The sequence below is a fragment of the Pteronotus mesoamericanus genome, unplaced genomic scaffold, assembly GCF_021234165.1.
Source record: "Pteronotus mesoamericanus isolate MK-2021 breed Mesoamerican mustached bat unplaced genomic scaffold, CSHL_Meso_final scaffold_165, whole genome shotgun sequence".
Lineage (NCBI taxonomy): Eukaryota > Metazoa > Chordata > Mammalia > Chiroptera > Mormoopidae > Pteronotus > Pteronotus mesoamericanus.
Window position 1 is genome coordinate 6096712 of NW_026555307.1, and position 144179 is coordinate 6240890.

The 144179-nt window shown below is 40.7% G+C and overlaps 2 protein-coding genes, 1 long non-coding RNA gene and 1 other non-coding gene across 4 annotated transcripts; 1 reads left to right on the plus strand and 3 right to left on the minus strand.

The window, feature by feature from the left end:
* Positions 1-19501: 19501 nt before the first annotated feature.
* On the minus strand, positions 19502-42067 carry ZNF599 (zinc finger protein 599). Its single transcript, XM_054588805.1, has 4 exons — positions 41729-42067; positions 39082-39208; positions 37071-37166; positions 19502-20736 (listed from the first exon to the last, which is right to left on the minus strand). Exons 1-4 carry the CDS (start codon positions 42065-42067, stop codon positions 19715-19717), a joined length of 1584 nt encoding a protein of 527 aa, XP_054444780.1. The 3' UTR covers positions 19502-19714.
* A 2926-nt stretch (positions 42068-44993) lies between these two features.
* Positions 44994-45157, minus strand: LOC129083250 (U1 spliceosomal RNA). Its single transcript, XR_008530476.1, has one exon. It is a non-coding gene; the product is annotated as a U1 spliceosomal RNA (small nuclear RNA).
* Positions 45158-57671: 12514 nt separating this feature from the next.
* Positions 57672-66922, plus strand: LOC129083179 (zinc finger protein 181-like). Its single transcript, XM_054589011.1, has 6 exons — positions 57672-57839; positions 58486-58635; positions 62748-62868; positions 63148-63243; positions 64212-64285; positions 65059-66922. The coding sequence occupies exons 2-6, from the start codon at positions 58627-58629 to the stop codon at positions 66220-66222; spliced, it is 1464 nt and encodes a 487-aa protein (XP_054444986.1). The 5' UTR covers positions 57672-57839; positions 58486-58626; the 3' UTR covers positions 66223-66922.
* LOC129083180 (uncharacterized) lies at positions 64799-110477 on the minus strand. The gene is made up of 4 exons (XR_008530468.1): positions 109646-110477; positions 107913-108039; positions 105664-105763; positions 64799-64845 (listed from the first exon to the last, which is right to left on the minus strand). It is a non-coding gene; the product is annotated as an uncharacterized LOC129083180 (long non-coding RNA).
* Positions 110478-144179: the final 33702 nt, after the last annotated feature.

Sequence of the window (144179 nt, forward strand, 5' to 3'; positions counted from 1 at the left end):
TGATGCCTGCGCTTGGGGCGGGGAGCCAGGCATTTCGTCAGCCGTTACAGAAGAGACTAGTTAATGATAACCGAGTGGGAGTGTGAAGGGAAGAGCCTAGTGTGGTGGGAGCATGGACAGAGCGCACCCGGGAAGGCGTCTGTCTGGCTGGACTGAAGTGTGAGTGGGCCTGAGTGCATGTTTTCCCACTTTAAGATGGAGGGGGCTGGAGTGGAGCTACCTGCGGAGGACTGGCCTTTGGTGGACAGAGGCCTGGCTGGCTGGAGGGGCTGAGAGTCCTGTGTGGGCAGCTCGGAGAGTGAAGCGAACTCTGAACTCAGGGAGGCTGGTGAGGGTCAGACCCTGCTGGGCTGAGGCCGGGAGGAGAGCGGGTCAGCGGCCCCCTGGGCAACGCCTAGCTCTGCCGACCTCTGGTGGACAAGGAGAGAAGTGCAGCAGTCACCATGTCCTGCTCTGTCTTTATTCAACATCAATCCCTACACATTTCACGTGGGTCATATAGCATGTTAATACTCCATCAAGTTCCAGCTTCACGAGTCCCAGTCTCTGTTGCTCCAAGAACTCATAATGCTCCTTTAATGTGATGTTGCGAAGCCCAGATTTTCAGGAATGCGTACTAGTTTTTGTTTGTTGCCAGTAAGTTACAAGATGCGTGTCCCTGGGTGGAAGAGTGTGTGTCGCTGAAATCCCGGGCGGTGGGTCTGTAGGGAGGAGGAGGGGCAGGAAACCAGGGGCGTCGGGAGGGGAAGGTCTGTGTGAAGGGAGCAGAGAAGGCAGGATGGACAAGTCAACGTCCCCTCTCACTCCTGGGTCCTGGTGTCCAGAACAGAAGCTCTAATTCTGGGGACACACAGTACCACACCCCTCTCCATGTCCCTGGGTCACTGCAGGACTCAGCCACCGGGGGTCTATCCCACAGCACAGAGCTTTGGTAGGACTGTATGGGCCTTATTCCCCTGGGCCGACGCTTTAAAATGGCTAATGTAGTGAATTTTATATTAAAACAAGCAAAATATTTAGGAAGGAAACCTGCACATTACCTTGTATAAAACTAGCACGAGTACAACAGTAGGAGTGTATGTGAATGCCCGTTTCTTCATGCCCTAAGCACTTCCATAGTAATTATGTGCAAGCAAAAGCAGTGTCCACTCCTTTAGCCAACTTTCCTTTCTTTATTCATTCCCAGAACACTCAGCCATTTTCCTGTGTCAGGCCCTCGTGGCACAGCGGTGAGGCCATTGAGAAGCACAGCAAGTCTCGTCCTGCACACCTCTCGGGAGCTCAGGGATCCATAAGACACACGACATGACACACCAGTAACTGCTCCTGGACATGTCACAGCACAAAGGAGAGTCAGAGGGAGGAGTTCAGAGATGGCCCATTGTGTCCACCTGTAGAGGCCAAAGTGACCTTGTGTCAAAATGGCCTGTGAGGTTGGCTGCAAAGAAAGGGAAGGAGCAGATTCGTGGAGAAAGGAAAGAGGGATCCCAGGTGGGGACCATATGGGCAGATACAGGCAGGCCAGAGCAAGTCTTGATGGACCAAGAGTCATGCGGGGGCAGGATATGTGGACTTGGGATGACAAGGAGCAGGGAAGGGAGGCCAGGGGAAGGTGAGAAGAAACAGATGGTGGCTTTTCTGAAGAGGTCATGTGTTTTTTGTGTCTTTCCTCCAGAGTCCAGGCTGAAGAGGGCAGGAGGGTTCGAAACACAGGGAGGAGCTGAGAAGTTACCCCCACCATGTGTCCACCACCTATGGTTGCTCTGTCCTCGCTCATATTTGTGTGGACTGCAGCTGGCCCCACTTTTTGTTTTCCTGGGTCCCTATCTGCATTGGCAAAGGGAGAAAGGCTGGGAGCTGTCCACAGTCCCTTGATTCCAGGGGCAGAGTGAGGACAGCCCAGCACTGTCCTGGCTTGACAGGGGCTCCTGTGAACCTCAGCCTTTCCTGCTAACATTATCCTCACCGCAACTCCTCTTTCCCAAGGGAGTAGGGATGCGGTTGGGATAATTTAGACATATCTTCCCTGTGTCCCCCAGGAAAGAATGGACCTGAAGTTTTAGGTGAATTTCTCTGTTTTTTAAAATCTTTATTTATAGGTTTTAGAGGAAATAGATTGTAGATTATAAATAAATCTTTATTTACAGATTATAGAAAGAGAGGGAGGAAGGAAGAGAGAGAGAAATATCAGATTGTTGTTCCACCCATTTATGCATTCATTGGATGATAGTTTGTATGTGCCCTGACCTGGGATCAAACCCACAACCTTGGAGTATCAGGTTGATGCTTCAACCAACTGAGCTACTTGGCAGTGGCTAGCTAAAATTCTGCTGAGTAAAAGTTCCCATGAGCAGAAAAAGAGCAAATGAGGAAAGAATCCTCTTTATTCAGGTCCTTGCCCCTTGATCACGAGTGGATAACAGACCTGTTCACGTTCCCTGGAAGCCCCCTGCTTCCTAAAAAGAAGGATATGAAGCCTGGACATAAATTTTAAAGATTTAGATGTTTTTCTCAGCTGGGGGTGGCATTCTGGCTCCATAAGTGACTTGATAGGCCTTCCAGAACTTAGTGTGGAAGTGTGGAAATAATGAATGTGGTAAAGCTTAGAACTGTCTCACATAACAAGGAATTTCCCACCAAAAATGCTTATGTCAACTTCTCAGAAGAAATAAAAAAATTATTTTTCGTCATAGCCCACACCTTCAACTGATATGAGATTCATTTGTTCACTTGTTTATCTTTTATCTGCCCGATTTTAAAAGGTGAGCTCATAAAAGAACTGACTGCTTTGATACCTAGGGCACTCATCTAAGACTTCAGGAATTGTATCCTTTCATCCAAAAAGTCATCTTGCTTCTGAAGATCATGCCCACATCTGGGAGAGTGGCTCTCTCTTCTTCCCCACCCCACTCCCCAGCTCCAGGGGCTCTCTCCTCCCAGCGTGGGTCCCCGCCCCTACCCCACCCCCAGTTTGGAGTCTTCAGCCTCTCCTGAACACTTGCTCCCCTCCGTAGACCTCCCAATACTCTTCACCCTAAACCAGGACTCGAACCTCAGCCTTTGTTCCTCAGATACCCATAGCCTGAGGCAGCGAAGTCTCAGTAAGCCAAGAGAGATTGTACGTGCAGAGCCCATGTGTTAGGTGGCTGTGGAAAGAGTAGAGGTTTGCTAAAAACGGCAGGAGTGGGGGCTTCTCCAAACTTAACATGGTGTATTGCAATGATAGGAAATCAAGGTGGGAGCTGCTCACCTGTGCTTACAGGCATCTGGGCCTGGATCCTGGGCTGGAGATGGAGCAAGCAAAGGGGGTGGGGGGAGCACAAAGTTTGGGGCCTGGCTGTGCCAGTGAAGAAGCCTGAAGTTCAGTGAGCACAGTGTGGTCAGCCTTGTAAGTCCCTCCTGGGCCTTGCCTTCTTAGGAAGATCCCTCAGCTCAGCCACAGAGACCCTTAGGGACCTCCGGGGTCACACACAGACCCCACTTCTGTCTGTCACCTGTCTCAGGGCACAGTCAGGGGATCAGCAAGCAGATGGAGCTGTTGATGCCCAGACAGGGCCCCAGCAAAGTACATGATGGGCAGGTTTGGGAGAGGAGACTAGGGAGCTGTGACTGTGAGGGGAGGGAGGGGACACCAGTCTTGTCCCAGGCAGGCCTTTTCTCCCCAGAACCTACGTGTACGGAAGGAACCAGCCACAGCTCTGAACCCGTGGGGAACCTCCAGGGCACAGAGGTCACCGGGAACCCCTTGGACTCTAGCTCCTCAGTCCCTTCTCTTCAGAGAGAGTTTCTCATCTCCAAAGCCCAGGCCACTTGGAGGGATTTTCAATGCACTTAAGGAGTTGTTGGCATTGGGACTTCAGGGCACTTGATTTTATGGGGACAGTTGTTATAGGCACAGGCTGCGAGCTGGTCCCCGCAACCCCACGCAGTTACCCTTTCTTTCTCAGAAAGAGACCCTTGATGTCTGGAACTGCTTTCTAAATGAAAAGAAATGTGCTCTCTGGTCCTTTTAGTTTAAAATTTCAAAAAGTTACCAATTGTTATTTTATTATAGTTGTCCCAATTTTTCCCTATTTGCCCTCTTCTGCCCATTTAATATGTTTTATTTATTTGTTCGTTTGTTTTAAATTGTTTGTCAGTTACAGTTGTCCCCATTCCACTCCCCCCTGCCCCCGTTGCTGTCTCCTGCCCCATCCAACTCCTGCTCCCAAAGATAGTTCCTGGGTCCATGTCCATGGGTCCTCTGTACATGTTTCTTTTTCTTTCCCCAAATACATTTGTCTCTGCCTTCCCCCCACCACTTTCCCCTGCTCCCCTCTCCCTCCCTCAATCCTTCCCCACTTTGGCTTCGTCCATGAGTCCTTGCTATATGTTCCTTGACTTGCCCTTTCCCTTCCTTCTCCCCGTCCACCCTTCCCTCTTTCCCTCTTGTCTCTGTTGGCTTCTTTAAAAAAAAAGAACTGTAAAATGTCAAAAGGAAGATTTCTTAACATAGCATATCTGAACCAATTATAAAATACAACTAAAGAGTTTTTATTTGGGGGAAATATTTATTATTCTTTCATTGCTTTACAAACAGTTTTAAAATAAAACATGTAGAAATTCCACAAATACCAAATATTAAATTCAATAGTCATTGCTGAGTAAAAAAAAGTTTAATTAATTTAAAGTTTTCTTAATCTTAATTTATTTCTAGTGTATTTGTCACAGTGGTTATACAATATTTGATGGCTTCTCATTAATTTAAAATGTAGAAAAATGCTTTGATCATTTCCCCTAGAATAAATGATTTGGGGGAAATTATATTTCTTGGTGTTTTGGGATGAAAACAAAGGGGACTGTGTTGTTTTAAAATCTCATGGGGACAAAATGCCCTGACTGTGGACTACTGAATTAGAGCAAGGGTTCTCGTGGTCCCTTATATTTCCTATTGTCTTGTGCATTTTGTAATAACTGGGACATTCTCCCACAAGACTTTCAAAAGTCCATCAAAAACAGGAAATCAGCATTGAAACAATATTACAATCTAATGTAAAGACCATCTTCCAATTTTGCCAGTTATTCAAATAATATCTATATAGCAAAAAATTAAAATAAATCACCTCTCAGAGAGAGAGAGAAAGAAGAGAGAAGAGAGGAGAGAGGGGAAAGGAAGGAGGGGGGAGTGGCGCAGGGGTTAGGGGAGCGGGGAGAGGAGTGCCAGTAGGACAGGGTTAAGCTGGTCGTGCTTCTCAGCCCTGGGGTGTTTCCCTGGAAATCAGAGAAATCGGAACAGTTCTGGTTTACCCCTCCCCTTGCACCTGTCTCTCCACAAACTCACCAGTCTGGTGTTTTACTGTATGTATATGCCCTTGAAACAATGACTGTAATCATGATTTTGAATATAACCATCACCCTCAGTTACCTTATTCCCCTTTACATACCCTTCCTCCCTCCCTTCCTGGCTCCTCATTCCCATGATCGTTGATTTAGTCTGTTTCACTATAAACTTCTTTTTCTAGAATTTTATATCAATGGAATAACAAAAAAGTTCACTCTTTTTTGCCTCCCCTCCATATGGCATAATTATTTTCTGATTTCTACATGTTACATGTAATGAGTACTTAATTTTTTATTACAGAAAAGTATTCACCTGTAAGGATATGGCACAATTTGTTTTTCTATTCATCTTTAATGGACATTTGGATTGATTCTAGTTTGGAGCTATTATTACATTAAAGCTGCTCTAGACATTCATGTACCACTTTCTCTTGGATTAATATTTAGGAGTAAAAGGCTTGAGTGTCATTTTTACCCATGACATTTTAATTTATGGGCGCGACTGAGTGCCAGCATGGAGAAGTCAATACCATTTAAAGAATGTATTATATTTCCCCAGGGAAGGGGGCCATGCCACGCCACACAGGCCACATGGAGAGCACAGGTGTTGGTGAGCAGGCTGGAGGAAGCATAAGCCACAGCCAGCACTGGAGTTTTCATGGGAGACGCAAGGCAGGACAGAGTAAACACTTTAGGACTGGCTTGTTTAAATAATTCCAGTGAGTTTTGCATTATAGGTGTGGCATCTAGTTTTTTGATACCTGGCTCTGGAATGATTTAGGACAGAGCAAATATGTAAGAGTTAAATAAGAAGGCAGTTGTGGCCATAGCCTTGGATTGGTTGGTTTGTATGAGACACACACCCCTGGTTAAATCATTTGCACTCTCAAGAACAGGATAGTCTGGGAGAAGTAGTCTCTCCCTGGCCAGCAAACTTTTTAAGATGTCAAAACATACAAAAACTATAGAAAATTTTTTAAAAAATGACATACACTGAGCCAAAAGGTAAGTGGATGTGTATCTTTTTTATGAATTGACGAACTGTGTTCCAAAGTGGTTATACTGTGTCCATCAATAGCTGAGTGGATAAAACAACTATGGGCCATTTACACAATGGAATATTACTTGGCCACAAAAAAGAAGAAAACTTTACCTTTTGCAATAGTATGGATGGACCTGGAGAATATTATGAGAAAGGAAATAAACCAGTCAGAGAAAGACAAATACCATATGATTTCACTCATATGTGGGATCTAATGAACAAACTTAACTAACAAGCAAAACAGAGATAGACTCATAGAGGGAGAGCAGATGACAGCGAGTGGTGCGGGGAGGTTGGGGTGGAGGGATTGAGCAAAAAGGAAAAGGACTCATGGACACGGACAATAGTGTGGTGACTGCTGGGGGCAGAGGGGTATAAGGGGACTAAATGGTGATGGAAAAAAATACAATAAGGATTAAATTTTTAAATAGTGGTTATAACATTTTACATCCCCACCAGGAAACTGTAAGAATTTTTATTGCTCTATATTGTCCCCAGTACTTGGTGTGGTCAGTCTATAATTTTAACCATTCATGCTAGGTGTGTTGCAGTATTTCTCTGTGGCTTTATTTTGTATATTCCTAATGACTAATGATGTTTAGAATTTCTATACATGCTTACTGCCATCTCTTTATTTGGTTAAGTATCTGTTCAGACGTTTTTGCCCATTAGTTTTTTTGTTGTTGTTGTTATATTATCAAGTTTTGAGAGTTCTTAATAAATTCTAGATTCAGGTCCTTAATTAGATATAAGATTTTTCAATTTTGTCTTCTATAGTATTTTAAAAATTATCTTAACATATTTTTTTCATGTGGCAGAGAAGTTAGTAAAACCCAATGTGTAATGCTTTTCCTTTTATTGAACATTAAGTACATTAGATGTATATTAGTGATGTGTATTAGAAATATTTGTCTAATTCAAAGAAAAGAAATTCTCTCCTATGTTTCGAAATGGAGGTTTCATAGATTTTTAATCTATTTTGAGTTAATTCTAGTATAGTATGTGAGGTTTGGGATCAGAGTTCCTTAAAAAAGAAAAAAGGGATATCCAGTTGCTCCACAACATTTGTTGAAAAGGGACTGTCTTTTTTCCACTCAATCACCTTTGCACCTTTCTTAAAAATCAATTGACCTTATGTGTGTTACTCCTTTTCTGAACTTGTTTTTAAAGATTGTATTTATTTATTTTTAGAGAGAGAGAAAGAAAGAGAGGGGGAGATACATTGATGTGAAAGAGAAACATCTATCAGCGGCCTCTCGTACATACCACAACCAGGACTGAACCTGCAGTACAGGCATGTGCCCTGACCAGGAACTGAACCAGCGACATCCAACCAATTGTGCCACACTGGTTGGGGTTTTTTCTGGTCTTTCTAATCTACATTTTTATGAATATCTTACAGTCTTACTTACCATAATTTTATAATATGTCATAAAATCAGGTAATCTGGTCCTTCAACTTTATCTCCTTTTCTTTTTTTTTTTTTTTGACTTTTTTTATTTTATTTTTTTAATTTAAATTTATTTTTTCAAATACATTTGTCTCTGCCTACCCCCCACCACTTTCCCTTGCCCCCTCCTTCCTTCCCTCCCTCAGCTCTTCCCCTTTGGTTTTGTCCATGAGTCCTTGCTATATGTTCCTTGACTTTCCCCTTCCCTTCCTTTTCCCTGCCCCCCCTTCCCTCTTGTCTCTGTTGATTTCTTTTCCTTTCAGTGTTGCTGGTCTTATTTTCCTTGCATCGTTTCAAATTTGTTTTGGTTATTCTAAGTACTTTACATTACCATGTGAATTTTAGAGCACGCTTGTCAATTTTTAATAAAAGCATGTTGGGGTTTTTACTAGGATAAGAAATAGTAGATATTTAAAAATATATACCTAGGTAAGGTTCAAGATGGCCTCCTCCTATGGACACGTGGAATCTATAGCTACATATAGAATAATTTCCTCTGAAAACAAAAAGAAAACAGACTATTTGAGTAACTCCTACACATTAGGCGATTGAGGGAAACCCACATTAAGGCAGGTATGAGAGGCTGGGACAGTCTCATAATAACCCCAAACCCTAGAAGGCAACCCACAACTGGGAGGGCACTCAAAACCCTGGGCTTCTTGAGAAGAGAAAAATTTGAACCACATATCTGACACCCCAGCTTTTAAGATCTGCATCTGAGAGACAAGTCCTTAAAACATCTGGTTTCAAAAGCAAATGGGACTTGTATATATAAGACCCACATGTTATAGGAAACAGAAATAGTCTTAAAGGGTGCACGGACTCGGCCACCCCAGGGCCCATGGCAGGGGCAGCTGACTGAAAAAATCATTTTGTGAAAGAGACCTATTTGCTTATCTTAAAGCACTGGCCTGATGAACAGGCATCTAATTTAGCACACATATAGGGGCCTACTGAAATATTCTCTAAAGACAGAGGCCAGTGGGCATGACCTTTGCACTCTCCCTCTGCCTCACTCTGGTTTGCTAGTGTCCCCTGGAAAGGAGCTTGTGCCTTCATCTGGCACTGTGACTTTTTGCAGCTGCTGCCCAGAGGGCGCCTTTAGGTTGCCTGGTTCTGATGGCCAGCTGGGCTTTCATCTGTGGGTCCAAAGGGACTGTAACAGACAGTTATTGGCTCCTTATCACCCCTAGGACATAGTGCAGACAACTTACTGAAACATATCCTGTGTGTGAAAGAGGCCTGTTTGCTTTTCCTGGAGCTTCAGCCTGAGGGACAGGCTCTGGTTTGACACACACTCAGAAGATTTCTGGGGTGTTATCTGGGGACAGAGGTTGGTGGATCTTTGTGTGCTCCCTCGTCCTCACTCCACCTTGCTGGTATCTCCTGAAAAGGAGGTTGCTCATTCATCTAGTGCCCCATTTTTTTTTGTGGCTGCAGCCCAGGGGACACTCCCAGATCACCTGGCATTGGTGATGATTGGGGCTTATGCTTTCAGGTCCCATAGGACTCTAAAGACCAACCCCAGTGCACAGCAGAGAGGCAACAGACTGAGGAGCTCAGTCTTTCTGTGGAAGAGACTTATTAGCTTATCTTCACAGCTGTAGCCTAAGGGACTGGCTTCTAATTAAACACACATATAAGGGATGACTGTAAAGGTACACATACAGTAAAATTCAGAATAATCTGATGTTGTGAAGGCAGTGGGTTAATCACCTTATAAAGCTAGTATGAAAGTTAGACAAAGTAGGAAAAAATAACTATAACTGCAATATTTGTTGCCCTGGCTGGTGTGGCTCAGTGGATTGAGTGTTGACTGCAAACCAAAGGGTTGTGGGTTCTGTTCCCAGTCTAGGTCACATGCCTGGGTTGTCGGCAAGGTCCCCAGTAGGGGACATGCAAGAGGCAACCATACATTGATGTTTCCCTCTCTTTCCCCTTCTCTTCTCTCTATCTAAAAATAAATAAATAAAATCTTTTAAAATTTTTTCTAAAAAATAATAATTTGTTAAGGATACAGAAGATAAAAGTATTAAATTGTGATCAAAATCATGAAATGTGCTGGGAGGAGTAGAGCTTTAGAATGCATTCAAACTTTTGTTATCAACTTAAACTGCTTTAAATTGAGTTGTTTTATGTATATCTCATAGTAACAACAAAGCAAAACTTATAGTAGGTACACAAAAGATGAAGAGAAAGGAATCTTTGCACACACTACAGAAAATTATTAAATTGCAAATGAAGAGAGCAAGAGAAGTAGAAAGGAGCAAAGGCATTACAAAACAGCCAGAAAACTATGAACAAAATGGCAATAAGTACATACCTATTAATAATTACTTTAAATTTAAGTGGACTAAATTCTTCAATCAAAAGACACAAAACAGATTAATGGATAAAAATCAATACTTCTCTACATGCAGCTTATAGAGACTCACTTCAGACATAAGGACATAAATAGAGAGTGAAGGGATGGAAAATGATATTCCATGCAAGTGGAAACACAGAAGATATCTGGAGTAGTTATTCTTATACCTGACAAATAAACTTTAAAACAAAGACTGTAATAAAAGACAAAAATGGTAATTACATAATGATAAAGGGATCAATTCAACAAGAGGATGTAACATTTGCAGATACATATGCAAAGGGCATAAGGGCACCTAAATATATAAAGCAAATATTAAGAGACCTAAAGGGAGAAATATTCATTAATCCAATAATAGTAAGGGACATTAATACCTTACCATTATCAATGGATAGATTATTGAAACAGAAAGTCAATAAGGAAACATGTGAAGATCCACAATGGTGGAGGAATAAATGGAAGAAGCTACATTTATCTCCCAAGCCCAATCTGGAATTACAACTAAATTGTAGAGAAATCATCCTGAATAAACAACTGAATACTAGCTGGAGAGAAGCCTCACAACCACAGAGAGACAGAAGAAGCAAGACTGGTAGGGAGTACAGAGGAGGCATGAGGGGGCTGGCTGAGCTCCAAGGGCAGCAGCTGAAGTGCCAGAGGGGTGTGTCAGCAGCTGAGGGATTCCTCATGAGAAGTGTGGGGTCTAAGCCCCAAGCTGGGCTCCCCAGCCTACAGCACTAGAGTCAGGACAGGAACCCAGATAACATCCAGCTGTGAAAAGAGAAGGACTTCTGTCTGCCAGGGAGAGACGGCTGGAGACTGGGAGAGCCTCTTTAAAGGGCCAACACACAAAATTTCATTTGCAGCCACTTACCCTAGGCTCCGGCAGAGGGAGAGCAGAGTGGACTAGAGACGCATGAAAAGAGTCTGGGGTTGGTGTCTCTGAGGAGAGAACTGAAGAAACAGCCACGAGGATCCCTGTGCTGAGTCATCCCCCGTACTGTAAAGCCATCTTCCTGAGGCAGAGCACTCCTCTTGGAATGGGGAAGCAATAGTTCCACCCACAGGAATTACTATGCCCCACCCTGTGGAGCTTAACCAGGGCTGCTGTTTACAGTTTGAGGCTATGTCATTGATTATTTAACAGCTAAGGTGGATCTCTGGGAGCTCTATGAGACTACAGCTGACGCTCCTCCAGGTCCTGGTACTGATAAAAGCCGGCCTTGGTGTGCAGTCTGGTTCTTTCTGTACACAAACAGGCCCAGCAGAAAGAGGTAACATCTTTTATTGAGCTAACATTGGTTAATAACATATACATTTCAGATATACAAAATCTTAATTTGATATCTGTGTACTTCATTGTACACTCACTACCAAAACCTGGTTTCCACTTGTTACCATATATTTACTGCTGTTGCCCATCTTACTCTTCAAAGTCCCTTTTGGTCTCAAAACCATCATTCTGGTTTTTTGTATCTATGAGTTTTTTAATTTATTTTGTTATTTTATTTGTTAATTTTTGTTTTATATTCCACATGAGTGAAATCATATGGTTTTGTCCTTTCTCATCTGACTTATTTTACTTAGCACATGTACTATGAGCATATATGTATATGTGCATATATCGGAATAAATATCACATATCCTTTTTAAAAAAATTGATGAGTTTATTTGAGCCAAATTAAAAATATATGCCAACAGACAAGATCTCAAGTGCTCCCAAATGTTACATCTTCTTGATGGATTGTCCTTTTTTTCATTATAAAATGTCCACATTTGTCTTTTGCTATACATTTTTTTTTGTCTTGAAATGTCTGGATACCATTTGCTTGATGTATCATCTTTTACCCTTTCATTTAGAGTCTATGCTTATCTTTGGAGCTGAGATGGATCTCCTAAAGGCAGCACATAATTGGGTCTTGTTTTTTAGTCCATATAACTACTCTGTACCTTTTGACTGGTGAGTTTAGTCCTTTCACATTTAGGGTGATTAATGATATATGAGGACTCACTATTGCCATTTAAACTTTCTTTTCTGATTGCTTTGTATCTTCATCATTTCTTTTTTGTTTGTTTCTGTTATTTTAGCTTGGTGGTTTTCTATAAAGTTTTTATCCATTTTTTCCTCTTTTATATTTTGTGTAAAGCTCTGGATTTTTGTTTTTTGGTTACCATGAGGTTTGTATAAAAGGTCTCATCGATAAAAGAGTTCTGTTTGTTTTTTAAGTCTCATAGCATCTTACTTCATTCAACTGTACAAATTCCATCCTTTTCCTCCTCCCCTTATATGTTTTGGTTTGTTGCAAATTATCCCTTTTTATGTTGTGCATTCACTGCCAAATTACAGTAGCTATAGTTATTTTTAATGCTTTCCTCTCTATAACCTTTATGTTACAATTAATTTTTAACACCCTATTTTGAAATAAAGTTGTAGTTTCACTTTTCTGTCTGTCTGTCATCTTACTGAGAGCCTTGGGTACTTTTGTATTTTTGTTTCAGGTAAGAGCTCCTTTCAAAATTTCTTGTAATGCAGGTCTTGTAGCAGTAAATCCCCTGTTTTTGTTGTTTGGGAAAGCCTTTTTTTTTTCTCCTTCATATCTAAAGGATAACTTTGCTAGATACATTATCCTTCACTGGTGGTTTCTTTCTTTCGATATTTGAATATATCATGCCACTCTCTCCTGGTTTGTAGTGTTTCTGTTGAGTAATGTGATGATAACCTGCTAAGGTTCCTTTGTTAATTGTGTTTTTACCCTGGCTGCCTTGAAAATTCTTTCTTTGTCATTAACATTTTACAGTTTTAATATGTTTCTTGGAGAAGGCCTTTTTGTGTCAAGATAAGTGTTCTGTTAGCTTTTTTTAATAAAGATTTCCTTTTCCTTCCTCCCTTCCTTCCTCCCTTCCTCCCTTTCTTCCTTCTTTCTTTCTTTCTTTCTTCAGAAGGGAGAGAAGGAAAAAGAGGGAGAGAAACATCAATGTGTGGTTGCCTCTCAAGCACCTGCAGCTGGGAACCTGGCCCTGAACCCAGTCATGCTTCCTGACTGGGAATTGAACCAGTGACCCTTTGGTTCACAGGCCTGCACTCAATCCACTGAGCCACATCAGCCATGGCCTGCTAGCCTTTTTTATGTGGAAGTATAGTTCCTTCCCTAGGTTTGGAAAGTTCCCATCAATTATTTCTTTGAATAGGCTCTCTGTTCCCTTTTCCCTCTCTTCTTCTGGGTTACCCATTATCCTTATGTTATCTTTTCTAATGAAATTAGATAGTTCTTGAGGAGGTCTTTGATTTTTAAAAAATGTTGGTTGCCCTGACTGGTGTGGTTCAGTGGGTTGAGTGCAGGCCTGTGAACCAAAGTGTCGCTGGTTCGATTCCATGGGTTGGGGGTTTGGTTCCTGGTTGTGCCATGTGTGAGAGGCAGCAGGTTGATGTTTCTCTAACATTGATGTTTCTCAGCCTCTCTTTCTCTCTAGGAATGAATAAAATCTTTTAAAAAACTTAGTTCTTTCTCCTCTTTTACTTGAGTAATTTCTAGATTTCTAACTTCAAGTGCACTAATCCTCTCTTCCATATGCTCTTTATTTCCAATGGTTCTACTATATTCTTCATCTCATTTTTGAGTTCTTTAACTCCAACATTTGTTTAATTCTTTTTTATGGCTTTAATCTCTTTGGTAAAGTACTCCTTTGTTCATTAACTTTATCATTGAGCTAATTCAACTTCTTTTCTGCATTTTCTTGATCTCATTGAGTCTTTTCATAACAGCTCTTTTCTATCCTCTATCATTTAGATCACAGTTTTCCATGACTTTGACTTTGGTTGCTGGAGAATTGTGATATTCTTCCTGGTGCCATGTTGCCTTGGTTATTCATAGTGCTCTGCTGGTGCACCTGAAGTAATGAACACCCTCCTTATTTAAGTACCATTTTAACAAGTTAGCACCTTGCTAACTACAGGACTGTCTTTTGTTCTCTAGTAAGTGGTGCAAGAGCAGAAGTTTTTGTTTTCTCTTACCTACTACCTTGCCTCCAGGGTCGCAGTAGGGGAACATCAATGTAATTGTGGAAGTTCCCACCTGGACTACCGGGGTGGTGGGCAGCCCTGCCATAGCTGGGTCCCTGGGTCTCAGGGCACCACTACTGTGGTGGAGTGATGTAGTTGGGGACGAGGTTCCTGGACCCGGGTGTTATCTGGTTCCCTGTGGCTGCTGGCATCATTGTTGTATAGCCGGGAGTCTGTAGATTATCTTCACTGCTGCTACGTGGTCCTGAAGCAGAGGGGAGATGCATTCTCAGGAGCTGATGCTGCTTCTGCCTCTCTTAACCTGGGAGCTGCACACCAACTCCTCCATCATTGCTGCATTGGTTTGGGCCTCAGACTCAGCTGCAGGGGCCAGAGAACCACATCTGCAGGCAGCACCTGTCCTTCCTTTCATTCTGCCTCCTCTATACCTTCCAATTTGCACACCTTCAGATGTACCACTATGTTGATTTCTCATTCATATTAGTGTGTTGAGCAGGTTGTAGATGTCTGACTAGTTGTAGATGTAAGGGAAGATACAAATGGGTCTTCTCACTTCATGAAGCTTATATCATTCCTTATATTTAATACTTTAAAAGTCATTATTGATAGTTGAGAGCTTACCATCACCATTGTATTAATTCATTTCTGTCTATTTTGTAGTTCTTTTGCTCCTCTCTGTTTTCTCTTGTGAGTTGATTTTTTGGTAGTGATACACTTTGTTCTTTGTATTTCTTGTATCTGCTACAGGTTTGTTTGTTTTTTTTCTCTGTGGTCACCATGAGGCCTCCACAAGATCCTTATGCTATAAATTGTTGGGGACCACTTTGTGAGGTATTGAGAATTGTAGCCCTGCAAAAGAATGCAACTAATTACTGAAGCTTGTTCTGCTTTGCACTGCCCTGTTAAGGAAAAACCAGGTATTTTACTTTGCCAAAAGGAGAAAATTCCTGAGCCCCAAAAACTGTGCCTTTATGAGAATCTGGCACCAATTTGTCTGACAGACCTTGATTTAAGACAAACCTCTGTATTTCTTCAATTTATTATCTATAGCCCTCTGAATTGATAGGCTTTGCATGCATGCTGTACACCCCTGTGCATACTGTTCTCAATAAAAGCCACTTCAAGGGAAGGGCTCTGGAGCATTCTCCACTAGAGGGAATCTCCACTCCCTTTTCCTGGCCGACCAAGGGTGTCTGGAAAGACTTATTTCCCCATCCATGGTGGCTGGGGGGACTCTGTGGGGCATAATTTGTGAGCAAATTATGACTTAATTTCAATCACATAAGAAAAACTGTTTTACTCCTCCAACACACTTTGCATTACTGATGTCAAAATTTATTTGTTTCTATTTTGTACCTATTAAACAAATTTTGTGGTCACAATTATTAACTTTTACCTTTTAATTTTTGTACTAGGGTTAAAAATGATATATGAAATCAACCTTACAGTTTTACTTTATTCTATATTAGTCTATATATGTCTTTACCTGTTTCTTTTCTCTTACAGCTTTTAAAATTTTCTTTGAATTTTGACAATTTAATTACAATGTGTCTAGGTATATGCCTTTTAGGTTCAATTCATGTGTATCTTTTGGGTTTCATGAATTTGGGTGTCCTTTTCTCTCATCAGATTTGGAAAGTTTTCAGACTTTTTTTTCATTTAAATAGGCTTTCTGCCCCTCCTTTAACTTTCATTATGCCTTGGTATCTGCAGGGGTGGTTCCAGAAACCCTTGCAGTTACCAAAATCCACGGATGCCCAAATCTTTTATATAAAATGGCTAGCATTTGCACATAACCTAATCCTCCTTATACCTTAAACCATCTCTAGATTACTTATAATACCTAGTACAATGTAAATGCTATGTAAATAGTTGTTATACTGCATTAAGGAATGACAAGATAAAATTGTACATGTTCAGTACAGATGCAACCATTGTACTGAACTACAGAGTACATGTCAGCAACAATATAACTTCTAATAGTTTTGAGCCATGGCTAGTTCAATCCAATGTGACAAAACCCATGAATATAGAGGACTATGTATTGGCTTGCTTGAAGGTGTCTGTTTTGTACTAGTCTGAGCCTATCAATAACCAGGGTTGTGGCTGGACCAGTCCTTGTGTTTATTACAGTTGCAAGAAACCCTTTACCAATAACCATCAGGAAACTTTGAAAAGATACAGGTTTATCACTTACAAGACCTAGATTTTACACAGTACACCTGGGTCCACACAGCAAGTTCACAGGTAGAGACAGAGCTCACAGGCCTGAGGTTCTGCTTTTACTGGAATTGAGGGTGAGGGCCTAGGGTTTCATAGGCTCATTCTTTTTTTTTTAACCACCTTTAAAATACAAATTTTAGCAATGCTGGAAAAAAATTATCCCCGCAAAGACATCCTTACAAAGCACTGCACTCATTATTTTTGTTGTTAGTGCAAATGTAATTTACATACAAATTAAATGTCAATCACATCATAACTATCAAGATCAGTAAGTGTATTTTTATTTTTCCATGAAATATTCTTTTTGAAGTTAAGTTTTGTGTTTGACTCTTAGCCCACGGATTAGTTGAAACATTTTTGATTTTTTTCGATTACAGTTTACATTCAAATTTATTCTGTATTAGTTTCAGATGTATAGTATAGTGGTTAGACAATCCTGTACTTTACAAAATGGTCTCCCTAATATTTCAAGTACCTACATGGGCCCATATGTAGTTATTATATTATTGATTATATTCCCTATACTATAATTTATTTCTGTGACTACTCTGTAACTAATAATTTGTACTCCTTAACCCCTTTACCTTTTCACCCAGCCCCCCAACTCTCATCTCTTTACAGGCTCATTCTTTATTGCTGAATTTAAAACATTAGAGCAGAAGCAGAAATTTAAAGTGCCAGAAGAGAAAACAAGCAGGTAGCCCCAGTGGTCAGTTATTATAATCAACCAAGACCTCTAACACAGAGGAGCCTCCGTGGAGGAAGGTGGCATACTGTGTGGCTGGCAATGTGTTTATTTGAGATAGCTATCTTTGAAGTGGATCCCTCTTCGAAAGAGATGCCTCTGCAATCAAAGCTAAGTCAGGCACTTGCATTACAGTAAAACAAACCTCCCATCCCAAATATCAGGGTGTACACTACAGTGCCCCATTAGTCCAGTAAACATTCTTTACTCTTTCTTTCCTCCTTTTTTTGTGTACTTTCAGAACTGTTTTTGAACTTACTGATTCTTCCCTCTGCATGATCAAGTTTGGTTTTGAAGGCTTGTATTGAATTTTCCAGGCCAGCTATTATATTCTTTAGCCCTAATTATTTGGTTCTTTTAAAATAATTTATATTCGTTGTTGAACATCATGTTTTGTTTACATATCATTATCCTGATTTTGCTTAGTTGACTATCTGTGCTCTCTTGTAACTCACTAAGCTTCCTTAATTACTTTGAATTATTTTCAGTCTATTTGTAGATTTCCATATCATTAGGATGAGTTACTTATGCTTTCTTTCTTTCTTTGGTGGCAGTTTCCTGATTCTTTGTAATCCCTGTGGCCTTGCATTGGTATCTTCTTCCCATTCAAACCTTCTCTTCACCTATCAGCCTGGGCAGACATTCCAGGATAGGTGACTGGCAGGCTCCTCGGGGAAGCCTGGTACTAGGGCCAGTGCGTGAACAGGCCTGACACCAGCCTACTCACCCACAGATCCTGGCACCAGGCCAGTCAAGGACCCAGCCATATAGTTTATTTATTGGGATAGGCCTGGAGCCTGGGTCTACAGTGGTGGGCCTGGAGTCTCAGCCTTTGGCAGCAGGCCTGGAGCCTGGATCATATTAGGTGGGCCTGGAGCATGGGCCCATACACGTGAGCCTGAATCCTGAGATTCTGGGGGTGGTCTGGCACCAGGAACCACTAGGTTGGGCCTACAGCCTGTGTGCTAACCTAAGCCTCCGCCTACAGGAGCTGGCCTGGAACCTGGGTGTGAGAATGGGCTTGGAGGCTGTCTGGGGTCCAGTCTGAAACCGGGGTAGGTAGGCCTGGAACCTAAGTCTGAGGGGTGCACCTTGGCCCCATGGTCCACTGGGAAAGGCCTAAGCTTGAGTTTGTAGATGCAGACCACCAAGATGGTGGTGGGTGACTGAGGGTTGCAGCGGGGCTGGAGTAGCCCTGGAAACTGCCGTAAGCCAGGCCTACTGAAGCAGGCTTAGACGTTGGATCCATGACACAACATAACAAACACTGATCTCACTCTTCCCCATGAGAGAGCTCCAGAGTGGAGAGAACCTCTCTCGGTGCTCATCTAAATGGGTTTGAGGTAGAGGTGATACAGGTAAACTGAAATTGTTGATCCTAGCCTTTTCAATGCATCCTTTCTCATTTCTATGCTCCACCTGAGTGATAAAATCTCTCAACTGGACACTAGAGCTTTCAAAAAGGCATTTATTGTATGTGGGTCACTGCCCACGTGAAGTTTCTGTGAATATGAAGGCTGGAACCTCCTACTCTACTACCTTCCTGGTGGTGCCCTGTATAAGTCTTAGAGTCTTTTTATGTCCTAAATAAAACAGAAGGAAATAATTCAATCTGGGTGTTCCTAATGGCATCCAAATGACGCAGATTCCTTGAAAGGCATCATTTGTAGATGAAAATAAAGAAGATCAAGGAAATAACCTAATTCACTGAAATGGACAAAAATGGTAACACCTAATCTGAGTTGGAAATTTGGGTATGACTGTCTGGTATCTGTGCTGTTTAACCACAAAGCTTCACAAAATTGCTTCAAAAGGTCTTGAATCCAGGCATGACAGTGATGATAATAACAATATCAATAAATAGCAACATCAGCAGGGATAACTGTCAACGTACACACACTCAGGGAGGACATGAAGCCATTTACTCTCATAACAGCCCTGTGAAGTAGGAATATATTACTAAATTACCCATTTTACCAGCAAGCAAACTGAAGTAGAGATTTAGTAACCTGCGCGGGGCAGCAGAAGCCTGCAGTGATGGGATTTGACACCCAGTGTCACAGTTCCAGAGACTGGGCTCCAGAGCTCGACACTAAGCAGGAAGCACCTCGCAGCCCTGTCAAGAGCCAGCAGCCTTGAAGAAAACAGGCTTTGCAGGTGCAAGGGAGAGGTGAATGAAAGGGGAACAGGAGAATAAGGGAGGGACATTTCATTTATTTCAGGAAGTAGTAAAAGTATTGTTTTGCACAAGTAAGGATCCTATTACACTGGATAAAGATGAGTATTAAGTGAAAGCCCGTCTACATTTACTGGCTTATCTAATGTGAATCTGCTGGTATAGGAGGTACGACTTGACCATGAAAGCTTTCCCACACTTGATGCACTCACAGGTCTTCTCTGCAGTGTGAATCTCCATGTGTCGACTGAAATTAGAGTGGTAGCTGAAAGGCTTTCCCACAGACATTGCATTTAAAGGGTTTTAATCCAGTGTGGGTCATATGATGCATACAAGGTGAGTGTTGGTTGAAGTCCTTTCCACATTTATTGCATTAATGGGGCTTCCCTGCAGTGTGAACCTTCATGTGTTGACGCAGATTAAACTTGGAGCAAAAGGTTTTCCCACATTCTTTGCACTTAAAAGGTTTCTCACCAGTATGGATCCAACTATGTTGGACAAAACCAGAGTGGTAAGAGAAAGACTTTCCACATTTACTGCATTCATAGGGCTTCTCTCCTGTGTGAATCCGCTGGTGCTCTGTGAGGTGTGACTTGCGACAGAAAGCTTTCCCACATTCACTGCACTCATAGGGCCTCACTCCAGTGTGAATCTGCATGTGTTGACTCAAATTAAACCTGTAGCAAAAGGCTTTCCCACAGTCTTTGCATACAAAGGGTTTTTCTCCAGTGTGGGTCTTCCGATGCTTAATTAAATTTGACTGTTTGGTGAAGGCCTTTCCACATTTATTGCACTCATAGGGCTTCTCTTCAGTGTGATTCTTCATGTGTCGCCCGAGAGCAGAACTGTTGCAAAAGGTTTTCCCACATTCTTTGCACTCAAAAGGTTGTTCTCCAGTGTGAATCTGCTGGTGCTGCATGAGGTCTGATGTACAGCTGAAGGTCTTCCCACACTTTATGCACTCATAGGGCTTTGCTTTAGCATGAACACAGTCATGTGCAAGATCCCAATTCCTGATAATTCTGCATTCACTATATTCATAATGGTTCTTCCCCACTTGACTGCTGGGGTCTTTAACTAGTCTGTGTGTGTCACTTTCACAGAGAACACCTACTGGAGAGACTCGCTCCTGTAAAACTCTTGACAGTGGACTGTTACCTGTCCCCAATTCATTGCATTTAGAGTTCATCTTCCCAGGTCCAGTCTCCTTGTTGGGCTCTGTCACTGGCCTTAAGATTCCTGCCTGCATTTCTGATAGCCTTTCCTGAGTTTTGGGTCTTCCAGTCCTGGAGTTCCTTGAAGCTCCCTGCTTCAGCCACACCCTAAGTGAGTGTCCCTTGGACAACAGCAGCTGAGAAATGGTTGTCTCCGTAGTCTCTGATTTTTCTCTGGCTCCTGAAAAGAACCAATTACATAAGAGTAACCTATTAGTGAACCAACATAGAAGGAACAAAATTACCACTTTTATTAAAGGGAAAATGGTGAAAATAATGCCTCTGAGTATGTTATATTTTCACATCTATGAAGCCTAGGTTTACAATTTGTTCTTTTCTGTTCCTTGAGCTCTTGACATTTGAAAAGAGAAACTGAAGAGTGAGTGCTTGGGCAGAGAACAGAGGATCTGGTGGGAGAATCCTCCTTACATTCCAGGACCAAGGAAAGCACACAGTGTAATAATGTTACTACATACAGTATGTTGGCTCTAAGAGAAAACTCCTCATCATGGTGTTCGGGAAGCGCAAGTAGGATGTCCCAATTCCATTCCAATTCCTCCCCAGATGGGGAGGGTGAATGAGATACCAAGAAGTTTCCCAGGAGTTTCCATGAGTTGTTTCCTAATAGAGGTAGAAACTACCTGACAGAGGAAGTGGAAGGTGGTGCTATAGGCAAAGGAAACAGAATGCACACAAACCATTTTGAGTCAAACCTGGATGCCTAGAGAACCTCAGGGTGCGAGAGGATGTTGTAGGTATGGAAGCAGAGGCAGACAGGGGCAGAGGGCGGCATATTCCAGTGCACAGGGTCTGAGGGGCACGTTGAGTCTGCTGTGCCAGAGGAACAGCCAAATGAAAGGACACAAAACAGATATAATCTGGGTAGTGAAAATTATAAATACTCACTTGAGAGGCATGGAAATGAAAATGTTAACAATATAAAGGTGCTCATTCTTCCTCAGTGGATAAGTTAATTCAATAAACTCTAGATAAATTCATAATAGGGCTTTTCATAAAACTCAAAAAGATAACTCTAGATCTTATGTGGAAGAGAAAAGAGACAAAAATATAGGACCAGATGATTTACTGTTAAATTCTACAAAACACTTAAGGAAGAAATAATATAAAATATCAAATGTCAATTCTATATAATCTCTTCCAGAAAATAAAAGAGGATGGAATACTCTCCATCTCATTTTATGAGGTCATCATTACTTAATACTAAAAGTGAAAACAGATTATTATTAAAACTACAGGCTACTATTGCTCAAGATCACAGACACAGAAATATAGAATGACATGTTAGCAAACTGAATCCAAAATATTAAATATAATACATCACAAAGAACAGATAGTCAATGCAGGAATAAAAGTCTGGTTCAACATTTAAAAATAAGTCAGTGTAACTGAACCTGTTAAAAGATTAAAAAAAGAAAACTGTATGATTATGTCAACAGACAGAAAAATCAATAAATAAAATTCAACATCCATTCAGGACTAAAAAAGGAAAAGACTCTTGCCCTAACTGGTGTAGCTCAGTAGATTGGGAGTCATCCTGCAAACCGAAAGGTAGCTGGTTTAATTCCTAGTCAGGGCACATGCCTGGGCTGTGGGCCAGGTCCCCAGTGGGTGGGGGCGGGGGGTGTGCAAGAGGCAACCACTGATGTTTCTCTCGCACATCAACATTTCCCTCCCTCTCTTTCTTCCCCCCTTCCTCTCTCTCTCTCTTAAAAAAAAAAAAAAGACTCAAAAACCTACAGAATAGAATGGATTAGATGTAAATCTAATATGTGCAGAATTTTTATGCTAAAAATTACAAAACATTTCTGTTAAGATGTCAACTCTCTCTAATTTTTAGATTAAACACAATCCCAATTTATAAATCCATTAAGTTCTTTTTGAAGATATTGAAAATGCAATTATAAAATTTATGTGAAAAGGCAAAGGAAATCAAATCAACAAAATAATTCAGTAAAAGAACAAAGTCAGAGGATACACCTCACCCAATTTAAAATGTACTATGAAGTTACAATAATCAAAACTGTGGTGTTGGCGAAAGTATATAGACATGTAGATCAGAGGAAAAGAACAGAGAGCCTAGAAATAGCTACCCTCAAATATAGTAAACTCTCTTTTGAAAGATGCATAGTTAATTAAACAGAGAAAGAACAGTCTTTTCAATAAGTGGCTCTGGATGTTTATAAAGGCGTAAAAAATACACCTTGAAACACACCTCACATCTTATAGAAAAAATAATGCAAAATTGATCATAGAATGTAAATTTAAAAGGATAAAACTTCTAGAAAAACATATAGAAAATCCGTGAGACTTAGTGTTTGGCAATGAATATTTTGATAAGAAAAGCACAATAGTTGAAAAGAATAGTGGTAAATCGGATTTTACCAAAATTAAAAATGTTTGCTCTAAGAAAAACACTATTAAAAGAATGAAAATACAAGCTTCAGGTGGCAATAAAATATTTGCAAATCACATGTTGATAAAGGACTCATATCTAGACTAGAGAATCTTTAAAACTCAAATATAAGAAAACAATAAACAACAATAAAATGAGAAGATCTAAACAGACAATTCACAAAAGAAAATACAGAGATGGAAAATGAGCATATGTCATTAGACATTAGATGGTCTAATGACAGTCAGTTGTCATTTTTAAAAAAAATTAGAACCACAATGAGTAACCTCTGCATAGGTTAGAAATAGCAAAAATTCAAAACAAAGCAAAACAAAACAAAACCTGGCAACACCAAATGCTGGTGGAGAGAGAGATCCTGAGGAATTCTCATTACTGGTGGGAATGCCAAATGCTATAGCCACTTTGGAAGGCAATTTGTCAATTTCCTAAAAAGTGCAAGAAATACCACATAGACAAGCAATCCAATTCCTAAATGTTTTCCCAAATGAACTAAAACCTTATGTTCACACAAAAACCTGAATGTGAATTATTACAGCAGGTTTATTCATAATAGCCAAATACCAAAAGCAGCCAGGACTGTAAACGGATAAACAAACTGGCACACCCATGTTACCGTAGGCAGCCATCAGCTGGAGCATGGGCCTGGCAGGCCACTTCAGAGGGGCAGGTGAGCAGAGGCTGTGCAGGGGACCCAGAATGACAGGATCCAGGGGTGCTCCAGTGGACTCCAACTGGCTTCCCCCAATGTGCTGGTGTCCTGTACAGTGCTGGGAATTGGGCTGAGGGGTGCGACAGCTCCAGGCGTCCTAATGGGGCGTCCTGCGGCCCACTTCTATCACCGCAGAGTCCGGCTGCACTGGGGCGTCTCCCCAGTTGGCCAAGATGGCTCGGGGGAAGTTCTTATACCAAGAGCACCAAAAGTTCCAAAGACAAATGGATAGGGCCCGAGCACTCTGAAAGCTAGAAAAATGAATGGACAGGACCCTAGTGTACCCAAAACTAGCAAGATAATTGGATAGGAAAAAAAAGCCCACCCCTTCCTATCCCTATAGGAACCACAGGTTTGAGCAGGAAGGTGAGATGATCTTTGAGATGGGAGTCCACCATTCTCCCAGGTGCAGTACCTGAACAAACCTCTTCCTTTTGTACCAGCACCTGTCTCACAAGTTTGGCTTTCCTTGCAGCAAGCTGTGGAACCTGAATTTTTGGTTACATACTTACATTGTGATACTATTTGGTAGTAAATAGGAATGAGCTGTAGATTCATCCAATGATGTGGATGAATATTAAATGCATTTTGCAAGTGAAGAAAGTCAGACTCAAAAAGGGTTACAGATTCCATTCACATAACATTTTGAAAAGAGTAAAATGATGGAGACAGAAAACAGATCAGATACCTGTGAATGGAGAGTGGCTGACTATATAGGAGATGCCAAGGGGCATTTGTAGGTAAAGGAACTGTATTGTATTGTACTGGGGTGGAGGGTGCATGCTTCTATGCATTTGTGAAAACACATAGAACTGTATATCACAATGAGTGAATATTAATATGTGCAAATTAAAAACAACAACAGACACTGGTTTTCAGGGGATTCCAGAATGGAACGCATACTGTGACGGATGAACCTAAGTGAACGAACAGAGACAAGAGGGATGGAGGGAGAGGGGGATGGGGGAAAAGGAAGGGAATGGGAGGGTTGGGGAATGTGTAGCAAGGTCTCATGGACAAAACCAAAGAGGAAGGACTGAGGGAGGGAGGGGGGAGGGGGCAGAGGAAGGTGGGGGGAGAGGCAGTGACAAATGTATTTGAAAAAATAAAGAAAATAAATTTTTTAAAAAAGTATGTATGGCATAACCTCACTGGAGAAGGTGGGGCAAAAATGAGCTGACATAAGTAATTTTGAAAAACAGTGTTCTGACTGTTCACCTTAAGGCTGAAGACAAAATAACTACCATTGACCTTTGAACAAGGGGGATTTAGGGGTGCCCACCACCCATGCCAAGGAAAGTACATGTTAAATTAAGTTGTCTCTCTGCTTACTCAGATTCCCAAACACAAATCCAAAATATGTATACATAAACATTGTACTCTAGTTGGTAAATTTGTTTCCCAGGAACCCTATCTCACATGTATAATGGAATTGAAAAAATAAGCCATACATGGTAGATAATGGAAGCCAGGTTTTCATGGTCACATAAAAAAGTTACAAATAAGCAAAGAAGGCAGGCTAGAATGAAGCATGTCCAACAATGAGATTAGATTTGAGAAATAATTATTCTATACATACCAGTATTTCTTAGTTCTGTTCTGAGAGGATATAGAAGCAACACTGTAGCCACAAACCCATCTAGTGCCTAGATCTTGGTTTCTAAATACTATTATTTGATAGTGTTCAGGAAAGGAAAGCATGGATCCTTGGAGACAGCTGATTCCATAGCAGAGACAGGGAAAACAAAAGAAATCAGAAGCCTCTCACAGTGCCAGAAAATAAGAAAGAATAGGGACATGTCAAAGGGACATAAGAGCCACCCTCAAAGAGCTTCCAGGGTCCAAACCTGAAACAGTTTGTGAACTAAATAAATAAATAAATAAATAAATAAAATACTGGATTGAAACTCAAAGTATAAAACAAATATACATGAGTCCACACCAATATAAATAAATGAATGTAGGAGAAGGGACAAATTTTCTTGATCAAGGATCCCAAATAATATATGTGGGTGCTTTTTCTCTCCTTGAATATGGATTGGATTTAGGGATTTACTTCCAAAGAAGAGAGAAATGAAAGGGAAAAATAACTTTAAAGTGAAAACAGAACCCTGGTGGACACCACCTTAATGAAGTGATCGAAGCCGCCATTGCCAGAGATGTCACGTGGGCATACACACCCCTCACATGAGATGACCGGGAGGGCGCCTCACCTCTGTGGTCATCTTCTCAGGACTTAGCACCCCAATCTAAACACGACTGAAGCATGACAGAAACCACACTGAAGGATATTCTACATGATGCCTAACTAGTTTTTTTTTTTTTGTTCAAAATTGCCAATGACAGAAAATATAAGGCAAGATGGAAAAACTGTAAGAGGCCAGAAGAGACAAAGGAACCATAACCAAATGTAAAATGTTACCCCAGATTGAATATGGGAAAAAATAAAGGACATTGGTAGAAAAACTGGCAAATCCAAATAAAGTCTGGAGTTTAGTTAGTATACTAACCTACATGTTCAGCGTGGTTATAAATGATGTTAACTTAAGGAGTAACAGGTGAAGGAAGAGTATATGAAAACTCTCTGTACTATTTATATAACTTTTATGTAAACCTCAAATGATTCTAAAATAAAATATTTACTTCAAAACAAACTTTGGAAAGTTCCTTTGAAAGCTATACAGTAAGTTACATGTGGTATCACAAGCACACTTCTAAGAATATTTCAATAAAACAATTCTCCTGATGCCAGTATTAAGGAAACTTGTGGTTTGGGATAAAAATCTCTTACATCAATCATGATTCATCTCAAACAATATAGACAGGAGAAAATATGAAGTGAATACTATATTACATGATGACAATGCCAAAGTTGAGTAGTCGAATAAGATTAATTCATGGGATGTCTGGTCAAGAAAACAGATAGGTAAACATAGTACTTGCCTCCTCCCACAACCACATCAGAATTACAGCTGTAGTTACAGAACAATCATCATTCCAAACCACCTAAAATCTAGCTGAACAGAAGTCCTATAACTAAAGATATAAAAAGAAGCCACACAGAGACTCATAGGAGGGGCAGATATATGGAACAGACTAGTTCCATACCCATGTGCAGTGGTTAAAAATTAGGAGGCATATCACAGCTTTGGAGGTCACCCTGAGGAATGAGGGGTCCACCTCATGCTAGGCTACCTAGCCCAGAGTTCCAATGTGAGAAAGGTAAATTCCTATAACTTCTAGTTGTGAAAACCTGCAGGGATTGTGGCTGAGTGAAATGGAGGGCTTCTGGAGTCCCAGGTGTTCCTCTTAAAGGGCCCACACATGGACATATGCTGACACACTCCTTCTGAGTTCCAGTGCTGGAGAAGCATCTCAGGGGTGACAAGGACATACTGGGAGGAATTGAATTGTCTGGCATCAAGGTGAGAGCTGGAGGGACAGTTTTCTCCCAAAGAGAAATGCTGGCAGAGGCCATTGTTCCTTTGCTGAACCCTCCCCCAAAAGAGCCCAAAGGCAGGCCCCATATCTGAGTCTTTATCAACCTGGCTAAAACTGTTTGCCCTACCCTGATGATGCCCTAAGACCCCACCTCACCCAACTTATAGGTCCATCCAAGCTGTTTCCAATGGCTTTTCCATAAAAATGTCCTGTCTTGGCTCATGCTTTGGACTTTCCTAAAATCTCTCCAACAAGGAATGTCTGGCCTCAGCATGCCCTCTACACCCTGCTGAGTGGCCCCCAGCCAGGCACTAGCAGTAGTTCACCTTGGTTTGAAGTGTGGCTTCTCCCAAGCACCTATGAGCCCAGCATGAGTAGTAGCCATCTGCAAATCTCTCTGTATCTCATGCCAAGTGGCCCTGGGCAAAATAAATGCAGTGGCTGACATTGATGTGCACCTCCCAGGAGACCCCAAAGCCAGTGCACCCAGTGGATAGCTTCAGATCACACCAAAATACCACCCAACCACCTCTATGAACAAGGGCACGAGAGCCCTGCTGAAGTGATCCTGCTCCATGAGGTCAAGCCCTTCAGAGCAGATCCTCCACTGAGGTCAAAACCAGTTCTTGCAGCTGATTGGCCTGGGGGAGGTAAATCCCACCACTGAGGTGCCAACAGCAAGCAAGGCTCAACTACAACAGGAGGATGTACACAACCCACATGGAGGCACCCAGCTCAGGTGATAGGGGAGGCTGGGCCACTGGGCCCTATAGGACATCTACTACATAAGGCCAGGAGATGTAGACGCTCTACCTAATACATAGAAACTGTGGAGGACGGTGAAGGCTGACATCAAAAGCCAGGTTAAGCACTTGGCAAAGCCACACTCGACCGCTTGTTATCTGCAAAGCAGAACAAGCTGGCAACTGGCGACAGCCTGAGCCTGGGGCCGTTGAGAAGGTAGTAGATACCTGCAAGCTCTGCTGAAGAAAGTTTGATCATGTAGATAGCCCAGGAATGGAACAATCTGTGCCCACAGCATTTCCCAGCACTGCAAAACTCCCTTGAGCTTTATCTAACCAACCCCTATAAAATAAACATGGAGACTGTAGTCATTGTCATTGTCTCTCCATCAGAGGGCAATGTTCCACCTGGTCCCCGCTTTTCTCTAAATTACCTTGTGTTGTGTCTTTGTGTTGTGTTGTGTCTTTGTGTTGTGTTGTTCTTTCTCAATCTCCCATTGCTCTCACTCAGGGACCACCACACCACGTGGGTCATGGCAAGAAACAAACACAAGGAGGCTGCCAAAATGAGGAGATGAAGAACATGCGCTGAATTAAATAGAACAAAATTCCAGAAAAATAAGTAAACAAACTGGAGACAAGCAATGTACCAGATGCAGAGTTCAAAACACTGGTTATAAGGATGCTCAATGAACTTAGAGGGAAGTTAGAGGACCTTAGTGAGAACTTCAACAAAGAGTTAGAAAACAAAGATTTTAAAAATGCAGAAATAAAGGAAACAATAACTAAAATGAATAATAGATTATAAAAACTCAACAGTAGGGTAGACAAAGCAGAGGATCAAATCAGCAACTTGGAAGACAAGGAAGCATAAAACACCCAATCAGAACAGCAAAAAGATGAAAGACTCCAAAAAGAATGAGGTTAGTTTCAGGAGCTTCTGGAAGAACTTTAAGCATGCAATATCTGTATCACGGGGGTGCTGGAAGCAGAAGTGAGAGTGGGAGGCATTGGAAACCCATTTGAAAAAAATAATGACAGAAAACTTCCATAACCTGGCAAACGAAATAGGCATAAAAGTCCAGGATGCATGGAAAGTCCCAAATATGATGGACCCAAAAAGGCCCACACCAACACATATCATAATTAAAATGCCAAATGTTAAAGGCAAAGAGAGAATTTTAAAAGCAGCAAAAGACATGCAGTTAGTTACCTACAAGTACAAGGGAGCTCCCATAACCCTGTCAGCTGATTTCTCAGCAGAAACATTATAGGCCAGAAGGAAATGGCATGATATATTCAAAGTGATAAAAAGCAAGGACCTACAACCAAGGTTACTCTACCCAGCAAAGTTATCATTTAGTATCAAAGGACAGATAAAGAACTTCCCAGACAAGAAAAAGGGAGTTCATCACCGCCAAACTAGTATTACAAGAAATTTTAAAAAGTCTTCTTTAAGAAGAAAAAAAAAAGATAAAAATATGAATAATAAAATGGTGATAAATTCATATCTATCACCAATTACTTTAAATACAAATGAATTAAATACTCCAATCAAAAGACACAACAGTGGCTGAATGGATAACAAAACAAGACCCTTACATATGCTGTCTCACAAGAGACTCACTTCAATTGAATGATATTTCATGAAAAGATAAAAAGAAGTTAGGGTAGCAATACTTATAGCAGACAAAATAGACTTTAAAACAAAGGCTATAATAAGAGACAAAGAAGGACCCAGAAATTCCACTTCTGGGTATTTACCTGAAAAACCCCAAAATTTAAATCAAAAAGACATGTGACGTCTTTCCAGAAAAAGTCCGGCCACTTAATACAATGAGAATGGTTTGCAAAACATTGATGTAACATGGCAGCCAAGTAGAATGAACTGAAATGCACATGCATGAACAATGACGACTTCAATGCTCCAGTCAGAGGGGGCAGTAGATGCTGTTGAGTGATCATGTGTACAGTATGGCCGTCACATTCAAACTGACTGAGCGAGTAGAGCAATGAATCTGCATCAAATTTTGAATTAAGCCTGAACCTCCACGGGGACTAGTTGGATGATTCGGAAGGCTTTTAGGGACAATGCAGTGAGTGCAGTGCAAATAAAATTGTGGCACAAACACTTCAAAGATGGTCAAGAATCTGTTGAAAGTGACTCACATTCTGGAAGGCCTACAACAAGCAGAACACCTGAGAATGTTGAACGTGTATGGGCTGCAATTAACAAAGACCAGTGATTGACAGTGCAAGGATTAGAAGCTGATCTGCGGATTCCAAAAACTACTGTGTCTGTAGCTATGGGCAACTGGTGATTGGCAGCTTCACCACAATGTGCCTGCTCAGGCATCACATCTCATGCAGAGTTTTTGGTGAAATATCAAATCACCTATGTGACTCAGCCCCTCTAGAACCCAGATATGGCACCCCATGATTTCTGGCTTTTCCCCAAATTAAATCACCTTTGAAAGAGAATAGGTTTCAGACCTTTGATGAGATTCAGAAAAATACCACAGGGCAGCTCATGGTGATTCCAACAAAGGATTTTGCAGAGTGTTTTGAACAGTGGAAGAGATGCTGGGAGAACTGTTTGAGGACCCAATGTGCCTACTTTGAAGGGGACTGAGGCATCATTATCCCATGTACAGTGTTTCTTGTATCTTGCATCTTTCTCAATAAGTGTCTCTATTTTTCATAGTACATGGCTACTTTCTGGAGAGAGACCTGTCCTTCCATATACATCCATATATTTATTGCAGCATTATTTACAATAGCCAAGATATAAATGCAACCTAAGTGTCCATCAACAGATGAATGGATGAAGAATATGTTGTACATATATACAATAGAATATGACTCAATCATAAAAAGGAATGAAACCTTGCTATCCACAACACCATGGGTGCACCTAGAGGGCATTGTGCTGAGTGAAATAAGTCAGGAAGAGAAAGGCAAATGCCATATAATTTCACTTATATATGGAATCTAAAAAACAAAATAAATGAATATTAGAACAGAAATAGACTCATAGATACAGAGAATATTTTGACTCTTCCCAGATGGGATGGGTGTGGGGGATGGGTGAAAAAGGTGAAGGGATTAAGAATTACAAATTGGTAGTTATAGTCATTGGGATGTAAAGTACAGCATAGGGAATATAGTCAATAATACTGTAATAATAGATGGTAATAATTTGAAATGGTGTCAGATGGGTACTAGATTTACAGGGGTAATCACTTTATAAGTTATATAAATATCTAATCATGGGGTTGTACACCTGAAATTAATATAACACTGTATGTCAACTGTAACTGAAAAATAAAAAGTTATTTTAAAAAGATAAAATAAAAAGCCATCACCAGTGTGGCCCAGTTGGTTGGAGCATCATCCTATAACCTAAAGGTTGCAGGTTTGATTCCCAGTCAGGGCACCATACCTAGGTTGCAGATTCAATCCCTGGTCCGGGTGCATACAACCCCGGGTCCAGGTGCATAAGGGAGGCAACCAATTGATGTTTCTCTCTCATATTGCTATTTCTCTCTCTCCCTTCCTCTCTATCTAGAAGCAATGAATAAATGTCCTGGAGTGAATATTAAAAAAAGATAAAACAAAATTTTTTTAAAGATTTTATTTACTTATTTTTAGAGAGAGCGGAAGGGAGGGAGAACAAGGAGAGAAACATCAACGTGTGGTTGCCTCTTTCATGCCCTAACTGGAGAACAGGCCCACAACCCAGGCATGAGCCCTGACTGGGAATGGAACCCGTGACCCTTTGGTTCACAGGCTAGCACTAAGCCACACAGCCAGGAGCAAAATAAAAAAATTTTTTTAAATTAATTCATGTTTTGTCACAAAGTGTTATTAAGAATTTCTAGTCATTAAAAAACAGATTAAAGAAAGACAAAAGATACAGTAAAATGTAGAATATTAGCAATATCTATAATTAGCAATATATATAGTTCATAGAACATTAATATAAGGAATGCATAAAGATTCTTAACAATCTAACACAGAAGTGCAAAATCCTTAATAAAAAAAATAGGCAAAAGATTGATCATGAACTTATATTTTACAGAAGATATACATTGGCCCAAAAAAATGAGTTGTTCTACTTATGGTAATGAAGTAAATGCAAATAAACACCAGAGTAAGAAACCGCTTTGTACCCATTCAACTGGATTAAATTATAGAGCCCGACAATATCAAGTGTGGAACAGGATGTGGTTTATGGAATCTCTCATTCATTGCTGGTGAAGTTAACAACCTGGTAAAACCACTTTAGAAAACACTGGGAAATATCTTGTAAAGTTGTTTTCCATCATCCGGTCATTCCAGTCATAAAAAAGAATTACATGCGGATGACTACACACACATATATGTATAAGATTCTTCAAAGCAGCAGGATGGTGACCACACAAAAAAATAGAAAAAAGTATCATTATTGACCAGTTCAGTGAAGTCAGATTTTCTGGATATAATGATGGAAGTAGGTAAATGTCTACAAAAATGGGCAAATACATTGTGATATATTTATGCAATAGAATAGAATATTTTGAGATGAAAAGAAACTATGGCTTATACACACGATTCTTAGTAACTGGGTGCTGAATTTTTAAAAATTATGTTTCAGAAGACTACATTAATGTCTTATTCTGTTTGGGCTACTATAACAACATAACCACAGACTGGGTGGCTTATAAACAAAAGAAATTTGTTTCTCACAGTTCTGGAAGCTGAGAATTCTAAGATCAAGGTACGGGAGTGTTCTGATGAGAGCCTTCTTTATGGTTCATAGCTGGCACCTTTTACTGTTCCCACATGGTGAAAGGGGCCAAGGATCTTTCTGGAGCCTGTTTTATAAAATACGGATCCCCTTCATGAGGGTTCTACCCTCATGACTAAGCACCTTCCCAGATCTTCAATACCATCATCTTCGGAGGTTAGGATTTCAACCTCTGAATTTTGGGGAACATGTGAAAACCACAGCAATCAATTATGACACCATTCCTCAGAAGTTAAAAAAAAAAGCTATACAATACACTGTTTAAGTATGCTTACAAACAGGTTTAAAACTAAGGAATGAATTGAAAACTAGATGAAACAAACAAATTGCTTGAAAGATGCAAAATAAAAAAACTAATACAAGAAACAGAAAATGTGAAATCACCATATCTATAAAAGAAATTCAATTTATAATACAAAATAGTCCCACATATAAAGTAATGAAATTATAAAAGCAAGGTTTAAGAAAGTGATTATCTTCATGGGGAAGGGAGAAGATAGGAAAGGGAAGAAAGGTATAGACAGATATATCCATATTGGCAAAGCTGCTATTCTTGCATTGGCTGATGGTGTTCATGATAGAATTGTTTGGAGGAAATAAATGACTGAGAAAAGTTTTAAAATAAACATGACAGCTCACTGACAAATGATGAGAGTGTGTTATAAACCAAGATATATAATTAACATAACTCTGTACACCTTTAGTCAATTATAAATGTTAGAAACCAACAAAGTATTGTGGTTAATGTCATAGTATCTAGGGAGAACCAGACCAAGCTCAAATCCCAGCAACAACTTTGCTAGTTTTGTGCCTTTCAGTAAGCCACTCAATTTCCACAAGCTCTGCTTCCTCATCTAAAAATAAGGGCTACAAATACTGTCTGCCTTATAGATCCCTGTGAGAAGGAAGTGAAACAGGACACACACAGTGCTTAATGCAGTGCAAGCACCGAAAAAGCCATCAATATTTTTTAACTAGCCTGTCTACATTACAGCTGGAACATGGGACACACATGCATGAGTTGAAGTTGAGGAACTAAGTACAGCTGGATCATTCTGGGAGACTAATTGCAGTAAAAGGAAGAAGGACCATGAGATGCTAGATGAAGCTAATACTGAGATGGTGACCAACATAAAAGGCAGAGAACCATGCAATCAGAATTGGGAAAGAGGGACCACTGGGACTAAATGCTTCCAAAGCTCAGGTGTAAAAAAGTGGACCAAGTTTCTGATACATCGAAAAATAGTGTAATGTGGTGGTGAAGACTGTCACTTCAGCCAACTCCTGCAACCAAGCATAGTCAGCTCGACAGTGGTTAACTGACTCTAAATATCATGAAAGACTGGGAGACTAATTTACTGGCTGCCATGAGAGTTAACAATACCCATAAAGTATGCAACACCATGTCAGGCACAATGTGATGTTCAGTAAATTGTGGGCCATTTTCCATTGTCATTTATCATTGCTATTATATTTGGCAATAAGGATAAGAGCAGCAACCTCCTCAAGAACGGTTTCAGTGCTGTGGTTCTGAGCCGCCTCACCACCAGGCCTCAAAAATAAGAGGGTGGGGGAGATACTGAGTGCTGATGAAGATGCAGAGCACTGGGCACCCTCCCACATGGCTGGTGGGAATGCGAAGGGTGCAGCCACTGTGCAACAGCCGGCAAGCTGAACATGGACCTACCCTGAGACCCTGTCATTTTCCAACAGAAATGAGTCCTTGTATCTACAAAAATAATGAGAAAAATATGCATAATATCAGATATGGGAAAAAATTAAGATGACAATCACAGGAGAAAGTACATACTTAGAATGAGATACTGCCAATTATTGAGTAAGAACAGAATTCAACTAGAAGCAAACACGAGAATGAATCTCACAAACATACTGGTGATCAAAAAGCAGACAGACATGTCAGAATACATGGTTGGGTTCCATTTATATTAATTCTAGAACCGTCAAAATGAATCTGTGGTGACAATCTAAACACTGGTTCCCTTTCTAGGAGGAAGCATCAGAAGCCTCTTGAACTGCTGGAACTGGTGCATGTTTGACCTGGGTGGTGATTACATGGGTTTATATCTATGTAAAAATGCATCAGACTGAACTCTTTAAGATATATGCATATTGCTGCATGCAAGTTTAAAAATTAAAACAATAAAGAATAGAGTGGGCACTCTCCCTCTCTGGAGCCCACACTTTCCCCTTCCCCCTCTTCTTTCTGCCAGGTGCATTACCTTTGCCTTTCTCTGTCCTCAGCTTCAAGGGCCCCTCCCCCTTTGTTTTATGCTTCTGTTACTTGTTTCCTGAGCCTACACAGTCCAGCTGACTTCTACTACCTCTGTAACTTTCCAAATAAACTTTCTCATAATTTAGGAGGAAAAGAAAAAGAGTTCAGTGGAGATGAGGAAGTCAAGTGTATGCAACTTTTCCAAGAATAAGACAACTCTTCCAAGAGTCTGGTTGTACAAATGTGTTAGTCAACATTTAGAAACTGCCATGGAGCCAGGACTGTTTTGTGTGTTGTATTTTCCTCAAGTAAGCACCCTGAGTGTGTTTTGTTTTGTTTTTAAATTGACTAGAGGGAAATGAAGATACAAAAGAAAGAAAATAAGTGAAGAAACAAGGTCTCTGAGAGGCAGATGTGAGTTAGGCTCTGCTATAGGAAGTAGCCATGGCAGTGGGCAAGATCTCTCCCACAGATGTCAGAAAGGGTGCTACAGGCATGAGACAGACAAAGATGAATCTATAAGGTTGAGGAGCAGGAAGACATGGTGTAGGTTGTATGCTGAGACATCAGGGGTTCAGGGAGTGGTTGATGCTTGGATCAATGGTTAAGTGGATGGGGGAGCTGGTGCAGGATACAGAGATGACCAGAAACAAGGAGGCAAGATGTGGGTTGACCAGTTAGCAGTGTGCTGGCATCATACCATCAAAAGTGATGAGGGCTTAGTCTGGCATATTAGTGGTGGAGCTCATGGAGGTGGCAGAAGTGATGATGCACTTGATGTGAAAAACAAAATAAGCAAGATGAGGATGGCTGGATGTTGGGTTAGATGAAGGCAGGATGTTAAGGATTTGTTCAAGGTTGTTTCCCCTTCTCAACTGAGTGATGGGGCCATTTATTGAAACTGTCAGCCAAGGAGTGGACAAGATTATGATATCCTTCTAGGCATGAAGACTTTTATGGAACGTGAAATGTGACTGAAAAATAAGTGTTTGGAAGAGACTCGGCCACGGTGAAGAGGGGCTGGCCAGAGATACTCGCCAGCTGGCCGAGCAGTGCAGGGAAGCAGGAGACAGGCAAGACATGGCTCCGCAGTGGCGCCAATCAAAACACATGATGACTCCCACTGCCGTCACCAGCCCAGATGTGGGGCAGACAGAGCCAAATGTCATCTTAAAGTTTTAGTAAAGGAGGGGCAGATAGTCAATGGGGCAATAGACTACTTCTGCCTAACAAACAGGAGGATGGATGAATGGGTGGAGAAGGGTGGGAATAAATTATAGGCATATATAGTAAGATAGGCTCTTTTTGTAACTAGTCCAGAAGGGCATGTGAGATATTATGCATTGTGATTGATATCACATGAAAGATCCTAATAGCTGACTTTTGTTGAGCTCCTAACTGTAACTTAGGCATGGTGCTTAGCAGCTTCACACATTAAATGATTATACCTTCAAACAGCTCAATGAATTACAAATTATTACCACTTTCATTTTATAAGAGTAGGCAGAGTAAACCAAACCCAACTGCTCTTCTCTTTGGGCACACAGCTAAATCTCGCTTCCCTGATGCATCCAAAGAGGGATGGCCAACTGCTGAGTTTTGAACAAAATGTGAAGGGAAGTGATATGTGTGTGCAACTGGGTGCGACTCTAGCTTCCTCTTGTTTGCCCTTAGCAACAGAAAGATGCCAGGGTAACCATAAAGCTGCATGTGGATGATAAAAGGTACATGGGTCTCTGAATAACTGTGTGATATAAACTCCCACACTGACCCACATGGACCCTGTCATAGGTGAGAAAAATATTTTTCAGGTATTGAGCCACTGACATTTTGGAGATTACATGTTAATGCAGTGAGCATTAACAGCCTAACTTAGCTAAATGAGATACAATAAAACCATGCCACGTCCCTATTGTCACAAGGTTGGTAGGGGCAAAGACATGTTTTAAGACCAAGGAGTTGGAGCCCAGAGCCTCACTCTTATCTAACAATACAGGTTCTTTACCTGGTGGCAGTAAAGAGTTTGTTGAAGTGGGAGGACAGAGGGACATCAAAACCCCAGGCACCCAAGGAGGCCACATCAAGAAGCTTCCCACAGATTTCAGAGAGTGGGCTCCTCACCATTAGGCTTCCATGACACTCACTGCATAAATCTTGGCCACCCACCTGGACAGGCACTTTGGGAAAGGCCTCTTTTCACCATCCATAGCTCCTGCCTGTGCTCCGAGAGGTGGATCAGCTCTGATTTGGGAACTGGGTATCCTGTTTGTAGTGAAAGAAATAATATATGCATATCTTAGCAAAGACAAAAAGAAATGTGTCAACAATGTCTGGAACTTCAAGATAGAGAGGAAACCTCAGAATGAGACTGCTCTTGTCCAAGTTGATATGTGACCTGGAAACCAAGGCCAAGAATATTGTCATTCGGTCCTAAATACTGAGTAAGGAAGCGTTGGCTGCCTATGCCGATTCCATCTCCCTTGACCTCCATCCTAGAGAACCGCACTCCCAAACTGTTCAGATGTAGTCACAGGATCCATATACACCAGTGCTCATGGGACATTATGACCATTGCTATGAATTGCTTTTCTTTACACTGACCCACTTTTTATTTTATTTTAATACATATCTTCAAAAAGGGAATCCTGTGTCAATTTGAAAATTCAAAAAACCAGTTTCATTTGCCACAAACAAAGTTACTACAAGAAAATCAAGATAGCACTATTAAGTCTCAGTGAATTCACACTGTCTGCCCAGGACTGTGAGTTTGAGGCTGTCTCCTCTGTTGAAGAGGGAAATTACCAGAAGTCAAAGGGGCATTAAAAAAGACTCAGCACAAAACAGACACTGTCTCCCTAAACAATCAGCAAGCAGCAAAGAAAAAAGGGTCCTAGCTGGTGTGGCTCAGTGGGTTGAGCACCATCCTGTGAAACCAATGGGTTGCTGGTTCAATTCCCTGTCAAGGCATGTGCCTGGGTTGTAGAGCAGGTCCTCATTTGGGGGAGAGCAAGAGGTAACTAACTGATGTTTTTCTTCCTCTCTTTCTCCCTCCCTTCTCCACTCTCTGAAAATAAATAAAAATCTTTAAAAAAGAAAAGAGAAAAGGGAATGGCTTCCTCTAATTGTCCACCAATGCCATTTCTTGTGTTCGTACCCCCTATAATGATCTGCCATACCAAGAGAGAATCATGGCACAGACTTTAGGACACAAAAGATGAGCAGGTGGGCATCAAGGGTCAAATAAGCCTTTTAAATAAATTGTCTTGTTTAGAACAATAACCAGTAGGACTCATACCTCCTGGTATCCTGTCTGGTTCACTCATTTTCTGAACAATATCCCATTACCCATGGGTCCTGCTGAATGGGCTGTGAACCAGCCAAGGTTGGCTACTCAGCTTCCATCTCATGGGAATCTGGAGAAGGGGCAGACTAAAGCCAGCCTGTGCCAAAGACCAGGGTGAGAAGTAAAGGGAAGTGTGGGCTTCGGACAGCCATGCAGAGACAGCCTGGTAGAGAGGAAGAGAGAGATATGGAAAAAGTATATATACATATTATATATATATACACACACACATATTATATATATACACACACATATTATATATACACACACACATATTATATATATACACATATATTATATATATATATACACACACACACACATAATATATATAAAATACACACACACACACACACACAGAAAGTAGAGACAAGGAACTGGGGGTTTCTTAGAGCAAGGGCAGGAGTGGCTGCTTCCAGCTATCAACTCCCTGTGGCAGAAAAAGCCAATTTCCTGAGAATGACACAAGGAGGCATAAAGCTCAGAAGTCTCTGGGGCCAAGATCTAATCAGGATTTCTTCCATTTTCTGTCTTTAGCCTCTCATGATTCCTGCCTGGATATCTTGCCCGGACATCTTGCCCTTGGATATTAAAAGAAACCCATTATTTCCTCCTACAAATCCTTTTTCTTTGGTACCTGAGCCATTTTGAGAGGAATTACATTTCTTACCCACAATTCCCTGTAAGAGATACAGGGAAACAGGCAGAAGTAGGTGAAATGAATACACACGGGGGCCATGGGCAGGAGAGAGTGCATCCTGTAGAAATCTTCTGAACAAAAGGTAGAGCGAAGGAGGCTGTGGGTGCCCACACAAAGGAGCAGTGAGGCCTTACCCAGAGAGACCAGGAGCCTACAGGTCTCCAGCATCACTTCCCTGTAGAGGGTCCTCTGGGCAAGGTTCAGGTGCCCCCACTCGTCCTGGGTAAAGGTCACGGCCACATCCTTGAAGGTAACCGATGCCTGAAAAGTCAAACACAGGTAGTGTCATTGGCCCAGGGCCAGTCCATGAGATTAAAGCCCGATGCCCAGTCCTTGGTAAAGGACCATAGCACCCCAAGGCCAGTATCAGAGAGCACTTTCTAGAAGCTTAGCCCTGTTTCAGTTCCAAGGAGTCAGACACTACTGTTGGACAGAATGTGACCATGTTAGAGACAAAAAATGCCCATGCTGAAACTATTCACAAAAGGCACAAGACAATGGCAAAGCTGTATGGCCTGAGACACAGAGATCAAACACTTTGGGAGTGAAGAGAAAAAGGGAGGGCATGACAATGACCAAAGCACCAATCATGACAAAAGCAGCAGAAGTTGAGCCTTGCTGGTCCTTTACACATGCCTGTGCCATGCTAACACTTCACACGTCATATTTTAGCAATTACAATGTCCAGCTCTGCAGCTAGATTCTGACTTGGAATACAGCCTACTGGGAATGATACTTGCCTGTTCTGTAATTTGGGGAAAGTCAATTTATTTCTCTGAACTTCGATTTCCACATCAATATAGTAATAGTTCCCATTGCACTAGGTAGTTGTAAGAATTAAGAACGAATGTTCATGAAGCAAACCCTGGAATGCCTAGCACATGTCAGTGCTCGACATGTTTTTCCTACTTCCATTACCACCCACCACGACGATGTTAACACCATCATCATCTCCACAGCACAGCAGTGGGTCTCAGGTAGCTTTAGCAAGTCACCCAGAGTTATATGTCCCAGGAACACAGGCAGAATTTGAACATCTGTAAAAGACTACACAATCGCACCCCCCTGAGGCACACCTCAGAGATATTTCCTACCTGTGTACATACACTTCCACGTGGCTGGAAAGGTCTGCCATCCTCCTTTGTTCCCAAGTCCACATGCCAAAGGGACACCTCCTTCCTTGCAAAGTTCTGATTAGGTGTAACCTCCAGGCCTCCCCAGCCCACTTGGGGTAGGAGGGTCATTCAGAATGCAGGCTTTGGTGGTCAGTGTACTGGGTATTGACTTCTGGCTACTTAGGAGCTGTGACCTTTGGCAGGCCAGAAGTTTCTCTTCTATAAGCAGGGAGGATAACAGAACCTAACTCTGAGGAGGTGGACTAAATCCATCTCAGCACAGATCAAGTGCTAAATGAAGGTCAGCTGCTATGGTTGTTGTAGTTATTTTTCCTCTCTGCTTCCAGAATACTCTGGAAAAAAAAAAATCAACCAAACACCCATCTCGGCCTTTGTAACTGTACCAGATTCTGTGCACAAAGATTTCATATGATGGGCAGGTGGGGATGGCAATAATTTATCTAGAACTAACAAAGCCACAGAAAGACCCTTCTAAGAGGCGACACTGGACAGAGCTGGGAAGGAAATAAAGAGGCAGCCCTGCAGAAGTCTGGAGGCAGTTTTCCAGGCTGAGGACATTGCATGGGCGAAGGACAGGAAATGAGAAAGAGCTTGGAACGTTCAAGGCATCTTAGCTGTGGTGCAGTGAGCAAGGAGGAACGGAAGGAGAGCAGAGAGGGGGGAGGGGCAGAGGAGGATGTAGTAGGGCCTTGCAGGCCACAGTAGACGTGCCTGGAGAGGTGTCAGTCACTATTAACCACTTACAAAACACCCGGTACAGGCTCTGTACCGTTCAGGATTTGAGGACAAAGCAGAGAACAGGTGCTGGTGTTCCCAGGTTGAGGACAGGTTCCCGAAAGGAATGCAAAATACTGTCTTGAATGGCTGTAAGGATTCTACAGACAACAAAACAGAATGAGGGTAACAGAGATTGGGAATGACTATTAGACTGGGTGAGTAGGGAAAGCCTCTCCAAGGAGGGGACACTGGAGGCAGCATGAAATGAAGTGAGAAATGGAACCATGTAGAGTACAAATAAATAAGATAAGTCCTGATACTGATTATAGGATTATGACAAAAGTAAACAGGGTGCCATCTCAGAGAGCAAAATAGGGCCTTTGTGTTTACATCTAAAGACACAACACTCCTGCACAGCATCATTACTGAGGTTCACATAAGAAACATCCAAACCTGGAGACAACTTTTATAAGAATTTATTTGAGCCAAAACTGATGACAATTTCAGGAAAGCAAGATCTCAAATGCTCTCTAGAAGACAGTTTTGCAGTTCTTTTATACAAGTGGAGTTAAGGAGAGAATTTAAAGATTACCTGAAGGTGGGAAAAGCAAGGACAGTTAACGAGATTAACTATCCCTTGAGGGTTGTTACCTCTCCAAGAGACTTGAAAAAGATATTTCTGTCATTTCAAAGGTGTGTTAACATAGATGAACAAGAAAATGGACAGGGCTTGCTTAAGGCAAAGATAAACCTTTTACTAAAGAAGTTTAGACCTGGGGTATGACTGCCCAATTAGGAATTTATGATGAGATCACCCTGTGATGTTACTTTTAGTTACATTTATTACAGCATCTCTTTGTCATCCACACTGAATATGTAATGGATTTGCTTTTCAAATGTGTCTTAAACAGGTAAATTGATTCACTACTGTCAGTGACAAGTCAATCCCATTGGCAAGATGGTAACTGTAGTGATGAATTGGCAGGCCTTCCTGGCTCTCAGGCAGACCTGTGATCTTCTGTGCCCCAGCAGAGGAGCAAAATTCCAAAGGTGTTTTTCCCATCCACCTGTCCCCCAGGCTATCCATCCCACTCCGCTTATCAGTTATGTGTAGGCCAGAGCCCAGGAAGGCCCAAGGGCCAGATTCTTCTTGTTGCAAGGCCTTAAGATTAACACAGATCCAGGATGCACTTCTCTGGCAAAACAGCACAGAATGACGCTCCCTGGGCAGCGCTGGAGGACACAGTGACAGAAGTGCACTCTCCATTTCCCTAAACCATGAAGGAACAATTGTTAACATTCCCATTTAAGCTAGAGAAAATGTTGGCCGAGGATAACGAGTGGACTCAGACAAGGTCACAGCCCTGTAATCCACACAGAGGTCTCTGCACTCGGTAGCCTAACGTCAACCAAGCGGGAAGGCCCACGCAGGTCGCGCGTATTGGGGAGATTCTGTGAGGCTATACTTTCTCCTTTCACATCGCGAACAAACATTCTGGTGACTGCCAGAAATCAGAATCTATGTAAACCCCATGCTGGATCTCATACCATGGGCTGTAAGTGACCCCATGCCAGGACACGCAGACACAAGGGCAGCGAGGGAAAGGCGGGGACTCGCCTAATTAACAGCAGCTCTCATGTCAGGACTCCGAACAATGAAGGTAGGAGTGCGAGTGGGCAGGGGTCTGGGCACTCTGCACTAACCTGCGCCAGGTCCATTTAGAACTACCACCAACAACGAAGTCCGTGCGCGGAGCAGGGCCGAAAGAGGTGGCGAGTCCGTGGGCTCGCTGAACCCTCCTCTAGGTCCTAGAACGCGCGGAGGTGTTTGTCCTCTCCCGTTGGATGCTTCTCTGCAAGGTGGTGAAGGACTACCTGGCCAAGAGGGCCAGGGAGCAAACAATCCCCAGGTTTGAAGAACCAACTCGCTGGCGACACCGGAAGTCCCGCCCAACAATTCGGGAAGCGAGAAATGTTGCTTTCACAGTCCCCTGTTACCCCAATTCTCACCCCGCCCAGACTTCTGGGTAATGTAGTGTGTCTGCTGCGTGCAGCCAGGAGGGATCGGGGGAGCTCTTTGAAATCTCCTGAACCACCATCTGACCGGGTGGGGCGTTGGAAAAAGGGTGACTTTGTAACGGGGTGTAGGCTTAATGGGGCTGTGAGGCTGAGAGCTTCAGGGACCCCCAACAAGCCTAGCTTAGGGGCAGCAGCACGGGGATTGAGAACTATTTTGCATTCAATAACAGCAGGCTAGCTAGGGAGATGGGCATGACTTTGACCCATGATGTACCTGGGAGGCAGCTCCCACAGTTAAAGCGACTGCGGGAAAGCTTGGAGACGATTTGCTCCACACAGCAGGACCACACCTGCCCAGCCTAGAAGTGGCATCCAGGAAGGCAGACGAAACCAGACTCCTGGCAGGTGGCCGATCGTGGGAGGAGTCGAAAACGGAGTTACCGGAGGAAGGTCGTGCTGGATTCAAACCCAGTCCCAGCACCCATGCTTGGGCTTAACCACATAGTTTTGGGAGCTGCGAAGGGGTTCTCTTAACCACCGTGCTTAAGAAGCAGGAGAGTAAGATGTAGTTTACTTTATTCTTAGAGGTTTGAAAGGATGCCGAAGGACTCCCACCAGCCCACCATGAGGATGAGGCTTTGGATTAAGAATGAGAGTCTAGCCAAACTATGGACTTCTATTTCTTTTCCTGTGATATGATACCCCTGACTGGACAGGTTTGGCAAGGGGAGACAGGACTGTGTGTGTATTTGTGGGTGTTTTAACGGGACTTTGGGATATAAGGGCGACATTCCGCCATTACTCTAAAACTGTATAACTTGAATAAATAGTTCCTTTCCTTTTTACCAAACTCTGGCATTGTGAGCCACAATTCCTAACACAATGGCAGTAGGCAAAGATGAACCACAGAACAAAAGACCCCAGTGGGGAGGGAGGTTGTTGCCAGCCACACTCTAACCTTATGAGTATCCCCCAGAGTCTTTCCTGTAAGTCATGCCCCACCTCAAGTTCCAGCTTGAGCCTTAGGAGCCGAGACCGCAGGGTGGCCTGAACTACCACCAGCCTCTCAGACCTGGGAAACCTAATATTCCTTTACCCGGACATCAAGGAATAGCAGTGAGCCAATGCTGGTGACTATGCTATTCACTCAGGTTACTATAGATTCCAAATAAATCCAAGAACAAATCAACAATGATAACACACAAGAAAATTGGAGGATAAGGAATCGAGTTCAGATCAGGTCCTGGGCACCCAGGTAGCCCACCAGTCAGCATCTTGCAAGACAGAACTGCAGTGGCTTCAGAATCAGTCCAAGCAGGGTAAGCCCAAGCAGCGGTGCATTGCCCTCTCTCTCCCTCATTTGACTCAGCCCTTCTGTCGGAAGCTTCTGCTTTTACGCTCTTTCGGGTTGCAAAGTCACTTTGTTTTGCATGGTTCTTCATAAACCTGTTTTCCTCAGTCCCAATAAGCATGTTATTGTGTTCAGTTTTGATAAACACATTGTTTTGGTCATTTCTAGTGCACATGTTTTGACTGCTTAGCTCTGCTGCAGCATATTGTTTACCACAGACAAAACTGAGGGATCTGGCAGGACTGCGCATGCTCTAAACATGGCATCAGTCCTGCTCTTCACAGAAGGGGATAAGGCTTCACGTCCTCTTACAGGGGAAACACCCAAATTTAGCTGCCACCTATCACCTAAGACTTTAAAGATGCATGACTTCATATGTCCCTATGGGGGAGGAAGGAACTTTTTCCTATCCTCAAGTTTCTTTTGGCTGATCTAATAATTAAATATATAAAAAATTAACAAGAGAAAATAACTACATTTAATACATATGTACTGTGAACCAAAAAGGGGTTATGTAGTAAATTGAACTGGCAACTCAAGGTGGGTCACTACACGCCAGACCTATATAGCTTCCTTAGTGAAAGGTTTATCTTTGCCTTAAGCAAACACTGTTCATTGCATCTAGGCTAACACACTTGAAATGCCAGAGTAATTCTTCCTTCCAGACCTTCTGGAGGGGTAACTATCCTGAAGGAAATACATGATCTTGTCTGCATACTATCCCTATTTACTGTAAATGTTAAGTGTTAACTATCCTGTACTTACTAACATAAAAGAAGTGTGTATCTCTCCATTTTACTTTTTTTTTCTTTTTTTTTTTTTTCAGGGGAGAGCGCGAACGCAGTCCCCCACTACCACAAATTATGCAGTCGAGTTTCCCACATTTGGGGAAATCGCAGGGGTCAGCACATCCGGAGTGCAATGGATAAGCCTCGCCCTGGGAAAACCACCTTCGTGATCATGGTATCTCCCCTGCCAGGTAAGTATCTCCATTTTACTTTTTATTCAATCCTATAAACTGGACTGGATTCTGATTTCCCTTCTTTGCTTCCTCCTACCTCCTTAATCAACCAAAAAAGGGATTTCATGAAAACTTCCTTTCCCTTGATTCTAAATGTATAAAATGAACTGCAAAACTGCATTCTCTAGAGAATTTTCTCAATCCGTTGAGATCTTATTTCTGGGCCAGCCATCAGTTATAAAATTTTTCTATAGGTTTGAACTTTATTTTTGTCTACAGCCTACAGGACCTTAGTGACCTTTAGCTCAAAATACTCTGTGTACCACAGAAGTACAACTTGGGGTGACTCGTCCTGAACCTCACCTAGCCAGTTCCAACCTCTGAAGTTTCCTGAGAAGTTTCACATTTCAGAAGTTGGGTTGATAAAATGTTTCATATCTCATTATACCACTCTCAGTCTTGACTATAAGCCAGTTCAGTTAAATAGTTGTGTCTCATTTCAGAAAGTAGAGATGCAGGTGGGCTTCCAAAGCTAGGCATATGGTTGTAAGCAATCTGGTACTTAATAAGAGGCATCTTTATGGAAGTGAAAGAAAAAGAATAGTTAATGACTGAAACAGACACTAATCCCAGTTTCTGAGTTTTGAAGGATACTGTTTTGCTCTGATTAATTCAGCAGATTGTTTTCCAGAAGATGTTTTATTGCACATGTTTTCTTTTCCTTTTACCCACTCTATTTGTGGCTTTAGTTTTGTGGTGAAGTGATTTTTCTTCAGTAGCAAAATAGAAACAGACTTTTAGAAGACTGACAGCCCTGGGAAGGTTAGAAGGTAGAGGGACTGGGCAAAAAGAAGGAGGACTCATGGACATGGACAACAGTGTGGTGATTGAGGGGTGGTAGAGGTGGAAGAGAATGTAAAGGGGATAAATGGTAATGGAAAAAATACAATAAAATTGTTTTTAAAAAGAAAAAGTCTGTGTACCCACTAGATAGTAGGTGTATATACTTTGTGACCAGCTTGCCCCTTTTACAGGTCACTACCACGGCGATGGGGTATGTGGCGGGTGGTGGAGAACTGATGGGCACTTCTTCTGCTGTGTTTTTGGAGGTGTCTGCACTGCCTCTACCAGGATGTGCCAGGATGGGTGGGGCAGTGGAGGCAAGTGCATAACTTGGTGGCACTGCTGTACTGTTTAACGTGTCTCTGATTTCTTTACCCGGCTCTAATGGTTTGGGTGGGACCAAGGTGGCAAGTTCATGATCTTGCAGCTCTGCCTCCCTTCAAGCAATTGCTTATGACACTTCTGTACTGCGCAGGGCTTCTCAGCATTCTCTACCAGGTTCTGCTGGGATGGGTAGGGCTATAGAGGCAAGTTCATGATATGTATTTCTGCTTGTCTTCCATTAGCAGGTCCATCTCTAGTAGGATCTGCTGTGATGGAAGTGGGGAGGAGAAATATTTTGGGCGGGGAGCACTGCTTACACTAAAAGGCAAAAACACAATCTAAATATACAAAGCAAGCATCAAAGTCAGACTTGGATATTGCAGAGAATTTAGAGTTATCAGACTGGAAATTTAAAACAACTGATTAATATTATAAGGGTTCTAATGGGAAAAGAGGACAACATACAAGAACATATAGATAGTATAAGAAGAGAGATGGAAATGCTAAGAAAAAATTTAAAGAGAAATGCTAAAAATAAAAATCACTGTAAGCAAAATGAAGATGGCCTTTGGAGGACTCCTCAGTAGGCTAGACAAGTTCAAGGGAACAATCAGGAAGTTTGAAGATCTGTCAATAGAAATTTCACAGACTGGAAATCAAAGATAAAAAGAATGAAGAAAGACAGCAATAAAATATCCAAAAACTATGGCACAAATACAAATGGTGCACCATAGTCATCATAGGAATATTCAATAATAGGAATAGGAAGCTCAGAGAACACCAATGAGGATCAATGTTTTGCAATATATACACCTAGGCATAGCATATTCAAACTTCAGAAGATCAAAGATAGAAAGAAAATCTTGAAGGAAATCAAAGGAAACCTTACCACTAGATGAGGCAGGATAAAAATTACATAAGACTTCTCATCAAAAAACATGCAAACAAAAAAAAGAATAGAATAAAATATTTAAAGTTTTGAAAGAAAAAACACCAAACTAAAATTTTGTATCCCAAAAAATTATTCTCCAAAAGTGAAGGACAAAACTTTCTCCAACAAACAAAAATTGAGGTACTTTGTTGCCAGTAGACTTACAATACCAGGAATGTTAAATTCTTCAGATAGAAGGAAAATAGTATAGATTAGAAACGAGGATCTCCATAAGAAAAGAAAGAACATTATAGAATGAGTAAAATATTTTATTTTCTCATTCTTAATTGATCTAACATAAAATAATAGGAGTGGCATTGTACTTGGTAAGTACAGATAATGGATAAGTACCATAAATAACAGCAATGGGTGGGGGGTGGAAATCAGGAATACTCTCTTATATGGTACTTGCATTACCAGTGAAGCAGTATAATGTTATTTAAAGTTGACTTAGACTAGTTGTGAATGTGTACTGCAAGCACTAGAGCAACCAGTTTAAAAAGAAAAGAAGTATAATTGATGTGCTAAAAGAGAAAAGAAAATGGAATCATATAACATGTTCAATTAAAACCAGAGAAGACAGAAAAAAATTAAAGACAAAAAGAAACAAAAAACAAAAGCAATGAATAGAAAGCAGTTACTGATATGGTAGATATTAATCCATTTACAGGGGAATGGTCTAAATACACCAATTAAAATTCAGAGATTGTCAGAGTGGATAAAGGATAATTGGATAAATAAATTTGAATAAGGGGCATTTTGCCACACTTTTATCAAAATATTCCACAAAGTTTAAAAGTAAAAATTAGGGTAAAACACATATACTGATTAAACTGAACAGAGTGCTCAAAATAGGAGTATGTGTTTAAACCCTAAATAAATGTGAAGTACAGTGATCATATTAACCAAAGAGAATGATGTGAGCAGGTTCTAATCTGGGCAATACCCCCCAAAAATCATCATGACAGGAGGTGTTTTTAACCAACGGTGGCGGTCTAGACCAATTTAATCACAATGGAAATGTTAAAAGAAACACAAACTTCACAAATTAATCAAAGGAGTAGCATCAACACTTCTACATCGCAGTGAACTCATACTTATTCCAAATAAAGAGGGGTTTACAATTACTCAGTGACAATTTGATAAATGATAGGCACACATATATGGAATTTTGTAGTCGTGATTTCGGTGAAGTGTACTGGAGACTACATATTGAGCAATAGGTAGGTTATTTCCAGTCCCCCAACCCCTCTCCTTCTCCTTCACCTTCTCCTACTTCTTCTTCTTGCAAAACAACAGAGTTGGGCACCCTAGCCTTCAAATTCCCTCCCACTTTTTTCATTTACTTTGACATACATGGACCATACAGTTCTGGCCTTTCACACACAATATTTCAACTCTTCAACGAAGAAGGGATACTGTAAGGCATGGGAAGCTACGGGCAAGAAAACTGAAAGAGAAGGATGTAAATAATGAGACTGGAGAATGAGATTAAATATTCAGGAGAATGAGGGAAACCCATGACACAAAATATAAAAATATTGTACCTGCCATAGACCCTGAATGTCTCTGCTATTCTGAAATATGCACTATTGAAATTGCCTTTCTCTTTAAGGATGATTTTCTTTCTTTGAAAGGGAGCAACAGTTTAAAGATACAGGTATTACAGATACAGGTAAAGATAAAGGTACAGGTATTACCTACAGATAAAAAAAAATACTGTTTTCCATAATCACACCAGGGTCTCTGTCTCGCTCTCTTTCTGACTTATAAGTACTTCCAATATCCCAGGACCGATCTTCATATTGGAAATGCAGTGGCAAAAAGACCTTGTTCTTTCTTTCAGTAAGTTTCAGTCAAGTGCGTGCCAACAGATAATAGACAAACTATAGTGAATAACTACAGGAGTAGCCAAAAAAGAAGAGTATTGGGCAAGTAATTAAAATAGGATGGGACTATTTTAGAAATAGATGCACTTTTATAGATGCACTTTTAGAGCAAGTGACAAGAAAATATCTATTTTAGAAAGTGACAGTAGAGGAAAGATCTAGATAACAAGAAAGAATGACAGTGAGGTCAATGAGGATGCATCTCTGGGCAAAAGACTTGCTTAAAGGCTTGAAGGTGATGTAAGAGTGGTTTTTGAGAGGTAGAGAGGACAGGCCATTGAACTTATGTATCTTTGTGAGCAAGGAGAAGAATGAAAGGAGGCAAAGCCAAGTCAGGCGGGCCCATGTATGCCAATGTGAAAAATTTGGATTATATTCTTTGAGAGATCAGTAGACATTACAGATGTTATAAAGTGGAATCCTGTTTATATAGCTTAAGAATCATTTAATTTCTGTATAGAGAGTGGAGTGTATAGATGTAGGAGTGAAAGCATGGAGACCAGTTAAGCAGCAATTGCAATTTGTAATGTGAGAACTGAATATTAACAAATGAAGCCTGATGGCCCATCTATGTGTGGGGAGGGTGAGGACAAAAGAGGAATAAAGGAAAATGTCTAATTTATCTAATAGAGGATGATGATTCCATTTACTAAATGGTGGGGGCTTGGAAGAGGAGGGAAATAAGGAGAAAATCAAGAGCTCTATGTGGGCCACATGAAACATGCAGTTTGAGTGGCCAGTGGACAATCACAATGAGCTGGGAGATAAAGACCTAGACATGTAAATTGAGAGTTCCAGGGAGAGGCAAGGCTGAGCTATAGATAAAGACTTGGGAGTCATCTTTAAAAATAGTTCATAAACACATTAACATGCAAAAGGGAAAACATGTAGGAAATGTGAAAAATTGAGGCAAATATCAAGTCCTGAGTCCCTTTGATATTTAGAGATCGAAGAAGACATAAAGAACAGGAAAAGGAAACTGAGAAGCAGCAGCCAGTAAAATGAAATCTTAGAAAAATGTACTATCATAGAATCAAGAGAAGAGACCACTTGGTGAAAAATGGTCAGTTATATCAAATGCTAAGAGGTCAAGAAATATAATAACAGAAAAGTGACTCTCAGATTCAGCAATGAGAAGATTATGCTGATCTAAGAGAAAAGCAGCCTCTGGATAGTAATAGGAAAGTTTCCTCATATGATGACATAGTTATGGAGAAGCTGTGAAATAAAAATTAAAGAAAATTAATTTAGAAAAAATTTCCAAGAAGTTATTCTACTAAGGCTAGAAGTGAAGCATTTGCTGGAAGAGTTTTGGGAGAAGAGAGGGTTTTTAAAAGGTGAACTATTCCAGATACCTAAGCCTGTCCAAAAGTTGATGAAAAAGATGTAGTAAAAACAGGGGGGAAAGGCTGAATAAGGAGAGAGAAGGGGAACTTGCAGAAAGTACATGTATTCCTAGGGGAATATTATTGCTCAGGGACGAATAAAGCACTATTGTCGAGAAAGGAAAGGCTAACATTTTCTTTTAGTGATGACCCAGAGTCCATAAAGCAGTAAGTTGGAATTATCTGCAGAGCACGATAACGATCCATGGAACATGCTAATTGAGATGACAGGTGTATTTGGCAGGGTTTTCCAGAGAATGCAAAATGACTAAGGTGTGTGGTGTGTTATTTATTTTTAAAAATTGGCTCACATGATAATGGGGGCTGGCAATCTGCATTCTTGCCAGCAGACTGAAGGCCCAGGGAAGAGCTGGTATTGCTGTTTGAGTCTGAAGGCAATTGGAGACAGAATTCCTTCTTCCTCAGGGGATCTCAGTCTTTTTCTCTTAAAGTGTTTGGATGAGGTCCACCCACATTATGGAATGTAGTCTGCTTTATTCAAAGTCTACTGATTATTAAATGTTAATTTTTAATCTAATCTAAAAAATACCTTCACAGCAATATCTAGACTGTATCAATATACAAAGGGGACCCCCCAAGAAAAACAGTTTATTTATAAAAAATTGTGCATTTATCCTTATATGTTTAAACTTCAGTCACCTTCAAAGTACTCTCCATTTAATACAATAGTCTTTTCCACTGCTCAAAACAGTTTTCAAATTCATCAGTTATGATAGTTTTTAGTGCTTCTGCCTTTTTTTGTTTGTTTATTTCACCTCATCGATATCAGCAAAACGTTTCTCTTTGAGGAGTTTTTTCACCAGGGAAACAAAAAGAAGTCACTTGGGTCAAGATTGGGTGAATAGGGAGGGTGGGGCACAGGGGTCATGCCATTTTTGGTCAAAATTTGCTGAACACTGAGCCTGGTGTGGACAGGTGCTCTTGTAAACTAGCCATCATGAAATGAGCAAACATGCTGAGTCTTCAGAAAAATTCACTGAAGCCGAATGCAACCTCTCACAACAATGCCAGCTCATACAGATGGGTTCCTAGAACACTCATCTAGTAGGTATCCTACACTTTACCACAAGGGGCCTGCCCTCCAGAAGATAATTCCTGTTTGGGGGGGCCTCTCCTTGTGAATGAGCCACTTTAAAATGAAACCAGAGCTGCCATACCTTGCATGCCTCATGCCTCCAAACTTTGGCATATTAAAGCAGGGCAAAATAACCTCTGGACTGGGCCTAAAGCGACCTTATGTCCCAGAGAACTGCTTGCAAGGACAACAGGAAAGCAGACGTTATGACTACTGGACTGAAAATTTTAAAAACATTATTTATAGAATAAACATCACTATGTTATGTTTTCTGCATTGATAGAAATGCCTTCTATGGATATAATTGTTCTCCTTCCCTTTCTCCTAAATACCCATTGCCTAATTGGAACATTACTTGGGCTTCTACCTGAATTAATGATTTCTGAATAGCTATTTTTACTAATCTCAAATAAACATTTGTTGCCTTTGAAAGGTCTTTTATTTTTAAGATAGCAACTGAAAATGGGTCCCAGAAGCAGATAGTCCCTTCTACCAGTTACCTGAAACCTCAGGACTAAATTCTAGAATGCTCCAGATATTTTCCTAAGGACCAAAGATGGAACAGAATAGCCTTGGGGCGTACTGTTGCTATGTCTCAAAGAAGTTCAAAGATGGGCAAATTTTTTGATGAATAGTACAGAAACTAGAAATTTATCATTTAAAAAAAACACACATGCAACAATGTTTGTGCAAAGATATTCTTCACAAAGCAAATGTTCGTTAAGAAGAGACTGCCTATATGTTATCATATAACAGTATGTTATTGTTATGATTCCTAATAAGGAAAACTGTGGTCTATGTAGGTGGTATATTCTAATGTAGGCTCTATGTTGCTAATACTGCAAGACATTCGCAATGGATTGAGGGGAAAAAATATGACAGTACACATAGTAAATCTATATTTATTAATAAATAATACTTTCAATATATTAGCTTATTAAGTAACTTTCTATAGGTAAATAGAATGAGTTGTCTTTTTCTAAACTTTTCAAGTGTTTATTAAACTTCTAAAAAGTTGTATTTTCTCTCTATCCACTTATTTTCCAACACTAACACTCGTATTGGTGTTCATCTCCCCTAAACCATTTTTTAGAGAAATCATGCAAAATCAACAAGTAGGGAAAACTTGAGCTCTCTATCTATTAACCCATGAGATCATGCTCGGGTTTAAGGTTTAAATAAAGTCTCTTCCTATGGAAACAAAGCAAGGCTTATTTCAATTCCTCCATCATCAGAGGAAGAAAAAGAATGAGATGGGCACCCTCTTCTCCATCATAGACCCAAATAGGGCCCTTGATACCCTTACTTTCCTCAGAGACCAAGCAACCTACCAAGAAATGGCTGTACGCTACTGGCCGAACATCTGCATACCTGACAACTTCCTACAGAGTTCACCCTTTAGCCTGGTATTACTTCATTTTGGTCACATAAATAATTAGAGATTCCAGATGTCGGAGGTCCTCAAGGATGGAAGGAGAGAATGTGAAGTTCTTGTTGAGGTATCCTCACAGGTTCTGCGATGGGTATTCTGAGGTCAGGTTTGAGCCAGATTGGGAACGGACAGGACTTCAAACTTCTGACAGGAGAACTGGGACTAAGTTCTTAGATTTAGAACTTTGTCCCATAGCAGGCTATGTAGGCTTATTTCAAAGTGATAAATGGAGGATGAGCCCCAAACAAAAACTGGGTTTTCTTTTCCCAAGTTCATATCTAACACATACCCTTGACCAGATAAGTTCCAATAACAAGATCACTTGTTGTAAATATTGCCTAATAGAAAAGGGAAAGAAGGAAGCTCAGGACTAGTGGTAGGGAGTGGGTTCAATATGGCATGTAGAGTGTTATCCTCTCTTCTTATTGATCTCTCTTGGCCCTGTATTTTTTTCTCAAGTGACTGGGTTATGTGTTTAAAATTGGCTTTCTTATGCCTATGAGTCTCCATTTAACCTGCCATTGGATTACTCCTTCTTAGTTTCTCCTCATCAGAGTGCATCTATCCTTTTTGTTAATAATGCAGCTATGGAGCACACTCAATGTTAGGGATTCAGCTTCAAAGCAATGTTCTTTAAGAACTGGCCAGACATAGCTCTTGAAGCAAAAGACCAGCCCTCCATTTAAAGTTCTCCCCTCTTCTCCCAGGCACATCTAGTGCTTTAATTTAATTCATATCCCAAATATCTGATGGCACATAATGGGAAAACTTCATAATTCTTCCAGGAATCTCATGAGGAAAAGCAGAATAATGAAGAACACTTATGTAAGATTTTCTGGATTGACTGAGCAGGGACTTTATATCTTAACTTTAGTTTAAAGTGGTTCTAGAGTGGTAGTAATCCCAGTTCTTTTTCTGAAAATAAAATCATATAATCTGTAGAAAATAAAGGAACTTTCAACCAAGGTTATTGGGAAACCCTATAAAATGTCATTCAAGGACAGACTGACACACAAACATAATCAACCAAAATTTAAAACAAACTGAGTGAAGAATTTTAAAAGTAAATTTACAAAGATTCATTACTTCTTCAGTAATCAGTATTATCAGATGAATATTATGAATCAGCTGTGTCTACCAGGTATATATATATATATATATCATTTCTCCAGGAAAAGGCATTATAAATGGCAGGTAGATCAGAATACATTATCTAGAATGCAATACAAAGACTAAAAGAAATTATAGAGGAGGGTTTAAGACACATGGAGGATAAAGTGAAAAGACCTACCTTATAACTAACTAGAATTCACAAGAAGAAAGAATAGGTAAGAAGCAATACATGAAGAGAAGAAAAATTGCTAAGCACAGAAAGATGGCACTCACAGATTCAAGGTGATCAACATATCCCAAGTAAGAGAAAACTTGAAGAATTTCACACCAGAAGCATACAAAAACCTGTAACAGTTTCTGAATCCAGTTCTAAATCCAAGATTCTAAATGGAAAAAATTCAAATATCCTAGCCTCCACACCCCCTCTTTAAAATTGTGCATTTTTCTATGTAACTTGTATTTTAATATCATAAAGGCCATTGTTCTAAAATAACATTGAACAAAAGATGTGCAATTCTCAGAGAAGGATATACTAAAGCCAATAGACTCATGAAAAGATCTCAATCTTAACGATAAAATAAATACAAATGTAAGGCAAATGAGCTACAATTTCACACTTAACAGATTGGCAACATCTGGAAATTTCACAAATTCAAGTGCTGGCATTAATATCTGGCGATCACAATTCAAAAGAACCTATGCACCCTAATGTTCACAGCAGCACAATTTACAATAGCCAAGTGCTGGAAGCAACCTAAATGCCCATCAGTAGATGAGTGGATCAAAAAACTATGGTACATTTACACAATGGAATACTACGTAGCAGAAAGAAAGAATTACTACTCTTTGCGACAGCATGGATGGAACTAGAGAGCATTATGCTAAGTGAAATAAGCCAGGCAGTGAAAGACAAATGCCATATGATCTCAGCTATAAGGAGAACCTAACCAACAAAACAAACAAGCAAGGAAAATATAACCGGCAACATTGAAAGAAAAGAGAAACCAACAGAGTCAAGAGGGAAGGGAGGGGCAGGGAAAAGGAAGGGAAGGGTCAAGTCAGGAACATGTATAAGGACCCATGGACAAAGCCAAAGTGCTCAAAGCCAATATGCTCAAAGTGGGGAAGGATTGAGGGAGGGAGGTAGGGGAGGGGGGCAGGGGAAAGTGGTGACGGGAAGGTGGAGACAAATGTATTTGAACAAAAAATAAAAATTTTAAAAAATTTAAAAAATAGCTGGCAATCAAAATAACTATAAACTAAGGTAGAATTGCAAATTAGTCCAACTTTGGAAACAATGTATTTGTTTAATAAGGAGTAGATGAGAATACACTCTGCGCTGAGAAATCTTGTAATGCACTCTAAGCCTAGGGAGGAATTGAACTGATGCCACGATGTTTTTTAAAAACTACTGCTACCCTGGCCAGTGGCTCAGTTGGTTGGAGCATCATCCTGTGCTCCAGAAGGTTGCAGGTTCCATCCCCAATCAGGTGTACCTGGGTTGTGGATTCAGTCGCCAGTACGTATTTCTTACATTGATATTCTCTCTTTCTCTCTCTTCTCTATCTTTCTCTCTCCCATCAGTGAATGTGTCCTCAGGTGAGGACACAAAACAAAACAAAACTACTGCTCTTAAAGAGAGAGAGAGGAAGGGAGAGAGAACAGCCCTCAACCTTCCTCTTCTCTTTTCTCCAGGCACATATATCCTTGCTGTCTCTCTCCTAAGCACAAAGGGTCCTTTGTGCTTCTGTAACTTGTTTCCGGAGTCCACGCAACCCAGTTGGCTCACGTTTCCTACCTCTGTGACTTTGACATTCTGAATAAACATTCTCTTATAATTTGAGTTACTGGGTCTGATTTCTGTCCCAGCCGAACTCAAGAACCAAGGTTGATGAACCTGGTTAACTTCTAGTGAGGTTTCATAGGATGGAAAATAACTTGTTGATTCAGAGTATTCACAATTAGTCATTGCACAAGAATACTTGAAATGCTCTGAAATATTACAGATCATGTAACAAATAACCTTAACAAAGATTTTCTTAAATTTGACAAGAATCCTAAAAATTCACACAAAATTATCAACCATGAGTTGTGAAGACAACATGAAATTCTCAAAACTATCAATAATAAGCACTCAAATTTTGGCCAGCTTTCCTGGAGGGAAAAAAATAAATTATCTTTTCATTTTTTCACATAAAAAGTTATGTTAGAAAATTATTGTCATATGAAGACATAATCAGAGAATATAGTAAAAAATGCAGGGAAAAGCATTATAAAGATGGAGTTAGATCTTCAAGCATATGTTTACGTATCTTGGAGATTACTCACAAGATTTTTGAAAGACATTATAAGTATTTTCTGCTTAAGTTCCTAAATTTTTTTCCCCTATAAGTAGTGCCACAATGTGCAAGATTTGGTGCTAAAGAAAACCATATTTAAGACACAAGTCCTGTATAACAATGCTGCTACTATTTTGTATTTTGTCTACCATCATGTCTGTCCTCCTCCTCCACCTCCTCTCCTTTCTCCCCTCTTTCTTCATAAAAAAACTATTAAAATAAACAAATAAATAAAAACTACTACTATAGCCATTTAAATACCAGTCACAAGACACAAACGTGGAAGCATTGTCTAATAAATCTTATGCATATAAATGTTTGACATATACAAGAAAATTCAGTCATACTATTTATAATTTAAATAACGTTATTTAATTATTAACATAAAATGTTAAGTTGCATTACATTTTTAAAAAAGAAGGTAAAGGAAACAACCCAAATAGACACCAACAGTAGATTACTCTGCCCTATATACTTTATGTACAACTACTGTTTATAGTGGACTGAGCAAAGTTAAGGACTAACAAGTGATTCTGAGGACAAAGGCGAGTTAGAGAAGGAGCGATTCTTCCAGGAGTGAGGATCTCTGCGCTCGCTCGATTGAGTCCGATTATTTCTGAGTCCTTCCAGGACGTGACACGCACAGCAGAGCGCAATCAACGTCCTAGCGAAAACGTGACTCCGTGAATTTCCGGGAAGTGTTGTTAGTCCGCAGACGACTACTGCTGTGACAGCCCGGACACAGGGAATTTTGGAAAACATACAGTCCAGGGCAAGTGGACACCAAATTCTCATGGCCCATCCCAGCTGGGCAGCGTGGCAACAAGGTTTTGGACGAGGGGAGCCCTCCTGCTGAGTAAGGCCAGTTCTTGCTCGGCACCGGCAAAGACTGCCCGTTACTGGACGGGAGAACCTCTGTGCGAGCAGACGAATGACCGAAGACCTCTCGCCGCGTAATTTTCTGGGAAGTGTAGTTTTGTGGTTCGGATGCTATGGTCTTTACAACGGTAGAGGGTAGCAGAGTTCACCAGAGGCTACGATTGTTGTCTTCTCCTCTCCCGCCGGAGTGTCTGTGGGTGCCACTCAGCAGCTAGGGCTGCAGGCTGCGTGGTCCCTTAGAAACCGAGGCCACCGCGCTAGCGGCGCGGAGGCCGCGCGGCCGCAGGGACTGCTGGGAAGTGTGGTTTTGCCGGAGGCGACCGAGAGAGGCACCGGTAACTAGTGTCCCAGACTCGGGAAGTCTGAGACCTGCCGCTTTTTTGTGGGCTCCGCCCTTGATCCACCCCACGGTAGTCCCGGGCCAGGCGGCGGAATTCTCGGTCCTGGAAGCTGGGAACTCTCGGCCGTGCAGTTCCCGTAAGGGGCGACCATTGTCCACTCACAGCTACCGGCGCGTCGGGCACGGGGATTCGGGCGAGCGTGGGTGCCGGGAGGGCGGCCTGCGGGCCTCAGGCCAGCGGCACCGCGCGCTGGGCAGGCGCTGAGACCTTGCTGTCCGCAGGGTCTTCCCCCTGGTGTGAGCTCAGGCAGGCCCTTAGCTTTATGGGCGTCTCTGCCTTGCTCTGGAAAAGGGACGTCAGGGTGGCGATTACCTCACAGAGCCCCTGAAAAGAAAATGGGCGAATGAGTGAGTGTGCACAGTACCAACTGGAAGAAAACGCCATCCGCGTTGTTTTTGTGTTATCCAGTGTTGACGCTGACGCTTTCCAGTTGTGTAACCTTGAACAAATTGCTTCGAATAGCCAAGCTTCAGTTTTCTCATCTTTTAAAAAAGAAATCTGGAATAATATGAATGTCCACCATGCACAGGAGTAGTGAAGATTAATTAGGCTCACATTTAACATTACTACTGTTGTTTTATGAATTTGTCTCATATATATAAAAGTTGATTTACATGCAGGTGGCACCTGGTAAATGGCTAGTTACCTCGTGCCAAGGAACACTCTGTTCAGGGAAAGCTGGAGCCCTGGAAAATGATTCCCATTGTCCTCTTTCCATGCAGGTGTATCACAGAACTGCAAGATAAGCCTGATTTTTCAAGACTGTATCTTCATGTTCTTAATCTGCCTTCTCAGGAAAGTCCCCTCCTATTAGACAAGAGCCTGGATAGAGGACTGTGTTGACTATTGGAAATAGCAAAGTCATGTTCCAGGTAAGTCAGTATGTCTCCAAATCTACCTGAAACACCTTTTTATCAGGACTCTTGAGTGTTCGCTTTCCTTCTACCAGTTTCCTCCTAACAAAGTCCATTTTGGAACTGGATCTATGATTCCTTTCATTGTAGCAAAGGATGGATGGAGCCTGATGAAGAACTCCCAGGTACTATATTCTCTGAGTTTCTCCTCTTTTCTCCCAGTTTTCTGCTAGAAGTCTCTGTAGTCTTGAACAAAAACCTTTTAAAATTACAGTTCAAGATTCAAGTTTGGAATTTGAGGTTATTTATTTTATGGTTGTTAATGTTGTATCGTGTGGTCTCAATTAATGGTATATCATTTCTTTCAGTTATTCAAGTTGAGAAGTGTTTGGAGTCATCTTGTTCCTCCCTTTCTGTTATAACTCACGGTCAGGCACTTTAGTTAGTTCTAAAATATATACAGGATAGATGTAGAATCTGAGCATTAGTAACTCCATCACTGCCTCCCTGGTCCAAGCCAACCTAGATTACTGCAGTAGCCTCCTAGGGGGATCCCGTTTCTGCCCTCGACGCTCTTCAGTCTCTTCTTAGTACAGCTGTCACAGCGATCCTCTTATTATATAAAGTGCTGTTATTCCTCTGTTTAAAACTGTTCACTGGCCCTAACTCAGAATGGAAGTCAGTTCTGTAGTGACTTAAAAAGCGTTGTACAATTAGAATGTTTATTACCTTTCTGATCTTATCTTTCTTCTTTGTCTCCTTGCTCCCTGTGGGCTCCAGCCACACTGGCTATGGCCTGCAGGCCTTGGAAGTCGCTGTCCTGTTTGGAATATTCTTTCCTCATACATGCACAGTCTGGCATTCTTATCTTCCTTGTATCTTTGCTCAGTGGTTACTTTCTCAGCAAAGCTTGCCTAAACACTGTTTAAAATCGTCAGCCACCTTCTTTCAACAACCACTTCCACTCTTCCATCACTGTTCTCTTGTTTTCCATAATGCTTATCACTCATTAGCTGTCACTATACGTTTAGTATATGCATACACCCATGGTTTGTCTCCTCCCATTGGGAAGTTTTGTTTTGTTTTTTTCTATTTGTTGATTATTTTATCTTCAGTGCTCAGAGTGGTACCTGGCACAAAAGAGATGCTTACTAAATAGTTGTTGAGTGAGTGATGAAACAGTGGTGGGCAGAACCATGGGGTGGAAGATGAACCTGCACAGGAGAAGGTGTGAATGGCAGATGTGCAAATTGGGCAGAATCTAGTTTCTTGGGAGAATTAGATAATTAGAATTGAGGGGGAAAAAAACTGTTCTTTTAAAAGTAAAAGCTAAAGTGAACTGACTGCCAAACTCACTCAATGGTTCATTTCCTAAACACTTACGAAGTACATAAGGGAGACTCTTCCATAGGTTTGGGTGTATACTGACATGCAGGGCTGCGTGATCTAGTGCAGTACTGTCTAAGAGAATTTTCTACAGTGGTGGAAATAGTTTATATGTGTGCTGTCCAGTATGGTAGCCACCACTCCCATATGACTATTGAGTATTTGAGCTTAGACTACAGTGACTGGAGAACTGAATTTTTTATTTTATTTAAATTTAAATTTATATAGCCAGATGTGGCTAGTGGCTATTGTATTGAATAGTGTAGGACTGGTAGAAAAATAAGAAAGCATAAGAAATTAAGATAGGTACTAGGACAAATATTCTGAGTTATTCTGGGGACAAAGAAGTTGAACATCCCAGGCTGCCCATGCAATTGAAGGGGAAGAAAGAGGAGGCATCCCTGGGGGAAGCAAGGCTGGAACTGGTTTTGGTGGCCCATAGTACCAGGGAGGCAGAGGTGGAAATGAATTTATACTAAATTGAGAGGACATCTTGAGCACAGGTGGAGAGGCCTAAAGAACTGAAAAAATTTTCCATAGCCATAGTTCACAGGGGAGACTTTAGCCCCCTTGACCCCACCCACAGAGGACATTTGCTAATATTTAGAGATATTTTTGGTTGTCACGACTCTGATGAAGAGGGGAGTTGCAACTAGAATCTAATGGGTAGAGGCTATGGATGCTACTAAATATCCTAAAATTCAAAGGGCAGCTCTCCACAACTAAGAATTATCCAGCTTAAAATATCAGTAGTCCCAAGATTGAGAAATCCTAATCTAAATAAAAAGCGAAGAGTATTAAACTGAGATTTATGTGAGCTTTCTTCTTTAGACTTTCAATACAGTGACATTTATCAATGTATTCATAACTTAAAATATGAAACAAGTTTGCTTTGGTGGAATAAAACAGTGTTTTATGCATTTAACACAGGTAACATAGTGTTGGTAAGAGTAAATACAAATGGAAAAAAGAACTTTCCCTGGTGCCAAAAGGAAAAAAAAGGCCTTCTCCCTCTTCCTTTTCTTAGAATATTACCTTGAGAAAAACCTGTAATTGTAAATCCTTTCTTTGTCTCCTTGGGATGCTTGTAAATCTTTTTCAAAGTGAAGTAAGCCTCGGCCAGGCAGTAAAGTCTTTCTTAGGGCCTTGGAGCCATCTCTTTGAAATGATGCATCTTGACTCCCTGTCTCTGAGAGTTTAGCCTGGGCTCCTGGCTCCAAGGTTTAACTTTATGCATGTCATAAAGATATGAGAACTTTTCTTTTTCTTTGGGGTAAAGGCAATTAACACAGATTGCTACCCCAATTATGAGGTGAATTTAGGATGAACTATGTGTCACAAAAGATACTGTAAAGTCCTCTCACTGGAGGACAAGTTATTTATTTTGAAAGCATCTATGTAATGATTGTATCTATCTGGTTTTTTAAAAGGGTGAGATTTCTTTCTGTCCTTAAAGTCTCATTAGTGATTTCCCATGAAGTGCATTACAGTTTGGTTTAATGCTTAGTCAATAATAAAGCCTGTGTCTTTTGTTTCTACATTGTAAAGATAATTTTCTGCTTGGCAGATATGGTTTTTAATTAATTCCCCAACATCTGACAAAGGTAAATTCCCACTTTGAAATCAAAGACCAGTGTGAATAGTGAACATAAATGCCAAATATCCCAATAAAGTAATAGAATATTGAACCACTTGTGGAGTGAAAAATTCACCATAGCCCAACAATGTCTATTTCACCAATGACAGGCATTAATAATGCCATTTAAAATGCATACATTTTTGCACATATTACAATTTCACTAACCAGTAAGCTATTATTGAACATTTTAACTTTTTCTAAAATTTTGCTGTTTTAAATAACACCATAAATGAGTACTGTTTCTAGGAAGAAATCTGTTTCCTTAGAATATTTTCCTTTCATTCTTTATCTTTACTTTAAGGTCCTGTCCAAGTACTACTAATGGTATGAAACCATCCTTCATTTTTCTTGCCTAGCAAGTCATAAATTATTGTAAATTATTTTAATTACAGATTGATTTTCAATACAAGGTTTAAGTGTATACCATAAAGTATTTTGTTTTTTTATAAATTAGTTATGTATTTGTCTACCTTTAATATTTAAAAAATATCTTTTGTAACTCATTGGATTATACTATTATTTTTAAAATATCTTATTTATTTATTTTTAGAGAGAGAGGAAAGGAGGGAGGAAGAGGAAGGGAAACATCAATATGTGGTCACCACTCACACACACCCTACAAGGGACCTGGCCCGCAACCCAGGCATGTGTCCTGACTGGGAATCGAACCAGTGATCCCTTAGTTTGGAGGTCAGCACTCAATCCACTGAGACACACTAGCCAGGGCTTGATTTTTTTTTTTTTTTTGAACTGTAGTAGATCATCATTTTTATTAGTATATAAGCTATAATAAACACATCGAAGCCCTTGACTATGTGCTGTCAAATGTTGAATGCTGATTCTTAAAAATTTTTATAATTCCATTCCCTTTGACAAAATTTACTGTCCTGAAGCAAAGCTCTTATATTTGTCTCTCACCCTTAATGTACAACAATGCCAAGAACTTAATTATCTTATTACTACTTTACTTAAGTCAGATTTCTGATTATTGTCACAATTGCTGAATCTTGTTCCCTTCCTTCTACAACCAGGAGAACTTCACCACTTTTCCAGTGACAGGAGAGGCCTGGGCTATGGTTAAGCCTAAATATGTTTACTATTTCAGGTAACATTTAGTGATGTGGCCATAGACTTCTCCCATGAAGAGTGGGAATGGCTAGATTCTGCTCAGAGGGATTTATACAAGGATGTGATGGTCCAGAATTATGAAAACCTGGTCTCTCTAGGTAAGCACATTATAATTTGCTTACCTCTGCCTCTACCTCAATAGGAGAGAACATCCCCCACCCCTCACGACTCTGAATTGAGGGAAATCTCCTGAGTGAATGGCTAAATTTCTTTTTCATGTTCCCAAGGAAATGTTTAGCTCTGTTGTGACCTGCCTGAAGCTTACCTTCCCGTTTCAGCGAACATTCTTCTAGCCTTCCTTTGGTCTTTTTTTGATAATGGCATCTCTTCCCTGAGGACCACATCTCAAACAAGTTCTATATTTTTCCTGTAAGCAGGCCTTTTCATACCTAAGCCATATGTGATCACTTTATTAGAGGATGGGAAAGAGCCTTGGATGGTGGATAAAAACCTGACAAAAGATATGTTTTCAGGTGAGTCATGGTAAATCAGGCAAAAGAGGTCTTTGTTAAAGATGCTTGTAGACGGTGGGGTGGATTTTAGGACATTTTAGGGAGACTGTCTTCAGAGATTCCCAATGTAAAAAAAATTGAGGAATCCTTAAACTTAGATTTCAAAATGACCATTCCTCCGTCACAAATTATCTTTCTGTATTACTCATGTCATCTAATCAAAAGTTCTTGCCATCATACTAATTATTTTATTTGAAACAAAATAAGTCAAATTACTCTTTTTAAGTCTACTTACAGAAAAACATACTGATGGATTTAGGTTAAGAAAAGCTGTCAATTAGATGGAAAATCACTTTTCCACTAAGGCTGAACTTCAAAGATCAAATACAAACATAAATGTTAGAGAAAGTAAAGAATGTATACGAAAGTTTCTAAGAACAATATTTTCTAATAGCTAATAAAATTATGATTTTGTACAGATCCTACATAAATTCACAAAAGCTTAAATTTTTGTGAGCTATTAAGTATACGTACATTATTTTGTTGTAACTATAACTGTTTAATGCACTATAAATTCACCATTTTAAGCATACTAACCTGACAGCAAAGTGAGATTGACTGAAGGTTGTAAAACCAAGGTTGTGAGACAGAATGTGTTCTTTCATATAAATATCAGCACAAAATGTTGACTTGGATTCCAGAATGCATTCCGCATTTTCCTTGCGATAGTTTCATTTCCACATACTGCCTGCTCTTATTAAACCTATGTCCCTTATTAGACTATGTTCCTAACTCTGTGAGCTGTCTGTATTTTCTGTGCTCTGCTTTAACTTTTTTTTGGAAATGATTGAATATATGAGTGGTCAGAACCATGTGTTTTCAAGCTAGGGGAGAGATGGGAGTTTATTTTTCATCCAATTCTATTTCTACCATAGAAATTTCCCAGAAGTACAGAAAAAATAGCATTTTGCTTTCTTGATATATTTCAGATTGGAAATTAAGATGGGAAAACAAAGAATTATCAACGAAGGAGAATATTTATGATGGTGATTCACCCCAAACGGTAATAATAGAAAAAATTATAAAATGAAGTAATAAATTTTCAAATTTTAACAAAGGCTGGGAGTATATAGAGAAGCCGGAGGGGAAGCATGAAAGTCAGGTAGAACATTCCAGACGAGATACCCTCACCTTTAGAGAGAGTCCCACGGGGCAAAGTATTGGGTTAGCCAAAAAGTTGATTTGGTTTTTTTCCGTAAGATGGCTCTAGGAGTATTAGTTGTCTTTAACTTCATTTGAAACAATTTTGTTAGATTGTATTGTGACAGCTGTCATATAAATGTTCATTTAAAAAAAATCAAAATTGGTGAATTTTTGTGTACCATTTTATTGAAGATGGAAGAAAATATGCAACATTTTTGGCATATTATGCTTTATTATTTCAAGAAAAGTAAAAACACAATTGAATGCAAATAAAAGATTTGTGCAGTTTATGGAGAAGATGCTGTGACTCATCGAATGTGTCAAAAGAGGTCTGCAAAGTTTCATGCTGGAGATTTCTCACTGGATGGATGCTCCACAGTTGGGTAGATCAGTTGAAGTTGATAGCAATCAAATCGGGACCTTAATTGAGAACAGTCAATGTTATACCATGCGAGAGATAGCTGATATATTCAAAATATCCAAATCAAGAAAGTTATTGGTAAAAATATAAAATGCGTGTTTTATTTTACGGAAAACTTAAATGAACTTTTTGGCCAACCCAGTATTTACAAATATAATACATGTGGAAGTCGTTTCCATTTAAATTTAAAGTCTGTCTTTTCTGAATTACAGAGAATTTCTGCTGAAGGGAAATCACATGTACATGACATATTTAAGAAGAGTTTACCAAAAAAGTCCCTTATAAAAACTGAGAATATCAGTGGTGGAAAGAAACTTTTGAATACTAATTTAAGTGTGGCAACCTTCAATCAGAGCAAATCTCTTACCCTTCACCAGACTTATAATAGAGAGAAAGTCTATACATGCAGTGAATGTGGGAAAGCCTTTGGCAAACAATCAATCCTTAATCGCCACTGGAGAATTCATACAGGAGAGAAACCTTATGAGTGTCGTGAATGTGGGAAGACTTTTAGCCACGGCTCATCCCTTACTCGACATCAGATAAGCCACAGTGGTGAGAAACCTTACAAATGTATTGAATGTGGGAAGGCCTTTAGCCATGTCTCATCACTTACTAACCATCAAAGCACTCACACTGGAGAGAAACCATATGAATGTATGAACTGTGGAAAGTCTTTTAGTCGTGTTTCACATCTCATTGAGCATCTGAGAATTCATACTCAAGAAAAACTCTACGAGTGTCGAATATGTGAGAAAGCCTTCATTCATAGGTCATCTCTTATTCACCATCAGAAAATTCATACTGGAGAGAAACCTTATGAATGTAGTGAATGTGGAAAAGCTTTTTGCTGTAGTTCACACCTTACTCGACATCAAAGAATTCACACTATAGAGAAACAGTTTGAATGCAACAAATGTCTGAAAGTCTTTAGTAGTCTCTCATTTCTTATTCAGCATCAGAGCATTCATACTGAAGAAAAACCCTTTGAATGTCAAAAATGCAGGAAATCCTTCAACCAGCCCGAATCACTGAATATGCATATGAGAAATCACACTAGATTGAAACCTTATGAATGCAGTATATGTGGGAAAGCATTCAGTCATAGGTCATCTCTGCTTCAACATCACAGAATTCATACTGGAGAGAAACCCTATGAATGTATTAAATGTGGGAAGACCTTCAGTTGTAGTTCAAACCTTACTGTACATCAGAGAATTCATACTGGAGAAAAGCCATATAAATGTAATGAATGTGGAAAAGCTTTTAGCAAAGGCTCAAATCTTACTGCCCATCAGAGAATACATAATGGAGAGAAATTCAATAGTGCCATAAGTGTGGAAAAACCTTTAGGTTATATGAATCACTATGTGTGAAAAATCATGTAAAAGAGAAAGTGTATGAATGCAGTATTTGTTGTAATACAATTCAGCCATTGATCCTCCCTTATTCAGCATGATAAAATTTATATTGGAGAAAAATCTTATGAATGTAATGACTATGGGAAGGTCTTTAGCAATGGTACAAGCCTTATTGTCCAGAGCTCACACTGTAGAGAGACCAAATGAAGGCAATAAATGTGAGAATGCCTTTGGCCATTATTAATCCCTTAATTGACACAAGTGAATCCACATTGTATTTACTGTATGGGAATATTTATGAATCCAACAGTAACAAATATGGGAAAGACATCTATAAATACATAAAACAAATATGGGAAAGACATTAGGCAATATGAATTTCTTATGAAAATGTACAAACAAAGCTTATATAAGAAATCTAGCAAAGTGTTCACTAAGTTCTTACTTGCCTAGACATGGAATGTCTAGAACAACCTGATGTTCTGATGCTAGAACAACTGAAGGATGTAGGAATTATGTGTAAATCTTCGCAGTGAAGCTATTTGTAAACAATTTTACAGGAGAGCAAGCAAACAAGCATATTATAAATAAATATGCATTTCTTATAGCAGTAGCTTGCAATTTTACTCAAGTCCTACATAAAAATTCTTTAGATATTTAGTCACCAAATGAATTGAGTAAATGTTACAAAGTTGCAAATTAAAGCTGCAAAAGAAATAAGTGGTGTCAATAAAATTTTTGATCTCCAATAAAATCACTTGTATATAATAAGTTCACTGTGACACTGATATTTCTTGCAAAACTTTCTACTACTTTCCTTTTAAAGAATTAAGATCAGACTTACTACAACCTTTAGTGGGAGACTAGCAAACCTAAAGAAAAACTGCCTGTGCTAAGAATGCCATTATTTTGGTAAGGACAATTCATAGTCTATTTCCAGCTGGATTAATCCATACACTATTCATTTTGATTTTCTACAAGTACTGTGGGAACATAACCAAGAAACAACATACTATGAGAGATCAAAATAGACTTCACTGTGGACCTGCTTTTTTAATTTGAATCCTAAAAAATGATGACTATGTAGCTGTCTGCAAGCACACACATACTGGGGGTCACTGCAGACAAAAAGCAGACAAGCAAGTTCTGTTATGTTTGCTGCAGCTGGACACTCATGACCCAGTGTCTAGCTTCAAGTTTTTTGGTTTTTGGTTAGTACTGTAGGTAGCATCACTAGTAATAGCAGCAGTCATTTCTCCTTTCCTAAATCAGTTATAGGGGTTTACCTTGAAATTAATAGTACAGAGCTTTCTCCATTACTTCTCCAGCCCACCCACTAACTTTAAAAGCATTGACTTTCTGCAACATCTGTCTTGAAATAAGAGTGTTTTTTCCTAAAATGGACCTTGAGAGAGAATTATAGTTTATAAGGAGGATGGCTTAAAATATTCTAAGTTTTATATAAAAAGAGGGGTAGTCTTACTGGTCCCCATAGTTTCCTATCTTGTGACTAGAAAGAAAACAGATCAATTGTTAAGATTGTGTGGACAGTGTTGGAGGTAAAGGACAGCTTATATCTCAGGTTATGTTCTCTATGGCAGGTATTTCCATGCCTCCTTGAACAAAATATTTTTCTCTTTAGCCATGCAGTTTCTTCAGCCTAAAATATTTCCCATATTCCCCTTATTACACTTACTTGCCAGAGAGAGTACTGTTCACCTTTCAGAGTTCACTGTAGGTGTTACCCCAGGCTTCCTCAGGCAATGATGGAAAGAACAAAGAATAAAAAAAGGGAGTATATAGAAAACAGTGGCAGACATAAGTTCCTCCTTTTTGGTTATTATTTTATATATAAATGAATTAAACTCATGAATCAAAAGAACAGATGTTGGCAAAATGGATTTTATTTTATTTTTTAGAGATTTTATTATTTTTAGAGGAGAAGAGAGAGAGGAGAAGGAGAGAAACATCAATTGGTTGCCCCTTGCATGCCCCCAACCAGGAATTTGGTCCACAACCCAGCATGTGTCCTGACTGGGAATTGAACTAGTGACCTTTGTAGGACAATGCTCAACCCACTGAGCCATACCTGTCAGGGCCAGAGTGGATTTTTTAAAAACAGACCATGCTGGCGAGGTTGTAGAGAAAAAGGAACCCTAGTACACTGTTGGTGGGAATGCAGACTGGTGCAGCCACTGTAGAAAACAGTTTGGAATTTCCTCAAAAAGGTAAAAATGGAAATGCCTTTTGACCCAGCAATTCCACTGCTAGGATTACACCCTAAGGATCCCAAAACATCAATTCAGAAGAACCTACGCACCCCAGTGTTCATAGCAGCACAATTTACAATAGCCAAGTGCTGGAAGCAACCTAAGTGCCCGTCAGTAAATAAGTGGATCAAAAAACTATGGTACATTTACACAATGGAATACTATTCAACACAAAGAAAGAGCTACTACCCTTCGCAATAGCATGATTGGAAATGGAGAGCCTTATGCTAAGTGAAATAAGCCAGATGGTGAAAGACAAATACCATATGATATCACCTATAAGTGGAACCTAATCAGCAAAGAAATCAGGCAAGGAAAATATGACCAGCAATACTGAAAGAAAGAAGATACCAACAAGAAAAGGAGGGAGGGAGGGTGGGGGATAGTAGGAAGGGGAAGGGAAAGGGTCAGATCAAGGAACAGGTGTGAAGGATACATGGATGAAGCCAAAGTGGGGAAGGATTGGTAGAGGGGGAGATGGGGGTAAGTGGGGCAGGGGAAAGTGGTGATGGGTAAATGGAGACAAATGTATTTGAAAAATTTTTTTAAAATAAATTTAAAAAATAATAAAAATAAAAACAGACCGAAAATACCATGATCCAACTATACAAGAGACTCACATTAGAACTAAAAACAAATAGGTTTTGGAAAGTGAAAGAGTGGAAAAGATTTTCATGCAAATAGTAACCAAAAGAGAGCTGTGGTGTCTATACTAACATTACACAAAAACAGGCTTTAAGTCCAAAAAGATTACAAGTGAAACAGAATGTTCAACACAGCAAGAAGGTATGTAATAAACATTTATTTATATATCTAATAACATAGCCATCAAAATATATGAAGCAAAAGTTGACAGAACTGAAGAGAGGAATAGACAGTTCTACATTAGCAGTGGGTGACTTCAATACACCACCTTCAATAATGGATAGCTCAACCACACAATAGAAAAAGAAATGGAGGACTTAACTCAATAAACCAACAACACCTAACAGACAAAATAACACTACCTTAGAACTGCAGAATACACATTCTTCTCAAGTACACATGTGGCATTCTCCAGGACAGAAAACAAGTATGAATAGATTTAAAAAGATAGATGTCATACTAAGTTACTTCCTTGACAACAAGATGAAGTTAGACACTGATAAGAGAAGGAAAACTGGAAAATTCATAAATATGTGGAAATTAAATTGCACTCTTTAAAAAAGATTTTATTTATTTCTAGAGAGTAGGGAAGGGAGGGAGAAAGAGAGGGAGAGAAACATCAATGTGTGGTTGCCCCCTGAATGCCCCAACCTGGGGACCTGGCATACAACCCAGGCATGTGCCCCAAACAGGAACTGGACCAGAGACCCTTTGGTTCGTAGGCTGGCACTTTATCCATTGAGCCACACCAGCCAGGGCTAAACTGCACTCTTAAAACAACTGCTATGGTCTGAATATTTGTGTACTCCCCAATTTCTTATATTGAAATCCTACTGCTCATTGTGAGAGTATAAGGAGGTGGGGCTTTTGGGAGGTGCTTAGGCAATGAGGGTAGAGTCCTCCTGAATGGGATTAGCTTTCTTTTTTTTTTTTAATTTTATTTTAATTTATTTTTTCAAATACATTTGTCTCTGCCAACCCCCTACCACTTTCCCTTGCCCCCTCCCTCCTTCCCCCCCTCAGCTCTTCCCCTTTGGTTTTGTCCATGAGTTCTTGCTATATGCTTTATATATATATATATAAAGCTTATATATATATATATGTAAAAGATACCACAGAACTCTAGTACCCTTATGCCATATAAGGATAAAATAAGAAATTTGTAATCTGGGAGAGTCCAACAATGCTGACACCCTGATGTCAGACTTCCAGCTTTAAGAACTGCAAAAAAAAATTCCTGTTGCTTATAAAGTACCCAATCTCTGGTATTTTGTTAGAGCAAACTGAATGCTCTAACAACCACCAATGAGTCAAAAAAGAAATCACAAATTAAATCAGGAAATACTTAAAGACTAATGCAAAGGAAAACAGAACATATCAAAATTTATGGTATGTAGCAAAAGAACTACTAGGAGTGAAACTTATAGCAATAATTGCCTACATAAAATGATCTGAAATCAATAATATAACTTTACATCTTCAGGAACTATGAAAGGACACACTGAACTAAAAGCTATAAAAGGAAGGAAATAAAAAACACAGTGGAGATAAACCAAAGAAAAAAATAGAAAAACAGAGAAAATAAAATCAAAAGCCAGATTTTTGAAAAGGTAAGAAAAAAATTGACTAAACTTTACCTAGACTGACAAAAAGAAAAAGGAAGGCATAAATTACTAAAATCAGAAATAAAAAATGGAGATATTACTAGTGATCTTATAAAGGGATTGAAAGATATGAAAAAATAGGTAACAATGCAGAAATGAACAAGTTCCATGAAACAGAGAAATTGTCTAAACTGACTCAAAAAGAAATAAAATATTTTAACACAGCTATAAAAAGTAAAGAGTAATCTCCAGACCCAACAAAAATGTCCTGGACCAGATAGATGGCTGCACCAGTGAATTCTACCAAACGTTTAATAAATAATTAGCACTAATCCTTCCCAAACTTCCAAAAAAAATTGAAGCGGAGAAAACCCTTCTTAATTTATCCTGTGAGGCCAGCATCGTTCTAATACCAAAACCAGATAAAGACATCATTGGACAAGATAATTACAGACCAAAATTCTTTATGAATGTAGTTGGAAAAATCCTCAATAAAACATTAGCAAATTTAATCCAAAAACATATTAAAATTTTTAATCACCATGACCAAATTGAATTTCCTCCAGCAATATGGCAGTGGTTCAATGTCAGAAAATGAATCAACGTAAGCAATTTCAATAAAATGAAGGAAAAACTCCACATGATTATTTCAATTTATAAAGAAAAGGCATTTGACAAAATCCAATAACCCACTGATAACATAAATGCTCAGAAAACTAACAGAGGGAAAATTCCTCAGCATGATAAAGGTATTTGTGAAAAACCCATGGTGAACATCATACACAATGGTGAAAGACTGACAGTGCCCCCCACCCAAAGAAGACAAGGAGACCTGCCTTCATAGTTGCTGCAAAATGAAAAGGAAGTTGTTATTTTCACAGATGACATTATCCTATGTATAGAAAATCCCCAAGAATTCAATAAAACTAATAAGGCTATAATAAATGAATTCAGCAACATTGCAGGAAAAAATCAATACCTCAAAATCATTTGTGAACCTATAGAACAGCAATGATTCCAAAATGGAAATTAGGAAACTCCATTTACAATAGTACCTACAAAAATAAAATATTTAGTAATAAATTATAAATATAACCAAGAAGCTGAAAGACTTACATGTTGAAAACAGGAAAAAAAACTGCTGGACAAAATTAAATAAAACCTTACAAATTGGAGAACTATTGTTACCAAACAGAGTGGGATTTGGCCACCTGCTGCCAAACACAGGCATGAAACAAAAATTGGTGGGGAAGGGAAAAGGCCTTTATTAAAATGTGCAATTTGGGGGAGTAAGGGATTCCTTGACTCCAGGCCAATCTCCTCCTTAAAACAGAGAAAGAACCCAGCCACACCGAGAACCAGAGCCAGTGATCAGAAACTCAGTCCACCCTTATCTGTGTTTCTGGTGCCTAGGCTGCTACGTGGATGGCTCTCCCAGCTTCAGGCTCCTTCCCTGGAGTGAGCACTTGTCGGGCTGCCACCATCCCCTCACTGCAGCTCCCCTCGCAGGGCTCCTGGGGCCACTGTTGACCACTCTGCTGGTTATGCAGAAGCGCTGTTTATGGGGCCTGGTGCTCAAAGCTGCTTGCACCCTAGGGGTGGGCAAGCTTTCTGGCCTACATTTCTCTATGGGTTGACATCAGAATTGAAGGGCACCGTCCAGGGCCATCTGTGTAGCACAGATTTGCAGTGTCCTCTAGGCTGCCAGGGCATGTGTCCCCGGGGCGTGGCCTGGCACACAAGCCACTCCTGACCAGGAAAGCAAGGGGAAGCCAAAGTGCTAACTCTGCCCAACTTCCATTTAAATCTCTGGCCCCAAAATACCTTACACTCCAGAAGCAAGTAGGAGGGTTTTTTCCATTGTCCAAACATTTCACAAACCTGGCTCATGCTCCGTTCAGGGGCCTCCTCCTGCTGCCATGTTAATCTCCATGGTACATGTGTTGCTGTGACCTCTCCAGTCTGTGCAAACTCTGTGCAAGCTTCCTCTTGTTGGGTCACACATTGCACCACTCAGTTGTGGAGGGAATGTGAAGGCAATGGCTGATTTCTTTATCCTTTACCCCGGGGGTGTGAAAAGCTATCACACACCACAATGATGTTTCAGTCCTGCAGCCTCTGGCATTTCCTGCAAACCCTCCCTTCTCTGGGGAATGCAGGATCCCGTGAGCCACCTTGGGGGTTCCTCTCCACTCTCCAATGATCTTGCCAGATCCCCCTGTATCAATGTCTCATATTTGAAAAAAATAGGAAGACTTAACATTGCTTAGATGTCAGCACTACCACAGATTCAATGCAAACCCTATCAAAATTCCAACATCTTTTTTTTCCTGCAGAAATGGGAAATTCAATTGACAAATTCATATGGAATTGCAAAGGGCCCCAAATAGTCAAAGCAATCCTTAAAAAGAAGAATAAAGCTGGAGGACTCATATTACTCAACTTCAAAATTTATTACAATGCCACAGTAATATTAACAGTATGGTATTAAGGACAGCCATAAATACCAATGGAACAGAATAGAGAGCCCCAAAATAAACTCTCATATACATGTCCAATAATTTTCAACAAGATGCCAAAACCTTTCAAGGGGAAAAAGACAATCTTTGAAAAAAATTAAAAAGGAGGCACGCCCTGGCTGGTGTGCCTCAGTCTCAGTGGATTGAGTGCTGGCCTGTGAACTGAAGGCTCACCAGTTCAATTCCCAGTCTAGGGCACATGCTTGGGTTGGGCCAAGTCCCCAGTAGAGGGCATGCGAGAGGCAACTACACACTGATGTTCCTTTCCCTCCCTTCCTCCCTCCCTCCTCATCTCTAAAAATAAATAAAATCTTTTAAAAAAAGAGGAGGCAACATTTCCTAACTTACTCTATGATGCCAGAATTGCTCTGATAACAAAACCAGACAGACACTACAGGACAATTACAATCCAATATTCCTTATAAACATGGATGTAAAATACTCAAAATATTAGCAATAGACATATCTCCAGAGAAGACACATAAATAACTAATAAGCATGTGAAAAAAAATGGTCAACATAATTAATCATTAGAGAAAGGCAAATCAGAACCATAATGAGATACCACTACACACCACTAGGATGTCTATAATAGAAAGCAAGTATTGGTGAGATTGTGGATAAATTAGAACAACTTGTTCATTGCTTATAGGAATGTAAAATTCATTGTGGAAAACAATATAGTGGCTAATTACAGAAGTTAAATATAGAATTATCATATTTTCCAGCAGTTCCCCTTTCAGATATACGAGGCCTGTCCAGAAAGTATCCAGCCATGTACTATGCGAAATAGACATTTATTGAAGAAGACACAAGAAACATTGTACATGGGACAATGACGCCTCAGTCTCCTTCTCTTAATCCCATTCAGCTGCCCTATCATATTTTCCTGAATCTCACTGATGGTCTGAAATCTCTTCCCCTTAAAAAAAAAAAAAAAAGAGATTCTATTTATTTATTTTTAGAGTGGGGAAGGGAAGGAGAAACAGAGGGAGAGAAACATCAATGTGTGGTTGCCTCGTGTGCGTCCCCTACTTGGCACCTGGCCCACAACCCAGGCATGTGCCCTGACCAGGAATCAAACTGGCAACCCTTTGTTCTGCAGCCCAGCAAATCAATCTTTTGAGCCACACCAGCCAGGAACTAAGATTCTCTCTTTTTCTTTAAACATTGGCATGCTAATTATGATGTGTATTGGTGTGAGCCTCCTTGGGTTATCTTTTGGGGACTTTCTGCACTTCCTTGAATTGTATGTCTACCTCCTTCACCAGTTTAGGGAAGTTTTTGTCATTAATTTTTCAAATATGTTTTCAATTCCTTCTCTCTTCTCTTCTCCTGGTAATCCTATGATGTGAATGTCGGTATGGTTGAAGTTGTCCCAGAGGCCTCCTTTTCTAATTCAGCTTTTTTAAATTCATTATCTTCTTGTTGTTCTGCTTGGATGTTGTCTGTGACTTTGTCTTCCAAATCACTGATTTGATTTTATGCTTTATCTAATCTGTTGATTTCCTCTGTTTATTTTAGTTATTGTATTCATTTCTGACTGGTTCTTTGTTTTCTATCTTCATGTTTATGATATTTTTGTTGAAGTTCTCACTAAGATTACTGAGCATTCTTATAACCAGTGTATTGAACTCTATCTGGTAGATTGCTTGTCTCCATTTTGTTTAGTTTTGTTTCTCTGGAGTTTTGTTCTGTTCTTTCATTTGAGACATGCCTGTCTCTTCATTTTGGCTGTTTCCCTGTTTCTATGTTATTAGGTAGAGCTGCTACATCTCCTGGTCTTGGTAGAGTCGCCTCATGTATAGATGTCCTCTGGAATCCAATGGCACATTCTCCCTGCTCACCTGAGCTGGGTACTACAGGTACATCCCTTGTAAGGGTTGTGTGTGGTCTCTTGTAGTTGAGTCTTGATTGCTGTTAGGATATCAGTGGGACAGACTGACTCTCAGGCTGATTGGTTGTGAGAACTGGCAATGACTACAGAGGAGCTGTTGTGTATGGGCTGACCCTATGGAGCATGATTTCCTTTAGCGGGGCTCTGGTGCCTGCTGAGTCATTTGCAGAGGTTGTTGGGTGGCACTCTGATGTCATCTGAAGCTGGCCACCAAATGTCTTGGATCTGGGACCTCGTGAAAGTGGCTCTGGTCTAAGCCAAGGTCAGCCACTGCTTGTGCTCTGCCTTGGGCCACTTAGTATGACCTTCATGGTGATCTGCAGATGGTTGCCACTTACCCTGTGTTTGGAGGTTCCTGGATGAGGCTACTCGTACTAGCTGCCACTAGTGCAAGGCTTGGAGCGGCTTAAAATAGATGTGGCACACACTGAGGCCAGGTGCTGCTTGTTTGTGGCTTGTGAACCTTTGAGATATTTTAGGAAAGCCCATGCATGAGCCAAGGCAGGCTCTTTGTATGGAAAAGCCACTAAAAATGGCTTGGGTAGATCTCCAGCCATTTTGGGTCAGGGAGGGTCTGAGGAAATCACCATGGTGAATGGTGTTAGCTAGGTTGATGGAGATTCAAATATGGCACCTGTCTGTGTGGGCTGCATAGGGGAAGGGCTCAATAAAAGAACAATAGCCTCTGCCAGCACTTGTCTGGGAGAAAGCTGCCCCTCCAGCCCTCACCCTGAAGCCACGTAATTCATTTCTTCCCTGTATGTCACTGGCAGTTTTCTAGTTGCCACTCCATCGCCTGAGCTCAGAGCGACTGAGTGTGTTAGCAAGTATGTCTGTGCTTGAGTCCTTTCAGGGGAATACCTGGGACTCCAGCAGACCCTCTGTCTCACTCGGCCACAATTCTCCATTGGTTTTACAGACTTCTCTTCCCAGCACTGGAACTCTGGGCTGGGGAGCCTGGTGTGGAGCCAGAAACCCTTGCTCCTCAGAGGGAACTTTCCACAGTGAAGGTATCCATTCTGATTTTTAACTGTCACATGTGGATGGGGGTCCAGCTCATTCTGTGTCTCTGCTCCCCTACAAGTCTGGATGTGGCTTCTTCTGTATTCCTTATAGAACTTCCATTCAGGTAAACTTTAGGCAGTTCTTAATAATGGCTGCCATGTAGTTTAGTTGTAATTTTCGTGTGATTGTGGGAGGAGGTAAGCACAGCGTTTATCTACTCCATCATCTTGACCTGAAGCTTGGTGACCCATACTTTTTTTAAAAAAAAACAAACCCTTTGGGGAGCCAACCCAAACTTCTAGGCTTAGGGTTGACTCCCAGGAAGTACTTAATTAGGGACAGGACTGAGGGGCGTGGTGCTAAAAAGCAATCCAGTTATGCTTTCACATATCAGATACATGAACCCAAAGGAAATAGAATCTATAGATTGCTATTATTGATGACTGTACAAATGGTGTCACCTTGATAAGGTTTGATTTTACTAATAACATTAAAGCCCATTACAGTGATCACTTGATCCCCCAGGGGACATACATGATGATAGATACACAGGTGCCTAATGCAAAGAATTAAGAGAGTTCTTGATGGTCCTTCTGAGGACTCCACATTTCATAACTGAGACACAGAAGCAGGAAAATATAACTCCAGCTAAGAAAAACCAATCACTCAAAACAGGTGCAAAATGACAATTAGTAAATGTAGAAGACATTAAAACAAAAAAGATGTATTCCACATTTTCAAGAAGCCGGACGACTGAACATGGAGATGTGAAAAATATAAGATCCTAACCTAATTAAAAGAGATAAAAACTATAAATTGCAATATGCAATACACTGAATGGGGCTAAGATCAGAGCAGACATTTCAGAAAATATTAAGAAACTGGAAGATGTAGAAATAAAAACTTAAAAATAAAACTAAAAGAAAGAAACTTTTAAAAAAATCAGTGAGCTGTGAAACAACTTTGAAAGGCCCTGAAAGAGGTAGAGGGACATTTAAGAAATAATGCTAGAAATATTCCCGAATTGTTGGAAACTATACACCCACAGAGAAAAAAAGTTTAATAAATTCCAAGTACAAGAAAATTTCACCAAGGCACATTGTTATCAGATTGCTTAATCCAGTGATAAATAGAAAATCTTAAATGCATTTGGGGAGGGTGAGGGAGTCCCCATCCTGTGGAGTCCTCCTGGCTGTTGTGGAAGAAAAAACGAGTCGTTCCAGACATCCTTGGTCTGCCAGGAGAAAGGGGTGGTGATTCCCTCTAGTGGAGAATGCCCCGAACCCTACCCTGAAGTGGCTTTTATTGGAATCAGTAAGTACAGGGGTATATAGCATGCATGCAAAGCTTATCAATCAATGCCTAAAGGCTATATTTACAGAAAACAGATAGGGATCATAGATAACAACTGAAGGCACACAGAGATTTGCCTCAGGTCAGGGTCTGCTAGACATGCTGACATCAGAGGGTCATTAAGGTATGGCTCCTGAATTTAGGAATTCACTCCTTCTGTTTGGAGCTTAAACATCTGGTTTATATTAACAAGGCTATACAAAGCAATGCAAGCTTCAAAGGGCACAATGCATTTTTCAGGCCTGATTTTCCACAGGAACCCATCAGGTCATGTCTGCCTCCCAGCACTCCCAGCTTTCTGGTCTAGACTTGTAGGCCCTTTTTCAAGGCCTGGCTTGCACGGGGCTACAATTCCCAATACCACACAAAGTGGTCCCCCACAGGAGGGAAGGATGATATCTTATTTAAGTGAAGAAAAGATAGCATATTTCTAGGCAAAAATGCAAGCCAGAAAAGAGTTGATTAACTTTAAAATTTTAGAAGAAATAATAAAATTGGAAAATATATTTCAAAAACAAAGGTGAAAAAATATGAGTTCTTGCTTCCCAGCCATTGTCAACAGTTTGTCTCAAATAAACCCTTATAAAAACTTTTTTTAAAAAAGTGAAATGAAGACAATTTCAGGTGCTATACAAAGACTGAAAATCTTTAGCGTCAGCATATTTTTACTACAGAAAAGACTTTCCTTCCAGAAAAATGATACTTAAAATTCCAAAGAAAACCAAAAGCATACAGAGCACCAGACACAGTTACTGTATAAGTAAAAATATTTTGTTTCTTAGCATTTAATTCTTTTAAAAAGATAACTGTTTAAAGAATACTAACATTTGTTGTGGGGTGTATGACATGGAGATGTAAAACATCCAATAATAATGGCACGAGGAATAGAAGGCAATAAACAGAAATATACTGTTGTGAAATTCTTATGCTTTATGTGAAATAGCTTAATATCATTTGGAGTAAACTGCAATACATTAGATGTGTGTCAGGGGTCAACTTACTACAACTCAGGGGCAAGACCTTATCCACACCCTGTTTTTATATGATTCATGAGCTCAGAATGGTTTTTACATTTTAAATGCTTAGGAAAAAAAAGCAAGAGGAGTAACATTTCGTGACATGTATCAATTATTTGAAATTCAAACTTGTCTTCATAAAAAATGAAGACTCTACTCAGACAAGGGTTTGATCTCCAAAATATATAGAGAATTCACAGGACTCTACACAAACAACCCACTTAAAAAATGGGCAAAGGACCTGACAGACACTTCTCCAAGGAGGACATACACAGGGCCCAGAGACATATGAAAGGATGCCCAGCATCACTAGCCATCTGAGAGATGCAAATTAAAACCACAAGATACCACTTCACATTGGTCAGAATGGCCATCATAAACAAATCAACAAACAAGTGCTGGTGAAGTTGTGGAGAAAAATGAACCCTAGAGCACCGTTGTTGGGAATGCAGACTGGTGCAGCCACTGTGGAAAACAGTATGGTATTTCCTCAAAAAACTAAAAATGGAACTTCCTTTTGACCAGACAATTCTACTGCTGGGATTATTCAGGATTTCCTAAGAATCCTGAATCATCAATTCAAAAGAACTTCTGTACCCCAATGGTCATAGCAGCGTTATTTATAGTCAAGTGCTAGAAACAGCCTAAGTGCCCATCAGTAAATGAGTGGATCAAAAAGCTGTGTTACACTTACACAATGGAATACATGCAGCAGAAAGAAAGAACTCCTACCTTTTGCGACAGCTTGGATGGAACTGGAGAGCATTATTATAAGTGAAATGGGCCAGGTGGTGAAGGACAAATACCACATGATCTCACCTATAAGTGGAAACTAACCAACAAAATAAACAAATGAGCAAACAGAACCAGAGACATGGAAATAAAGAACAAACTGACAGTGACCAGAGGGGAGGGGCAGGGGCAATATTTGGGGAAAGAAGGAGAAGGGTCAAGTCAAGGAACATGTATAAAGGACGCATGGACAAGGACAATGGGGAGAGGATTGAATGTGGGAGGTGTGGTGGCCAGGGCAGGGGAGAGTAATGGGAGAAAAATGGGGACAATGGTAATTGAACAACAATAAAAAATCAAGTCACACTCTTAATTAATATATTGTCTATGGCTATTTAGGTACTTCAATAGTAGAGTTTAGCTATAAAAGCGATGGCGTGTGGTACTCTCAGTGCATCACAAGTGCAGTGCTGCAGTTGTAACTTAAAAACAGGTTGAGTAACATGCATATCTCCATACTTTGGCATATTTTATTTGTAACCAGTGCACATCCCTCATATCAAAATAAGAACAGAAAAATGGACTTGAAGTACCATGTTTTAAAGCACAGCAGTGTATGTTACTTTGTTATTGAATTAGATGACAGTGTGTTCAGTATGCAATGACACTATAGCTACGACTAAAAGAACAAATGAGTATTACCGGCTTACTCCTCACTATTCACACACACACAAAAAAAGATGGCCAGAAAAAATTAGAAAATTTACAGTAGAATATTTTACCATAGCAGGTACTTCATAAAAAATATTTGAGTCTATCATATGTTCATGAGCTCATATCAATGGTTTATTAACTCACATGGGCTTAACCATTATTAGTTCCAGGAATTTGGGCTGAAAAAAATAGGAACTGAATATTTTGAGTTTTATAGCATATAGCAGTTCGATTGCTTAGTAGAGACAGTTTATTATAATTTTTAAACTTAGTACCAAGAAAAAAATTTTCTGAATGAGAATTACTTTCAACCACTATTACTAAACACTGAATTACCTACAAATTAGCTTTTGCTTGAGATTTGATATTTTCTAAAAATTCAATCTAAAATTACAATCCAAAATGTACTTATATGCAAAAAATAGATGATGTCGGGAAACACCATCTGGTTACAGGAACTGTAGCCTCGCTGACAGGTGAGAGGGCCCCAAGGCTGGAGTTGAGTAAGAAGCCCTTGGGAAAACACGCCACTGAGGAGACAAAACCTGTCCCCCTGGCAGGGGCGCATCCCCTGCCTCCCTCATATCACCCTGCTTGGCCCTGGAAGATGGTTGGTTAGTCAATGACGAGTAAGACCCCTTGATGGCAGGGGCAACCTAAGACAGGCACAGCTGCATGGGCATCAGGGAAGAACTTGGGGAACACGGAGAAAGGGCGAAAGACCCTTCCCCCTCCCCCTCATTCTATCTGAAAGAAGTCTCCTTACCTCTGGCGGCTCTGCCCCACCCACCTGGCCCAGGCTTGAAACAATACTAAAAGCAGGTCCAGCTCTAAACTGGATCAGGCAGTTCCTGGGGAGAAATCAAGCCTAGGAGTAGGTTCCTTGAAGCATTCTTTGTTTTTCCCTCAAAAGCTATGATAACCGGCTCATGCTGGGAAGGAAATTTACATTATTCACAGACCCTGACCTGAGGCAGATCTCTTGCAGTTCCTTCAATTGTTATCTATAATCTCTATTTGTTTTCTGTAAACATAGTCTTTTGACAATGATTGATGAGCTTTACTGTATACCCTTGTGCATATGGTTCTCAATAAAAGCATCGAGCACAGGGATTTGGGGCTTTCTCCACTGGAGGGAAGAGCAATGTCCCTTCTCCTGGTAGATAGAGACATGTTTGCAACAACTAGTGTTTATTGCCCCCATCTGTGACAAGCTCCAGAAGGGCTCTGTGGGAGTCAGAGTCCATGCTCCCACCTCAGCTGGCCCCCTGGAACAGGGACTCTCAGATCCAGGAGCCCTGCACTCCACCACCACAAGATCATAGTAGTCTCTTCATAAAAAATTAACCTTGTTTCACTGTAGCTGGTGTGGCTCAGTGGATTGAGCGCTGACCAAATGCAACCGCACATTGATGTTTTTCTCCCTCTCTTTCTCCCTCCCTTTCCTTTTCTAAAAATAAATAAAATCTCTTTAAAAACTCTTTAAAAAATTAACCTTGTTTCAATCGCATTATCAAGCAACTCTATACACCTCTCATGCTGACAACAGTTATAAGAAGTAAGAGCTTCACTGAATACACATTTGCATTTGATACATTCCCCAAGCTCAAACTACAATGCTCTCATGGAATGCAAGTGTGAAGAAAATTTCTTTGTTTAAAATCCATTCAACTTTGGCACTGAGAAATTTCCATTGTTAGGAATCACCTCAATTGGAAGTGATTAATCTGCAATGTAATTACATGCAAAAAGGCATATATCAAGAGAAAAATCTAATGGAATTCTATTCATGTCTCCCAAATGATAAATATGCTCTATTTAAATTGTTTAACCCTGGGCTGTTTTCAGTATTTGAGAGTACTAATGTGTGCATGGAGACACTTTAAAGAGAAAATAAATAGTAGCATTTTATGTGTTATATTGCATTTATTAAAATTCATTATAAACTTAAAAAAGGTAAAATAGGTAAAATAAATTCAGATGAGCATCAACAGATGAACATTTGTAAGCTATTTTGATAAGTAACACTAACTTTTATCTCCAGTTAAGTGAAATGTTAGCTTACCCCCAAAATAAAAATACTCATTGCACTGGTATATGTATATTACAAAAATATATACTCAACTAATATTATTATATTTTGAATTTTAAGAATTAAAATATGCAGAAACTTGTTTTCTCAATTGTTACATATGTACTGACATAACATCCTTGATTTTGCCTCTTGGACTAAAATATTTACACTTTGGCCAATTAGAAAGTTGCCAACCTCCAAATCACTAAATCAATAAAAGGAGATAAAAAGGAATCATAAAAAATAACCCAGTGCTTTGATGGTTGCCAGAAGGGAGAGGGGTGTGGGGGAATGGCTGAAGAGATGAGGGGATTAAGAAGTACAAATAGGTAGTTACAAAATAGCCATGGGGATGTAAAGTACAGTAGAGGAAATGGAGTAGCCAAAGGACTTATATGCATGACCCATGGACATGAACAATGGTGGAAGGATTGCATAAGGGAGTAGAGGGTACTGGGAAGAGGGGGCAAAGGGGAAAAATCAGGACAACTGTAATAGCATGATCAATAAAATATAATTTAAAAAATAGTCCAATAGCAGAAATAGTAAATACTGAACCATTACTACCTAAGAGAAATACAGATTCAGGTTCCCATGAGCCTCTTACCACAACCACCAATCAGTACATGACTTTATGGAACTGGTTTATTTTGTTTAAAGACACCTTATTTAATGTTTCTTATAAATTATATACAGTATCTCATCGTAATAAAAATGTCAGCAGGCTCAGCCTCTCTCTGGAGTATGCCCAGGCCTTTCTTCCCTCTCAGGCGTACAGCATTCCAACTCTAAGGGACCCTATGAGACTTGCAACCAGGGGAGCAACTGACAATGGCAGCTCATCCCGGGCTTACCCCTGAACCTGTCTCCAAAGTTTCCTTTTCTCTGACTTTTCAGAGAGTTAACAACAGCCCCACTGTGGCTCACTTCTTTTCTATATCTAGAGAGCCAAAGCAGAGCACCACTTAGGCTCTCTCCTGTTGCTTCTTCCATCTTAAACTTTTCAGTGAGCTAAAAGTAACCCAACCTTGGCTCACTTCTTTCAATGTGACTTTTACTTGTGAGTCCACACAGTTCAGTGTGGCCCACTTCTTTCCTATAATATTTCTAGAGAGCCAAAGTAGAGCACTGCCTAGTCTCTCTCCTGTTGCTTCTTCTGCCTTAAAACCTTCCTTTGTTTCATGTCCCCAACTTTAATAAACGCACTCTCAAAAAAAAAATTTGTGTGTAACATACTTGATATTGTACTGCTTTAACTCTTCCAGTTATACATACAAAGAGTAAATGTGTATAGTACTCATAAAATAAAACAGTAAACATTGCATAGTACCTTGAACACATACAGAGTACTGTTCAGTACAGTCATGTAAAGACATTCCTAGAGACACAGACATCAGTGTGGTGATTGGGGAGAGGGCGGGCACAGGTGGAAGAGGGCATAAGAGGGATAAATGGTAATGGAAAAAAATACAATAAAAAATTAAATTAAGAAATTCCTTAAAAAAATTAAGAATTAGCTACTCAGGGCAATCTTCTGGCCAAAGAAATATCTTACTCAGTAACTGATAATTCTTACTGAAGAGAAAGCATAATTATCATTACTGCAGAAGTTTTTTGTGGCAGGTAATCACTTACCACATAAAACGTCATATTAGAAATTAGAGCAGCCTACAGCTATACACTACACCTAAGAATTACCCATGAGACCCAGCAGTTATCAAGCATTTATGAAAAATGTAAAAACAACTCTTCCCATGTTTATACTAAAAATCTACCTGAAGAGTATTTTAAAAGAAGGAAAGGCAGAGGAGGAGATGTAGAAGAGAAAGAAATAAAAATGTGTGTTTGGCTTCATCTTAATTTCCCCTGCCATACTTATAGCAGTGTCATTTTGAGGGGGGGGGGAATTGGGGTATGAGACATAAAAAGGTCTCATACCCTTTATGTATGTGTGGGTTTTTTAAAAATACCATCCAGAGTAAGAAGCACTGGACCATTGAGGGTAGCTCTATCAATGTTTATTTAAAATACTCTTTATTCCAAAATACTGTTATGTTTACCCTTGAGAAACATGTTAGGTGATGTGCAAACCCAGGAAACATGCAAGAGCCCTAGCCATGTTCCAAGGTGAGAGATAGCAGTCCAGAAAAAGAGAACTGCATACCTAAGACCCTGAGATAGGCAAGATCTTAGTCTATTGGAGGAAGCAGATCAAAGCTAGTGTGGTTTGACAGGCAGAATAGCAACTGATCACTGATGGAGGGTGGTGTAACAGGGCCAGCAGCACAGAAAGGCAATGTGGAAATTTGGATTTAATTCTGTCCTGTGAAGCTATGGCATGATTTCAGCAGGAACACAAAAAATTTTCTCGTTTTCTAAAAATGTTATACTCAAGTGTTTTACAATTTGGTTAGAATTTCTCAACCTTCTAAACACTGCAGATGTTTGCCTCCTCATTTTGGCTGCCTCTCCATGTTTGTTTCTTTGTACCAGATAGAGCTGCTACACCTCTCAGTCTCAGCAGAGTGGCCTTAAATAGTGCGTGTCTTGAGGGGTGCCACAGTCTTCCTATTCACCTGACCTGGTGCTCCAGAGGTTTATCCACATAGTGCACTGGTCCATCGCACATCCTTGCAGCTCTTTCAAATTAGAATATTAGTTAATGTTAATCTTTAAGTAGTTATATTCAAAAGGAAAGGCACTTCACCAGTATGAGTTCACTAAAATTAACTAAGATGAACAAACTTGCAAAAGACATTCCTCTTTTTATTTTTTTATTTTAATTTTTGCAAATACATTTATGTCCACCTACCCCCCACCACTTTACCCTGTCCCCTCCCATCTTTCCCTCAATCCTTCCCCACTTTGGCTTTATCCATGAGTCCTTGCTATATGTTCCTTGACTTGCCCCTTCCCTTCCTTTTCCCCAAACCCAACCATCCCTCCTTCCCTCTTGTCTGTTCATTTCTTTTCCTTTCAGTGTTGCTGGTCTTATTTTCCATGCATCTTTGTTTTGTTGATTAGGTTTGCTTATAGGTGAGATCATATGGTATTTGTTTTTCGCCCCCTGGCTTATTTCACTTAGCATAATGCTCTCCAGTTCTATCCATGCTGTCGCAAAGTGTAGTAGTTCTTTTCTTCTTTCTGCGGTGTAGTACTCCATTGTGTAAATGTACCATAATTTTTTGATCCAGTCATCTACTGATGGGCATTTAGGTTGCTTCCAACACTTGGCTATTGTAAATTGTGCTGCTATGAACATTGGGGTGCATAGGTTCTTTTGAATTGGCGTTTTGGTGTTCTTAGGGTATAGTCCCAGCAGGGGAATCACTGGATCAAAAGGCAGTTCCATTTTCAGCTTTTTGAGGCAATTCCACACTGCTCTGCACAATGGCTGCACCACTCTGCATTCCCACCAACAGTGTACTAGGGTTCCCTTTTCTTCACAGCCTCGCCAGCACCTGTTGACCTTTTTATGATGGCTATTCTGACGGGTGTGAGGTGGTAACTCCTTGTGGTTTTGATCTGCAATTCTCTGATGGCTAGTGATGCTGGGCACCCTTTCAAATGTCCCTGGGCCTTCTGTATCTGTTCCTTGGAAAAGCGTCTGCCCAGGTCCTTTGCCCATTTTTTTATTCTATCATTTGTCTTCTTGGAGTGACAAATTCCAAGACAAATTATCTTATTGGAGTCGTGTGAGCTCTTTACATATTTTGGAGATCAAACCTCTATCTGATGTATCATTAGCAAATTTATTTTCCCATATGGTTGGCTCCCTATTCATTTTGCTGATGTTTTCTTTAGCCATGCAGAAGCTTCTTATTTTGATGAGGTCCCACTTGTTTATTCTTTCCTTTGTGTCCCTTGCTTTAGGAAACATATCAGTGAAAATATTGCTGCGTGTGATATCTGAGAGTTTCCTGCCAATGTTCTCCTCTAGGACTTTGATGGTGTTGCGACTTATATTTAAGTCTTTTATCCATCTTGAGTTTATTTTTGTGTATGGTGTCAGCTGATGATCCAATTTCAATTTTTTGCATGTGGCCGTCCAGCTCTCGCAACACCATTTGTTGAAGAGGCTATTATTGCTCCATTTTATGCTTCTGCCCCCTTTGTTAAATATTAGATGCCCATAGAGACCTGGGCTTATTTCTGGGCTTTCTGTTCTGTTCCACTGGTCTATGGGTCTGATCTTGTGACAGTACCAGATTGTTTTGAGTATAGTGGCCTTGTAATATAGTTTGATGTCCAGTACTGTGATCCCTCCTACTTTGTGTTTCTTTCTCAAAATTGTGGCTATTCGGGGTCGTTTATGGTTCCATATACATTTTTGAAATGTCTGTTCTATTTTAATAGGGATTGCGTTGAATCTATAAATTGCTTTGGGTAGTATGAACATTTTGAGGATATTACTTCTTCCAAGCCATGAGCATGGTTTATGCTTCCATTTATTTGTGTCTTCCTTAATTTCTTTCTTCAATGTTGTATAGTTTCCTGCGTAGAGGTTTTTTATCTCCTTGGTTGAATTTATTTCTAGGTACTTTATTTTTCTTCTTGCTATATCAAATGGTATATTTTTTTCTGATTTTTTCTTCTTCTATTTCATTGTTGGTGTATAAAGATGCCTTTGGTTTCTGAATATTGACTTCGTATCCTGCTGTTTTGCCAATTGGCTTATTAGGTTGAGTAGTTTTTTGGTGGAGTCTACAGGGTTTTCGATGTACACTATCATGTCATCTGCAAACACTGATACTTTTACTTCCGCCTTCTCTATTTGGATGCCTTTTATTTCTTTTTCTTGTCTGATGGCTGTGGCTGGGACTTCCAATACTATGTTGAAGAGAAGTGGTGAAAGCGGACATCCTTGCCATGTTCCCGATCTTAGTGGCAAAGCTTTTAGTTTTTGCCTGTTGAGTGACAGGTTGGCTGTAGGTTGTTCATACATGGCCTTTATTATGTTGAGGAATGTCCCATTTATTCCCATTTTACTGAGTGTTTTGATCCTAAATGGGTGCTGTACCTTATCGAATGTTTTTTCTGCATCTATCGAGATGATCATGTGGTTTTAGTCTTTCCTTTTGTTTATGTGATGTATTATATTTATTGATTTGCATATATTGAACCATCCTTGCATCCCTGGGATGAATCCCACTTGGTCATGGTGGATAATCTTTGTAATGTGTTGCTGGATGAGGTTTGCCAATATTTTGTCGAGGATTTTAGTGTCTGTGTTCTTCAGCGATATTGGCCTGCAGTTTTCTTTCTTTCTGGGTCTTTACCTGGTTTTGGCATTCAGGTGATGCTGGCCTCATAAAAGCAGTCTGGGAGTCTTCCCTCCTCTTGGATTTTTTGGAATAGTCTGAGAAGGACGGGGGTTAGCTCTTCCTTAAATGTTTTGTAAAATTCTCCTGTGAAACCGTCCGGCCCAGGGCTTTTGTGTGCCAGGATTTCTTGATTACTACTTCAATTTCCACAGCTGATATCAAGTCTGTTCAAGTTTTTTGTTTCTTCCTCCTTCAATGTTGGAAGATTATACTTTTCTAGAAATGTGTCTATTTCATCAAAGTTTTCAAATTTCTTGGCATATAACTGTTCATAGTAGTTTCTGACGATCCTTTGTATTTCTGTGGTATCAGTTGTTATTTCTCCTCTTTCATCTCTGATATTATTAATTTGGGTCCTCTCCCTCTTTTTCTGGATGAGTCTGCTTAAAGGCTTATCGATTTTATTTATCTTTTCAAAGAACCAGCTCCTGAGTTGGCTGATCCTTTGAATTGTTCTTTTCATCTCTATGTCATTCAGTTCTGCTCTGATCTTGATTATTTCCTTCCTTCTTCTCTCTCTGGGATTTATTTGTTGTTGTTTCTCCAGTTCTTGAAGTTGTAGTGTTAAGTCTTTTATTTTAAATGTTTCTATCTATTTTAGGTAGGCCTGTATGCTATGAACTTCCCTCTCAGGACCGCCTTTGCTGTGTCCCATAGGTTTTGGACTGTTGTGTGTTCATTTTCATTTGTTTCCAGAAACTTTTCGATTTCTTCTCTTATCTCATTATTGACCCATTCATTGTTTAATAGTGTGCTGCTCAGTCTCCATGAGTTTGCAAGTTCTTGAGGTTTCTCTTTGAGACTGATTTCCAGTTTCAAGCCCTTGTGGTCTGAGGAAAAGCTTGGTATTATTTCAATTTTCCCGAATTTGCTGAGGCTTGCTCTGTGTCCTATCATGTGGTCTATCTTTGAAAAAGTTACATGCACATTTGAAAAGTATGTGTATTTTGCTTCTTTGGGACGTAAGTTTCCTTATGTGGCAGTTAAGTCCATTTGATTTAATGCGTCATTCAGCTCCACAATATCCTTGTTGATGTTTTGTTTGGAAGATCTGTCCATTTTTGACAATGGGGTGTTAAAATCACCTAATCAGTGTGTTGCTATCTATATCTTTTTTGAAGTCCTCCAAGATTTTCCTTGTATATTTGGCTGCTCCTATGTTGGGTCCATATAAGTTTACAATGTTTATGTTTTCTTGATGGATTCTTCCTTTAAGTATTATAAAATTTCCCTCTGGGTCTCTTTTTATGGCCTTTGTTTTGAAATCTATTTTGTCTGATAATAAGTATTGCTACCCCTGCTTTCTTTTCTTGCCCATTTGCTTGGAATATTTTTTTCCATCCCTTTACTTTCAATCTGTGTAGGTGTTTTGTTCTGAGGTGGGTCCCTTGTAGGAACCATATGTGTGGGTCATGTTTTCTTATCCATTCAGCTATGCTGTGACTTTTGATAGGGACCTTAGTCCTTTTACATTGAGAGTTATTATTGACAGAAACTTATTCATTTCTTGCCTTTGTACCTGTGTTTTTCTCTTTCTCACTCTTTTTCTTCATTTTCTTAAACCAGTCCCTTTAGCGTATCTTGTAGTGCCAGTTTTGTGGAGACGTATTCTTTTAGCCTTCTTTTGTCTGGGAAACTCCTTATTTCCCCTTCTATTTTAATTGAGAGCCTTGCTGGGTAGAGCAGCCTTAGTTGTAGGCCCTTGCTTTTCATGACTTGGAATATTCCTTGCCATTCCCTTCTGGCTTGTAGTGTTTCTGTTGAGAAGTCAGCTGGTAGCTGTATCACTCCCTGGTATGTTACTACCTGTTTCTCCCTTTCTGCCTTTAGGATTCTTTCTTTGTCTTTGATATTTGCCATTTTAATGATGATGTGTCTTGGAATGGGCCTCACTGGGTTCCTCTTGAATGGGGCCCTCTGTACTTCCTGGACCAGTGAGACCTTTTCTCTCCTCAATTTGGGGAAATTTCCATCATTACTCTTTCAGACAGGTTCTCTACCCTTGCTCCTCTTCTTCCCCTTCTGGTATCCCTATTATGCTGATATTGTGTTTCAGGTTGTCCTGCATTTCCCTAAATGCCTCTTCATTCTTCCTAAGTCTTTTTTCCATTTCTTGTTCTTTCTGGGAGCTTTTTTCTACCTTGTCCTCCAGCTCGCTGATTCGATCCTCTGCTTCATGTACTCTGCTTTTGATTCCTTCTACTGTGTTCTTCAATTCAGAAATGCTAGTCTTCATTTCCTCTTGTGTCTTCTTGGTAGTTTCTATGTCCTTTTCCAGATTGATATACTTTGCCGTAAGTTCCTGATAGTTTCCCTGCAGTTTCTCATAGTTCTCTTTGAACTGGCTGAGCTCATTGAACTTCCTTAGAGTCATTGTTTTGAATTCAATATCTGATAGTTCCCTTGCCTCTATTTCATTTAGCTCTCTCTGTGGGGATTCCTCCTTTCCCCTCATTTGGGGGGAACTTCTCCTTCCCATTATTTGTGAGAGTCTTTTTTTTTTTTTTTTTTGGCTTATGCTTCAGTTGATTTGTCTAGATTTCCTGACTTGGTGGATTAAACTTCTATGGTAGTAGGCGGCTCTTTTTATTTATTAATTTATTTCTTTTCTTTCTGGGTCTGCCTGTGATGATGTCAGTTGTTGACCCTGTCTGACCTTGGGCCGTTTGTTTGAGCCTTCCAGGAATCTAATGTCTGTGTCTGTCTCCTGCAGTTGTCAATCTGGCCACTCTGTTTTCATCTGTCAGGCTTAGACACCACAGGGCAGAGCAGTGCTTCCTGATGGCAGGACTATCGTGTCCTTATAGGCTGCTGTCACTCAGGGGAGTAGTCTGCCTGAGCGAGATGGAGGACGTGGACTGGTGAAGGAGTCAGCACAGGGACTCCCCGGTTACTCCTCTAGTTCTTTCCCCAGTCCCTCTGTCTCCAGTCTCTCCTCAAGGGTCTGTGGGGAGCTCTGTGACCCCTTCAGCCAGGGGTCCACTATTTCTGTGGACCACATTGTAATCCCACGACGACTTGCTCATGCACCCGCTTCTGCCTCTTTTGGAGCGTGGCCTGCATGCGCAAAATGGAGACTACGGAATGGGGAGGGAGTCAGCTCGAGGAATGCCATCTACTCCTCCAGTTCCTTCCCCAACGCCTCCATCTCCAGTCTCTCCTCAAGGGTCTCTAGACAGCTGTGTGTCCCCTTTGGCCAGGGATCCTCTATTTCTTCTAGCCAGTCTTCACTCAGCTCCCACCTCACACGCACACAAGCTGTGTGCAGAGTGCGCAAAATGCAGGTTTATTGATTCACTTATGCCTGAGCGAGATGGTAACTGCAGAGTGGGAGGTGAGTTATCACCGGGGCTCTGCTAGCCACCGTCTCAGTTCTCTTCACAAAGTTTTCCTCACCAGTCTTTCCTCAGGCACCAGCCCACTCAGCTGTCACCTCTACCCAGAGATTAAGGAAGGCGGCTGCCCCTGCAAATTTTTGCATTGGCCCTTTAAATGTCTCTTTGCATCTCCAGCTGACCGTCTCTGGCAGAGAGCGCCCCTAAGCTTTTCGGGGTTGCGTTTTGTCTGTGTATTTTCCTGGTTTCAGCTGCTGTAGTCTAGGAGGTCCTTGTTTATGATTCAGACCCTGTTCTTCTCAGGGGGATCCAACTGGCCGTTTCAGTGTCCCTCTGGTGCTGGTGCCCATAGGCGCCTAGCCCACCCTCTTGAGCCTCCACCGCACTTCTCACCCATTTGGATGTGTGAAAGTTGATTCCACTGTCTGTCCACAGCTCCAAGGCTCCTCTCCCTCTATCATTCCATTGTTTTCCAGGTGATTTCTCCACTATTTAGTCACAATTCCAGTTTGGTCTTGGGAGGAGGTCAGCCTGACTCCCATTCATTCCTTCGCCATCTTTTTTCACCCATTCCTACATCTTTTAAACCCTGGTATGAATCTTTCAATGGTAAGTGAAGGATGAAATGTGGCTGGAGACTTTTCCACATTTACTGTATTCAAAGGCTTTCTCTCCAGTGTGAGTTCTCAGTATTAAGGCAAACATCACAAAAGGCCTTTTCACATTTTTTGCACTCAGTGGGTTTTTCTCCAGTGTGGATCTTATGCTGAAAAAAATTTGCAGGTTGAGTAAACGCCTTTCCACATTCCCTGGACTTATAGGGCCTATCACTAGTGTGAATCCTCATATGTAGAATTAAGGAAGAGGTGTCATGAAACACTTTTCCACATTCTTTGCACCCAAAGGGCTTCTCTCCAGTATGTGTCCTCTCATGCCAGATAAAAATGGAGCAATAAGTAAAGTCCCTTCCACATTCACTACACTCATAGGGTTCCTCTCCAGTGTGAGTTCTCATGTATTGAATTAAGGCAAAGTTGTCACAAAAGGCCTTTTCACATTCTTTGCACTCATAGGGTTTTTCTCCAGTGTGTATCCTATAATGCCTAACAAAATATGCAGGTTGAGTAAAGGCCTTTCCATATTTTTTGCATATGTAGGGCTTCTCTCCAGTGTGAGTCATCATGTGTCGAGTAAAGGAAGAGGACTAGTAAAAGACTTTTGCACATTCTTTACACTCCAAGGGTTTTTCTCCACTGTGGGTCCTACTATGTCGGATAAAAACAGACTGGTGTTTAAAAGCCTTTCCACATTCCCTGCACTCATAGGGCCTCTCACTAGTGTGAATCCTTAAGTGCTGAATTAAGGAAGAGCTGTCAGAAAAAGTTTTGCCACATTCTTTGCACTCAAAGGGCCTATTTCCAGTATGGAGACTCCTATGTCAGACAAAAGTGGAACTGTAAGGAAAGGCCTTTCCACATTCACTGCACTCATAATGTTTTTCTCCAGTGTGAATCCTCAAGTGTTGAATGAAGGATGAGTTGAGGTAAAAAGCTTTTCCACATTCATTACATAAAAACGGTTTTTCTCCTGTGAGGGTCATATTATGCTGGATGAAAGTAGAGTGGTGGGTGAAAGCCTTAGCACATTCTTTGCACTCATAGGGCTTATCTCCAGTGTGAATATACTGGTGCTCTGTGAGGTTAAACCTACATTTGAAGGCCTTCCCATACTCAGTACACTTGTATGGTTTTTCCCCAGTATGAAGTCTCATGTCGAACGATATTTACCATATAACGATAGGCTTTCCCACATTCATTGCATTCATAGGGCTTTACTCCAGCATGAATCTGTTGGAACAAGAACCGAATTCTTGCTGAATCCCCTTCCGCATTCCTTGCATTTGTAGTTCTTTCTTGCATCAATCACAGGGTCTTTTCCTGGTCTTTGGAATTCATACTCATGAAAAACATCTTGTGTATCTACTCGCTCCTGTAAACCCCTTAAACACAGACGATTATCTGTCTCCAAATCACTATGTTTATGGCTCAGCCTCCTATGGCATGTCTTCTTGTGGGGGGTTTGTTCCTGGCCTTAAGTTCTTTTTCTCCATTTCTGATAGCTTTTCCTGATCCCTCACTTGCTCCAATCTGGAACCCCTAGAGGCACTCTGCGTTACTCCTTCCTTAAAAGAGTTTTCCTCAGTGAAGGCCAGCTGAGAAGCAGTAGGCTCTGTGTTCTCGAGTTTCACTTTTTCACCTGAGGAAAATTCAGTACAAAAAATGGTATCTATTACGTAATGTGAACAAAAATAAACAAAATCACCCATTTAGTGGAATAATGAAGATGAAAAAAAATTTGCCCTGGCTGGTGTGGCTCAGTGGATTGAGCACTGGCCTGTGAACCAAAGGGTCAATGGTTCGATTTCCCAGTCAGGGCACATGCCTGGGTTGCAGGTCAGGTCCCCAGTACGGGGTATGCAAGAGGCAACCGCACATTGATGTTTCTCTCCCTCTGTTTCTCCCTCCCTTTTCCGTCTAAAAATAAACAAACAAAAAAAATCTTTAAAAAAAATTAAAAAAAAGAAAATAATGCTTCTAATGCGTACTGCATTTCAATCTCTTAAACTTAGGTTTGTAATTTCTTTCTTTATTAATCCTTGGACTCTTGACTTCTTTAAAAGAAAACCCAGAAGGAAAAGCTGGGTTTTTCATAGAGAAATCTAGAGTGAAAGCTCCTCCTCAATCTCTACAATGAAGAAAGGTAGATAGAATAAATAATTGCATTGTGTGTAATGACTGTGCTCTATAAAAGATATCTCATGATGCTATGACAGCACAGGGAACATAAAACTAATTTGGCCCAGATTGGAGACACAAAGAAATCATGGGAGCCTACCTAGAAAAGATGGTATGTGGGCTTATTTCCACAGGAGAGTAGAAATTCCCAGACAGAGGAATTAGTAGAGAAATTACAACAGACAGAAAGTACAAAGGTTCAAAGTCTTGAGAGAATGCTGAACGCACGCCAAAGTAAAGTGGGTGAGAGAATGGTGGAGATGAAGATGAAAAGGCAGGCAAGGAGAGAAGTAAAACAAATTCTCAGGATTCTGGCCTGTGCAAAAGAGCAGTAGGGTAGAAACTACTAGGTAGACATACTGAGTTTACTATCAGTAAAGACTAGGTGAAAAGATGTAAGACTGAAAACATATAGATGAAGAAAATTATAAAACTGAACACATTAATGAAGATGTATATAGAGATTAATAATATAAAGTCATCGATTCTCCTCAAATTCATCAATAAATTGAATACAACTTCAGATAAAATACAGATCAAGATTTTCATGGATATTGACAAGCTGTTTGTGTAATTTATATTAAAACAAAACAAAGGCACCAGGATATCTCTGAAGAAGAATAAAGCCAATAGGACTTGCCCTTTGAAGATAGAATTATGATGAATTTGTATACATTAATGCAATGGGATCTAATAAGCAAAGCTATAAGATAAACTGTCAAACTGTAAAAAGAAAAAAAAATAAAACTGAGAACTCCAGAATGCATACATAAACTTGGATATATGACAGTAGTAGCAGAGAAGATCATAAGAAAAAGATAGGACTATTCCATAAATAAATCTAGAAAAATCATTTGTCATATGGGGAAAAATAAAATTGTATTCTGAAATCATGCCACAGACGTTCCACATTGATTAAGACTTAATTGTCAAAGATAAACATGAAAAACTTTGAGTAAATAGTAAAAATGAGTATCTTTTAGATCTTGGGAAAGAGAAAAATTTCACCAGATACAACAGCATTAATTATAAAAGACAAGACTAGTCAATTTGTCTATACCAGATATAATTTTTAAATGGCAAACAAAACAAAGTTGGCTATATTAATATCAGATACAATAGACTACAGAGCAAGGAAAATGAGATAAAGAGGAGCATTTTATATTATGAAGAACAGACCAATCTACCAGAAAGGCATAACAGCCCTAAATCTGTATGTACCAGACATCAGAGCCTCAATATTTATGTACCTAAAAACTAAGTTGAAAGGTGAGGTAAACAAAATTACAAGTTACAGTTGGGACCCTGCAACACCACACATTCTAAATGAAAACCGAGCATATTATTATGAGCTAACATTTCACAGAAAAAAAATATTGGCCAATTGACATATGACAATGTGCTCAACTTTCTTGGATATGAAGTAAGGGCAAATTAAGGCCACAGTGCGATACCATTTTATACTCACCTGACTGAAAAAGCTTAAGAACCTGACAAGGACAATTTTGGAGAGAATAGAGATCCATGGAATTGTTCATACAATGCAGATGGAGTATAAATAAACATAAATAATCATTTCAGAAAACAGGGCATCATCTAATAAAGTTCTCATTTTGCTTACCTTATAACTTACAAATTCCATTCTTAGGAATATTACTAGGATAAATTCCTACACCTGTGCATAAGGACGTATGTATGTAAATTTTCATAACAGTACTGTTTGTGGGTACAAAAAACTAGGAACAACAAATGCCCATGAAAATGGATAAATACATTTTATTACATTCATTCAACTTAGAAAAAAATGCATGAACAATAGCTACATGTATTATGAAACTTAGTAATATACTGTTAAGTAAAAGGTACAAATTCCGTAATATAAACTCACATGCTTTTTTTAATGTTCAAATAAAAATGCAAAATATATACATACATGAGTATGATGAAACAATTTTTTAAATTTTTTTGAGTATCATTTTTAATGGCAATATAAAAATGCTATGCACATATCTTAAATTTATTTTTTTAGATTTTATTGTGGTAAAATATATAGATAACAAAGGTTACCATTTTAAGATGAAATAATCTTAAAAATTAATCAATAGAATAATTAGATGAAGTGGACAAATTCCTTAAAATACTCAAAGTACCAAAACTAACACAAGAAACAACAGAATATGTGAATAGCCCTATATTCATCCAAAAAAAAAAAAAAACCAACCCACCCAAATGTGGAATAACAAACCTTCCTATAGAACAAGTAATAGAATAGTAAATCAAAAAAAAAAAAAAAAATGGTTATCTAGTGAGGAAGGGAGGCAGCACAGGAATGGGAAAGGAAAGAAACACATTGTACTTAGGGGAATGGTTTTCTGGTGATGACTACAATCTTTTAAAGGGGAATTAATAAAATACATGAATAAACTGAAATAAAATAAAATAAACAGAACATGCATTGACTAATGATAATAGTATCTAAATAACATTTGATGGTGTTTCTAAATCTGTTCACCTTGGGACAAAAGTTAGAGGACCTACACATATTTTCTGTAATTATTTTTACAGTCTCTGAGACAAAGTCTGAAGCTCTAGCAGTATCTCACACTAGCTCTGTGGCCTTTAGCAAGCCATTCAAATTCCTTTAGCCTCCCTGACAGGTCTGTTGAGGATGGAGTGGAAGAGTGTATATACAGTGCATAGCAAGGTGCCAGGCACCAAGTAAGCAATTTGTGTACATTAGCCAGTATGCCTATATCATGGGGCCTAACACATTTGGGTTGAAGTTGAAGGTATGATCATGAGTGAGTTCACCAAGACACAGTACACAGGATAAAAAGTAAAGGCTGTGAGATTCTTGCTGAAGCTACAGTTGAAGAAGGGATTAGAGTAAAGACAATGACAGTAAAGGTCAAGTCAGAAAAAATAGGAAACAAAAGAGCAAAATGTAGCAAAAACTCAGGAATGATAATGATAATGATAATGATAATGATAAAAGTTCTTGCTGAGTAAATCATAGAGGTTGAAAGTTTTGTGGGCATGGATCCAGAATACCTCAGTTCAAATTTTACCTCTACCAAACTAGTTGTTCTAAAGCAAATTATTTAGCCTGCTGTTATGGACTGAATGTTTGTGTTCCTCCAAAATTCATGTGATGAAACCCTAAATTCCAATGTATATTTGAAGATAGGACCTTTATAGAAGTAGTTAAGGTTAAATAAGGTCATATTGGTAGAGCCCTGATCTGATAGGATTAGTGTCCTTATAAGAGACATCAGAGAGCTCTCCTTTTTCTCCCCATTCTTACAAGGACACTAATCTTCACGACCTCATCTAAACTCAATTACCCCACAAAGGCCCCACTGCCTAATACAATCACATTGGGGGGTTATACCTCTAATACATTAATTTTGGGAGGACACAAACATTCCATCTGTATCAATATTACATGAGAAAAAGGATGTAAATCAATCAGCATAGTGTATGGCAAATGTTCATTAAACTGTATACAAGGTCTGTCCAGAAAAAGTTCAGCCATTGTTAATATAATGAGAATGGTCTGTGCAACATGGATGTAACCTGGCAGCCAAGGAGAGTGGACTGAAATGAGCATGTGTGAACAATGACAACTTTACTGTACTAGTCAGCTGGCAGTAGACACTTTTGAGTGAGCGTCTGTACTCTGGCCATCGCACTCAAAATGAATGAGCAAGTAGAGCAATAAATTTGCATCAAATTCTGCATTAAGCTTCAACTTTACTCTGCAGAAACTATTCAGATGGTTCAGAAGGCTTTTGGGGACAATGCAATGAGTGTGGTGCAAATAAAAGTGTATCACAAATGCTTCAAAAATGGTCGAGAATCTATTGAAAGTGATACACCTTCTGGAAGACCTGCAACCAGGAGAACACCTGAACATGTACAGGCTGCAATCAACAAAGAGGGGCGACTGACAGTGTGAGAACTAGAAGATGATCTGGGGATTCTAAAACCTACTGTGTCTGAGATTTTGACACAGGATCTTAACATGAAATGTGTCATGGCAAAATTCGTTCCACAGCTTCTGCTACCAGGGCAAAAGAAACATCGTGTTGCAGTTGGGAGAACTGTGTGAGGTCCCATGGTACCTACTTTGAAGGGGACTGAGGCATCGTTGTCCTATGTACAATGTTTCTTGTATCCTGTGTCTTCTTTAATAAATGTCTCTATATTTTTCATAGTGTGTGGCCGGATACTTTCTGGACATATCTATGTATATTATCATTATACTTGTTGCATTTGTTAATCAGAATGTCTATAGCAATCTGAAGAACATTTTCAGTACTATGCTGCTGAGAAATACCACTACTGGGCCTCAAAGAGTAAAGGGGTAGATACTACCTGCTCAGCAGTATATGTGAAAATGATGACTGTTACACATGTCTGGTGGGAATGTGAAATGGTACAGTCACTTTGAAACAGTGTGGGCATTTATATTAAAGCTAGTCATTATCTAAGATAGTCCACCCATATATATTTTCCTAACAGAAATGTGAGCCTATATCTAACAAAAAATATGATCAGGACTATTCATAGCAGCATTCTTCATAATATTTCAAAAATGCAGACTAAACCAAAAGTTCATCAACAGGAAAATGGGTATATGTAAAACTTCATTCACTGAGATATTGCACAGTAATAAATGAACTCCAACTATATGCAACCAAACCATATGAATCTGAGTCATAATGTTTATCAAAAGATATGACCAAGTATTATATACTATGAGCATCAATTTATAAGCCTTCAAAACTAATCTATGGTGATAGAGTGATATGGTGATCATCACTTTTGTAGAAGGTGATACTGACAAAGAGGAAGCATAAAAAGCCTGTGAGGTGCTGAATGCACGGTATTTCTTGACCTCTATGGTGGTTCCTCTGTTATATATATATATATATATATATATATATATATATATATATATATATATATATACGCAAACATTCATAAAGAAGGATCTTTTGATTTGTACATTCACTATGATAAATTATACCTCAGTACAAGAATGGGAAAAAAAAATACTACAAGGGAAGTCCACAAGCCCTGTGTAGATGTCTCCTCAGAGAATGAGAAAACTCTTCCAAGAAGCTTAGTTCTCAGGTGGAGCAAAATATTTTAGATGCTGTAGGGGAGCCAAGAGCACTTTTTGTTTTATGTTTCCCCCAAGTATCAGAAACCATGTTTTTTATCTTGGGTAGAGAGAAGAGTAAGATGTAGAAGAGATAGGAGAGATCAAAGATAGTGGCTGAGTAAGTGGAAGTTACACTCACCTCTACCCATGACCAAACTAGAATTATAACTAAATTATAGAATAATCAACCTGAATAACCAACTGAAGACTAGTGGAGTGGAAGTCTTATAACTAAATCCTTAGATACACAAGAAGCCACATTGAGACTGGTAGGCGGGGCAGAGACATGAAAAACGGCTGGTCCCACATGCGTGAGCTGGTTGAGAATCTGGAGAAATATCTCAGCTGCAAAGGTTCCCCCTGACAAGCAAAGGAAGAGCCCACATAATATCTGGCTGAGAAAATCAGCAGGGATTCTGTCTCCCAGGGAGAGATGAGAGTGTGCTAGAAACCCAGGCACCCTCTTAAAGGGCCAGTGCATAAAATCTCCTTTGCAGCCACTCACCCTGGGCTCTAGCAAAGGAAAGGTAGCTCAGAGCAAACTGGAGCCATACAAGGAGAGACAGGGTGGTGTGGCTCCAGGGAGAGGGCTGAAGAAACAGCTGCCAATGTCCCTGTGCTGTGTCCCTCTCTCATACTGCCCATAGACACCATCTTTCCAGGATCAAGCACTTCCTTTAGGTGGCATTAGCCTGGAGGAATGCATTAACCTCACGCTTGTGACTCCCCGTGGCTCTGCGCTGCTGAGCTCTCACTCTGTGAAGGAGACAGCAAGCTACAGACAGCCTGCGCCCATGGTCCAGACTTTCTTGTAAGGTCCTCAAGAAAGTCAGGGTGGCAGATACTAACAAGAGAAACTGAGCTGTGTGGTTCTAGGGCAGGAGACATTTTCCCATTACATGCCCAACCTGTTCCACTGTTTCTGTGCAGAGCACTCCCTCCATGTGGCCAAACTTGGTCTGTTTTAGCCTCATGAGCTCTGCTGGCCTCACCTTGATGACTCCCTGAGAACCTAACCCACCATAAAGGTCCAAAGGCCCCTGGTAGGGGCAGTGACAGCTGACTTTGGTATACCCTAAGATGTTTGATCAGTGGCCTCCACCCAGTGCTGGCACCAAGTCTGAGTCTGTATTAACCTGGTGAATACTAATACCTGGTGACTGAGAACCTACCTCATGCAACTTGCGTACTGCCAGAGGCTCTTCAAGTGACTGAGCCTACCAGGCAGCCAACAGGCACAGACAAATCCCATGGTGCCTTGGGCCTCTTGCTCACCAACTCCTGGGTTTGGTGCTGGTGGAAGCTACCCTTGGAACACAGCTTGGCCCCTTCCATGTATACCAAGGCTCAACAGATGAAGCTACTCACTGTGGATCATGGGTAGCTCCAAACAGGTAGCCCAGGGCGAGCCACTGGCAGCGACTGACAGTGACCTGAACCAGAGTCCCTCCCAGGGGACCCCAGAACCTGCATACCCAATGGCAGTCTTTAGACCAACATCAGAGCACAACCCATTCAGCTCCACAAGTGGTACACCAAAAGGGAGATCTCAGCAGACACCAGACAGTGCTGGGGCAAATTCTACTTCATGGTGTAAGCCCCTGCACAGCACCTGGTGGTCTGAGTCAATCCTCAGTCAGCATGAGGGTCTACCCCACCTACAGATGAGCCAACAGCAAACAAGACTCAACTACAACAGGGGGGCTCGCATAACCCACACAACAAACATTCCTGGAGAACCTAGCACAGGTGACCAGGGAAACAATGCTACCGAGCCCCAAACTGCACCTACTATATAAGGTGACCATACCAAGATTGGGAGACATAGCAGGTCTAACTAACACACAAATACAGAGAGATAGCAAAAACTGGGAGACAAAGAAACATACCCCAAGTGAAAGAACTGAAGAAATACCCAAGAAATGGATGAAATGAAATGGAAGCAAGCAATCTAACATAAACAGTTCAAAACAATGGTTATAAAGATATTTAAGGAATTTAGAGGAAGAATGAACAAACTCAGTGAGAAAATAAACAAAGACATGGTAAGCATTAAAAAAAAACAACACATAGAAACCATAAAAAAGAAGCAGCCAGAAATGAAGTATACATACCTGAAATGAAGGATACACTAGAAGAAATCAGGAGCAGGTTAGATGAAGCAGAAGATTAAATCAGCAATTTGGAAGACAAGGTAGCAGAAAACATCTAATCACAGCAGCAAAAAGAAAAAAGAATTTTAAAAAATAATTTAAGGGACCTCTGAGACAACATGAAATGTAACAACATCAGTATCACAGGTGTACAAGAAATGTAGAGAGCAATGGAATAAGAATCTATTTGAAGCAATAATGCGTGAAAACTTCCCTAACAAAGTGAATGAAAAAGACAATTAAGTTTAGGAAGCACAGAGTTCCAAACTAGGTGAACCCAAAAGAGGTCCACACTAAGACACATAATTAAAATGGAAAGGTTAAAGATAATCTTACAAGTAGAAAGAGAAAGACAGTTAATTAACTACAAGGGAGCTCCCATAAAACTGTCAGCTGATTCGTCAACAGAAACAATTCAGGCCAGAAGGGAATGGTATGAAATATTCAAAGTGATGAAAAGCAAGGACCTACAAGTAAGACTACTCTACCCAGTAAGGCTATCATTTGAAAATTGAATGAGGAATAAAAAGCTTCCCAGAAAAAAAAAAGCTAAAGAAATTCATTACCACTGAACCAATATTACAAGAAGTGCTAAAGGGACTTCTTTAAGGAAAACAAAAGAGAAACAAAATTATAGAGAATAAAATGGCAATAAATATGTATTTATCAATAATCACTTTAAATGTAAAAGAATTAAATGTTCCAATTAAAAGATATAAGGTAACAGAATGAGTAACAAAAGAAGAGCCACATATATGTTATTTATAAGAGATCCATCTATAAGAGATCCATCTCAGAATGAAATACATACACAAAGTGAAAGTAAAGGGATGGCAAAAGATATTTCATTGAAATGGAAAGTTAAAAAACCTGGGGTAGCAATACTTATATCAGACAAAACAGACTTTAAAACAAAGGCTATAATAGGAGACAAAGGACATTACATAATAATAAAGGGATCAATCCAACAAGAGGCTATGACCCTTAGAAACATTTATGTTCCCAACATAGGAGCACTTGTAGGTATAAAGTAACTGTTGATGGATGTAAAGAGATAGGCTGACAGTAATACAGTCACAGTAGGAGGTTTTGACACCCCATTGATTTCAATGGATAGATCTTCCAGACAGAAAATCAACAAGAAAATAACAGCCTTAAATGACACACTAGACCAGATGCATGCAATTTTCAGAGCATTTCAACCCAAACCAGCAGAATATATTCTTTTCAATTGCATGTGGAACATTTTCTAGAATAGACCACATGTTAGAACACAAATTAAGTCTCAATAAATTTAAGATTGAAATGGTATCAAGCATCTTTGTCAATCACAATGAAATGAAACTAGAATCCCAGGGAAAAACTGAAATACAAAAACACACGGAGGCTAAATAATATGCTAGTAAACAATGAATGAGTCAACCATGAGATCAACACATAAATCAAAAGATACCTTGAGACAAATTAAAATGAAAACACAACAAACCAAAATCTATGAGACACAGTGAAAGCAGTCCTAAGAGGGAAATTCATAGTATTACAGGCCTGCCTCAAGACACAAGAAAAATCTCAGATAAACTATATAACCTTACACTTAAAGAAACCAGAAATTTGAACAACATGGCCTTAAGTGAGTAAAAGAAAGGAAATAATAAATATCAGAGCAGAAATAAATGAAATAAAGTCTAAAAAAAGTACAAAAGACCAATGAAAGCAAGGACTGGTTCTTTGAAAAGATAAACAAGATTGATAAACCTTTAACCAAACTCATCAAAAAAAGAAAAAAAAAAGTGAGAGAGAAAAAGGACCCAAATATAAAATTGGATTAAAAAAAAAAAAGAAGAGAAGTAACAACTGACACCATGGAAAAAACAATGAATTATAATGAACACCTATGTCAACAAATTGGACAATCTGAAGAAATGGATAAATTCCCAGAAAGATACAATCTTCCAAAATTAAATCAAGAAGAAACAGAAAACCTAAATAGACCAATTACAACTAAGGAAAGTGAAACCATAATCAAAAAAACGACCAGCAAAAAATAGTCCTGAACCAGAGGGTTTCACAGGTAAATTTTACCAAACAAAGGAGAACTAACACCAATCCTTCTCAAGCTATTCCAAAAAATTCAAGAGGAGGGAAGACTCCCAAGATCATTTTACAAGGCTAGTATTGTACAAATTCCAAAACCATATAGAGGGTAATATGCTAAGTGAAATAAGTCAGTCAGACAAAGACAAATACCTATGATTTCACTAATCAGAATTTTAAAAACAATGTAAATGAACAAGCCAAACAGAAACAGACTCATAGATAGAACAGCCTGATGGTTGCCAGAAGGGAAGGGAGACTGGGAACTGGATGAAAAAGGTTAAGGGATTAATAAGTACTAATTAGTCAGTACCAATAGTCATGGGGCTATAAAGTACAGCATAGGGAATATAGTCAATAATATAATAACTGTTCAGTGCCAAGTGGGTACTGGAAATTTGGGGGAAAATAATTTGTACAGTATAGGATTATCTAACCACTATTCTGTACACCTGAAACTAATACAAAATAATGGCAAATGTAAATTGTAACTGAAAAATAAAATTAAAAAAAAAAAAAAAGACAGAACCAAAAAACAAAAGAGGAGGTAGAAAGTTAAATGAAGAAGCCTGTCCCCTCCTTGGTAGTATTCATACATTTTTATGATCCCTTCTGCCAGAATGCTGGCAGGACCTTGACTTACTTCTTAAAAAATAGAATATGGCTAAGGTGATAGAATGTAGAAGATAAAGTGTATGTGTGACATCCCTCCTGTTGGAGTATTTCACACCATTACTTGATTTGAGCAAGTAAACTGGCATGTTATGTGCTAATGATTGCAGAGGGCCTACTAGGCTGTGCCTGGACTTCTGATGCACAGATGAGAGATAATAAATGAGTGATATTTTAAGTTGCTATGTCTGTGGTAATATTGCTACACAGCAGTAGATAACTAACACATCTGAGAAGGCAGGTGAAGTTTTGATCTACATTCTGCTGGAATAAGCCTTGGCTGGGAATAAGAACTCCTACAGAAGCTTTAGGGATGAGGGTAAAAGAATAAGAAATACAAGTGCAAAGCCCTTACTTTCAACATGAAGTCAGTCATATGGTGAGATCTCAGTGGCTAGGGAGATAAGTGACATTTGGAATAAAGTATGAGTGGATGGGGAAGTGTGTGTAAGACAGAGATGATGAAAGGCAAAGAGCAGATATAGGGAGACTGGTTATGAATGTTAGGATTATTCAGGCAAGAGATGATGATAGTCTGGAGTATGGTGCTTAGGCTGTAACTGGCAGAAATTAAGACATATATGATGAAATATGATTGAGATTTGGGGATGACTGGATATTGTGTATAATGAAGATGGAGATGTTAAGAGGTTGTTCAAGTTTGTTATTGTCTTTCTCAACTTACTGAACAGCAAATCCATTAATTCAAAATGGGGAAATGGGAAGAATGGGTAAGATCTTGATAGGTGTGGGGTGCTTTTTAAAAATTTTTTTATTGTTTACACTGTTAAAGATGTCCCCATCACACCCCAACCCCTACTCCCCACCTTTGAAACATTCAAGTGAAGAAGTGGAATTAAGAAGAGGGATGAAGGTTTGGGACAGACCCTGAGGGGCTGAGAAGGGACTGGCCAGAGACGGGCAACTCTGCCTGGGTGCTCATCCATATGCTTGATGGCTCCAGCTGCCCTTAGCAGCCCAGATGTGGGGCTGACAAGGGCAAATGTCCCCTTGATGTTTCACAAGACAGGAAGGCAGGAAAATAACAAGGCTAGGGACTCCTTCTGAATATCTAATACATAAATGAAAGAATGGATGCATGAATATATGGATAAATAAATGACTGGACGGAGAGTTGGAAAACAGTGGGATGCACAGTATAACGAAGTAGTAATCGCAGAAAAAAGCACTGACTTTTCTGAATCCAGAAAGTTTGAGATATCACAATTCATTATGACTAATAACACATAAATATTACTAATAGGTAACTGTTGTTGAGAGGCTTACTTTGAGTTAGGCAGTGAGCTAGTAAGCAGTTTCGTGTTGTCTAGTTACATTCCCAAACAATCCAATGATGCAGAAACTATTATTATATTTTTCAAAAGCAGGCTAAATTTAGCAGACTGAGTATATGTTCATCATACCCATGGCTTCTTGTCCTTGGGCACAAAGCTAAATCACATTTCCCAGCTTGATGCTACAACATGTATCTTAATGCCCAGTCCTGGTCAATGGATGTGAATGGAAGAGATGTGTATGTGTGTAAGAATGGATATGACTACTGTGTGTGTATTTGCAAAAGGATATGTGCAAAAATATGACTACTCTTCTCTCCTATTCAATATATGGCAAACTTAAAGCCACATATTGACAATAGAATGCACCTGGATCCCTGAATAATCATGTGGTACAAAGTTCCCCTGCTAACCCACATTAAATATGACATGATAAGAAAAAAAAGTCTTAATTTCCTGACCAAGATTTTGCATTTTATCTTTTAAAGCAGGTAGCATTAACTCAGCTCTACTTGTATACCAAAAGCACGAGATCACATAACTCTCCCAGGGTTATGAGGCTGGTGAGTGGCTAAATATTTAGAGCATGTCTCTTACCTAATATACCACATTTCAACTCTAGTAAAGGCAAAGAATGTATTGGGAGTGTGAAGACAGGAAACATATTTCAAAGTGCTCCATGACCACCTAGGAAGGCCACAAAAAGAAACTGCTGCACATGGAATTTCACACACAGTGATTCCCTGCTTGCTGCCATGACACCCACCTGCCAGACTCTCAGCCACCTACCTGTATAGGTGCTTCTAGAGAGAGAGGACTTTCTTCATTGTCCATAGTCCTTGCCCATGCTCTAGGAGGTAGATCAGCTCTAGTTTGGGAACAGGCTGCCCTGCACATGTAAAAATCAATGGGCAAGTTCAGAAATAAATAAATAAACAGGTAAATAAATAAATAAATAAATAAAATTATTAATATAAATAAATAAATAAATAAACAAACAAACAAACAGGTAAAGACAAAAGGAAAAGTCTCAAGTATACAGGAGCACACATGTTTAACACACCACTATGAACCCCAGAAAGGAGACTCATCCTTCCAGGTTTTCTCTAATTAAGTCAGTAGGATTCAGCCTCTCCATACAACAAAACTACCTAGAGATAATTGGTTCCAAATACAGAACAAATTAAACCAACTCTCTGGGCATAAGGATTGAGCACTGTTAGTTTTTTAAGCTCCCCAGGTGATTCTGGTACCCAAGGATGGCTACAGACACTGGAGTAAATCAACTGGGGAATGGCATCTACTGATAGTCAGTTGTCTGTGGTAGGCCATGATCTAAAACTGTTGCAATTCTGAAAAAAAAACAAAAACCAAAACGTCTATAATCAAGGTTGAGAAGATAGGGCTAAATGTGGAGACCTGCTGCCCTACATGCTGGTCCATCATCCTGTGTCCACATCAACAATTCTGGCCAGAAGACCTGGACCAAGGAGAAGAAGCAGGCAGAGAGAACAGGGCTGGCACTGACCAACCCCAGGAGCAAGCACCACCTCAGGGCTTCTTGTTAAGTAAAGTAAAGTAAATAAAGTTCACTTTTTTCAGGGTGAAACCAGTATGAGATGGTTTTCTGGTCCATGGAGCCAAACATATTTTGCCAAAAGTGAAAACTTAAAACCAGAGGGCTCTGGAGAGAAGTCAATGACTTAGGCACCAGGACCCACCGAAACTCTGAGCAGAAAATCTTGTGCTATAAGCCAGAATGCATCCAGTTGTCACTAAACAAGTGGTCACTGATGTCTGCCATATGCCTAGGCTCAGTGATGGGGAGCAGAAATAGTACATCAGCCCTTCCTTCTTCTCTGTAAAGGAACTGAGCTCAACGCCCCGTCAGGGACTTGGCTTGTGTTGGTCCCTCCATCTGGAATTCTGTTCCCCATATTTCTCTTTTCAACAAGTAATCACAATTGTCATAAAATAACACTATATTTACTGCATTGATGACTAACCTCCTAGGGGAGTCTATGTGAACACAAGGCTGGGAGAGCCCTGTCAGATGTAACCATTTGGACATCGGGGAAAAGGGAGACCTCAGCCCTCCTTTCAATTTTTATTCAGACTGATTTCTGGGTAAACTGGACATTTAGAGTTTAGGTGTGAAAGCATTTGGGACTTATTACTTTATTATATATAACAAATAAATGTATAGCACTTACTATGTTTTTTCCGGTTCTATTTTTAAGTACTTTAAAGATATTAGTTCCTTTGGGCAAAGTGGAAGAATACTATAAAAATATAATAAAATCAAAATAATCATAATCCCAGCAAACTCATGCTGCCTGCTCAAGTCTGTGAGCCCTGTGGCTATTGTTTCTGCTGAAGAGGAAACAAGCCAACAGCCATGGGAGCATTAAAGAGGCATCACTAAGCCCAGATGCTCTCAGCAACAATCAAGAAGCAGGAAAGAAAAGAGAAAAAGAAATAGTTTTTTCAGATGCCCATCGCTGCCATTTGAAAATGTGTCTGTGCATTCTCTAAAATTAACTTCTGTAGCAACACAGAAGCAAGGCACAAGCCTTAGGAAATAAGGGACACCTGCACAGGTACCAGGGGCCAAAGAAGCCTTTTAGCTGAGATTATACTGCTTAGATACCAGAAGCACTGCTCACAAATATCTTCTTGTCTGTCTGATTCATGTCCTCCTTGCAGAACTTCCTGTTACCCACAGGCCCTGCTAACTAGCATGTGTGGACATTTGACTCAAGCTCAATCAATTACCTTCCCTCTTTTGGGAATCTAGAATAAGGATGTCAGAATGAGGCCAGCTTGTGCTAGACACATGAGCTGAGATGAATTATGTTTCTTATACAATAATTCCTGATGCAGACACAGGGAATCCAAACAAGAGGAATTTTATACAACATGCTGAGATTGTGGGGAGAAGGGAAAGTGGGTTCCTGAGGTCTTCTCAACCAGCCACGCTTAAAGAGGATGAAATGAAAGAGATGTGGGTAACACATGGGAGAGAGATGAAGTCTTACCTACTGAGACCAGGAGACTACAAGTCTCCAGCATCACTTCCTGGTATAAGCTCTTCTGGTACAGGTCCAGATGTCTCCACTCCTCCCTAGTGAAGGTCATGGCCACATCTTTAAATGATACAAATGCCTAGAAAGTCAAATAGAGGTGGTGCGTTACTCTATGCCTATTGAGATTAGAGCCTATTGCTTGGTTAGTGGCATATGTTCAGTGAGACCCAAGACCCAAGACCTAAATCACTGAGTATCTCCTGAGAATCTCTCTCCGTGCTGGTCTCAGGAGGAACATTAATGGTGCCTTGGACAAAATACAAAGGTATGGAGAGAAAAGCCTCCCATGTGGAAAGCCATTGGAGGGTGACACAAAATGATAATCTGGGACAGACTGTGAGAAGTGATAGTAAGCACTTTGCGATGGTAGAAGAGTGGGCTACAAAATCATTCCAATAATAATAACAGCAGCAACAGCTGAGTCTGTTTCAGTTTGGCTGAGGGCTTTATTGGTCTATGTGTCTGCCCTTAAGCCAACACCCTTTTTTTAAAGGTTTTATTTATTTTTATAGGAGAAGGAAGAGAAATATCAAAATGTGAGAGCAACACTGACCTGCTGCCTCTCGTGTGCCCCCAACTAAGGACCTGGCCCACAGTCCAGGCATGTGTCCTGACCAGGAATTGAACCAGTGAGTGGCCTTTTGGTTTGCAGGCCATGCTCAGTCTACTGAGCCACACCAGCCTGGGCATGCCTGAGGGCTTTAGATGCTGTGTTAAAGCAATGAAAGTCTCTAGGTCTAGAGTTAGACTCCCAGGGCTTACATCCAGCCTTTTGAACCAACACATGCTTATTTTTTTGAGCCTCAATAAAGAATAGTTACCAGTTCACCAGGTGGTTGTGGGAATTAAAATGTTCATAAAGCAAACATGTCAGAGCTAGATGTGTTTGCAATTTCATGAATCATCCCACAGCCCATGAGTGGAACACCCTCACTGTCTCCATTTCACAATCAACAAACGGAGGTTCATAGTCAAGTTGCCCAGGGTTATCTAATGAGAAGGGGCAAAATTTGAATCCAGGTCCCCCTGGTCCGGCCATGATTGGGGGGTGGGGTGCGGTTAGATTTAATCTAAGCATTCATCAGCCACTTAGTGAGCACCTGACATAGGCCCACTTAATGAGCACTTGGTTCTAGGCCTGGGAATAGAGTAGGGGGTGCTCACTGGGGAAAGACTGACAAGAAACTAAACAAATGCAAGATACAGTCATATGACCCTAAGGGATCTGAAAACAACAAAAGAGAGTGAAATGACTACAAAAATTAGGGGGAACTTTATATCTCACAACCGGGGAAGTCTTCAATGAGAAGACACTAGAAAGAGGTTGGAATGAAGTTTGGAAGAAAGCCAGGGAAGGAAAAATGAGTAAGTCCTGAAGGTGATGAGAGCAAGAATAAGAGCAAAGAGGTTGGCTAGCCAGTAACTTAGGGCCTGTTGTGAGTTTACATCCCAAGAGATGCAACATTCCCATGCACTGTCATTAATTTATATTGTAATGGATTCACCTTTCAAATATAAGTGAATGTGTTAAACAGGAAAATGGATTCACTGGTGTAAGTGGCAGGCCAACTTCATTTGTAGTATACAGATGGCATCGGCAAAGATAAATACAGTTCCGGCCTGCCCAGGGAACTTCTACTCCTATGATAGGAGCAGTAATTCCAAAAACGCTGCTCCCAACTCACCTCTGTTCTCCAGGCTTTCATCCTCTTTCCCAACTTTCAGCTGGGTCAAGACCTGAGGCAGGGATGCCTAAGGGTCAGACTCTCCGTGAATGAGCCTAAGGTGATAGCATCATGGGAATCCTTTTCCAGAAACCATATCTAGAATAATATTCTCGGCCGTGCCGAACACTCAGGGACGCACGTCACACTATACCCTATCCAGTTCCCTCAACCCAGAGAGAACAATAGTTAATATTCCAGTTTTAGACCCGAGAGAACTGAGGCCAAGGGCTGCGAAGCGACAAACTCAACCTTACAGCGAGAAATGGTGTCCTCTCCTTACAACCTCTGAAATAACTTCAGAACCCTGGGTTGGAAGTAAAATAATTAGATCTGCTGTTCCCATACTCCATTCTCCCAGGAACTCTAAATCCAAGAGCACTAAGATGGAACGGCGCAGAGTCCCGGGATTCCATCTACCACAGAGCGTGGAACCGTGTGAACGGCGACTCCAGCGCAGGTGGGCCTGGGAACCCTCTACTCACTGGTGCCCGCACCGCCCTGGGGCCCGGTGTGATCTGGGATCTCAGTGCCCGCTGAGTAGAGCCAGGGCGCCGCCTCCCGGAGTCGCGGGGACGAACAGCTGGGCTGCGCCGACGCCGCGGAGAGCGCTTGGCGGGCTGCCCTATTACTGGCGGGGTCACGGCTCATACAGGAACGTGGAAGTGGGTCCTACTCTCTCCAGTGCCCTGTGCTGGGTCACAAAGACCCTCTAGAAAGTGGCCCATGCTCAGCGTTCCAGCCCGAAAGGTGGCTACAGACAGGGTACAAGACCAAACGACCCCTCGAGTAGATGCCGGAAACCCGCCCACCTTACCGCAGGAAACGCCCCTCTCCGCTGTCCCACAACGCCCAGTGCCCGCCTCTCACCTGAGACGCACTGTCTTCTGGGTAATGTAGTTTGTGACAATCCTGGTAAAGCTGGAGCGCGTTTTCTGTTTTCAGTGAAACCTTGTCCTAAGGTTCCAGAGAGGGTGCAGCATCGCTTCCTTTTAAAGGAGAGAACACAGGTATCTGGAGCGCCTTAGTCACTGCCTTGACTTTAGGCCTCTAACATGGGATGTATTCCTTGACCTTTTCCCCTGTGTATCCCTTGCAAAAGTAGTACTTCACCTATCTGACCTAGGATTCACAATGGAAAACAAAGGTAAATCTAATATAGTAATTTTAAATGTTCCCCAATCAGTTTTCCACCCATAGACTGTTAACAGAACTAAAGCGGTCCGTTTGCCTGCAGGCATCAAAGCCTAGTAAGACAGAACAAGAGCTTGCAGCAAAGAAAGAGTTTATATTTAGAAAGCAGCCCACTAGTACTCAAAGACCTGGCTCCCAGGTAGCTTCCAAAAGATAGGTTATACAGGAAAAAAATAAAAAAATTATTAGTCATGGTGACTAAGGGAGTTCCTGTGCAATTCAAGCATATAAAATAGGCCTAATTAGTTAAAAAACTCTCCCTGGCAGTGAGGGAAAACAAACCCTTTGAGGTGTTCCAGGAACACATCGGAACAACCCAAAGCCATTTTCAGGTACAGAAAAAAGTCTCCTGTTAATATTTGAACCCTGGGAAGCTTGTCAAATGCACTTGGCCCAAAAGATCATTATCATTATGAAACTATTAAATTATTTATTTACTCAGAGTGACAATAAAAAAGTGCAGTTAGCAAAACTTTAGTTTTTAAGATTCAGAAAATTATTCTCTTCAGTAATCAAGGACCTGATCAAGACAACAGAAAACTATTTTAATAAAATATAGAATCTCTGCTTTCTAGGTAGAAAACATTCTATAATATTTGGAGTAGAATAAATACAACAAACCTTTTTTTAAAAAAAATAGGGTGAAAAGAAGCAAACTCTTATTCTGCATTTGATTACTTTTGATATTTAAATTCATTTACTTAAATAATTTTAATCTTCTTCAACTTTTACCCACATATAAAATCTCCTTAAGATTTTTCTTCACATAAGGCCCTAACCAGGTAGTTCTGTTGGCTAAAGTGCTGTCCTGATATGCCAAGGTTTTGGATTTGATTCCTAGTCAGGACACATACAAAGAAGCGACCAATGAATGTGTAAATAAGTGGAACAACAAATTGATATCTCTCTCTCTACCCTCACTTCTTCTCTCTCTAAAATCAATAAAAAATAAATAAATAAAACTTTAAAGAAAGATTTTTTTTCTTCCCATACCTTCTACAACTTTCTTAGTCCCTCTTAGTATGTCTCTTCTTACTCATTTAAAAATAATCAATCTTATTTTGGGACAGAACTCATTCTTTTAATTCTTTCAAAAAATGTATTTTCATACTTTATACCTTCTATTACTAAAAACATATAGTTTATTTCTATCTTAATTAGAAATCTTAACTCTTACTGAGACGGGTTATTAAGCCAGGACAAGTGGAATAGGGAAGCTGAGATAGTTAAATGGGCCAAGCAGTTTACAGCCTTCTAGTAAGTTGCAAAATTCTATCTTCCCTAACCAATGACACTTAAAAGTAAATGGTTTATACTTCCTCTCCTCAATCAGAGGGTAAATAGCTTAAATCACCTTACTCAGGGAGACAACAGAAATTTAATTAGTGCCATTTGTGCCAACCACACACAAGGACAGAATAAGTCAGTGGAATAAATCTCATTTTGGCTCATCAGCATAAAGCTGATGACTATCCTATTGAGATCCTCCCCTGAAACCTCCCCTAAAATTTTCACCTTTAGGAAACAGATAAGAACCCTCAAGACAAAGATCCAGAGTGGGCTGTCTCTGGAGCACACACAAGACGTCCTTTCCTCTCAGGTGTGCATCTTTACTTTTCTCTCCTAAATTTTAAGGCTCTCCACAAGACTTGCAACCAGGGAAGTAATGGGAAGTGGCAGCTTGTGCCAGGCTTAACCTTTGAACCTGTCTTGAAGGCCCACTTTTCTCTGACTTTTCAGGGAGCTAATGACAGCCCCGCTGTACTCACTTCTTTTCTATAACATTTCTAGGGAGCCAAAGCAGAGCACCCACTATGCTCTCTTCTGTTACATCTTCTATCCTAGACTCTTCAGTGAGCACCACCTTGGCTCACTACTTTCCTATGGTGTTTCTAGTGAGCCAAAGGTGAGCACCACCTAGTCTTTCTCCTGTTGCTTCTCTTCCCTAAGCCATTCCTTTGTTTCACTGTCCCCAGCCTTAAACATACTCTCAAAATCCTCTGGACTTGTGTTGTGAAACCTTTCCTGGCCAGCCCAAGGCAAAACTCCTTTGTCTCTAGTCCCTTTCTGAGCAAAGGAGGGCCCGTGCACATGGCACCTTGATGCATGATCCAACAATTAGTGTTAGAGGAAACAGGTTTTTATTTACAGGGGTGAAACCTTAAGCAGCCTGAGAGCAGTTCTGCTCAAAGCCCATAAGATCCAGCACTTCCTTTGCTCCCCATCAGGCTATAAGCCAAAACCAAGCCCTATGGTTCCCCATATCCTTATATGTCCTTAAGCTGGCTGCACCAACAGTTCTCCATCTCCTCTGGAAAGTACATTCGTGGGTTTCGAGGTCACCATCCTCTCTCAGCAGCTCTCTCCTTGAGGATCTGGGGTAGGTTGTCCTCAGTCTCCATGTAACAGTCCAAAAAAACATGTGCCGTGTTATACTGGATCATGGTGGAGTCCAGGAAGGCACAAGTCCCAAGACAGTGGCCTCTCCCTATGTCCTTCAGAAAAGCAGAAGTCTATAGTCTTTGGTCACAATTCAGCATTCCAGGCATCTTCCACTAATTTGTGCTCGGTCAGGCAGGTTGCCGCACAGCTTCATCAGCTTTCTCCTTACCCCACTTTCTCCTAAACGGCTGCTATTTCACTACAGACTACATGCCTGCTTCCTTACTACACCAGGCTGCATGGTGGCATCCTGACTGCAAACTGCATAGCTGCTTTCTGCTTTCTCTCTCAGACCTCATAGCCGAATCCCTCATGGATGATCATGGCTCCTTTCTCATGGCTGCCTGCTCAGAGGAGCAGACATAACTCCTGCCTCATTACAGGCAGCATGGCTGAAACTCTCTCACACAGCTGCCCTCTTCACTACAAACCAGCATAGCTGCCTGTTGTTTTCTCACTCCCCCATGGCAGACCAGCCTCTCTCTTTCTGCGCACCTTTAATTTAATCCTCACCTGGAGTTTCCTATGTGATCTCCCATCCAGTTCCTCCCACAATGTGTTTCCCTTGACAGTTTCCCCCTATCATTTACATTCTCTTGGCTGCCATCTTTAGTCGGGCAAGAGTGACTCAGTGACACACGGGTCTCCGGGTCTCCGGCTCCCTGCCTCTTGCCCAGGCACTATACAAACCCCCAGCTGAGCCACAAGTCCCTGAATACTCTCTGGAAGTCACATAAGCCTTTTGCCCAGGGTGGGAGCACAGCTATTATCTTGCCTTTTGTTATACAAAGTATGCTAAATGCTGTATCATCTCATTCCCCTATCTCCGAACCATGGGCTGTGGGGACTTTCGGGACCCCTCGCCTGCACCCCTCGTGTTATAACATTAGGGACCCAAATTTCTAGTGACAACTAAAAAGTAAACAATTAGTATTCTTTAGATTGATGCATTTATGAACATATTTATAATTTCTAAAACTATATTTTCTCATAGCTGAGTTTTTAATGTGGCATAAAACATGTTTATTAATAGACCCAAATATCTGTAGTTTCTTTACAATAAGCAGACAGTAGACAAACTCATATTCAATATTTAAAGTGAGACAGGATAGTAAGAAACTAGGAAGATTCCTTGGCAAGTGGAACAGGGAAACTGAGACAGGTAGCTGAAGAAACTGGCCCTGCACTTTACAGCCGGATACAGGAGTTCATCTCCCTAGAGATAACATCTAGCCCTCAGTGGTATTTTAGATCCAGGCCTAGAAAAGCAGTAAATCCAGTCAGGCAACACCAGAACCAATGGCAGTGACCGAAGACCCCCTGCCCTACCACTGACCAAGACCCTGAAAGGGCCCACCTGGAGAACTGATGAATATTCCACTTAAACCCTCCCCTGAGACCTCCTCTAAGATTCCCACCTGCAATAGAGAGATAAAAGCCTCAAGACAAAGGGCACACGTTCTCCCTCTCGGGAGCAGCCCCCACCGTTCCTTTCCCTTCTTCTCCCCGACTTCCTTCCCCAGAGGCACATGTCTCCTAAACTCTAAGGCAATGGCAGCTGGCAGCTTGTCCCAGGCTGATCCTATGAGCCTGTCTCTAAGGCCCCTTTTATGTGACTTCCCAGTGAGCTTAGGCAGTCCAGCCTAGGCCCTCTTGTTGCTTCTTCTCTGCTAAGCCATTCCTTGTTCCATTGTCCCCAGCTTTAATAAATGTATCCTCATAGTCACCTGAACTCATATTGTGAAATATTTTCTACACTTGCAGGCCTTTATGGCTTTGTACAAAGATTGCTCATTTTACTCCAGATCCACCCAGACAGAATCTATGGGTCCAAGTGTTGATCAATTAGAAGATAACCTCTTTCATTTCCCACCTCTCTCTCAGGGGGAATTAGGTGGAGCCCAGAGTCTTGGGTCCTCTGCTCCTACCTCAGAGAGATCAACCGCTCCACCACCTACTCTTCAGACTAACCAAAGCCACCAGCTGAGGAAAAACTGAGTCCAGAGGTTCACACAAGGAGTGGGGCTTCATATCTCCCTACCACTCCCACATTCTTACCCTTGAGGGAAGTAGCAGGTGCCAAAGGCTCTGTAAGGGTGCAAGTGCCTTTATCTAGAACTGATTTACAACAATGGAAAGGTAGGCTAAGGAGTTTTTTAGAGGACCCTTTGCATTTCATTAATAATTTCCAGACTCTTTCTTTAGTATATTCTGTAGGAATTTGTACATAATTCTGACCACCTGCTGTTCCCCAGATGAGAACAGTGGATTTGGGGGGAGGCCAGAAAACATACAGACCAATTGCATATCCAAAAACCTAGCACTGACCAGCCTGCCACCTAGGCCATCCCAGACCAGGATCCAGACTGGGGATACAATATTCAGGCAGGAATCTGGCATAGGGATGCAATGATAGACTGACTACTGATGGGAGTGAGAAACCGCATCAAGAAACCTGTAAATTATGAAAAGATTAGGGATATCACCTAGGGCAAGGAAGAGAACCTGGCTCTTTTCAGAAGCAAACTAGTAGAAGCTTTCCAAAAATATATGGACTTGGATCCATCCTCCGTGAAGGATCGAATCTTGATAGGACAGCATTTCATAAGCCAGTCCACCCTTGATATTTGCAGGAAGCTTCAGAAATTAGAAATGGGTCCATAGACCCCACTAGGCCAGCTCATAGATATGGATGGCCTTTTTGGTCTTTAACAATAGGGATTTGGAGGAAAGAAAACAGGGAAAGAAGGAAAGGGAGAAACAATCTGAGCTCCTTGTGCTAGCCTTCAAGTAGCACTATTGGCAGAAACCAGTTCCATCAGGGGAGCTCGGGAAGTCCTCAAAAGAATCAGGAGTAAAAGGATCAGACCTCTTGTAAGTGCAGGAACCCTAAACACTGGACAAAGAAGTGCACTTGACCACCTCTGGGAGCCTGTCCTTTATGCAAGAATATCAGTTCTGACCCCTGGAACTGGAAGGTAGACTGTTCCCATTCCCAGAGTGGAAAGGGGTCATCTCCCAAGGCCATGGCTACTCTTGAGGACTGCGGGTGCCTGGGGAACAGGTTGGCTCCAGGGAATACTCATATTCCCATCTCTACCAAAGAGTCCCAGGTAACTCTGGATGTGGCAGGTAAGAAAATCAACTTTCTTGTTGATACTGAGACCACTTACTCTGTCCTTAATTCTTACTCTGGACCTCTTTCTTCCAAATCAGCTAAGGTAATAGAGATTGAAGGAAACCTTAAGGCCTATTTCTATACACTCCCTATCGCTTGTCAGCTTGAGAGTCTAATATTCAAACACTTTTTTTTATTGTGCCTCAATGTCCTATCCTCTTAGTCTAGGACCTTTTAGCCTGAATGGGAGCCATCCTGTTTTTCCTTAAAGAGCTACTTAAGTTAAGCAATATCATGATAATCAGTAGGAGCTGAAACCAGAAGGAGATCCCAAGTTCAGTTTTGGACACAGTAAACCCACTAGTTTTGGAGTCTGGGATTCCAGGAAGAGTGAAGACTGTGCTACCAGTTAAAATCCAGTTAAAGTTTACCCAGGTCAGATTATCCTCACAGGAAGCAGTATCCCATTAACATGGGGACTTTGGAAGGGTGGCAGCTTACCATAACTAAATTTAAACAACATGGACTCATAGTTTCTTGTCAGTCTCCTTGCAACACTCCAATCTTATGGGTGATAAAACCCACCAGAGAGTATAGGCTAGTCCAGGATCTAAGGTTAGTCAATGAAGCAGTAGTACCTTTACATTCAATAGTAGCTAACCTTTATATCTTGCTCTCACAGGTACCTGATGGTGTTCAGTGATATTCAGTGTTAGATTTGAAAGATGCCTTCTTCTGCATCCTTTTGCATCGGGACTCTCAGTATCTGTTTGCTTTTGAGCGGACTGATCCAAAGATGATGATACATCAGTAATATACTTGGACTGTACTGCCTCAAGGGTTCAGGGTCAATCCCCATCTCTTTGATAGGGTATTAGAAAAGGAACTTTGAGAGCTACAGTTACAGGAGGAGGTGTTTTATAATATGTAGATGATATATTAATCTGCAGCTCCTCCAAGGAGGCTTCTGATTGAAATACCATCCAAACTCTGAATTTTCTAGCTGAAAGAGGATATCAGGCATCAGATTACCGGGGGCGGGGGGGGGGAGTTTATCATTTAGGGTATATTTTGACTCCTGAGTCTAGGCAATTATTGCAGGAGAGGATTAAAGCCATTACTAAGTTAACTCCACTTACTCCTAAACAACACCTTTGCTCAGTTTTAGGAATGGCAGGGTTCGTAGGATTTGGATCCCCAACTTTGGGTTAATTGCAAAACCTTTGTACAAAGCTATTAAGGGACCAGACAGCAAACCAATTATATGGGAAAAGGAATGTGATCAGGCTTTTAGTAAAATCAAGCAGGGCCTAGTCGAGGTCCCAGGCTTAGGCACCTCTACCTTAAATAAGCCTTTCTCTCTATACATAGCAGAAAAGCAAGTAATAGCCTTAGAGATCTTAGTCCAATGACTAGGGAATAAACTTTGATCATTCACGTATTTCTCTAAAAAGGCGGACACTGCAGCAACTCCTGGCCTCCATGTCTAAGAGCAGTTGGAGCCACAGTCATGCTAACTGAGGAAGCTACTAAACTAACTCTCAGGCAGAAGTTAGAGGTCTTAGCTCAACACCAGGTACAAAGAATATTAGAAATTAAAGAGAATCTTTGGCTAACAGGAAATAGACTGACCGAATATTAAGCCCTTCTCCTGGACAATCCTGAAGTAACTGTAAAAGCCTGCAATATCTTAAACCCAGCCTCCTTAATGCCTACAGAGTCATCCCCAGATTTGACAATTCCTGCTCAGACATCATTAATCTTACTCACTCTGACTGGACTCAAGCAGGACTGACTTGCTAGACCAACCCTTAGGAAACCCTGATGGTTCAGTGATGGGAGCAGCTCTGTACAGAATGGACAGCAAAAAAGCAGGATATGCAGTAGTTAGTTTATATAACACTGCTAAGGTGTGACTCCTTCCACCCTTGACCTCTGCCCAAAAGGCTGAAGATTATAGAGCTTACCCAAGCTCTCATCTTAGAACATGGGAAAATGATCACTGGTAACATCTATACAGACTTTCTTATTCTGCACCCTCATGCTGCCATATGGAAAGAAAGAGGGCTCATCACAGCTAAGAATTCCCCTATTAAACATGGACCAGAGATTCTAAATGTGTTGGAAGCATTTAAGCTCCTGGGGAAAGTGGCAGTCATGTTTTATAAAGACCACCAGAGAGCTATGTCCCCTGTCTCCCAGGGAAATAGGAGAGCAGACTAAGAAACAAAGGAAGCAGCACTAGGGACTGCCAAAAAAATGGCCTTATTCCCCTCTGTAAATGGCTCAGATATAAAGCCCAGCTATACATCTGAGGAAATATCTTGGGCTTTGGAGCAAGGGGGATCCTTGAAGGACACTGGATGTATATTGGCCGGAAACTCTTCCTTCCCCAGGCCTGCCAGTGGAAATTCTTAAAGGTTCTGCAAGACTCCTTCCACATCAGAAGGGATGCTACAACAACAATGGTTAATAAGTTATTCATAAGCAAGGGATAGCTACTACCATAAAGAATATTTGCCAGGCTGGTACTTTTTGTGCCTACAACAACCCTGGGCAAAAGCTATCCTTGTCCCCACTGATAGAACCTATTCAGCAAAGAAGGATCTATCCGGGAGAGGGCTGGCAGATGGATTTTACCTAAGTGCCTCCTTGCAGAGGATATGAATACTTAGTAGTCCTGATAGATGCCTTTACTGGATGGATCGAGGCTTTTCTGACAAGGACAGAGAAGGTCACAGAACTAACAAAAGCTCTCTTAAAGGAAATAATACCTCAATTCAGTCTCATAAAATCCATACCAAGTGATAATGGGCCATCCTTCACTTCTAAGATCACTCAAGCACTCTCTGAAGCTCTAGGCATAAAATATTATGACCTCAGTCCTCTGGAAAGGTGGAACAGGCAAATCAAACTTTTAAAAGAACATTAGCAAAACTTCCAGGAGACTTCTGAGAACTGGGCTAAGTTGCTACCTATAGCCCTCATGAGGATTAGGGGCTCCCCAAAGGTCAATACTAACTGCAGCCCATTTGAAATGCTGTATGGCTGACCCTTTTAAACACTAGGTTTAATATTTGATACAGAGAACCATCAAGCAATTAAGTATGTAATAAACTTAGGGCAAGTGCAAAATGCTTTATAGGAATATGAAGAAAGCTTTACCAGCCCCAAAAGGGAACTTTCAAACTATTATATCTCCAGGGAACTGAGTACTCCTTAAAACTTGGAAGGAGGGTTCACCAGAAGACCAACTCAACCCTAAATGGAAAGGACCCTACCAGGTAGTTCTGAGTACCTCTATAGCTATAAAACTTTTAGGGGTCAATAGCTGGATTTATATTTCCAGGGTAAACTTGGCTCCTGCTGATCCTGGTCCAACTGAGGACCAACTGGAGACCCAAAGCCCAGACTATGCCTGTGAGCCCCTGGAGAACCACAGGTTCCAGTGAAAAGGAGGAAGCCCTAAAAAATAAGTAATGATTAATGATGATGGATAGTTACCCCTCTTGGAATCTTTCTGTTAGTACTGGTCTTCTGTATGAAAAAGTCTTGTTTACCTTCTTTCAGGTACAGCCAGGCATGTGCCCTGACAGGGAATTGACCCAGCCACCCTTTGGTTTGCAGGCCGGCACTCAATCCACTGAGCCGCACCAGCCAGGGTGGTAAATGCTTCTTGAACCCTAGCAGCAGGAGAAAATCTCGCCCAATATTGGATATTTCATCCTATCTCAGAAACTCCTTCTAGATATAATACTCACATAAAATCCTACTAAGGAGTTAATAAATCCTTAATCAGTGCTTTAAATTCTTCTGCTAATTACATGCTTTCCTCTTTTTTAAAAAGAGTCAGATAGGAGCAGAACCCTCCTTTGTGCTTCTGTATGACCCTACTAGAATTAAAGTCATTTAATTACTCCAATATCTCTCAAGTGCAACAGTACTGTAGGATGCAGCCCATGATATACTACTCATACTGGGGCCATTAACCCATTTGAAGCCTTGGCTTCTCTTTCAAGTATAGCTTTTTAGAGAACCTTTCAGAGGGAGAAATTTTCAAGCCTTTAAATTGATCACATATAGTATGCTACCCAAATTATGATTCTAACTGCATTCTTAATAATACCCATTGCTTCTTTGACAAAACTAATAATGTAAATAGGAATTATATTATGGAAAGTGTTGGTTGGAAATTAAGCCAACCCCTTCAAGGGGTATTAGCAAAATTTCTACCACCTCCTCCAGGAGGGGAAGATTGGGGAAATAGTTTAGGCCCCCTTAAGGATTGCCCTTCCCCCTTGCTGTATGTCCTCCTTGACAAATATCACTCCACCAATGCCACAGTTACTGTACACCCCTGGGCTTTGTTTGTCTATGCGTAACTCCTGAAAACTGGCTATCAGATCTCAGTCAGAACTTCAAGAAGCTATTGTTTATACACATCTCAAAAACTCTAAACATGGGGGTGGCTATACCTTAGGGACCTTGGCACCTCAAGACCTTACTGTTATAAACATAACCCAGGGCCCTGGAAGTCAGTCTCTCAGCAGAAAAAAAGCAAGCTTTTAGTCTAGTAGTAGCCAGGACTGCTGCCACTATAGCCTCCGCAGCCCCATGGGGAGACTTTGCCTACCATCAGGCCACCCTATGGGAACTCACTGAGATTATAGAAGGAGTATCCGAGGATACATAGTCATGGATAACCACCTTGCTCTTGACTATCTTCTAGCAGAATGAGGTGGAGTATGCGCTGTTGTCAATAAAACCTGCTCCACCTATGTAAATAACTCCAGAATGTTCAAAACTAACATACGAAAAATTTATGAACAGGCAGAGTGTCTACATAAATACAACAAACAGAGCCTAGGAATTAGAGATACCCTGACCTCCTGGCTCCCTAGCTTGTGGCTGCTACCTCTCCAAGGTCCTTTAATAACATTGCTGCTCTTACTACTTTTAGGACATTGTTTTTTTAATTTACTTAAGCAGTTCCACATCAAGGTGATGATGCTCTGGGTTTTCCAGCCAATCCCTAAGGGTGATGTTGACGCTGACCAACACAGAGCACTTGTGATGGTCTCAGGAGTTCCTCTTCAACCTCTAGATAGAATAGGGTGAGAGTTCTGTTGGTTCTTTATACACAGGGACTACTGTCTTGTCTGAGTTGGAAGAGGTTGCAAAAGAATGATCATTGCCCTTCAACAACCCCAAAAAAATTTTTGATAAATATGTCTCTCGGGGGAAGTTGAGGCAGGCGATAATCTCATAAATGAGGAAACTCAAAAAGTACCCCAGAACTAGGACAAAGGACATCGACATAGGACAGAGACCATGGTCTAAGGCCATTTGTCCTTGCTTCCTGGAAAAGCACTGAGTCATGTTGAATCATGACTGCACCTGTGTAGAAGATGCGACATGACCTTTGCTTCCTCATAATATCATTATAATATATAATGTATTATATATAAATATATATATATAAAACTTTTGTATCTGGATGTAAATTACTGGGCAAGTTTCTTCAGCTATCCGTCTCAGTTTCCCTGTTCCGCTTGCCAAGGAGTTTTCCCTAGCTGCTTCTTACTCTGTCTCATATCCACCCATTTTTGGAATGTTTCTTTTCCTCTGGGTACATTTGACAGGGCGGGGGGGACTCTGACACTAGTTTTGAAGAAACCAACATTCTGCCACACTAAAGGTGCTTTTGGGGTTATTGATTTTAAGCTGTTAGTTAAGAATCAAAAGACTCAGAAAGAACCTTTGACACTCTCTTCCCTTTTCTGTCTAAGAGATTCAGACAGAGAAACTTGCTTCAGGAAAGAGATTTTAGGATGCTGCCTTAGCATAATTTGAATTAGATGGGTTAAACGAGATTTCAGGCAGGTGCTAGATACATAATGTGTCCCATTGTTTCTGAGTTGCCTAGCAAAACCAAGTATTTCCCTGTCTTTTGCATTCTGTTTTTCCACAACCACCTGTAAATCACACATTCTCACTTCTGAAATCTATTCAATAATACCCAATTCCCCCTTTCTCTTTTGTCTAAAAATGTCTTATATACCCGATGTTGCCTCATCATTTTTGGAATTTTTATGGCATGATCATGTCTATGTGAATTTCCCATGCACCTGTATTAAGCTTTGCTATTTTTCCTGTTAATCTGTCTCTGCTAATTGGGTTATTAGCCCAGCCTAGAAGAATTTAGAAGGTTTGAGGAAAAGTATTAACATTTTTTAGCCCCCCCATTTCCTATTTGGCCACATTTCTGATCAAAAAAAGTTATTAAAAGTTATTAAAAAGTTATTAAAAGTTATATAAATCAAATATATTATCATTTTTCAGCTGGGACAAACAGGAATATTTCTGGCATTATTAAACAAATCCATGGACTCAAAATGGTGCAAATGTCAGTGGAAGAAGGGCTCTTTCGTGGATCAAGAGGAAGAATTTCACCAACCCATATATGGGAGGTTGTGGTGTGGCAAGGTTCTCGGGTGGGAGGCTGCCCCTGTGGCCCATCTCCATCTATTCCACCATGGAAGAAGTCCAACTGTATCCTCAGCAAAGCCAAAACAAAGGTCAGTGTCCAAAGCTTCTGCTTCATATTAAGGCTTGATCCTTCAGACCACAGGTGGCTGCTAAGTGGTCTCAGTCCCCATCTAGGTAGCTTAGCGTATTTCCAGCTGCTCCAGTGGTGCTGCTATATCCACGCAGGTTTTGGAGTCCATGTAGCCGCTGGCCTCAGGCCACACGGCTAGAGAGAGAGAACGTGTGAGTGTCCAAGATAACAGTGGATTCCTGGGTGTGAGAAAGAGAGCTTCTTTGTTTCCCTGGGATTATATGTCTCGGGCTTGGAAAAAGCCATAAACTTTTTCAAAATAACCAACTTTCCCAAGCTTTTATGAGCCTATGATGGGTCCACTCCCTCGTTAGACTGACAGGCCTTTATGGTGAAGCATTTCCCCCATTGCCTCACTCCCAACAATCTGGTACTGGAGGATGGACAGCACTTCTGGGGAGATTTCCTCTGCTTCTAAGATTGAGCCTCCTCAATGGTAATCCCCTGGGATGTGTGCACAAGTCTTACAGCACAAGTCTGGCTCAGCATGCAGGCTTATGCTCCCCAGTTTAATAAGCTCAATGTCCAATTCCCTTTGCTCTCTTTTGTACCAATTTTTTTATAATCACCAAAGGACATTTTCATTTGCTTTAACAGAAAGAGGGGTGTGGGGGAGAGAGAGGGAGGGGGGGAGAGAGAGAGAGAGAGAGAGAGATCATTGTAAGAGAAGCATTGATCAGTTGCCTCCGCATGCATCCAGACTAGGGATTTGTGTCAGAACCAGGGATCATACACATCCTGACTGGGTTTTGCACAGGCCCACGCCTCGACTGGGGATGAACCCACAACCTAGGCAGGTGTCCTGACTGGAATCAAACCTACAACCCTTTGGTTACTGGATGACACTCCAACCACTGAGCCACACCAGCCAGGGCTGCTCTCTTTCTTATTAATAACTGGTTAGAAACCTATGGTAACACGAAGACCTCCTAGAGTCTTTCCCTCTGATAGCCAAAAAGAAAGAACTGACATGTCCTAGTTCCCGAATGAGACTATTTTTCTCGCTACAATGCATTCAGATAAAAGAAATGTAATCAATTAAAGTTGACATAACCCCATCCCCCCTTTTAAAAACATAGTCTGTTTAAACATTCTAGTTGTCCTAGTCTTATTAACCCTTACATTTCCATATTCTTTCATCTAATTATAGTTTGAGTCAGGACTTCACCAATTGAGTTTTGTATCACAGTTAAGGAATTCCCATCTCAAGGAGCCCTGGAAATTACTGTTTTCTATCCCCTGTGTTGGCAGAGGCTAGAACAGTACCAGGTGTTAGACCAGTGAGGCTAGACTGGACCTCGGTACAGCAACCTTGGTACTTGAGTTTGGCTGGGAGAGAATTCAGAGTCAACACTCAAACTATAAGAGAAAGTTTATTTAGAAAGTTACAGATGTAGAATAAGTGAACAGTAGGAGAAATGGGCTCAGGAAACAAATTATAGAGGCAAAAGAAGGGGCCTTGGAGCTCAGGAGAAAGAAGAGTAAGGATAATATATGGAGGTGGGGTGAAGGGGAGGGGAGGGAGAGTGGCATGGGCATGCTTCTGGGAGGAGGTACAAGTGGGGTCCTCTGTCCCAAGGGTTTATAAGGATGGAGATTTCAGGGGAGGTCTCAGGAGGACTTCAATAGACTATTCATCAGCTTTCCTGGTATGTCCTTTCAGGGTTCTGGTCTCCACTGATTGGTTGGTGCCAGGGCAGGGGGGTCATTAGTCAATGCAGCTGGTCCTGAGGTCAGCCATGACATTGCTTGTCTGGTTTTGCTGCTTTTCTGGGCCTGGAGCTGAAACACAAGTAAGGCCTAGATGTCATCTCTTGGGAAGAAAGGTGAGGGATCCTAAACCTATGACCAGTGACATAAAAGGTCAGGAGGTCCAAACTGCAAGCCCAGTGATATTCTAGAAGAAGGATTACCCTGGGTGTGAGGTCTTCGTTGTTCCAGCTTTTCCTGTTGCTAGGCACCCAAGGCTTTCTGCTCTGGTGACCTTCTGTACCTGGCCTATTATCTTTGTTCTGTTTACATGTCTGTCTAACTGCCTACCAAACCTGAACGTTTTACCCACTTTTGAGTAAAAAGGCCCTCAGTCTCCATTGAGAGGTTAAACCAAGGGATCCTGACCCTGTTATCAATGTTTAACTTCATTTAACCAGCCTGACTAATGTCCCAAGAGATTGCTGGTCAGGTTTTCCATTGTAATTTCCTCCTTCTAGTCTTTTAAATTTCTCTGCACTGGGGTCAATAGAATGGACTTATCTGAGTCCCTTTAATCATAGAGGATCATCAGGGGATCACTTTGGTTCCATTTAACCTTTGGTAGTGCTGTACTAAAACCTTTGTTTTAACCTTATCAGTGTCCATTTTATTTAGTCCAATTTTTTTTTCCTTCATAGGTCTTTGAACAAAAAAGGGGCCACATACTAAACCTGGAAAGCTCAGGGGAGCTCTGTGTGGTGGCCTTACAAACTCAGAGACCTAAAGTAACTACATAGGATGGTCTGAAATGAAAACTTATTAATGAAGACGAGTTATGGCAGTTAGTCATGTCTTAGGCTGGTATCTTTCTATCACGGGTCAATTTTTACCTTAACTGAGCCTGTCCATTGTCTTTTTGCATCTACAATAATGTACCTATGGGAAGTCAGAGTAATTTCCTTTTCCCAGACCTCTCAGGATACAATCGCTAGACCAAAGCATGCAACCACAGGACCCCTCATTGTTACTGTTATCCTATTAATTGTTAACTGTTAACTATTCTATACTCACCAATGTTAAAAGGAAAGTATGGGTCTCTTTGTTTTACTTTGTATCCAGTCCCAGAGATCTCCCTGTTTTGCTTTCTCCTGCCTCCCTAATTTATCAGCAATGGATTTAAATCCTTTCATGTCTTCTTCTTTGATTCTAATGTATAAAATAAGGTGCAAAACTGCCATTTTTCTGGGGCATTTTCTCCTTCAATTGATATATTGCTTCCTGGCAGTTGCAGTCAGTTTAACTCAAATAAACTCATAAAAATTCTTAAAGGTTTGGACCTTCCTTATGTCAACAAGTTTATAGCTAAATGTACTCCAGTTCCATGAGATAGAGCCCAGAGAACTACACTGGAGTGCAGAGATGAAATTACCCATGTTAGTAAGCCTTTATCAATCAAGGTAATTACTTATTTTCAGCTTGAACAATCTTAAATAAATCCTAGGACTAGACAGTTTACAAAAGAACAAACTAGGAAAAAGAAGTTACAAGATCTAACAATTCAGCAACCTTATGTCTTTCTAAAGTTCAGCTAACAACAAGTCAGACACAACAGAAAAGAAGGGGGAGTGTTGCCCAAACTTCCTGCTACATCTGGAAACTTGAGTATTATTCCCTCAGAGGGGACAAACACAAGGTCCACTCAGTCCAGGCAATACGAGACAAATAGCTACCTTGAGCTGAGATGGGAAGAGCTTCTGCTGCCCACTTCTTAAAGATTTGCTGAAACTTGGTCAGAGTTGGCCCCCTTTCTAGAAGATGAGACACAGACTCAACAGATAACATATACAGCCTCAAGTGAACTGACAAACAAGATTTCTCCCTTCTGGCTTCTAGTGAGTTTCTACAAGTCCAGAAGAAAGAGACTAGATCAGGCAAAAAAAACCCTAAGTTTTCTCAGATACCACTTTTCTCCCTATTTTCATTTGAGTTTCCCTGAGCCTTAGAAGAAGGTGGTTTTCCTTGGGTCATCACCTGTAAAACCTTACCAGCAGACATCTTCAATTTCCAAAACCAGAGCAAATACCAAATCCAGGCTGTGTTAATTCTTGTTTCTTATGCTGCAAACAAAAGCACTGTAGGTCCAGAGCACCTGCTCATGAACTGCCAGGTTGGACAGCTGCCAAGTAGGGACCTGGTGGCAAGCCCTGGGCTGAAGGTCCACAAATACACAGGCCAAAAGCTACCACATGATTGGCCTCCATATTGTTACTGGACTAAAGGAGTACATTTGCCTGCATTCATTAAAGCCCAATAAGACAAAGACAGGAGCTTGCAGCAAAGGAAGTGGGGGTTTATTCTCAGGAAGTGGCCTATGCCCAGAGACAAGCACGCTAATACTTAAAGACTTGACTCTTTGATGGCTTCCAGGGGATGGGTTATATAGGGGAAAAGTAATTAATCATGCTGACAAGGGGAGTCAGGGTCATGGTCAGGGTTGTGGTCTCATCGCGTGGTCAGTGTTACATCAGCGGGTAGCGGATCACTGCCTCTGGTCCTGATGTAAGCCATTGCATCACTTCATCTGGTTTTGTACCTATTCCGGGCCTGGGGATAAAAATATAGATGTTATCTCTAGTTTGACCAAAACTCTGTCTGTGTGGTCCACCGTGTAGGCCCAAGGTTTTGTTCTTAAGATGACTTGATGCCCAGCAGAACCTCATTGTCCTGTGGACCTAATGACTGAGGGAGTGGTTGTGCCAGGGAGAAAAGGGCAGATGAGTCCAGGGGCTGAAAGAGGCCAGTTTAAATCAAAAGAAAATAAATGAGAAAAGGTCATATTAAAGAAATAAAGTTCCTATGTGGTTACAAACCACAATTAGCATTACCTGGGAATGTTACAAATATAAGAGCTCAGGCTTCACTTCAGACTTACTGAATCAGATGCTCCAGGATAGAGCCCAACCTCTGTGCTTAAACTGAAAACTAACTCTTTAAATTCCAGTGAAAAGGTGAAACAACTACCTACTTTGTGAGAGATGATTAAAAAGTGCTTAGCGTTAGGCCTAGAACATAATGATACGTATACAAGAGCTACTGCTATTATTGTTATTATTATTATTATTACTATTTTGTACTCATATTACTGGCAACGTTATCACAAGGATCTGGCAAAACACTGCTGGTAGAGAGTAAGTATAATATACTTCTTAGTGATATTTGTCAAACATAAAATATGTTGACTCTGCCTAAACAAGGAGCCTCCTAAGTAGTAAGTAGTGTTTACATTTTTTTTATACAATATACTGTTATATTATTTGGCTCATGTAAGTTTGTTTGTTTATTTTTAAAGCACATGCAGGAGAGTTTCATAACTACAGGTAGACCCATTGCCTCAGAATTACTTTTCTTACAGGCCACATAATTCAAAACTTAGAGTCACTAAGACTAATTGTCTGCAGGCATAAGGGGAGACTAGAGTTGACATGGTTTCCAGTTTGTTACTTAAGATAACATGTCATTATTCATCTCTAATTCACAGGACCCAGGACTCATTCCTTTCCTGTCACCTCTCCAGCTTTCAGGGCAGCCAGGCTCAGGCATAAATGAATGATCATGAGACAGCTCTGGCTGATGTCCAGTGACTCAGGGTCACCAAGTATTGTTCTCATCAAGGCACTGTCAACCTATCGCCTGAACCTACAGTCCACAAAAAGAGAGCAATAAATCCAGAGAGTTGTGAGAAGTGAAAGTATTAAGTCCAAAGAAGCATCCCCAGGATGGAGTAGGAATTAGAAAACATAATGAAGACACAATTTCACAATCATTTCTGCCCATATTACATTGCCCACAACTCATTCACATGGTTCAGAAATGTAAGGGAAGCTGGGACATGCAGTCCTCCAGAGTGTCCTGGAAAAGATAATGGGATTCATGAACACCCAGCTAGTTTATAGCACAATTTCTTAATTTGGTCATCAGACATTTTATTATTTGTCCCCTACATTCCATATTTCACTTACTCCTGAATGGGACAAGCTAAAACTACACTGAGTTTATGACCTCATTTAAATTTTAAGCTATCAGGATGACATGTTAAACATATAGTTCAGCTTTTCTTCCTCTAAGATCAGGAAGCGCAAAACAAGGCTAAAAACGACCTCTGCCTAGACCTAATATACAGCTGCAAGTTAGGGACATCATGAGGGAGGGACATAAACTGCTGGAAAAAGAGCCTGCCAACTGAGATTTCTTGGAACGCAATTTGTCTTCCCAGAAAGTTGTGAAATGACTATTTAAGGCCCAAAGTGTAAAATTTATATATAAAAAAATTTTTAAATGACAATCTAAAAATTATGTTTAAGGACAAAGTAAAATGATTCCTGTTGAAAAGTCTGTAATGATAAAATGAATGACTGTCCAAGAAAGGTGTGTTTATGGGTTTATACATCCACTCATTCACTATACAAAATAATTATATTTCCTTTTGGAGTTAAAAAAATAAAATTACCGTGCAAATCCTCAATAACACATAAACTAATAAGGGGAAAATTTTTCTAAGTCCACTTCATTGCCCAAGTGGATAGTAAAAAGAATTCATAAATGTATACTTTAATATGTTGAAAATTTACATAGATGGGAAGTCATTTTCAGTTAATGAATTGGAAAACTGAACATAGTAAAGATGTCAAATACCCTCAAGTTACTATGTAGTTTTAATGCTTTCTGATGGTCAACTGATGGTGTCAGCCCCAATTCAATGCCAACAAGAAAATACAATTACAGGTGTGGTAAATAAAGAAAACTTTATTCAGTGAAAAATAGCTCAATTGTGAAAACAGCAGGCTCGGGAACAGCTCATTGACGAAGCAGCACAGCTATGACACGGCACCACTATGAAGAGCCCTGTGGAAAGGCCCCTCGTCAACTGTGGAGCTCTGCTCCGCTCGGGTCTGCTCATGCCAATCTTCCCAGGTCGGCCTTGGTCTGCTTTTATGCTTCTATGCTGGTTTGCTCTACTCTGCTGTAGTTAGATGTTGAGAGAAAGAGCCTTCAGTCTTCAATGGAAAGGGGAAGTGCATTCCCAAAGCCAAAAGGGAGCTGACTTATGTAGACAGAAGTCCTTGTCCCTGCCTTCTAACTGGTTCATTCTTAAGGCAAATAAGTACTTCAGATCCTCACAGTTTGGTTGGTCCAAAACACCCTAAACTGATTGGTCATAATGAAGCTGCTTGGATTGGTCAGTTAAAATGTTGATGGGGATGTAGCCTCAACTGAATGGATAACCTTCAGTCCTATTGGTTGAAACAAGTTGCCAGGAACTCTTCTCTTAGGGCTGGCTCAGAGGGCAGAAACAGCATAGGAAGGCAATGCAGCACAGGAGGCAGGCAGCTTAGTGAAGACTTCTCCCTGAAATGCAGTTTGCGTGAGAGGCCCCTGTACAGAAACAGCTGTAGGCTCTGTTTTTTAAAATATAAGCCCAGTTTAGCCACCAGAAGTCATTTGTAGTAGGTATCTTTTTTCTCAGGGTTCATACTATCAGCCAAATTATGGGGATAAATATAGACAAGATTACTCTTTAATTTATGTGGAAACACAAAGAAACTAGGATAGCTATAACCATTCTGAAAAAGAAGAATGAAGTGGGAAGAATCACTTTACCTCAAGTTACAATAATCAAGCCTGGAAGAATGGTCAACACATTGATCAATGGAACAGAATGGAGAACCCAGAAATAGCCTCAAACGAGTACAGCCAACTAATACATGACAAAGGTGCTCAAAAACAATTCAATGGCCAGTCCCTTATGCCAGTCCCTTAAGTGAATGGCTAGCCAGACGAAACAAAACTAAACAAAACAAAAAACCTCAAGTTAAACCTCATGTTATACAAAGTATAACACACGATGGATCACAACTAAAATGTAAAGTGAAAACTATAAAATTTTAAGACGCAGAAAAAAAAACTTTGGTACTGGGGCTTGGTGAAGAGTTCTTAGAGATGACACCAAATGCATGACATATAAAATAAAAAATCAATATACTTGACTTCACCAAAATTTCAAAACTTTTCTCTGAGAAAAATCCTATTAATGAGATGAAAAAACAAACTAAAGACCAAAAGAAAATATTTTAAAACCACCTATCTGACAAAGGCTTAATACCTAAAATATATATTACTCAATATTTAAAAAATACAATTAGAAAATAACAACAGGAGAAAGATAGTGGAGGAGTGAACGGGAGTCATGCTGACCTCCTCCTCCCAAGACCAAACTGGAAGTGCAACTAAATAATGGAGTAATCACCTGGAAAACAATGGAACGATAGTGGGAGAGGAGCCTTGGAACCGCGGACAGACAGTGGATTCAACCCTCACACATCCCAACGGGTGAGAAGTGCGGTGGAGGCTCAAGAGGGTGGGCTGGGTGCCCACGGGCACTAGCACCAGAGGGACATTGAAACGGCCAGTTAGCTCCCCCCTCCGAGAAGAACAGGATCAAAATCATAAACAGGGACCCCTAAACTACAGCAGCTAAAACCAGGAAAATACAGACAAAACGCAACCCCGAAAAGCTTAGGGGCGCTCTCTGCCACAGACAGGTGGCTGGGGGTGCAAAGAGACATTAAAAGGGCCAATACAAAAATTGCAGTGGCGGCCACCCTCCTTGATCTCTGGGTAGAGGCGGCAGCAGGGTGGGCTGGTGCCTGGGAAAAGACTGGTGAGGAAAACTTTGTGAAGAGAACTGACAGGGCAGCCGGTGGAGCCCGGGTGATAACGCACTTCCCACTCTGCAGCTACCATCTCGCTCAGGCATAAGGGAATCAACGAACCTGCCTTTTGTGTGCTCCGCACACAGCTTGTGTGCATGTGACCTGGGGGGACGAGTGCAGACTGGCTGGGAGAGCCCTGAGGAGAGACTGGAGACGGAGGCGTTGGGGAAAGAACGGGAGGAGGAACCGGGAAGTCCCAACTCCCTCCCCGTTCAGTAGTCTCCATTCTGGGCAGGCAAGGCGTGCCCCCAATGAGGCAGAAGCGGGGCGCCCACGAACCAAACTGCCTGCGAATGAAATGCAGTCCACACAGGTCATGGATCCTTGGCCGAAGGGGTCACAGAACTGCCCAGAGACTCCTGAGGAGAGACCGGAAATGGAGGCGTTGGGGAAAGAACGGGAGGAGGAACTGGGGAGTCCCGACTCCTTTTCCTTTACCTAGTCTCCATTGTGCGGGAAAAGGACACACACTCAAAGAGCCAAAAGCCAAAAAGCACACAATAGAGAGCCCAAAACCACCCAGTGCAGGTGCGCACACTTGCGCCGAGTGGCCAGCGAGGGTTGGTGAGTGTGTGTTTGGACTCACGCGGGCTGGCGAGGGCTCGCGCGGGCTGGCAAGGCCTCCCACAGGTTGGCACCGATGGGGCCTGCGAGGGAGTGCACAGATTGGCGAGCATAGGTGTAAACCCACCTGCGTGGGCCGGGAGTGCAGAGCAGGCCGCAGAAATAGTGGATCCTGGGCGAAGGAGTCACAGAGCTGCCCAGAGTCCCTGGAGGAGAGACTGGAGACAGGATTAATGGGAGAGTCCCGGAGCTGACTTCCTTCCATTTCCATAGTCTCCATTTGGCGGGGGCAAGCAACACATCCAAAGAGCCAAAACCGGGGAAAGCACACAATAGAAGACCCTAAACTGACCAGTGCAGGGGTGCCCGCAGGCCTAGGGGGCCGGACGAGTACGTGAGATAGAGAAGAAGCCCCCTAGGCTGGGGCAAGCTCCGTGAGCACAGGCAGGCGGGGTATCCTGCCCTGCCAGGGAGCGCGCTTAAGGAGCCAGCGTTAGAGTGCAGAGTGATCCAAAAAATAGTCCATTGGTGGCCGAAGGGGTCACACAGCTGCCCAAAGCAGGAGTCAGACACAAACAGTAGACTCCTGGAAGGCTCAAACAAACGACCCAAGGTCATATAGGGTCAACAACTGACATCCTCAGAGGCAGGCCCAGAAAGAAAACTAAAGGAATAAATAAATAAATAAAAAGACCCACCTACTACCATAGAAGTTTAATCCACAAAGTCAGGAAATCTAGACAGACCAATTGAAGCAGAAACAAAAATAAATAAATAAATAAGTAATTACTTAACAGACTCTCACAAAAATGGGAAGAAAAAGAAGTTCCCCCCAAATGAGTGGAAAAGGGGACTCCCCACAGAGAGAGCTAAATGAAATAGAGGCAAGGGAACTATCAGATATTGAATTCAAAACAATGGCTCTAAGGAAGCTCAATGAGCTCAGCCAGCTCAAAGAGAACTATGAGAAACTGCAGAGAAACTATCAGGATCTTACAACAAACTATAAATCCCTCCCACTGATCCACCAACAGCAACCAAGGCTCAACTACAAGAGGAAGGTGTACTCAGTCCACATGAAGGACATACCTCAAATCCCAGCTTGGGTGATAGGGGAGGCTGTGCCACTGGACCCTATAGGACACCTACTACATTAAACCATATTACCAAGACACAGCAGAGTCAAAGCAGCTCTACCTAATACATAGAAACAAATACAGGGAGACTACCAAAATGAGGAGACAAAGAAACATGGCCCAAATGAAAGAACAGATCAAAACTTCACAAAAAAAGACCTAAACAAAATGGAGATAAGCAATCTATGAGATGCAGAGTTCAAAACATTTGGTATAAGGATGTTCAAGGAACTTAATGAGGACCTCAGCAGCATAAAAAAAAACCCAGTCAGAAACAAAGGATACACTAATTGAAATGAAGAACAAATTACAGGGAAACAACAGTAGAGTGGATGAAGCTGAGAATCAAATCAATTATTTGGAATATAAGGAAGCAAAAAACAACCACGGAGAACAACAAGAAGAAAAAAGAATCCTTCCAAATGAGGATAGTATAAAAAGCCTCTGGGACAAATTTAAGAGGTCCAACATTCACCTCATAGGGATTCCAGAAGGAGAAGAGAAAGAGCAAGACATTGGAAATCTATTTGAAAAAATAGTGAAAGAAAGCTTCCCTAATTTGGTGAAGGAAATAGACATGCAAGCCCAGGAAGCATAGAGAGTCCTAATTATGATGGATACAAAGAGGTCCACTCCAAGACATATCATTATTAAAAGGCCAAATGTTAAAGATAAAGAAAGTCTCTTATAAGCAAGAGAAAAGAAGTTAATTACTGGAAGGTTGCCACAGGAGAGGAGGAAGGGGAGAATGGGGGAAGAGGTGAGAGAATTAAGAAGTATGAATAGGATTTCTGGTTGGGGAAATGTCAGCGAGGTAGGTGGGAGCTGACCCCACTTGCTTGTGCACCCAACGGGGACACCTAGCTGATCTTCCGGAGAACAGAGTGAACAGCCAACAGAATCCCAGCTGATAAGAAATTTGGAAGCCAAAGGCTGCAGAGGACGCTTAAAAAGGGATGGTAAAGAGATTTTGTAGGCTGATGGGAAGGTCCCCAGACCTTGTGCCAGAGACCACAGCTGCAGCAGGAACATTAGAGGAGAGCTGAGTCAGTGATTGCAACTTATCGGCTCCCTTCCCTTCCAAAGCAGGGAAGTCACAGACCCGCACCAGAAGAGACCTGGATGCTTAAAGTTTCTGGTGGGATAAAGAGATGGTAAGAGACACACAGCTGGTGGTATACCCCTGGGGTGGTGGTCACCAGCTGAGACAGAACCAGAGAAATTGGGGACCTGGGTGACACCTGGAGCTGGGAAAAGAAATAGGCCATGACTGACAGTGATTTGGATAGACTCTGGACTGGTCAGAGAGTTGGTCTCTGTGGAAAGGTAGCATTCATTAGGAATGGCAGTGCGCTTCCAAGGGGTGTTCTCACAAAAGAGGATCTCAGCCACTGTGGAAAACCATATGGAATTTCCTCAAAAAGCTAAAAATGGGACTGCCTTTTGACCCAGCAGTTCCACTGCTGGGATTATACCCTAAGAATCCCAAAACACCGAGTCAAAAGAACCTGTGCACCCCAATGTTCATAGCAGCACAATTTGCAATAGGCAAGTGCTGGAAGCAACCTAAGTGCCCATCAGTAAATGGTTGGATCAAAAAACTATGGTACATTTAAACAATGGAATACTACACAACAGAAAGAAAGAAGGAGGCCCTACCTTTTGCGACAGCATGGATGGATCTGGAAAGTATTATGCTAAGTGAAATAAGCCAGGCAGTGAAAAACAAATGCCATATTATCTCAGCTATAAGTGGAACCTAATCAGAAAAACAAATAAGCAAGCAAAATGTAGCCAGAGACATAGTAATAAAGAACAAATTGACAATAATCAGAGGGGAGAAAGGGAATAATGGGGGAAAGATGGGGAAGGAAGGGTAGTCAAGGAACATGTATAAAGGACACATGGGCAAAGCCAAAGGGAGGTAGGATTGAAGGTGGGAAGTGGGGATGGGCAGCGAGGGAGTAGTGATGGGGGGAAAATGGAAACAACTGTACTTGAACAACAATAAAAAAATAGAAGTACAAATAGGTAGTTACAGGACAGCCATGGGGATGTAAAGTACTGTATAGGAAATGGAGTAGCCAAAGAACTTATACGCATGACCCATGGACATGAACAATGGTGGGGGGATTGCCTGAGGGAGTAGCAAGCACTGGGTTGAGGGGGGCAGAGGGAAAAATCGGGACAACTCTAATAGCATAATCAATAAAATATAATTTAGAAAAAAGAGAGGAGGCTTAAATAAAATCAGAAATGAAAGAGGAAGTAACAACTGACATCACAGAAATATAAAGGTTAGTAAGAATATACTATGAACAATTATATGCTGAGAAATTGGACAACCTGGGCAAAATGGATGAATTTCTAGAAACATACAATCTTCCATGACTAATCATGAAGGGTCAGAAAACCTTAATAGACTGATAACAACTAATGAAACTGAAGCAGTAATCAAAAAAACTCCCAGCAAACAAAAGTCCTGGACAGAATGACTTCACAGATGAATTTTATCAATCATTCAAAGAACTAACACCTATCCTTCTCAAACTGTTTGAAAAAATTCAAAAGGAAGGAAGACTTCCAAGATCTTTTTATGAGGCCACTATTATCCTAATTCCAAAACCAGATAAAGACAGAACAAAGAAAAAAAATTATAGGCCAACATCCCTGATGAATATAGATGCTAAAATCCTTGGAAAGTACTAGCAAACCAGATCTAACAATACATTAAAAAGATCACACACCATGGTCTGACCAGTAAGGCATCATCCCTCAGACAAGAGGTCACCAATTTGATTCCCAATCAGGGCACATGCCTGGGATGTGGCCAGGTCCCCATTTGGCTGCATTCAAGAGGCAACTGATTGATGTTTCTCTCCCTCTCTTCCTCCCTCCCTTCTCTCCCTCTAAAAATAAATAAAAATAAAAATAAAATCTTAAAAAAATTTTTTTTTAAGATCATACATAGTATCAAGTGAGATTTAACCTGGGGATGCAAAGTTGGTACAATGTTCACATAGCAATAAATGTGATTCATCACAAAGAAAATGAAAGATAAAAATCACATGATCATATCAACAGATGTAGAGAAAGCATTGGATAAAATCCAGTATGCACCATGATAAAAACTCTCAGCAAAGTGGGAATAAAGAGATCATACCTCAACATAACAAAGGCAATATATGAAAAACCTACAGCTAACACCATACTGACTGGGCAAAAAATTATAAGCATTTTTCTTAAGCTCAAGAACAAGACAAGGATGTCAGCTTTCACCACTCTTATTCAATATAGTACTGGAAGTCCTATCCACAGGGATAAGACAAGAAGAAGAAATAAAAGGCATCCAAATTGGAAAGGAGAAAATAAAACTCATTATTTGCAAATGACATGATATTGTACATAGAAAACCCCATAGACTGCACCAGAAAACTACTAGAGCTAATAAATAAGTTCAGCAAAGTGTCAGGATACAAAATAAATTTCACAAATCTATGGCATTTTTATAAACCAATGATGAACCAACAGAAAGAGAAACTAAGAAAAAAATACCATTTACTATTGCAACAACGAAAAAATAAAATACCTAGAAATAAATTTTACCAAGGAGGTTAAAGGCCTATACTTCAAAAACTATAGAACACTGAAAAAAAAATTGAAACAGATAGAAATAAATGGAAACATATACTGTGTTTATGGATTGGAAGAATTCACATCATAAAAATGTTCCTACTACCCAAAGCAACCTATAGATTCAACACAATTCTTATTAAAATATGAATGTCATATTTAACAAATATAGAACAAATATTCCAAAAGTTTATACCAAAGTAAATATAAAAATTTGGTAGACTCAGTGGCTTTGGTACCAAACAAATGGTAAACATGGGACATCTGGCCAGTACGTGTGAACTCAGCCCTAATGTCATGCCCTCCCCACTCCCTACCTACCGGCTACAAGCTCCTCTACCGGCAGCTGGAGTCATATCTGTCTCGTCAGACACCCAGGGCTCTCACCGAGGCCCAGCTAGAAAACTACATGGGACCTGGAATATGCAAGTCCTAAGGAAAGACAGGGAAGATGAGTGACATAGAACATAGAGAATATAAGAATTAAAGCTTAGTATTACAAAGAGAACCTCTGAGGAAGTGTCTTTCAGGAGCAACCCAGTGGCCCCATTAAGTATTGAACATGTCAGTGCCCAAATTCCTGGCACAGAGGAATATCAGGTATGGAAAGGGGACAGAACTTGGGGTAGAGAGATCACATGGATTTGGTCAGATTCTCCTTACTAGACAGAGGCCAAGCTGGATGGGATTCCATGGGCAGGCTGTGACATTTCTTATTCCTGAATCCTTCCCTATGGGCTTTGAGGCAACAGGTGTTGGAGATGCCTAGGGAAAGGAGGCGATGGTGCAAACAGCCTATTCCCACCACAGCACTTACAACTAGGAAGAAAACAATGCCCATGTCCATGGTCTGGCTGCAGAAGGAATAAGTGGTATCTGGGTAAAAGGGGAAGTGTAGAGACCAGGCCAGGATGAGGTAGGGGTGAGTGCCTTACCAAGTGAGAGCATAAGGGCACAGTTCTCCAGCATCACATCGTAGTACAGGAGACTCTCAGCATCATCAAGGAGCTCCCACTCCTGGGAGAAGTACACTCACCCCCAGCTCATGCTCCTCCCCAGGCCCCCAACTCAGTGGAATACCAGGTCAATGCACCAATTTCTCCTCATGGTGATAATGATCACTGTGTCCAGCCCACAACCACAGCAGGCAAGTGGGAAGATGGATGCCATTTAAGCCCTAGGCCTGGCATACTGGCCCTCTCCCCTGTCCTGTCAGTCAGTTCCCTTGAGTAACCCATACCATACCACTAGAAAAATTCAAATATGGGCTCAGCATTCTTCCTCAAGTCCCCAGTACTAGAGTCATGGGGACCTTAGTTCACACTCCATCTCCATGAGATTTTTGCCAACACTCCCCTCTTACATCTGGGCCTCACAAGTCTATACCCATCACCACTGCTATATACCTGGCCCATATTACAACAATTTTCATGGCTGCTCCATACGTAGCTAAAGAGTGCTTGGCAAACTCAACCAGGATTCTGTGCTACCTAGACCTTTGATGGCCATCACTGCTAAGGGTAATGCTGAGTCTTGCTCTGTAGGCTTTCCTGTCTGGCCTTGCTCCTTACTTTAGTTTCCATCCACCTAAACTCATGTGCAAATGTCAGATACTCTCAGCTCTCTCCCTCTTTTGCAATGCACATGCTGTAGACTCACCAGTCACAACCTTCCTCTATCCACCAAACCTCATTAAAAGCCTCCTGTTGTCCCCATCCTAGGCATGGTGACTCTTCCAGTTAACTCCGTTCACATCTCAGCTAATCCTCCAGCCTGAATGAAATTCCTCAGGTCTCACTGAGGGTCACTGTGAAAATATGCTGAGTTCACAAGGGGAAAACAGCACCAGTCCTGGCTTCGCTGTTTGTTTTTTAAAAACTGCAGCCATCTTGTGTCCACTTCCCTTAGAAGGGTTGGCCTCTGCCAGGCCATCTTTCTCACTGCACACACCTCCTCTCCCCAGCCTCCCCCACCTGGCCACGCCTCTCCTTCATCTGCCTTTGTGACTTTCACCATCACCAACCAGGTGCTCAAGAAAGAAACACATTTCTTGGCTCCCACTGTTCCCTTGTTGGCTTCCTACTAGCACTGCCTCTCTGACCTAAGTCTCCTTCCTAAATGCAACTGATAGGCCCATGCCAGCTCACACACCATCTGCTACCAATGAGTGTCTCTAACACAAACTCTTCCGCTAAACTCCAGATCCAGGTATCCAGCTTCACATTTGTCATTTCACTTCAACTCCTACCTCTAGAACACCTGACTCAGCATAGCCAAAACCTAACTCCTGATGTTTCTTCTCAAATTTATGCTTGCCACTGAGTTCCCTATCTCAGTTAATGACACTTTCACTTTTCAACTTCTAAAGCCAAAAATCTTGATTCCTCCGTTTTTATTGCTCATCCTTCTTAGAAAATCTAGTCAGGTCTAGTTAAACAATAAATCCAGAATCTAACCAGTTTTCCTACCTACCCAGCCTACCCCAGCTGGTCCATTCGCCATAAACACTCCTTGATAGTTAAATAGTATCTTTGGTCTTCTTGTGTCCTCATTGGCCACCAGTCCATTCTTCATTCTGCCTCTTGAGGGAGCCTGTTAAGATCTGATTCAGATCACCTCCCTTTTCTGTTCTCATCTTCTATGGCTTCTACTACCTCGAATTAGCAGCCCACTTCCTCAGCCTCCTTTTCTAGGCATGATTCCTGCCCTTCTGCTCTCTGTTTCCACCAGACATAAGAGGGCCCTGTGGTTCCCTGAACTCTCAACTCTGTCTCACCTCCAAGTACAGCAGGGCCTCAAACAATATCATTTGGTTCAATGTTGTTTTGTTGTAACTTTAATGAGATTTGGTAGGAACCTACCTCTTGTTTGTATCTGTTAGCCTGTGGTAAAACAGGTTTCTTATATGCTGTTTCACTTAAAGTTGCAGAACATATCAATGATACTATGTGAGGACTTACTGCCTTTCCACAATCTGGTGTCTGTGGCTGCAGTGCTCTAGACACCACATTTCATTGGTTGCCAAAAACTGGAACCATCCTGCAAAAACTCTAACCTGGATTCTGGATCATAGGCTGAAAATGATCCCACCAAGGTAGGAAGAGAAGATGGCAAAGAGTCAAAGGACACTTCATCCGGTATATGAGGAAACCAGGGTGAAATATTGGGGAGCATTTCAAGTACCTGACAAGAGAAAAGTTCTGAGGTGTCCTAAATTAAATGACAGCAAGCCAGAGTGTTAGAAGAGAAGACAAAGGAGGTAAATCAGTTGACTTAGGGAAGGGCCAAAACCAACAAACCTCTGCTCTCATTTCTGAATGTATGTTGAAACTTTGAATCAACTTCCAGGTGTCTATTTTAGCAATTATGTAGCGCAGCCATTCCCAACCTTTTTGGCACCAAGGGCCACTTTCGTGAAAGACCAGTTTCATGGTCCAGGGTGACGGAGATGGTTTTGGGATGATTCAAGCGCATTACATTCAAGCTCACATCCTGCTGCGTGGCCCGGTTCCTAACAAGCCCAGACCAGTACCGGTCCATGGCTCAGAGGTTTAGGACCCCTGATGAAGAAAGAATAGCCCACCAGGGACTCCATGGCACCTTGCTTACACATGAACTTTTTAGACTGTTATCCATAACCAATCCAAAAGAAGAAAACACTTCTTCCTTATGCACTTTTCTCCAGACTAGCCCATTTTCCCACCACCCCTTCATCTGTAGCCAATGAAAATTCTTTCATAACAACCTGTATCTTTCCCCTCCAAACTCACTGTATAAAAAGGGCCCTGTAAACCCCAGGGTGATAGATGTGTTGTCTTCTTCATATAGCCTTGCTTTGGGTAATTTAGCATACTCAAGAACCTGGTCTTTTTTTCTGGCTAGCACATGGCTCAATAAATCCTTTCAGAAAAATTTTTTGGCCTCAAAGATTACTGTTTTATATATTTGAGCTGTGTCCATCATCACTGAGAATCACACTACATGCAAACCTCAGACTCTCCAGTATAAAATGCATACAAAGCTCAGGGCATTCTTTACAGGAATTTGGGGACAAAGGCCTTAGTGAGTGTGGCCATAGCCCAGGAGCACAGCTTCCTGGGTAAACGTAGTTTTTGTGCTGCCTTCACGACCTTTCCATTCTCCATGGAAACAAATAGAGAGATCCTCAAGAAAAAAGTGTCTCAAGATAACCCAGAAGAGGATGGGGCTTTGCTTCCTCTTAAAGAGACCCTTCTAGTCATTTTTTTGTATTTCAGTTGTTATACTCTTCAGCCTTAAGATTTTTATTTGGTTTCTTAATTTCTATTTCTTTTTTATATTTGCATTTAGTAAAGACTTATTCTGGTTTCTCTTAGCTCTTTGACATATTTAAGACAATATATCACTATTTAAATTAATAAAATAAAGCATTTAAATTTAATGGAAAGTATCACCCCTGAAAATTCATAACAATAGAACTTCAGATACATTTACATTCTGAATATATATTGGCTGATAAGAAAAAAAATCTCAAGCTAAAATATCAGATTAAAAGGGCCCTGGTTTTGTAGTATTCCTAAGCATCTGACAGAAATGAATGAATAAAAACTGAAGGAAAATCCCCAATAATTACCAAGGAATTTTCCAATGACAGGATCTAAAAAATAACTTTCAAAGCACACAAAACACACAATGAAATAAGGAACCATGAACAAGAATCAGGGGGAGGAAAAAAAGTCATGTCACTAAACACTTCAGATATTGACATTATCATATAAAATAATTATGTTTAATATGTATGGGAGGCGTTGTTCCCATTCTTTAGATGGGATTCAGATGTATGCAGCCACAAGGTGTGTTAGTCAGGTCTGTCTCCCCAGCAGTGGGCAGTGGGAACAGACTCTGCTGGCCAGCAGCTACATGACTTTGGCGTACACTTTACCCCACTGAACTTCAGTTCCTCATCTATAAGGCTAGGCTGATTACTCTCCAGGTTGCTGAGATTTAAATATGGTAGTTAATGCATGTGACCTACAGATCTTGGTCTACAGAAGTGCTCACTCTAGCTGCTGTGTTGTCTTTCCCCAACTCCACCAAACCACTACTTAACTTAGTGGTAGAACAGCATCCTGAAGGCATTCAAATTCAGTCCCAGGCAAAAGTCACAGGAACAGTCCCCACTGTATGCCCCTGCCCCTGTCTGAATGCCCAATCTCTGGTCCTAGGAGGCAGCACTGTCCCGTGAATTACAAGGCTTTTATTGCTGGAATCCTCTAGTCAGACACCTGGACATGGCAGTTTGAAAAAACTACTTAGTGATCAGGTGGCTTCCTTGGGATACCTGGCAAGGATGGCTCCATTAACATAAAGAACTTAGGTACATTTTATCCTCCAAAAAGGGAGGTTAGGAAACCAGGTGAAGCCTCAAGAGGTAAAAGAAACATCAAGCCACACTGCGCCCTCATTGGAACAGTCTGCAGAAAGGCCTGCAATCTTGTTTGGAAAGTGACTCTAGGGTCTGAAAAAGTAAGGAGAAGTCCCTTCCAACTACCTGCACCACAAGGGTATCCCAAGGTACATTTGAGAAGTTCTGTTAAAGCTCCCTCCATTGGTGCAGAAGGAGGAAGAAGAGTTATTCTTCTGGGATGGGGGAGCAGTCTAGGGGAAGAATGAAGGGGGACTTGGCAGTGCCCAGGATAAATCTGTGGATACCTGGAAGAGGATATAGGATGCAGTCAAACATGCAAGAATTGTTTGTTCCATCAGCTTTCTACTTCTGTCTTCTCTGACACTTACAGATGAAGCAGGACCTTATCCCCGCTGTCATCTTGGGCATCTCAGACCTCAGAAGGACAGGAGAGTTCACGGGAGAGTGCTGCCTCCTAGGACCAGAGATTGGGCATTCAGACAGGGGCAGGGGCATACAGTGGGGACTGTGCCTGTGACTTTTGTCCAAGCTGCTTTCTCTCTAGGCATAACACCCACAGAATGGCCCCATTAGTTCCAGGAAAGAGGAAAATGAGGGCAGTTGGGAGTCATGGGGCAAAGGGCTTGTGGTGCTAAGATAAAAGAACAGGTGTTTAAAAAATATAGGTGGCTAGTAGCATAGTTTGAAGAAGATCCAGGAACTTGTGTAGGAGTGGCCTTCATAATCTTATGACACACATGAACTAATTACTGAAATTCTGCAGCACACCATATTTTTTGCCAATCTGGCCAAAAAAAAAAAAAAAGGTATAAGTTGATTTATTCACACCAGACGGCTTTTGTTGTGTTGGCTGTTGTCTTTTAAAAAATTTAACACTCTAAAAGAAAAGAAGTCAGTGTCCTTGATTAAATAGTCAGGTATTGTATGCTTTAAAATTTTTTTGTGGTACATCATTTGAAAATTGCTGATCTACAGGCCCATCATTGTATATGTGGCCCATCCTTTACTGAAATGTTATTATGCAGCACACAACTATATAGGGTTCTGTACTATCCATGATTTCTTGGATAACATAACCTTCATGGGTAAGTGGGACTAATGTAGGATCTAAGAAAGCCAAACTCATGAAAACAGACTAGAATGGTGGTTTTCCAGGGGCTTGGGAGTGGGGGAAATGGGGAGATGTTGGTCAAATAGTACAACTTTCAGTTATAAGATGAATAATTCTAGGGATCTGATATATAGTATAGGGATTATAGTTAATAATAATGTATTGTATACTTGAAAGTTGCTAATATAAATCTTAGATGTTCACACTTCAAGAAAGGAAATGGTCATTTATGTGATGAGTTGGAGGTTTTAGCTAACATTATGGTGGTAATCATTTTGCAATATATAATTGTACCAAATCAACAGGCTGCACACTTTAAGTCTACACAATGTTATATGTCTGTTATACCTCAATAAAGTTGGTGGAAAAGAAGAAAAAAGTAAGGAAATATCCACAGTGAAAATGAAAGGCTATGTACTGTATCATTCCAATGATATGACATCCAGGAAAAGAAAAGACTGTGGAGACAGTAAAAAGATAAGTGGTTTCCAGGGGCTGAAGGCAGGGGTGACTAGTCAGAGCACAGAAAACCTTTAGAACAGTTAAATACTCTGTATAATAATATAATGATGTCTACAAGTCTTGTACATTTGTCTAAACCCATAACATGTACAGTACCAAGAGTGAACCCTGAGGTAAATTATGGACTTTGGTTGATTATGATGTGCCAGTATAGATTCTTAAATTGTTACAAAATACCATTCTGGTGCTGAACGCTGATGCTGGGAGCAGGGATTATATGGGAAATCTCTGTACCTTCCTCCCAATTTTGCTTTGAACTTAAAAAAAAAAGAACTAAAAAATAAAAT

Excerpts from the sequence above, each read along its gene's own strand:
- ZNF599 (XM_054588805.1), bottom strand. The coding sequence starts at position 42,067 with ATGGAGAGTGCACTTCTGTCACTGTGTCCTCCAGCGCTGCCCAGGGAG. Across the intron at positions 39,209-41,728 it reads GGATTGACTTGTCACTGACA|GCATCGGTTACCTTCAAGGA; the intron begins GTAGTGAATCAA and ends TTGACTTTTCAG. Across the intron at positions 37,167-39,081 it reads TAGGCTCCTGGTCTCTCTGG|GATACCCAGTTCCCAAATCA; the intron begins GTAAGGCCTCAC and ends CACTACAAACAG.
- LOC129083179 (XM_054589011.1), top strand. Across the intron at positions 63,244-64,211 it reads GACAAAAGATATGTTTTCAG|ATTGGAAATTAAGATGGGAA; the intron begins GTGAGTCATGGT and ends GATATATTTCAG. Across the intron at positions 64,286-65,058 it reads ATGGTGATTCACCCCAAACG|AGAATTTCTGCTGAAGGGAA; the intron begins GTAATAATAGAA and ends TCTGAATTACAG.